This window comes from Vipera berus (genome assembly GCF_964194415.1).
Source record: "Vipera berus genome assembly, chromosome: 1".
NCBI lineage: Eukaryota > Metazoa > Chordata > Lepidosauria > Squamata > Viperidae > Vipera > Vipera berus.
In genome coordinates, this window is record NC_138202.1 from 273,925,009 (window position 1) to 274,069,187 (window position 144,179).

Here is a 144,179-nt window from a genome sequence, read left to right on the forward strand (position 1 = left end):
TAAGCTTCAAGTCACTCACTGCCATTTTTCTGAAAAGTTGCTTCTGCTCTTTTATCATTTTCTTGATTCTGCCTTTTAGCCACGCTGGCATCCTTTTCTTCTAGCTAGTGCTTCTACTAAACTGTGATATTCTTTGTATCCAAGTGCTCATTACTGGAAGATTAATGAAAAATAGTAATCTCAAAGATTCTTAAAATTCCTATTCTCTTGGTACAATTTTCCCTTAACAAATCTCTTGGAACCTTAATGCAATGTATTTTTTGCCAATATTTTATTTACATTCACATTGAATTTAAGAATGCTTTTCTTAACTGATTGAATGCTTAGGGTTTCACTAAGGATTAGATCTAGTGCCCTCTCTTTTCTGTTCAATTCCACCACCACATTAAAATCTACGTGAGATAAATATTGAATTAGTGTTAAGTTCTAATTGTGGTTTACCCTTAAAATACTTGCTTTTTCAATGACAAAGTAAAGAGGATGGACAGCTATTTCAATGACGAAGGTTTTTTTTTTTTTGCACCGGCTTATTTGATGTATGCTGATTTCCTGAAAAACTGACTGAACAGTGACTACTTTTAAAAATATAACCACCAAAATACTGCAAGTGATAGTTTAGTCTAGTGTGCCAAGAAACAGTACAAGTATGGCTGCAAGAACCTATTGATCCAAAAAATGCAGGAAATCTTTAATAGGAACTGGTCTAGACAACTGGACTAAGAGGGGAAAAAATGAGCTGTACTTTAAAAAGCTAACTTTATTATATATGTTGTTACAAAAAGTTAAAAAATAGCACTGAGCACCCAGGAGTACTACTTTTTCATTACTTTTGGAACTCTTTGAATACTTAAGGCAGATTTCTCAAGGAAGAAAGGCTTAACATGATCCAAATTCAAAAATCCATTTCTCATATGTCTCAATGTCCGCAGCAGAGACTGATTTTGAAACTTTTTTTAAGGCCATTTCAAAATCTTCCATTGTTGTTGGCATGTGCATTTCATCTCTGGAAAGATTTCTGATTTCTTCTGGTGTCAAGCCTTCAATACGCCTTCTCATAGCCATCAGTGAAGCATCTCTGTTGATTAAAAAAAACCATGTGCCTTTAATGAGAGTACAGAAATGCCAAAAAATTAACACTAAAAGGCTGCTTTAACCATAGCTGGACCTTGAAATGCTTGCTTGCTTATTATTTCTACTTAAAATCTACCCAATCCAGAGTGGCTTACAGCATAAAAACAAGACAATAACAAACTCACAATGCAGATAAAAACTTTAGCAATAAACAGATGGCAGATCCAGCCAAAACAATATATCATATACATGACAAAGGCTTCCAATTGTCCTAGCTGAAAGCCTGGGAGAGAGAAAAAAATGTCCTTAAAGCCTTCTGAAATGCCATTAAGGTGGGAACCACCCAAATCTCAGAGGGAATCTCATTCCAGATGGCAGGTGCCTTCACAGGTCTTAAAAGTCAAATTAACTTAAATTGGCTTTTAGTAATACTATTGGAAATATTTGGATAACATGGTATGTAATAATGAGAAGAACCAGCTCTTCATGTAAAATAAGTTCTTTAATGGCAAACAAAAGTATAGCTTCAGCTTTTCAAATGCTGATTTTTGGCAAAAGTGTCATAAATTGTGACTGCACCACCACAGGATGCTGCAAACGGCCATAAATGTGGGTCAGTTGCTAAGCTCCCGAAATGTAGTTATGTGTCCTTGTGGGGGGAGGGGACTTTGGAACTGGGTTCTAAGTACCATAGGAGGGGGGTTCTGGTGTAACTTTGAACGGTTGCTAAGCATCTGGTCATAATTGAAGGACTACCTGTATTTGAGTCCAAAGCAAAGAAAATGAACTGTAGGAAATATGGATGTACCCACAAAATTCTTGAACCAAAAGATGTATTTTCCTGGGAACTGCATGGCTGCCATATGAATGTAACAAAAGTTGCTGGCTCTCTAAGAAGGCACCAGAGGCTCGATTAGCATCCCTTGACCCCTCTGCATGAGCTAGTGCTCCAAGTAACATATAGAAAATTGAAAGAAGATGAAATGAAGGTACCACAATTTGAAAATATAAAGAGTAAAGGCATATTTTCAATATACCACTATGGATTTCTTGACCCCTATTATTCTGTTCCGGTTTGATAAGAGTCACAAAGTGAAAAAAAGCTGAAATGTAGAAGTGTGGATATGCAGCATGTATATCAGAAGTTTTTCTCCAACCCCCCCCCCCCATCTTCTTCAATCATTGGTTGTGCTACTAGCAGTTGTTAGCAGCATCTAAGGGAGTCAAAGATTTCTCATGCCAAAATAAAAATCAGGCAGTAAATGGAACAAGCAAAAATGGAGAGAAGCACAGGAAACAAAGTGAGAAAATAAGTGAAATGGATAAGGAGAGGAAATAATGAATATGCAAGGGAAAAGGATGAAAGAGAAATAGAAGGGATCAAGAAAATTATAAACATAAAAATAGGCAATCTAGCAATTTTTTTTTAAAAAAATGCTAAGCAGAATGCAATTTGTAGTGTGTTGAACGAAGGGTAATAAAGATTAAAGGGTAAATAACTATCCCCAGATAAATGGGCAGAAAAATAAAAACAGATGCAAAATGAGCAGGAATAATCCAATGAGAAAGGAGGAGTGGAACACAGTCTTTAGGATCAGCTTTAAAAGATGGCTAGGGACTTACACTGACATATGGATAGGATGCTTTTCTTAGAGGGTTTCCTTGACAGGCAGCAAAGTATCTTTATTGATCCCGGCATGTCATTTCACTACTCAGGATTAAGCCAATCTGTCCATACTAATGAAACTATAATAGCTGGAAGTGGAAAAAGGAATTCTAATCTGGCCTGCCCATATCATCACGCTAAGTCATGTTTTATAAATTGGTCTTAACTTTTAATCTGTACTAATTTATTACGGGCATTGCTGTTTAATCACTTTTAATAATTTTTAATTTTTGTATCTTGTTTTTATTATGTATTGCCCTGTTCACCGCCCTGAGTCCTTCGGGAGAAGGGCGGTATACAAATTAAATAAATAAATAAATAAATAAATAAATGTCAAACTCGCGACGTCACATGATGTCACGCAACGTATCGGGACGGTTTTGCCATTGCCGGCAATGGGGTGGGCGCAGCTTCCGCATGACGCATCCGGCCTGCGGGGCCGGCAGTTTGACATCCCTATACTAAGTAATAGTTACTTGATCATGCTGGCTGGGGAATTCTGGGAGTTAAACACTGGATTAGTGTAACATGCACGTGAACTCTTTCAGTATGGCTCAATCAATCAAAATCAAGTTTGTTTGTTTTTTTAAAAAATATATTTTCCTCTCTCTAAAGTTATTTTTTTTACTGCTTTCTTTAGTTCTTTTACAGAACCAGTATTTGTACTGTAACAGGAGTTATAAGATTAGGACTACTGCCTTCAAAATAAAATATAATAAAAGCTGTGCAGTTTTAACATACCTGCACACATTGGTAATGTCAGCTCCAGAATAACCTTCCATATTCTGTGCAATATTGACAAGATTAACATCATCAGCAAGTTCCAATTCCTGTAGATTTATTCTGAGTAGCTCCTCTCTGCCTTTGGCTTAGCAAAGAAAAATAACCAAAATGAAACATGGAGAAAAAACATCCTTTAACCCTTGAATAACATGGTTAAAAATGTTTCAATTATATAATTCCCAATTTTAATTAAAAATAACAAAATCTTTGAACAGGACCACTCAAATATACTTAGTTGTTATCCCAGAATCTTAACCTGCTACTTAAGTCTTTGCGTGTCAACATAAGGGTAAGGGTTCCACCTGGAAATATTCATCCTCAAAATCACTGCTCCTGCCTCCCAGAAATTGCAATTATCAAATATGCACTTGATATTAAAAAATTCAGGATGTGCCAACTATATTGGATTTTTCTGAAATGCAAGAATTTATACCTGATGGCAAAGGAATATAAATTCTTTTTTCCAGGCGTCGTCGTAATGCTTCATCAATATCCCATGGAAAATTAGTAGCAGCAAGTACCATCACCATTTTGGAAGGATCATCACTTTCAGAAGCACCTCCCACTCCTATTATTAGAAGAGAATAAAAAAAATTAAAAGGCAATGCAAAATAATATATGCTCAAGTTTGCAAATCAGGAAGTTATGTCATTACATTCAAGCTAAATTTTAACTACCCACATCCATGGCAACAGGTTTGAACTTTTAATTCAAATGCTTTATACTAATAAGAGTATTCAATTGCTTATAATATGCAATAATATTTGATATACATCGGAGACATTCTGGTTTGTGGGTTGTTTTTTGCTGGACAGATGCCTCAATATATATGCCTCTTACACATTTATTTGCTCATACAATTTCTACAGCTGCCCATCTCAATCCTATTGATTCTTTGAAAATGTGATCTTACAAGAGAGAGAATTTGAAAAATCCATGTGTAGATTCTAACACTAGTCAGTCAAGTTACAGATGTTATTTCAAACATCTAAATGGACAACCAAATTTGTTTGCACAATCTAAAAATTTCTAATTTAAATTCTAATTCATTAATTTCTAATTTAACAAATTAAATTAAATTGGAGATTTATAATATATATATATTATAAATCATATATATATATGGCATTTCCAAGAACCAATTTCCTTGCTAAGCCTTTCTTTACAGTTTTGCTTATAAAGTCTTCTACTGTATTCATATATCTGTGTTCTGATCCAAGAAAAAATATTTATTTTTGAATCGTAAATTATGAAAATTAAAGTACACAAAGAGACCATTTATCCATAACCACAATTGGAGTTAATAAGGTGGCGTTGAGCAGCATCATCTCAGAGTGACTGAAAGTTGAAATCAACTTATAACTGAGCTTCTTGTAATAACAACAAAACACACATTTCAATGGATTTTAATGTCTTAATGAGCAATGCGTAATTACTAATGCTCAACTGCTACTATAATATAATACTGAAGTTCCTACTTTTTTCTTAGCACACTTTCAACTAAGCTTGTTTACCATCCATCTGAACGAGTAATTCTGCCTTCACCCTTCGGCTGGCTTCATGTTCTTCAGAAGTTCCTCGACGGCTACAAATGGAGTCAATTTCATCAATAAATATTGTTGTTGGTGCATAGAACCGAGCCTGGAAATATAAGATGGTGAAGGAACATTTTACTAAAAATGATTCCAACAAACTGCTACTGTTCCAAAACAGTATTATTTATTATTTATTATTATTTTATTTTAATTCCATTTATATCCCGCCCGTCTCCGAAGACATTACCAAGTAAATCTATTCTGAGATGATTTTCAGTAGGAAAGGCTGATCTCTTCTACCCACTGCAGTCCCAACCTATATTACATTCTCCCATTGACACATTTTGACTTCAAAACAGCAGTATGATAGGGCGCATGTACCTTATAAAAACCACAATTAAGAGTTATGTGTAATTTGGCTTGGAATCTTCTAGGTAACAGACTACACTATTATAATACAATAATACCAGTGTATGATGGGTACAAATACACTATCATACTATCACAATGGAATACATTAGTACAATGCAAAATAAATTGCCAAAATGTAACTTCTACTGCAGGCAGCCCCAAATTACAACTGAGATCAGAATCTTGTTCACTGAATGAAGTGGTCATTAAGTGAGATCTCATGCTTTACTCAATGAGCACCATCTGGCACTCCTGGCTGCAGTCATTAATAATCAGCTAGGTTGTTAGGTGTAAGTGCTGTTAAGGTTGTAAGGTTGTTAAGTGCTGCCTGCCAGAGAGATTCAGCTTAGGATGGAGGCGAAACCCTCCGGAAGGCAGGTCTTTCAGCCATGTGCTCGGGGCGAGAGACAGTCTTACTGGCAAGCAGCAGCTGTAATGTTCTGGATTTGTTTGGGAAGAGGACCTTGAAAACACACAGGAGTGCAAGCACAGCATCTTATTAATTCAGCTCTTCACTGGGCTGGAAGACCATGGTATTTTATAACTGATCACACTCAACCTGATGGCTATTTCGTGAATAATTTCCGCATAACGGTCAATTTGTGAGCACAATCACATGAATTTACAATTCGAAATATGCCCTAGTCCAGGGGTCAGCAACCTGAAACAGTGAAAGAGCCACTCGGAACCGGTTCCCTCACAAAAGGAAAAACTGGGAGCCGCAAAAAATGTGTGCGCATGCGCGTACATGCGCACATGCACAGAACAGGGTTTGACTGAAGAGTGGAGCCAAGGCGAGATATGCACCTACCCTGCATATTTGAATTGATTGGTTGAACTTTTTTAGTCCCACTTTTTTTTGGGGGGGGGGACTGCACATGGCAGAGGACCGGGAGCCGCAGGAGACGGCTGAAAGAGCCGCATGCGGTTCCGGAGCCACGGGTTGCAGACCTGTGCCCTAGTAGTCCATAAACTTTGCCTATTCTGTTTTCTGCTAGCATTCTCTCCAAAGGTGAAAACACACAGGCTGGTGTGACTTTGAGCCAATTGCTTTCTGTCAGCCCAACCCACCACACGGGGTTGTTGCTGTGGGTAAAGGAGGGAGAGGAAGACATATCAGGCATATTAAAGAGCCAGGATTAAAAAGTATATTAATAACACTAGCAATAATATTCCTAAATCTTAGTGAAATCAGTAAATCACCATTTCAAATAATAGGCGAACAAGCTTTTCAGATTCTCCTCTGTACTTTGAAGTGAGTGTGGACGATGATATGTTGAAAAAGGTAGTTTTGCATTCAGTAGCTACGGCTTTTGCAAGCAGTGTTTTTCCAGTGCCAGGAGGACCGACCATCAATACACCCTGTTTACAAAGAGAGCCAGAAATTGAAATAAATACTCATTTAAAAATATCTAAAATTCATTTGCCAATATAATTTAAGAAATACTATATAATTTCATTTAAAATAAGCATTTTAAATAAAAGCAAAGGGAGCTAGGGATTCTACTAACAGTTAAAGGGCATTGTGTCACCAGACACTGTTTTATTGACATAGCAAATGACAAGTGAAAATTTCTAGCCAGAGTGATATGGCTTTGAGCCTTTAGATTATATGAACTTACTTTAATATTATATAAACAAAATACTTTTTATATGGGCTGTTCAATCATTTTGCTGTAAAACCCTTGCATTACATATTTGTGCAAGTGTCAGATTCAATAATTGGAATCCAGTCTGGCTTATGTTATTTGCATTGTTTCCAGTTAGTGCTTGCACAATTATTAACGGGATTGAATATCCTTCATTTTTTTCACCCTGGCTTAACACTGAATACAACTCAATGAAAACCATTTTGATGTTTCATCAATAATTGAGGTGACTTTACCTTCCAGGGCCTTCTGATTCCTTTAAAAAATTCTGGCATCCACATGGGTAAAACTACTGCTTCCTTGAGTAATTTTTTAGCATCCACTAAATCAGCTATATCATCCCTGATGAAAAAGAAACGAGCAGATTATGACTTGCTACAAGCACTGCATCTCTATTAACTTTCACTGTAATCATGGCTGAATACATGATTTTTCAGAGAAGAATATTAATATTTTCTATATAAATTCACTCCACAGGAAAGAGTTGACGTTCAATCATTTACATTTTTATTTTAGAATTCCACCTTTTTTCAGGTGTTTTACAAAAATCAGAATGTTCATCACATGAATACTCAATTTCCATCCCAACATTGCTCACTGCCAACATCTTTCTCCTATAGACATTCATGGATCGAACCTCTCTCTCTCTCTCCATATACATATATGTATGTACATTAAGGATCATTTTCTGCAGAAATCATTTGAACAACAGTAGCAGAAGGTGGGCCTATTAATACACCCACAGAGTAAGCTTCTATTTGTTCATTGAAAACTGCTCACTTCAGTACTTTATTATGGTCACGTGAGATGGAATTAAATAGTATAGTTTACAGCTAGCTCATCAATGCAATCAAAATTTATCTACAAACAGTAGACTATGTCTTTACAAACAGTAAAGTACAGTAAAATTTGGCTACATTCATAGAAACTGAACAATTTTGATCTGAAAGCAATATTTGTGCACAGAATAAATTCAAATTGCTTGTTGTGCTTGCAGTATTTTGCCAAATAAGAAGTGGAAAGCAGACTCTTACATTCTTATAAAAACGTAAAATAAAATGACATTGACTATAGAAACAATAGACCCTTCTCCATAACAGCACAATCTTAAGTTCATAAGGGATTATTTCTTTTTTGTAGCTGCCCTCTAGAACTGGTGTAGGGAAGACATTAAAGCATGCTAGAGTTATTGTAGTTTTTGCAGACCTATCCCGTTCCACATTGAAACTGATTTATAAAACTTAAGCATAATTCATAATCTGTTTCCAGAAAATAAATGTAAAGTGAATGTCAGTTCTTGTTACATAACTATGATGACCAATTTCCAAGAAAATGTTAGCATTCTTGGCCAAGGTATATGAAATAAAAAGGTCACATAAACTATTGCTTATAGTTACAAAGTATCCTAACCCTAAACAGCAGCCATCTCTACTTTTCCATTTGCTGTTTAGGATACTTTGTAACTTGAAATACATAATGTTGCCTCTAGAGAAAATTAAATCTGGCTATAATTGATTGAGGTAGTTTTATGAAAATGATGAAGCAGACTTGCTTACTGAGACATCTTACTCACTGAGATTTTACAAATTTCTGAATTAAGTGCTAAACTGAATTAAGAAGAAGCTTAATTGGCAGACAATAGAAGTAGCAGTTTATGAGCGGTTTATCCTGAAACCAAAAACAGCAACATGGTGATAAAGCTACAGCTATTTCTTAAAAGGAACATAGAACAGCCTTACAAATGTATTCATAATAATCTACTGTTGAGAAAAAAAATCATTAATCAGTCTGCTTGCCTACACCTTACCAGTTATTTTTTTACTGAAAGAGGAAAAGTTCATTATTAGAATTGATGTCTTTCCAGATTTAATTTTCTCTAGAGGCAACATTATGTATTTCAAGTTACAATTGAAATTTCAATTGTAAGCTGCCCAAAATCATTGACTGAGATGGGTAGCTATAGAAATTCAGTGAATGAATGAATTTAAAAATCCATCAAGCTTAGACACAGACCTCACAACTTAAAAGGATAGAGATGGTTTATACTTACCATCGAACATTGGGATTTTGGGAAATGATATCTCTTTCTAGAGCTTCTACTAAGTCTTTATCATATCCAGTGCCATCAAATTTCTTTGGCTCAGGTTCTGAAATATCAGTTGAGGACTTATTCTGCATTACATAAAAATGCTTATCAAACATATTAATATTGCTCATAATTATTCCAGTAACTTGTTTAACGTAAGTTACATAACAATAAAATGATAAACTTTCAAACAAAGACATAATTGTACAAAACGTACAAATAAAACCTCTGGTATTTACTACGTTTTACACAATTGCTTTTGAAACATTTGCTGAAAAGTTTTTGATAAGCAAATATTACTAAAATACGTGAACTTTGCAAAGCAAACACTGTCAGCCTTTCTCCACCATGGGAAAGCAATGCAAGTTTCCCAACAAGTCTTTAGCAATCAGGAACAGGCAAAATACTTTATTCAGAGGCATCTGAAAATAAGGATAGGCAGCTTGCATTTCCTCCAAGCTCCCTGCGTAAAAGGCAACACTGTTCCACTGTAACTATTGTCATTGTTGTGATCTGGTTTGGGAGAATCGCTTTCTGGGCATGGTCTCTTTCTGGAGCGGCTTTTAAGGGTCAGGAGTCTCTCTCGATTTCTAGTGGTTTTCTTCTTTCTCCATGGTTGGTTCCAGTTGAGGTTGATAGTTGGGGAGAAGCCTAGCGCCAAATTTCTCTTATGTATGGTGTCTGAAATGGCTCATATCTCTAACTTTTTAAAATACATATCTGAAGCCACTAGGTCAGGGGTAGGCAACCTCGGCTCTTTTATGACTCATGGACTTCAACTCCCAGAATTCCTGAGTCAGCATAGCTGACTCAGGAATTCTGGGAGTTGAAGTCCATGAGTCATAAAACAGCCGAGGTTGCCTACCCCTGCACTAGGTGAAGTAAGTAGATGGCATGAGGAGCGGTACCATCGCCATGCAATGATACTCCATTATACATCTCCACTCCACATCAGGCAGTTGGCGCTGTTCCAAGTGCTTGCCCAGTGACTTGAGGACACAAAGGCCTGGAGGGGAAGGAACTGGTTGGGAGTCAATCCCAGCAAGAGGGAGTGGCTTTGGGTTTTTGCCCCTATCCCAAGCTGTCATTTTTTACTCTTTTGACAAGATAGGAGTCCCTTAGAGAGCACTGATGTGCAACTTGGGGCTGTTCCTGGGCTACAGCTCCTGCCCAAGTAGCAGGTGTCAATCATTGCTAGAAGGCCCTTTGTGAAGTGCAATCCTCTTCCGTACTGGACTGCAAGGAGTTGCTCATAGTTACTCGTGTTTTAGTTACTTTTCTACTGGATTACTCAATGTATTCTACAACTGGTCCAGAATGCAGCAGTATGCACAGTCCTGTGCCCTCCATGATTTGCCCATGTTACATTGCTATGTGAGCTACACTGCCTCCAATTTCTGTCTGGGTACAGTTCAAAATGCTGGTTATCGTTTTTAAAACTCTGAATGGTAAGATTAATTGCAGGACTGTCCCTTTCTGAGGGCGTCTGCCTGTCCCACTGGGTTTGAGAGGGTGAGCATGTTCCAGAAGCCCCTCTTAAACTGTTGTTACACGGTGGGTCCTAAGAGGTGTGTCTTCTCCATTATCACCCCCAACAATTTAAAACAGTTTCCTCGTCCCCACTCTTGAGTTCTGAAGAGCTGCTACTCTCTTAGCTTCCTGGAAGGCCATAGAGATCTAGCTCTTTCCCCAGGCATTGATTAGGATGGCAATGAGCTAGCAAATGTAGAATTTGAATAGTGATGTCACGAGATGGAAGAAGTGCAACGTTTTTTCCTATGTTTTATCTCTATGTTTTAGTGTTAACCGCCCAGGTACCTAGGCGAGATGGATGGTGTAGAAATGAGATGACTAGATGATAAATGTCTTACTGTTGTGAGATGCCAAGGTTTATTGTATAATATGATGGGTAATGAAATAAATCTCTTAAGTAAAATAAGTAAGATACACCCCATTCAGCAGAACATTGTACTATTATTTGTGGTTTCTCTTTTAAAACATCTTCATCAAACTTTTACACAAGTTCTCCCTACTAGAAATGCTGATAAATAAAAAGACCAAAAAGAGGCTCAAATGGTAAGGATGTTTTATAAGATTTGGAGGGGTTGGTTTCACATTCACGAAACTTACTTTTTCCTCTTTTCCTTTATTTAATGGATCTTTCTTTTCCCGACCACGAACAACTTTGCCTTTATCCTGAGTACTTCGGGAAGAAGGCCGATGAAAGACTCTAGCAGCTGCTCCGGCTCGGTTATTTTGGTTTCTGCAATCACTGCACTGAGCTGACTGACGTTTCCTAGGCCCTGGTGAAGATCTGAATGAATACAAAATGGGGAAAACTGTAAATATGGTAAGATATTCTTATCCTAGAATATTTGAATATATTAAAAGATTACAACTCCCCTCAATCTCCCAGAAACTGTGTTTTGTACGAATGTGTTAGAATTGCATACAATTCTTTCTGCACATACTAATTGCTTCTAGTAAACAGATTCAACCACTTACTCACAGGAGCTCTACTCATGGGAGCAGGAGACAGCATTAAATGCTTCTGTGGTTACGAGTTAGAGACTCAAAAACAATATTTAACATACTTTAACATTTAATATTTGAACACCCTAATCTGCTTTTCCCCTCATGGTGTCTCTTACCTACGTTCAGCAGGTACAGGCAATGACCAGACTTCTGCATCGTGAGCTGGTAATTCCTGATGTGCCGCTTTTAAAGGAGTGCTGTCTAATTTAAAACTTTCTAGTGTCTTCATGATATCCTTCACATGCTTAGCTTCTATACTTATCTCCTGCCTAACCTGATTAAAAACATGAAATACAAAGAAGCATAATGTTAGCTTGTAGAAACTTGTCAACTTCAAGTACCTCGTGAAATGTTTGTGGCTCAGATAGATAAACAGGTTGTTGACTCTGTAAGACATTACAGAAAACTGATAAGGCCTATTACAAGTCTTGCAAGAAACCTTTAATAGATTTTTTAAAAAAGTAAGATGTATGAAAGCTTTTAAAAGCAACATAATTTGAAGTGGCACAGTCTAAGAAATGATCACACATGTACACGGCACATGTCCAAATTGAGTACACCAGCTCAAGATAGCAGCTAGCTTTAGATTAACTGACTAACATTTTTAATCAAACAGGATTCAGAAGGGGGCGGTGTTTTTGAAGCCAGTTTTATTTTACCTTTTTAATGGAGTTCTCTCCAACCACAAATAGCAATTTTCGTTAATTATTATCTTTGTACTCACCCTTGTAATTCACTAGTATTTAGCCACAGGCATGTTTATTCAACTTAGCTCAACTTTTAAAGTGAGGTCTAATTGAAATGATAATCCTATTTAATAAATGAAAATAAACCAGAAAATGAAAACTCACTTGTTGCCATTTCTGCTGAAGATACGTATCTTTGACAGAAGAGAGGTATTTGCTCATTTGGTCAAGTACTCCCTGATAGTAAACCATTGCAGAATCATAATTCCCAAGCAATGCATATTCACGTGCTAGCTTCACATTCTCACCTATCATCACAAGACTCATGGTCAACATAAAGCTACAAGAAAAACACATGAAGACATTATGTAAATTCATGATAAAAAGATGTTAGGTCATAAAATTCAAAAGAAGTCGTATCTATCACTTTAAAAAATAGTGGAAAGGGTATATCGGCTTATTGTTAAGCCATTTTGAGAGATACTCTTTTGAGAAACAATCAGTTTCAATACTTTAGAATAGTTTCATTCTGCCACAAAGTCATATCTCCAAAGACAAGACATCCCAAGGTAACCAAGTCATTTGGAATGGTTAAGGAAAACGAAAATTCATTAAAATTGAGCACAACTATTGGAGATTACATGACCTACATCCATACAGTCTTCTGGGCAGCAATACAGAATGATTGCCATTGCTTTCTTTCCAGGCTATTTTCTGACTTTCAAGTCTAACGAATAGCATAACAATTTTATACAAATGCTTACCAGCCTTGATCCCGCTTGGGATCAAGCTCAATATATGTTTCTAAAAATGCCTCTAACCATAGACATTTTCTCCCCTTGGTAATAAAAATGAAGGCCTGAATCCAAAGTATGTTCATTTACCCAGAAAAAGAAAATAGGTAAGACAGACATCCTATAGGACAAGGAGTGAGACAGGCACTATTTTAGTAAAATGGTGCTTTCTGATGTGATTCAATAGACAATTCATCAACGGTTAAACTCCTAGCAAATATTTTGAATGTGCAGTATGTTTTTTTCAAATGTCAAATATGCCCACCAAAAGGCTGGGGAACCCTTGTCTATTATATTATTTTGAGATCCCAATTGTATACAGAATATCTCATTCCTTGCCGATTTCTGTTAAGTAAACATTGTCCTACGTAAATGACTTCAGAGCTTTTGCGTATTATTTAAAGAAAATCATATTTTCAGACTTTGCTGCGAGCTAGTTCAGCTTTCATGCACTCTCCTACATCAGATTCAAGAAGTCACATCTTAACTGTGGTACATCAATATTGTTAAGAATGTTACTTGGCAAGACTCCCAATAAGTACAGAACTACTACGCACAAAGCTTTATTATAACAACATAAACCCCCCATCTGTCTATATAAATAAACATCCCTTTTAGCTAGATAAAATTAAACCATCACCCAAACACATGAGAACAGAATGAAAATCTATGAGGACAGTGTTGGGTCAGCAACTATTGGGACAAGGAACTGAGTCACTAAGTGTCATGGCGGTAAAGTGTGATGTAACATGACCGTGCGGACTTATAATGGCAGTTCCAGCGATTTCAAGTTGCAGTCAGGTGAATCCCATGGGGCTGTTAGGCAGGAAGTCCTGTGAGATCACCTGCTAGCTCCCTCACTGACATTGCTTGCTAGCATCTGGCAGTGAAGGTGATAAATGTTGATCATGTGACCACAGAGACGCTGCAACTCTCATAATTGTGAGCTGCCTGCCAGATGCCCAAACTGTGATCAGGTAACCACAGGGACACTAGGATAGCCACAACTTTGAGGACCCGCAACGATCTACTCGTTAAATGCCATTGTAATTTTGAACGGTTGATGAATAAATGCTGGTAAACCAAGGACTACCGGTATGTAGTAAGAATTTCATCTCTAAGTAACTGGGCTAAGCAGAATATCTATACAAAGGACAAATCTACAAAATATACTTAACATACTGTTAAAATAAATCATCAACTTTTCTAATCGTTTGGAAATGTAATAATGATAAGAGAGATGAGCAACACTGAAGGTACCATTTTTTTTACACTTTACTTGATCCCAATCAAAAGAAAGTTTAAAGCCACATAGTGAAAAAAAAACACGGGCATGTGTCTCAAAAGAACACTATTACATTTTGTTGAAAATAAACCTTAATATGGTCATATTGATTTTTTTTTAAATCAGGATCATTAATTTTCAGACAGCTACACTGTGGTCAAGTGAGCTTAGCAACACTATTTGTGATTCTTTCAAGGAGGTGATGTTGCAAGAAATGGCAACAAAAACAGCTCCTGAAAGTTCTTACTACAGAAGCAGATACTGCCCTTTATTCCATCCACATTTTTGGATCTGAGACCCTGCTGGCTGAAGCTGACTTGAGCACAAAACCTTGGGAAGACATCCCATAATCTTTGCCCACATTATTCATTCTTTTTATCATTATTGTTGAAGTTCAGGAAACCAGGAGATGTCCTCAACTGGTAATTGAGAACACAACAAACAAAGCCTCTTAAGTTTGGGAATAAACTACTGCTTAGTAGAAAAGCTGACACAAAATGTAGGTGTAGCCTTGACAAAGCTGCACTCATTGAAAATTAGGCTCAAGATCTAAGAGTACTTTGCTTCTGATGCTGATGTAACAATTATGCACAGGAATGTTTTTGTTCAGCTTAGATTTTTGGAGATTTAATCATCATCACATACACCTTACTCACATCCAGGACCATTAGTACTCTAATAAAATGAGTACATAAAACTTTAGTAGGTGAACACTGTAAAACCAAGTTTTTAAATTAGAGGATACAGTATATATTATTAACACAAGGATACACCTTAGCTCAATCTCTCCCAGATAATCCAATTTATCACTGGGATCTACTCACAGATCCTGCCTGATAAACTGCTGACTAAACGTGGCCTTCTAAGCCGAAAGTGCCTAGATTTTGGAATTTCCTGCCTCAATAACCTGCCTTTCCTGCTCATCCCAGCATCTGAAAGCTTCATTTTGTTCTGTAGAGCTTTTAGACCACAGATCTGACCAGACGGTATCTAATAGTGATTAAGGGGCTAACACTGGGAAGATCCTGTTTCAATTCCCCCCCCAAAGAAGCTCACCAGGAGACTTGGTCCAGTCATTCACTTTTCTAATCCCAATCTATCCCAGAGTTGTTGATATGGGGGAAAAGGATGTGATGAGGGAGTGCTCCGTGCATCAACTTGAGCTCCTTAAAAAAATGCAGGATATAAATCTTAACAAGTAAATACGCCTTTATCTCCTTTACAAATGAGTTTACGCTCATGCTATATCTTGCATCTATAAAATCTATATTTTATATTTTAAAAATTGCATAGTACTAATATTTATCCTAAGTACACAAGTCTTCAGCATGGTTCCATCCAAGCTGGGGATAAACAACATGGCGACTGCTTTAGGAAGGAGGTTACAGTTTATTGCAGAGGAAAGCCAGACAGAAAGATGATTCCAGCAGAAAAGGGCCGAGCACATGTAAAGAGTGGGTGTTATACCCCCTGGAGTCTTTCGTTAGGAGTTATTTCCTGTTTCAGGCTTTGTATTTCCTGTGTCAGGTATTCTGACCTGAGTCCGGGTGTGCCTTTCTGGTATTCTTGATGGTTGTGGATCAATCCTATTATTTCCAAAGGTCATATCCTGCTTTTCTTGGGGCTGGGGTATGTCTTTGTCTTCCTAAGCTTTCAGCTCCAAACTTCCTGATGGTTTATATTTGCACCTCTATAGGACTGGTTTTCTGCTTGGGGGGAACTGGGCTATTAAGAAAACTGGGCATGCTTTCCTGGTTCTTCGATCGCTTTTTAGGAAACACATTTTTCTGCCCTTTTAATATTTCCTTTTCTGGGGGGCTGACTTCCCTCACTAGGTAGCTTAAATATGTTTTTTTTTTTAAACTGAACAAAACCCAACACAGGAACACCGAAACGTATTACACACGATCAGTCCACACTTCCTACACCCATCCAATGGGGAGTCAAGAGCAGGAGCTTCTTCAGGGGAGGAGAAGCAGAGAGACAAGCGGATAAACGACGCCCAAGAGCAAACTGAAGCAGCGCAAGAAAAGCTTCCGAATTCAAGGAGGCCAAAAAAGAAAAGAAAAAAGAAAAAGAAAAAGGGCCCCGGCCTCCCGGGAAACCTCCGAAGGGGCTCCGAGGAGGAGCGGCAGAAGTTTCCCAGCCCTCGCCGTCCAGCTCCCCGACAGACCGCGGAAGCTCAGCCCAGCTCCTCCTCCTCCTCCTCCTCCTCCTCTCCCCAGCGGGGCCACCGCCACCCGGCCCTGCCTGCACACGCCCCCCCCGCCCCCGAGCCCCTCCGGCTCCCGGGCAGCGCGGCCAGCCGGGCCCAGACAGGCAGCGGGGTCTGCGCTCCCTCCAGGCCCGCCTGGCGGACAGCCCTTCGGGGGAGCGGGCGCCAGACCCGGCGAGTTTGCTCACCCTTCTTCGGCGCGGGCTCCTCCTCCGCAGGCGACCCCTCAGAGCCACTCTGGAGCTGCTGCTGCTGCCGCTGCCTCCAGGGGAGGGAGCAAGGAGGCGGGGGCGGGGGGGTCCGTGCTGTGGCGGGTAGCGCGGAAGGGGCGACGGGGGAAGGCGGGATGGCTGACGGGGCGGAGGGGGTTCTTCCAGGCGCCGCCGCCGCCGTCGCCGCCTCTCCGGATCTCGCTTGGAACCGCTCCGGCTTCCCAGTCGCTTCCGTCCCGCCTCCTCCTCCTCCTCCGCTCGCTGCGTGTCTCAGCCGGGCAAATCCAAATCAAAATAGTGACCCACAATATGGCGGCGCCTGCAGTTGGCAAGCCTCGCGAGAACTGGCCCCGAAGGCTAACGGGAGAGCGGAGGAGGAGGAGCTCCCGCGTTGCCTCGGTGACGGGTTGTTGCCGCCCCTTTGTCCGGCGCGAGCGGCTCTGAGGCGGCCGGGGGATGGCCGTGGCGGTTGTCTCGGCAAGTTGTCCCTTGGAGAGAACCAGCGCGCCCGGCTCAGGGCCCCCCCCGGGAAGCGAAAAATGGCAAGAGGTTGGGAGGTGTCTCTCGGGCTTCCTTGCTGGATCATTATTTCAAAGCGGAGGCGGAGAGACCACCCAAGCCGAGTATACACGTTTAGTGTGCCTGCCCGCTAACCGTACCAGGGGTCCTCAAACTTGGCCCTTTGATGACTTGTGGACTTCAACTCCCAGAATTCCTCAGCCAGCCATGCTGGCTGAGGAATTCTGGGAGTTGAAGTCCACAAGTCATCAAAGGGCCAAGTTTGAGGACCCCTGGTAGAACCGAGATGCAGACGTGCAAAACCAGATCGCCGTGATAGGGAAGGGGAAGAGGTAACACGCAGCGTATGTTTGGTAAAACCAGACGAACTCGAAGAGGAAAGTATACGGACCAAATTTTCTATCCAACTAATTTGCAGTCAGATTTACCCAGTTTTGGATTTGTAGAAAGTGTTTTATTTTAACAATAATAATCATGGGAATAATCATGTATGGCAGTGAAAGCTGGAACATAAGAAAGGCTGAGCGCCAAAGAATTGAGGCCTTTGAACTATGGTGCTGGAGAAGACTCCTGCGAGTCCCTTGGACTGCAAGGCGATCAAACCGGTCAGTCCTAGAGGAGATCAACCCTGACTGCTCTTTAGAAGGCCAGATCCTGAAGTTGAAACTCAAATACTTTGGCCACCTAATGAGGAGGAAGGACTCACTGGAGAAGAGCCTAATGCTGGGAAAGGTTGAGGGCAATAGAAGAAGGGGACGACAGAGAATGAGGTGGCTGGATGGAGTCACTGAAGCAGTAGGCGTGAGCTTAAATGGACTCCAGAAGATGGTAGAGGACAGGAAGGCCTGGAGGAACGTTGTCCATAGGGTCGCAATGGGTTGGACACGACTTCGCAACTAACAACAACAACAATCATGGGAAATTCTTTAACCCAAATTAACTTTTTCTCACTGTCTCAGCTATCCGTTTGCCATTAACACAAGATCATGATTCAATGAGACTGAAAACTATGGAACATACATTGTAAGAATCAATAGCTAAATTGCACCTCTGCTAAGCTACAGTGTCAACTGATAATAGCTCAACCAAGTTCCAAAACCAAGTACCTAGGTTCTCCTGATCCAGCAGGAGGCTGGACTAGAAGACCTCCAAGGTCCCTTCCATATTCTGTTCTATTCTATTGTTCTAAAATTCCATTCCATTCTGCAAGATTAATCAAACAACTTGTGCAGTCAGACTTTCTCACACCCACAAATAGGCTGCCCAGACACCATCTAAGGAAAGGGAACAGACATCAGGAAGGGCAATTAAGACTGGCCTTTAGACAGAATCATTGCTAGAACCACCATGTACACACACACACCAAGCCCACACCAAGGACCAGTCCCCCTATAAAACAGTCTTTGTACTCCATTTTCTCTGTAGCCTATCCCAAGAGCAAACCTTTTTGCTTCTGGAAATAAACGAATCAACTCTTTCCACCCCCAGCATGTCTTGTTGTTGTATCTGCTGGAAATAATCCTGATTTGGAAAAAGGACCCAGAAAATTCTTTTGATATAAATTCTTATACAGGAAGAATAAGGTGTTACATTTTAAGAGTTCATTAATGCAGCAAAGCAGTATTTAATTAAAGAGGGCCAGAGGAAGTTATATTCAAATTCTGTTGAGTAATTTGGGTATTTTTACCCATGTATTTTCCCATAATCATTAATTTTACGTTGACTCTGTATTTCAATATTGCTGGGAATTAACCAGAATTGCTGGGAGTTGGGCAGTATATAAATATTTTGCCCAACCTCATCTGCTGACTACATACAACACAATGAATCATAAATCACAGGGGCACAGCTTACAGAAAATTGTAGGCCAAGTGTGACTGTCTATTGTCATTCACAGTCATGAGCTATGTTGAAAATAGGTAACTCATAGCTAGCTCGACCTTTTTTTAAAAATTGAGCATTTGTTTACTTACCTATTTATTAAATTTATCTGGCTTTGCACACAAGACCAAGCTAAAATTACCATATTGTTTGGCTTTATACAACATAAAAGGTAAAGGTAAAGGTTCCCCCGCACATGCGTGTTAGTCATTTCCGACTCTAGGGGTCAGTGCTCATCTCTGTTTCAAAGCCGAAGACCCAGCACTTGTCCGAGGACGTCTCCGTGGTCATGTGGCCGGCATGACTAGACACCAAAGGCGCACGGAACGCTGTTACCTTCCCACCGTAGTGGTCCCTATTTTTCTACTTGCATTTTTACGTGCTTTCAAACTGCTAGGTTGGCAGAAGCTGGGATGAGTAACAGGCGCTCACTCTGTTACGCGGCACTCGGGATTCGACCCACCAAACTGCTGACCTTCTGATCGACAAGCTCAGCGTCCTAACCCACTGAGTCACCACGTCCCTTTATACAACATACTGAGGGATAATTTGCCACATTTCTGTGGTATGTTGCCAATTCCATGGGGTAAAACTAGTGACATTCCAAATGGCCATCAGAGTACACCAATTCTTCAAAATATTCAGATGTACATACCTGCTTTCCAGGTTTACTTTATTTTTTAAAAATTTACAAAGAACAGTTAAAAATGAGAAGGAATAAAAATATGAAGGAAAAACATTAAAACAGAAAATCTGTGTGTTTGGCAGAATAGTGATCTAATGACCATTCCATTTTATATAAGACTGCAGTAAGAAAATAAAAGACTGCAGACATATGTAGTTGAGTGCTACAGAGACAAGATCTAATTGTATCAAAGCAATACCTGCTTTGCTATTTAACCCTTCTATTTCTATTTGCTTTATGAAAATAGTGGCTGTGCCCAAAGACCAAAACTTCTCCATTTTTTACAGTCTCAGTTCTGAGGAGAAAATAGTTGTAACCTAAATCAAAAATACCTCAGCTAAATCTGCACTTATGAAGTACTGGAAGCAACTTGGAACACTGAAGAGCTTATGATGATGAATTAATAATGGCGCTATCAATTGTCTGTAACCTGTCTATATAAAATTTGTTAAAAAAACAAAGCCTCAAAGTTGAACAACATATGATCTTCTCTATGTAACATTAAGAATATTAGTGTAAGAGGAAGGGATGACTGGTACCATTCTAGTTGATTAGCCAAAAGCTGGTAGATTCATGGGTGATAATTGGGAGTCACCTAGATCCGCCCCCCCCCCCGCTTTCTTTTCTTCCACTGAAGAACATTCTTAATAACACGTCATTCACTGCAGATACATGGAGTGTCTGACCTACTAACAGTTACTTGAACCTATTAAATTTGTAACAATCTGTTACTGTGAAAATATTAGCTAAAACAACTTCAGGATTAAAACAAGAAATTGAGACCCATATGATATATAAAAATACCAGTCATCCTATTATGCCCAATCATGGCTGGCAGTAGTAAAGAATGAGGACTGCAAAATAAATGAATGACTTTCAGTGGGAGTGCTACCCTTCGTGAAAAGCGTCATGTCTAATTTATTTGTAGAATCTGAGCAGTTAAAAGAAAGTTACTTTTTAGATTGTAAGCTGACTAGAAGCAAGATACAATAAGAAGTCATGAAGCGGTATAAAGAAAATAAAGTTAGGCTCAAAATTCTTACATTGCTGAGTTCAGTTACAGTAGCTGAAAAGTAATTTAAGCAGCAATCATGACATTTTACATGTATGGTGAAGATAGAGGGGCAGACTCCTGTCAAATCTGCTCAGATTTAACATTATTGTTTAATTTGTACTTATGTGCAAATCACATGCATATGATTTATAGAGATTATAAATAACATTTCTATTAACACCAGAAATCTGTCTTTATCCAAAATTTAGCTATATCCAAATTTAGTTAATTTTTAGAAAAAAAGATGAGAATTCCTCATGACAGCAGATGAAGCCAATATTGTTGAAATTAATAGGAATTTTGTATTCCCTGTTATTACAGAAGATAAACACTCATATTTTTAACATTTTAAATTAGATCAACTTAAGTCACTGAATTTAAATTTTATTATCCTAACATATGATACACTAAAGGAAACTGATTTCAAAACATAAATATATCTGTACAACACTCCAGAAATTTAATCTATCAGGTATTACAAGCAGAAATTTGCAAAGTTGATGCATGTATACAGTAGGCCAAGACACTACTTTTCTAAAAATAAAATTTTTGTTTATCAGCAGAGTATTTATAGTATAAAAAGCATATATAAAAATGCAATATAAAATTAATTTTGAACAGCACCTTTCAGAGGAAGGCACTCCATTCACTATTAGGTTCAAATATTACGTTACAACAAAAGTTTCATTTCAAAAACATATATTGCAGAGAATTTAATAGTACTTTGGGATAACAGCCGTATTATTCCAGTTACATTGCATTACCTAAATGTATCAACAATGTCCCATGAACATATTTTCCACCACAGCTTTGCACACTGAAAATGCAGACTTGCTTTTAAGTTTCAAATTAACTTCAATCATAACTTCTACTGCTTCTGCTACAAATATGGTAGAAAAGCTCCAGTAAAAAGGCCTGCCCTAAGATGGAATGTAAGAGAACATTATCCCAATAGCAGATTAGATTTATCTGGTTTTAACCAGGAATATATTATATTTCATTGAAAGACAAATATAATAATAATAATTTGCCAGTTTAACTGGAAATCCTAAATATTAAACCAAGGTAAATCCTCTTTAAACTATGAGTTATTTTACAAAGCAAACAAATCTCAAAAATTATAACTGTACACTGCATTGTCTACACTGGCTCTATACATAGAACCTATTGTTTTGGTGGTAGCTTGGAGCAGGATAACGTGATTGTCTGCAGAATAGTGTGTGACTAGGAGGGCCGAGTCTACAAATTCAGAGAAGTGTTTACTATACTCATTCGTGTAAGAAGTACAAGGCTGAAATATGGATCAGAATTGAAATAGGATATATGTTGGAAACATTTTTTTGAAGGCAGGCATTTTCCATTTGTCTAAACTCTACTGATGGTTTTAATACATCTGTGCAAAAGCGAATCAAAGGTAAGTAATAGACATTGCTGCAAAGGGACAAGTTGTACTTCTATTACTGAAACTAAATGTGTTTGGCCTGGAAAAACAGGCCAGATCAAATGTTATTGAGTAGTTACTTGTAAGCCACTCTTCTTTTAAATGAAATATTCAGCATAAATATAATAAACAATAAATAACTGGCTGAAAAGAGAGAACTATTTTCTAAGCTTTTTTTCTTAAAAAAAGACCACTACATACATATTTTAATGTATGGCATTAGGAAGCACAAAATGTGGCGCTTGGAGATTCTTCAGATACAGGAATACAGTACTAGCACAGGGAGCTTGAAATATTTACACAGTGCTATGCTATATATTTGTAGATAAAAAGCAGAATATTTTGTATTGCCAGTAGTAGGAGAAAAAAGCTGCAATAGCAAAAGATACAGATGTTGCAACTTTTTTCTTTAATTTCAGGGTGTTGATTCAGCATAGAACAATGATGTAAATTATATTTAATCCCTATTAAACATAGGCTGGATTTATTCCAACCTAGTATTTGGGAATACTAGACCGTGTAAAATAAAAAGTTATTAAAACAGATTTTGCAGTTAAATATCATGGGGGTTCAAACATTTTTAATTTTGTCTAAATTTGCAGGATGAGAATCACAGAAAATTAAAATCAAACTTTTAACATTAATTTTGTATTAAACCATTACTTCATTTCTATTAGCTATTGAAAGCAGCAGACATTGCATAACAATCTGTATGCAAAACTGAAAATAATTATAATCCAATATAGTTTTTTTTATTGTAAGAATAGTTTGAAGTGCAATTTTTTTATATTTAATGAAAAGATACTATTTTCAATGAACTTGTCATTTCATGAATTTTAGATTACAGCTTTATTTTACAGCCAGAGCTCATAATCACTAATAACTTTATACTTTTTTGCTTTATATATACTATATTTAATAATATGGCTAACTAGACAAAGTGTCTGTGAGTTTACTAAGAATTAGCTAATGCAAGACAGGCAATGACTGCAAATGTCTGGAAGAAAGTAATGGTTGTGGTTTATATAAAAATAGGCATCTCATTTTCTAAAAGAAATCACTATTTTCTGTTTACAAAAAGTTAAATTTATAATTTATTTTTCCTAATATTACTATTTTCTATATTAATCACTAAAAATGGTGGAATAAATTAATGATGAAAAAGGGCTAGCTATGAGAAAAAAAATTACATGGGAAAAAATGGAATAATTAACATTCCCCAGTCCAAGTAGCTACAGAGTCAGCTTTCTAACAGTATCTCATTTTCCCCCCACATAATAGATTTGAGAAATTCAGAAACATGGTTTATCTTCTCTATTAAATGTAAACTAGATCACGATTTTGAACCTCTCTACTGGTCCTCTCATCATCTTCATCAGACTGTGACTCTAATCTACAAGAATTAGTGTATTCATATTCAATAGGCTTTGGATAGCTATAAGGATACCCATTGTCATCAAAAAACCTTCGAAATGTGAATTCATAAAAAGCATGCTCAGGATGTTTGCCATTTTTATACCACCCATTAAGTGTGTCATTTACATTCCCTTCTTTATCTTCACTCCATAATTTATCTGGATCAATTGGATCAAAATTTGATGTATCAGTGGGATGTGTAATTTTAGGAATATAACAAGCAGGTTGCTGCCGTAGATCACTTGAAAAATCAATAGATTTAAAAAATGGGTGTGCTTTTATTTCATCTGCACCATTCTTGCCTAAGCGATCATCTGGTCCTCGGCAGAGCTTAATAATAAGATCTGATGCCTCTGGAGTTAGTTTTGCTTGCAGTGGGATGTGCAGTGATGTTTTCCAATTGATAACCTTTATTTTTAAAAAAAGTACAGATAACACAGCATTAAAAATATAAATTTCACATTAAACACACACTTGTACACCAAAATCATTCTTTCTTCAGGAACTAACACATTCAAAAAACTAAAAGCAAGTATTTCTGAACCACTACTGCCATGTACAAGGAAAGAGCCTAAAACTTACATCACAGCAAAGACTTATGCATGGGCAGTTTGCACAGGAAATCAAAAAAATCAAGATGGTGGCCCTGTCCCTTTTTTGTGTTATGTATGTGATGCATGTAAAAAGGGGGTGGGCCATTGATTGCATAGTTGCCATCTTGGCTTTTTTGACTCCTCCTACAGATGGACCTGGATTAATGCCTAGTGGGAGGCAAAACCAAAGTTAGCATTTTGCCCTTAATAGACAGGAGAACTCTTCCTCTTTGTTCTATGTGTAAATATTTTCATAGAAGAACAGGATTATTTTGCCACCTTTGAGGATCTGCTTTGTATCATAATTAAATGTAAAATAATACAATTTTTCCCCAATCTTAGTGAACTCTGTATAAAAGAAATTGATTATTCATTATTGCTACACATCAAATATTTTTGTTCTGTCTTCATTGTATTTTAAATTTCTAATTCAAGCTTTCAATGAAAGACTGGAGTAAAGTGACTTTAGTGCATTCTTTAGTGCAAACTAAAGAATGAAGCCAACATCTGTGGCAGAATAAAGAACAAGTGAGTAAACCAGCTCCAATTCCTCCCCAGACAAGGAGAGCGATTGAAGTTGCCCACAAGTGTGCCAGACAGTTGATCCTCATGAGGAGCCCACAAAACAGTAGTCTCTGTGAAACAAAGGAATAGCCATCTTGCTTAAACCATGATTGGTGGTCAGGAACACTAGATTTACATTTCTTATCAGTTTCAGCAATTACTTGTTAACTGCTATAATAGCTTGTAAACTGTGGTTTTTGTCTATTAGGAAACTTTGGATCAACAAGTCTGAAAACAACAGGTGAGTTTACAAACCATTAATACATTATTCATTTACTATGACTTCTATTTCAAAAGGGTGACAAAATATATAAAAAAATAAATAAAAACATGTCCTGCAGATTAAAATGATAACAATAATCAACTAGAAGGTCTTATAGTGAAAACATATTACTTCCTCTCTTTGATTAGGATAATTTCACATTTTTCTATTAGAATAATTTCATAGTTCTATATTCTACACACTTCTATAGAAAAAAAAAGTAGGTTGGTAGCCCACTGTATTAAAATTCTGGGAAGAAATAATATCAAACTACAATTTATATTTACAACTAAAATTGCGTACAAGCATATTAAAATGTAGGCAGAACATATTACATATCCACTGTTGTAAGTTAAATGCAGACCAAAGCTTATCTGGCTTATACACATTACTTATACACAGAGGCAACTGATATCATTTTTTTTCAAATACCTTCATTTGCGTTTCCAATGGTGTTTGTGCTAGGAAGGGAGGTTGACCTACTAGCATTTCAAAAAGTATCACTCCAACACTCCACCAGTCACATAGCTGTGTATATCCTGAAGCAAAAGAAAATTCAGTAATTACACAGACTGACAGTAATTCTAAATTTCTTTCCAAGAATGCACTAGTTGTTATGCAGAACATCCAGCACATCTGATGTTTAGGCCTTACGACTTTTTAGGCCAAGGGTAGGCAACCTCGGCTCTTTTATGACTCATGGAATTCTGGGAGTTGAAGTCCATGAGTCATAAAAGAGCCGAGGTTGCCTACCCTTGTTTTAGGCCTATGGCTGCACTTGTTAGATATTTTTTTAAAAAAATCCCATTTATATCCCGCCCTTCTCCGAAGACTCAGGGCGGCTTACAATCTAAGAAGCACAAATCAATGTGCTTAGCAATAGCCTTCATTCTATGTATACGCCTGCTTATTAGGGCTTTCAGCCCCCCCCAAGCGGCATTTTACAAAGTCAGCTTATTGCCCCCAACAATCTGGGTCCTCATTTTACCTACCTCGGAAGGATGGAAGGCTGAGTCAACCTTGAGCCTGGTGGGACTCGAACCTGCACTAATTGCAGGCAGCTGGTGTTACTTAAGCTTGTAAGCCGCCCTGAGTCTTCGGAGAAGGGCGGGATATAAATGGAATTAAAATAAATAAAATAAATAAATTAGCCCACTGCTCCACCAAGGCTCTTAATGCATTATGTTCTATTTCTTACAAATTAATGTAATTTATAATTTTTGTGTCAATACAATTAAGAGTGTTGACAACAGTCCTGCAGCATAGTGGAGTTTCCTTGTAGTTAACGAGTAATTGTTTTAAGGAATAATTTTCAAAATCTAGCCATCAATTTAGCATCCCAAACTACGGGGGAAAATGGAAAGCTTTACCTGTTCGTAATAATACTTCTGGTGCAATGTAATTTGGTGTCCCGACAAGTGAATGTGCTAGACAGCGCTGGTGCTGACGTGCTGCTCTACGTTCAAGAGGCTTTAGTCTGTCTCCGCATCTACAGCTTGCTGGGTCTCCCCATTCATTACTGAAATCCATGCTGTCCTGACGGGGATGGTCACCTAACATCCAAAAGTCCAAATACTAATATTATGTTTAAGCTCCAGTTATCAATCAAGTTTCACAGAATCTATTTTAAGAAGTATGATTTTTTTAAAAAAAGTATCTAATTTAAAAAAATGAATTACAGCATTTTGATTACATTTATGAGGATTTTTTACTTTGATAAACAATTATATGAAGCTATCCAAGAAGAGTATAATGAATTGGAAGGACTCTTGATAAAATGTCATGATGTAAGCATACAGCCCCTCAGTAATTCAACAGAGTACAATTTATCTGTGCAAACATGCACAACTGACATAGTGCAATTATGAATTTTGCAAATAAATTAACAAATATAGCTCTTAAATTTAAAAATATTAGAGGTGGAGAAACCCAATTCAGAGTGTATCAGGTCTAAAAATTGTTCTAAATTAGACGTGATAAATGTGTGTTTTTAAATGAGGAAATAGCAGGGATTTATAAATATTTCAACTCTTTCCATCAATGCTATTTTTGAAGTCTACTGCATTTGTAACACTAGCTGTAAGGAAACCTTTTTTTTGGGGGGGGGTTTCCCCTCACACAATGTAACTGACTACAACTCAGGCTGCCATTAATTTGCAACAAGGATGATTACAGTGCTGTAACATAAAAGGTAGTCCTCAACTTATGGTCGTTTAACAACAGTAATGCCCTTGGAAAGGTTATTTTATGGCCCATAACACATTTCTGACTGTTATAAAAGCAGTCAATGTAATTCTAGGTGTGTGGCAATCAGTTTGCAATTAGGACTGGTTGCCAAGTATCCTGGAATTATGTGATCACCGTCTGCAATCTTTTCTACCGGCTTCCCAGGAAAGTCAATGGGGAAGCTGGCAGGGAAGGTTGCAAGTTGCCGTCACCTGCCTGTTGAGAGGAGCTAAACACCTTTGGCAAGGTGGAGAAATGGCGCTCAGATGCTGAAGACCCAAGCTCTGTTCCTGCATCCCACCAAAGAAGTTCCTTCTGTGTGCAGAAGATCTGAGCTTCATTCCTGCATCCCGCTGAAGGCACTTCCCTTTACACATAGAAGAGAGCTGACATCCTCCTGTGGGGTGAAGGAATGGATCCCTGAAGATCTGAGCTCTATTCTGCACCCCACCGAAGACATTCCCTTACTTATGGGGAGGGTGGCTAAATTCCGTCAGTGGAGTGAAGAAACAGAGCTCACATTCTGAATATCTGAGCTGTCTGCTTGCATCCTGCCAAAGGCCTTCCCTTTTGGATGCAGAGGTTGAGCTGAATTCCTTCAGCAGGCAGCTCCTTCAGCCAGTCCCTAAAGATGAGAGGGAACTGAAATTCAAGGAGACAGCCAAGAGGCAGCATAATTAAGTTAAGGAGTGCAGGGTGCCTCAGGTTGGTGGGGTTAATCCTGGGAAGGCTGGTCCAGGCTGCTGTGTGGGACTGGATCTTCCTCAGGGGCTGAAAATCCTGCTTGCATTTCGGCAGGGAGGAATTTTCAGGGCCTGAATGAAACCTCCCAGAATCTCTCCCAACCCACACGATCACTTCACCCACCACAACCAGGAGTGCCAGGATTGCAGTCAAGTGCAGCAGTCATGTGATGTCTCGCTTAACAACTGCTTTGCTCAATGATCGAGATTTTGGGCTCAACTGTGGTCCTAAATTGAGAACTAGCTGTATACATTGTAAGCAGAACTGCTAGGTTTATAGTTAAGACAACTCAGCTATCAACCCATTATAATGCTAAGCTTGTAAGCTGCCCCGAGTCTTCGGAGAAGGGCGGGATATAAATGGAATTAAAATAAAAAAATAATGAACCGATGATGTATTTATCTGAACGCTGATTCCCTGTATTTGCCATATATATGTATTTTATTATTTTATTACTGTATTACTTTTATCTACTTTATCCTGGAGTTAGATCCTGTATTTTACTTTCATTTTATTTGATATGGTCGTAAGTCTAAACAATTAATGAATTATTACAAATATTACAGTTTTATCATTTAGCATATATTCTTGACCTTTCTGAAATGTCAATGATGAAGCAAAAAAAATATATTATGGGCACAATTAGAAAATCATAATAAGATCCTTCTGATACCCTGGCAGGAGATTGGATATTTTTTTTAAGCAAAAACTCTAGGCATTACAGACTTTAGACATTACAGACTGGAAAGCACGCATAGATGTTCAGATGGAAATTATGATTACCTATATTTATATGAAAAAGTTGTACTTTGTGATAAATTTGAAAATAGCTGATAATGGATATGAGCTATTTACTAATTATAGAACATTTTATTGCCAATTCCCAGGCTATACTATAATTTTTTAGTTTATTAAATATTGTCTGGACTCTATTTTTCTCACTTCAAGGTTAAAGACATAACCATCTAACAAAGGAAAAAGCAAGGATTTTAACATAATAATGACTATGCAAGAGTGTTTGTAACTGACCAAATAAAAGACACTAGCAATCCTTACATTTCTGTTAGTGGTCTCCAACATAAAGCTGGAAGTTTTCTCTTAATATACTTTTTAAAAAAGCTATAATTTTCTTAATTCTAACTTTGACTTTTTGGAAATTGGGAGTTCACCTGTTATCAGTGTCTGTTTTGTTTAGCCTTTACGAATTATTTTAATTCTATGAGCTAGACACCAAGCAAGTCTAGGACTACCAGATCAGGCTATAACATTCAAGATAGTTATAGGTGCTTTAATTTTGATGGAAAAGGGGAAAAATTATACTATTATAATTAATTCTAGTTATGGTTGGCAAAAAGCCTGAAATTAAATATATTCAAGCACGTGCTAAACAAATAGCTAAACTTCAGAAATTATAACATTTATATTTTTAAATATCATACAGACAAATACACATTATCTTCCTATTCTCAATAGGAAGATATTTGATTTTATTTTTGTATAAAGTTTGCAATGGACTGTCTTGTGAAAGTTAAGATATATACTACTATTTTCTACTAGAGATTTCTGATGTAATTTTTAAAAAAAGCAGTATTCAATATGTTTTGAAAAAGGATTTTATCATGATGACGCTATGGCAGATTCTAATCCCAAATTCACTTACAGTTTGCTATGTTCTGAAATGAATGAGGGAGACTATATAACTACTTAACAGCACGTTATGATACCCAGCCAAATCATCGGGTAGAAAATACAATACAAACTAACGTCTTTTTGTTCTGCGTGATAATAATCTAAGGCATAAAGATAATATTGGGACAAACAGCTTGCCTTACCACTCTGATAGTATTTGGAATCGTGTGTCCACCGAAAGCCAGTACAAAGTCCGAAGTCTGTCAATTTGATATGGCCATCACGATCAATCAAAATGTTATCAGGTTTTATGTCTCTATGAATGAAGCCCATCTTATGAACACTTTCAACTGCACAGGTGAGTTCTGCTATGTAGAACCGGGCCATATTTTCAGGAAAGACTCCCATTCGAATTAACAAGCTCATCATATCTCCTCCTGGAATATAGTCCATTATAAAGTACAAATTGTCCTTATCTTGGAACGAATAGTACAGACGAACTACCCATTCATTATCAGCTTCTGCAAGAATATCCCGTTCAGCTTTAACGTGAGCAACCTGGTTTCGAAGCAGCACATCCTTTTTTCGAAGAGTTTTTTTTGCATATAAGGCATTGGTGTCTACCTTTCTTGCCAAACAGACTTCTCCAAATGCCCCAATTCCAAGAGTCTTAATTTTAACAAACATTGATTTATCCATTTTAGCTCTTTTGAGACGAATGTAGTTGGATTCCTTTTGGCATAGCATTTTCCTCATTTGATCTTGGGCCTCTTGGGATAACCCAACCTATGCAACAAATGTAAAAAAAAATTATAGTGAAAAAAAAGAATTTGTTTACGAAAAGTAAACAATATTAGTCAGGGGATAATACTCGCATTTTTATTATTTCAGTTTATTCTATTGTAACATATTAGGAAATGATCAAAACACTTCAGAACAATATACAACAAAATGTTAACATGGGATATTACAAACAGAATCATACACAAGAGCCATGCACAACGAGGCTCAAGATTCAAGGACAACTTTTTAGCAAGGAACTCCACTGGTGAAACTAGATAAAACTAGTTAAAAGACTCTACTATTCTTAAAAGACACAACTTTTTTTAAAAAAAGTGAAGATTTGACTGACATTCCAACAAATATTTTTATATTATCAGTTAGGCTAGCTAGAGTCTAGACATGTATCATCTATTTACTAGAAAAATGCACTTAATTTCTTCCCATATGACTTTCCAGCTTCTAGCTTTCATTCAATAATCTTATTTTTAATGACATTTAAGAAAAATCTTAAAAGAAGCATTTGCTTCAATAAATATCTGGCAGAATGACTGCTAAACAATTCAGCCACTCTGAACAATGTAAACAAAATAAAAAAGTGTAACTGTATTATTGTCCTTGTACTACTGTAGAACATAAAAATAAATATGATACACGATATTAGTGATCTAATATAAATACATTCAAGTACAGTGAAACGAAGCATGCTTAATTTAAATGCATGTAAGCATGCAGAGTCCCATAAGAAAGGATCCATGCTATTCTTTAAATAGAATACTTGTCTCCAAAATATTACTTGCCTACCCAGTAACGAAGGCTACAGATGTCAGGAAAGCTTCCAACATCTTAATAGTTTAAACCAGCTGTTAGTGAAAGTGAAAAGGAAAGAGACTAAGAATGAACATGTAGAAAGAACAAGAAATTTAACTGACTCAGAGATCAGTTAGCTTCCTACTCATAAGGATGAAATTTACCAGAGAATTTTTGAAAATACTGTAATTAAAATGGCACTTCTACATTCAAACCCAGCAAATATATAATATAAATTAAAGATAATTGACGTTGAAATGTTTATATTTCAGTGCAATCAAAAAATAGAGGCAATTTCACTACTTTTCCAATAAGAAAAAAATAAAAATTCAAAGCAGCTTATTTTTATTGGAAAATCAATTGTTAGATCTTTTTTTTTAAAAAAAAAAATGAACAAGAGACACTGCAGGATCCAATCTGGGTCGGTCACCGGGACCAGAGGTTTTGTCTTCCAAGCTTTCGGACTCGTGCCGGAGCCCGTCTTCAGGGAACTCTGGCCAGAGAGAAGTTCTCTGAGGATGGGCCCCAGCACGAGCCTGAAAGCTCGGAAGGCAAAACCTCGTGGTCCCGGTGACCGACCCAGATTGGATCCTGCAACATTATCCTGGGATACATATTTTTGCTTTCATTCATAAAAGAGTCATTCTATACTATAACAAACGACACTATACACACACCCTTATTTTTAGTGAGATCAAGCAAAATACCTTTTCTGTTGAACTAACCAATATATACCACAAGGTCCCACAAACCCCCAATTTCATTAAGCTTTATGCAAAGATAATTAGTTGCAAATATCAGATTTGGAAAGCACTTTCTGGCAGTGTCAAGTCCATCTCTTGTGCTTGGGCTATTAAATCCTTAATCTTCCTGGTCCAGTTGCTGGCGCACTTCCATTCTATGTCCTTAGTGGATTTCTAAATATAATTATCTATCTGCCCATCTATACTCCCATAAGCACTTTCTGTTATAAGCAATAAAATAAAAATATAATGCATTTGGTGATTTGTTTTTTTCCCCCATGGCTGATTTGCTTTGGCTTCCTGTTAACCTGCTTGTTTACAATTTCTCTAACACCATCAATCACACAGCCAGAAAGATATTTTAAGAATTTAATCTGACTAAACTCAATAGAATCGCACTATAAAAGTTGGTAAACTATTACCATTTAGTAAAGGTAAAGATAAAGGTTTCCCTGTCCAGTCGTGTCTGACTCTAGGGGGCGGTGCTCATCTCCATTCCTTAGCTGAGGGAGCCGGCGTTTTCCGAAGACATTTCTGTGGTCATGTGCAGCATGACTATATGCCAAGGTGCACAGAACACTGTTATCTTCCCATCAAAGTGGTATCTATTTATCTACTCGCATTTGCATACTTTTGAACTGCTAGGTTGGCAGGAGCTGGGGCAACTAACGGGAGCTCACCCTGTCACACCGTGCTCAGGTCTCAAACCTGAGCTGACGGTTTTCCAGTCTTTAACGTGCAGAGTCACTCGTCCTGAACAATTACCGTTTAAGCCTAATGCAAGGGTAATATTACAATTTCAAGGTATACTCCATGCAAAGCAAAACTAAAATAGAAATAATTTAAAAAATTACCCTCATCATTTCATTTTCAAGCTGTTTCTTACGATGTAGTCGCTGTTGATGAGATTTGAGTATGTTTTCAACATGCTGCTCCATAAAAAATTTAAAGGCTTGAGGAGAATAGCTTTGAATGCGGGATTCCCTTCTTTCTTCATCTCTTTTATTCTTCCTCACGGGAACAGGGGAAGTTGTTATTTGCTTCTTTTCTCTATCGATTGTCTCACTGTTCTCGTTCTTTTCAGCATCCTCTTCCTTAGGAAACCCAGGCTGATCTTCTTTGCCAGGCTTTGTTATAGCTTCATACGGGGCGGCAGTTAGATTTGGATGTAATAAATGCTTTGGATAAGGAGGGGGTGGTCCTTGATAACTTCCACCTTCTGCTGCAGGTGATATGACTGGCACAATTGTACATGGTCCCTCAGAAAAGGAGGGGGGCTGGACAGTTTGCATTGGTTGAGAAATCCAGGAAGGGTGAGTAGGAGCTAAGGCAGTTTGCAGTTCTGGTTTCAATACACGCATACTTTTTACTGGCTGCTGTATAGGAGCTGGAGTAACGGCTGTAATTGTTGTAGCAGAAGGCTGTGAATTTGCAGCATGGTTTTGCCTGTTTCCAACATGATTATTGAAAGAATTTGACCTTACTGGAATATTGGATTGCCATACTGGGATGTCATGTCCATTTCCAGGGGATGATTGTGACCAGGTTGTTGGAATTCCCGGAACATTTATGTTATATAATTCCAGGTTATGGCTGTTTCTATTTGGCACCATCATAGATTGAGAAATGTTCCCATTAGGATATCCTGAAAGGGGAGCAGGACCTCCTGTTTGCATCTGCAAAAGAGTAGGACTTTGTCGGCTTGCTGAAGATATTGGATAAGATGGTGGTGGTTGGCGATTTGCCGAGTTACCGGGCACGATATTTTGATGAACAATATATTCAGCCTGACAACTGCCATTTTGTATTCCACTCCTTCCGGATGAAAAACCAAATTTGCTATTAACTGAACTTTGCATGATTATCGGTTGTCTACCAACAGGAACTGAACTAATACCTCTTTGTCCCTGGACGGAAGGATTCATAGACGATGAATTCATAGTTTGGGGAGGATAGCCATCCTGCCATGTTCCTGGAGGCACTGGAGAAATACGAGATATCATATATTCCATGTTCCCCGAATACCGTTTTGTTTGAGGATTTGCTTCCCAGGAAGGAGGAGGTGTTCCTCTGGGAGGGGGTGGTGGTGGAGTAACACTTCTGACTTGAGGTGGGGGTGGTGGGTTCACTCTTTGTCCATTGCCAGGATGAGCCTGAGCAAATGCAGCTATTCCAGATCCAGATAGTGGTCTTCCTACTTCACCCTGAGAAATAGGGCTTTCCGAATGAAAAGTAAGGCCATCTCCCAGCGCAGAAGCATGTCTCTGGGGAACCAAAGATTCTTTAGAACCTTTCCAGCTTTGTCTACGGATAACTGATTGCTGTACTGCTCCTCCTGCTTTTTTTTAAAAGGAAAAGCACATTTTTTTTACTACTCATTTTAAAATTTTGGAATAGTAATTTTATCAAAGATTATTAGAAGTGTTTCTGATGTAAAAAAAACAAACAAAAAACAAAACACCAGAATGAACTGATATAAAAATGAGACGTGAAACAATTTAAATCAAATTTCACATGAATTTATTTTTTTAAAAAAAGATGCAGACTAATTTTTGGAACAATTAATCAAAGTGCATACAGGTAGTCCTCGACTTACAACCATCTGTTTTAGTGATGGTTTGAAGTTACAAGTATTTATGATGGTTGCAGTGTCCTGGGATCACCTTTTGTGACCTTTTGACAAGCAAAATCAATGCTTGTCAGCACTGATTAAGCAAAATTAAGATTCACTTAACAGCTATGTTACTAACTTAACAACTACAGTGATTCACATAACAGCCGTGGGAAGAAAGATCGTAAAACGGGGCAAAACTCACTTAACAAGGGTCTTGCTTAACAACAGAAAATTTTGGCTCAATTCTCGTCATAAGTCAAGGACTACCTGTACTACTCATATGATAATGTAAAGTCCCTGGACCCAGACTTCATGTGGCACTCCTAAATGATCTGCGTAGAGAACTGCAACATTGATCCTAAATATTTTTTGCAATAAAAAAGCTTCAAAAGGATTCTGTTGTCTTCTTCCTATTAATTCTTTGTCCTAAATTGGCCTTTCAATTTTTATTCATTAGTATATTCAACAAGATGAGCATGCTTTTGATACAGCTTGAATAAGAAGCAAAGTGCCTCTTTTTCCCTCTATTCTAGGTTCTTTTCCATAAGTAGTTTTTATTAGGAAAGGAGAATAATAGGCCTTACTTTTATGTTTATCTATGTGCAAATGACCTTTCATTGGGCAGCTTGCCCACCCAATATCTTTGGCAATCTTCTCACTTTACTACCTTTCTTCTACCTCTTTTACATAAATAATGAGAAACAGAGGTTAAATGAAGAGTAAAGATCAAGGCAGAGAAGTACCTTTATACTACTGTATCCTGCTGGTGTTCCCCCTTCAATATACTTTATTTGCCAAATGAAGTTGCAGCTAAAAGATTTTAACTACAAATGTTAAAAACACTTTTTTTAATTGTTCAGTCAGTATCTCTTATTTCAAATTATTTCCCTCGTCATCCAGTTCTGAAAACATACAAATTCCTTTCCAAGAGTATATATGGACGTGCATACCTGGGGGCTTGGGGCCAGCAGTAAGGGGTCTAGATGCTGCTGCTGCCGCCATTTGTTCTCGACGAGAATCTTGATAACTCATTTTACTTATAAATTCAATGGCTGCTTCTATGCTGCGGCTATTGGTTTGTCTTAGAGCTTGCACAACCATATCCTATTGTTGGGAAGAGTATACAAAAAAAAATCCCAATAAGATATTTGTTCATTCATAACAAAAAATGTCAGAAGCACTGCATTTAATATTAAACTGAAAATGTAAAGCCTTCGTGCTATTATTCCTAACAATGTAATTTTGCTGTCATCTGAGTATCAATGGCATCGAGAATGTGGTCATTACAAAACAAGATGACATTAGCATGCCAGGATGAATCTCAAATTATACAAAAAAAAACCCCTGCATTATTTTCTAAACACCAAGATCAGATGCTTCACCTCCCTCTTGCACTCCCAAAAGCAAAACCCAGTAACCTATCTGTGACAGATTTTTCCCCACACTTTTTATTAAATGGTGATTAATGAACAATATTGGGTAATCATATTAACATAAATCCAAGATGCAAATAAAGATATCAAAAATACAAGATCTACTACAATGTAAATAAATACTGCACATGTATAAATTTACCATATATCTAAAGTATACATTATAGTCTATTGTTATGGTATTTGCATAAAATCCATTCAAATTTGATAAAACTGCGGTTCCTGCCTCTGATGTCTCATTATTTTAATTTTGTTTCACTTTTTTCTAATGTAGCAATTGAAGAGACCTTGTCCATATCAATAACTTTTAAAATAAGGAGATATTATAAATCTGTTCAGCTAATCGATCCCTGAGTGGTTTTCAATGCTAGCATATAGCATGGCTTCCTTCTGGATTGACTCAAGAGGATTGGGGGTGGTGTTTTGCTGGTTCGCCCTTGTGGTCAATTCCAAATGGCTGTGATTGGGGGGAGATCCCGCCCTTGATCCTTATTGTGTCGAGGGGATGATTCTCTCTTCACTCTTATTCAACATTTACACAAGGCTGCTAGGTGAACTCCTCCATCACCATGGGGTGAGGTATCGCCAGTACACCGATGATACCCAATTATACATCTCCGTTGTGATTGAATGAAGTGATTCTATGAACATCTTATCCTGGCACACAAAGGCTGTGAGGGTCTTGATAGGAAACAATAGGCTTCAACTGAACTCTGGCAAGACTGAGTGACGTAGGGTTTGGGGTCCACCAGTTCTAAGACTCTTATCTTCTTTGGTACCAGATGGGGCACATTGACCCACACAGACCGTGTGTGCAATCTGGGATTTTTCCTAAACTCACGACTCTCGCTCAAGGAGCAGGAGGCAGTAGTGGCTAGGAGGGATTTTGCTCAACTTTGTATTGTGCATTAGTTGCATTTATTCTTAAATCAAGGGGATGACTTGCAGTTTGTTGTATGCTACTCAGAGTCACTTGTCTGTGAGACAGGCATCTATATGAATATGACAAATAAAGAAATGTAACTTGGGAGTAATAAATACGTTCAAATAACGTGTACAGGGGAACAACAGAATCCTAATCTGAACACAATTTTTGAATGTACTTTCCCAATAAATCTCAAAATATGTTTTTTCTATTACCAATTTAATATCACATTAGGAATTATATTTTACCTCATCAAATCCAGCAGCTTGCAGATCTTGAAACATCTGACGATTAACTTCTGATGTTCCTCTGATTGAAGAACTTGTTTCATTTGCAAAAGGAAGTAGAGAATTTCTAATTTCTTGCAAAGCTTTATGGTAGGTAACAAACTTAGGGGGATTTCGACCTTGTCTGGGATCTTCAGTCGGTATTTTAACCATATTTTGTTCAACTTTTGTAGCATCTGAAGGCTTAGGCAAATTTCTAAGGCTCTCTCGTATTTCTTGTAACATCTGCCGGCTGCTGCTGGTGTAATTACTGGCAGGAAATGTTTTAGGCCTCATTTGTCTATATCCCTCTGGTTTCTCGCTTCTCTTCATGAACTCGTATAACTTCTAACCAAGATTTTCAATATGCTTAACACTGTAATCAGTTGGATGGCAACCTCAAAATACACAGTTGATCTTGATTCAGTGGAACATACATCCATTCAAGTCTAAGAGAATAGAATAATAGTCATTCTAAATAGAAAAATAAAACCCTGTTACATTATTGGAAAACATTTTATTCAACTTTTATGTTTATCACATTCTTACAAATATTTGGTATAAAAGCAAATTTCATTCTACTTAAGATTGTTTATAAGCTTGCAGTCTGAACAAACTAACCCACTTTATTTTACAAACCAAATCTAGAATAATTAAAGAACTTGGTATGAAGACTATCTCTGAACATATTATGACATACTCAGATACCCATACCAAATTCATCAGACACTTGCCTCCTTCCTGTTGAAGGATCATTTTAACCTTTTGAGACCTGGTTAAAGATTCCCCCAAAAGACAGACCCATTTATGCATAGCTATTGATGGCTGTTAGCAAGCCATCTCTCACCTTGTAAAAAAATGATTCTGTTTAGGAAACTAGTTCTTGGCTTCTTTGGAGATTGAATATTTTACACAATATTATTCAAGAAAGTACTTAATCTGTAAAAGTGATATAAATGTTCAAATTAGAGGGACTGTCAGATTCAATATGTTTGCCTTTATGTGATATTAAAATAGCAAAGCATTAGTAACTGCAACTTATTTTATTACTGCGAGCATAATAATTATGTTGCATAAATTTCACTGGTATTTTGACTAATCACTTTAGGAAGCCAACAACCAGCGCGATAGCTCCTTTCTATCCATGTCCATTCCCAACTAGTAGCCAGCTGCAACAATTATACTAGGAGGCATTCTCTTTCTGATCTAACTCTCATTTCTAGTACTGGGAGATAGTGCCAATAGCTAAAATGTTCCTTTCTAATGATCAGAATCTTGTGACAGTAAATACAATTCAGTGTATTGTAATTTATTATTATTAAAGGTAAAGGCTTCCCTTGTCCAGTCATTTCCAACTCTAGGGGGCGGTGCTCATCTCCATTTCTTAGCTGAGGGAATCAACATTGAAGACACTTCCATGGTCATGTGGCCAGCATAACTATACACCGAGGTGCACAGAACACTGCTATTTTTCCCACCAAAGTGGTACCTATTTATCTACTTGCACTTGCATGCTTTCAAACTGCTAGGTTGGCAGGAGCTGGTGCAAGTAATGGGAGCATACCCTGTCACATTGCATTTGGGTCTTGAACTGAGCTGTCAGCTTTCCAACTGATGAGTTCAGTGTCTTTAATTGCTGAGCCATTGCCCCCTTATTATTTTCTTTATAAAATTTATTTTCAAGAATGCATTTAATGTCATACTGAAATTCCTGTAGAATTACAGTGCTTTTAGAAAGTATTCAGACCCTCTTCATTTTTGAAATTCATTTTTTTCTCATTAATTTACACTCAGTACCCCATAATAACAAAGTGAAAACAGAATTTTAGAAATGTCTGTAAATTTATTAAAAAGAAAAATGAAATATCACATTGGCATAAGTATTCAGACCCTTTGCAACAACACTTGAAATTTAACTCTGGTGCCTCCCATTTCTCTTGACCGTTGCTGACATGTTTCTACACCTTAACTGGAGTCCACCTGTGGTATATTAAAATGATTGGACATGATTTGGAAAGTCATACACCTCTCTATGGAAGGCCTCACCACTGACAGTGCGTACCGTAGCAGAGCAAAAGCCATGAGGTCAAAGGAACTGCCTGCAGAGCTCAGAGACAGGATTATTGCAAGGCACAGATATGGGGAAGGCTACAATAAAATTTCTGATATGCTGACGGTTCCTAAGAGCAGAATGGCCTCCATAATTCTCAAATGAAAGATGTTTGGCACAGCCAGGACTCTTCCAAGAACTGGTCGCCTGGTCAAACTGAGCAATCAGGGGAGAAGGGCTTTAATAAGAGAGAGACCAAGAACCCGATGGTCATCCTGACTGACCTCCAGAGGTCCTGTGTAGAGATGGGACAGAGTTCCAGAAAGACAACCATCACTGCAGCCCTCCAACGATCTGAGTTTTACGGCAGAGTGGCTAGACAAAAGTCTCTCCTTAGTCCAAAACACATGAAAGCCTGCTTGGTTTGCAAAAAAGCACCTGAAGGACTCTCAGACTGTGATGAACAAGATTCTCTGGTTTGATGAAACCAAGATTGAACTGTTTGGCCTCAATTCTAAACCAGGCAACCAGGCACCGCTCATCACCTGCCCAATAACATCCCAACAGTGAAGCATGGTGGTGGCAGCATCATGCAATGAGGGCGTTTTGCAGCAGCAGGGACTGGAAGACTGGTCAGGGTTAAGGGAAAGCTGAATGGAGCAAAGTACAGGGATATCTTCAATGAAAACCTGTTCTACAGTGCTCAGGACTTCAGATTGGGCCGAAGGTTCACTTTGTAACATGACAACAATCCTAAGCACATAGCCAAGACAACACAGGAGTGGCTTAGGGACAACTCTGTGAATATCCTAGAGCGGCCCAGCCAAAGCCTTGATCTGAACCCTCTTGAACATCTCTGGATGGATCTGAAAATGGCTGTCCACCAACAGTCGCCATCCAACCTGACTGAGCTTGAGGATCTGCAAGGAAAAAGGGCAGAAAATCCCCAAATCCAGGTGTATAATGCTTGTCATGTCATACCAAAAAGACTCAAGGCTGTAATTGCTGCCAAAGGTGCTTCAACAAAGTACTGAGTGAAGGGTCTGAATACTTATGCCAATGTGATATTTCAGTTTTTTTCTTTTTAATAAACTTAGACATTTTTAAAATTCTGTTTTCACTTTGTCACTATGGGGTACTGAGTACAGATTAATGAGAAAAAAAGTGAATCTCAACAACTGTAGAATCAAGCTACAGCATAATGAAATTGACAGAGGTGAAGGGGGTCTGAATACTGTCTGAATGCACTGTATATATTTTATAGACAGTGACTGTATCCTATGAAAAAAATTAACAGATTTTAAAATATTTTGTTAGTAAAGCTACACAATTATCATTACACACTATAGGTGTTTATTTTTAACATCAGGCACCAAAAGTCACGTTGGAGTTTGCTTTTAAAACCAAGGACACTTTTAGAAACAAAGTCTGAAGGAGAAGATACAGTGGGACCAAAAAGTATTTAGTCAGCCACCAATTGTGCAAGTTCTCCCACTTAAAAAGATGAGAGAGGCCTGTAATTTTCATCATAGGTATACCTCAACTATGAGAGACAAAATGGGGGAAAGAATCCAGGAAATCACATTGTAGGATTTCTAATGAATTAATTCGTACATTCCTCGGTAAAATAAGTATTTGGTCACCTACAAACAAGCAAGATTTCTGGCTCTCACAGACCTGTAACTTCTTCTTTAAGAGGCTCCTCTGTCCTCCACTCGTTACCTGTATGAATGGCACCTGGTTGAACTTGTTATCAGTATAAAAGACACCAGTCCACAACCTCAAACAGTCACACTCCAAACTCCACTATGGCCAAGACCAAAGAGCTGTCGAAGGACACCAGAAACAAAATTGTAGACCTGCACCAAGCTGGGAAGACTGAATTTGCAATAGGCAAGCAGCTTGGTGTGAAGAAATCAACTGTGGGAGCAATTATTAGAAATTGGAAGACATACAAGACCACTGATAATCTCCCTCATTCTGGGGCTCCACGCAAGATCTCACCCCGTGGGGTCAAAATGATCACAAGAACGATGAGCAAAAATCCCAGAACCACACGGGGGGACCTAGTGAATGACCTGCAGAGAGCTGGGACCAAAGTAACAAAGGCTACCATCAGTAACACACTACGCCACCAGGGACTCAAATCCTGCAGTGCCAGACGTGTCCCCCTGCTTAAGCCAGTACATGTCCGGGCCCGTCTGAAGTTTGCTAGAGAGCATTTGGATGATCCAGAACAGGATTGGGAGAATGTCATATGGTCAGATGAAACCAAAGTAGAACTTTTTGGTAAAAACTCAACTCGTCGTGTTTGGAGGAGAAAGAATGCTGAGTTGCATCCAAAGAACACCATACCTACTGTGAAGCACGGGGGTGGAAACATCATGCTTTGGGGCTGTTTTTCTGCAAAGGGACCAGGACGACTGATCCGTGTAAAGGAAAGAATGAATGGGGCCATGTATTGTGAGATTTTGAGTGAAAACCTCCTTCCATCAGCAAGGGCACTGAAGATGAAATGTGGCTGGGTCTTTCAGCACGACAATGATCCCAAGCACACCGCCCGGGCAATGAAGGAGTGGCTTCATAAGAAGCATTTCAAGGTCCTGGAGTGGCCTAGCCAGTCTCCAGATCTCAACCCCATAGAAAACCTTTGGAGGGAGTTGAAAGTCCGTGTTGCCCAGCGACAGCCCCAAAACATCACTGCTCTAGAGGAGTTCTGCATGGATGAATGGGCCAAAATACCAGCAACAGTGTGTGCAAACCTTGTGAAGACTTACAGAAAACGTTTGACCTCTGTCATTGCCAACAAAGGGTATATAACAAAGTATTGAGATGAACTTTTGTTATTGACCAAATATTTATTTTCCACCATAATTTGCAAATAAATTCGTTAGAAATCCTACAATGTGATTTCCTGGATTCTTTCTCCCCATTTTGTCTCTCATAGTTGAGGTATACCTATGATGAAAATTACAGGCCTCTCTCATCTTTTTAAGTGGGAGAACTTGCACAATTGGTGGCTGACTAAATACTTTTTTGTCCCACTGTATATGAAATAAGGAAAAAAGCACAACTGATTCAATGTTAAGATCCTAATTTGATACTGTATGCATCACATTTCTGTACACTGGCTGGATGACAGTTGACATTTCTCAAACTAAAGAGCTTCTTCTATTGACAGAAAAACCTGTATGCAGTAGACCTTTTCTCTTGGAAAGTGGTTTTGATTACTCTTGCATTTCTTTGCTTTTTCTAGCACTGTTCTGGTTCTCAGCCTTGAAGAACTAATTTGGAACGCCATGTGGCTCTTTAGAAGACATGGCAAAATGGTGAATGCCACCCTCTACTCATTCCCTCCCATTTCATACAATTTTCAATTCATCTATATTAAAACAATAGGTGTTATTTTAAAATGAAGAGAGAAAATATTATTGTTTTAATTTTTTCTCTCTCTATAAATCATACTATGCATATAATTAAAATATATTGTATTCCTAATAAGCATTCTTATGTTGTTTTTCAATTTGTTAAGACTGAGACCTTTTTCTCACTTCCCACCTGATATAATGAGCTATTTAATTCACATTAGAAAGATGCAGCGGTCTATCCTATTCCTTAGCATGAATTTGTAAACTATATTTACACAGAGGATATAGTAGAATGGCAAATATAAAATGCCCTTACTTTCTAAGCATAATGGTGAAGGTCTTTCTTTTATGTTTCTACCAAGCCATGGAATGATTCTTGCAGGAATTGTATTTTTCATCTCTTTTGGAAAGCAAATGAAGACTTAAGAGAAAAGTCTTCATTCGCTTTCCAAAAGAGATGGGAAAATATAATTCCTAAGAGAGACATTCCATTGCTTGGAAGAAATATAAGTGAAGGCCTTCATCATTATGCTTAGAGACTAAGGACATTTTAATGAATTGTTCTGATATATAATCTTTATAGAGTATGTATCTATTTTCTCTTAAAACTTTTTAATTTGAATTATTTTTAATAGTTTAAACACATTTTATGATATTTTAACTGTTTGCTTTGTTTATACTTTTAGTTTTCCTGCATGCTCTATGAACAAAAAAGGGGAGATTTAAATAATAAAAATAAATAAGTAAGCCACAATGTATCAAATCTACTTTACAGAGATTCCAATGAACTGATATTTTACTTTAAAAAAAATAGTGGTAAATTATGATTCAATATAGTATCAAGTTTCTGCCCATTATCCATCAGAAATTGTAATAAAACTATGGGGTAATTCAGAGGTCAATTCAAGTTTAACTAGAAGAGTATTTTGGCCTTATATTGAAAACCAGAGTATGGGAAAAAACTATTCTCAAAATTCAATCCTTAATATATCAACAAATTTTCTTGAAGGCACTTTATGTTGTTATAATGCAAGTTATTAATTTGACTTCTATTATTTTCACACATACATATATTTTAAAGTTATTTTATTCTTACCTGAAATTGGCTATACTCTCACAGGTTACTAACTAAAAGCATGAATAAAATGGCAGAATAATGAAACAGGCAGGATATCAAGTACCATCTAGTTCACATCCCAGATATCAAGTGTACTGAGGCCTTTCTCACAGTGTTTTAATTACCGGTAAATTACTGTATTTTTAAGCTAAACCTCTGTACCGTACATTATAAATCTTTTAAAAGCTGCCTAGTAAAACATGTTTATCTCTATTTCACAAAAACAGGATGCTCTGCTGTTTATTTTCCTTTGTCAATATATATTCGTCCTCATAGAGTGAACAAATAGTGACTGGAATGAGTAGTAGTGGCAAGAAAGAAGACAGAATTTGTTCTCAGTTTTCACCATGCAAATTCACCACATACAGAGCAAATAGATAGGAAGCAAGGAAGAAAGTCACATCTGCCTCCACATTTGTAGTTAATATTCAACAGAACTTAGTGCTTCATACGCTGAACCAAGCTAGAATTAAATAAACAATTCACACTGTGTCTATCTAGATTTATTCATGTATTACTGATCTGCACTGAAAATCATCCAGTCACTTGGACTCTGGTGGCATTAAAATCAAAATGGTAACAATGAAACATCTATAGAATACAGTTAGTCCTTTACTTACAACAGTTCATTTAGTGACTGTTTGAAGTTACAATGGCACTGAAAAAATGACTTATGACCGTTTTTCACATATGTGATCGTTGCAGCATCCCCATGATCAAAATTCTGATGCTTGGCAACTGACTCATATTTATGACAGTTGCAGTGTCCTGGGGTCATGTGATCATCTTTTGCAACCTTCTGACGAGCAAAGTCAATGGGGAAGTCAGATTCACATAACAACCATTACTAACTTAATAAATGCAATGATTCACTTAACTGTGGCAAGAAAGGTTGTAAAATGGGGCAAAACTCATTTAACAATGGTCTCACTTAGCAACAGAAATTTTGGGCTCAATTGTGGTTGTAAGTTGAGCACCACCTATAGTTCAATCAACAATCCCATATATATATATAATTTGATAAAAAACCTCACATAATTTTATTCATTGATTTACTCACATGACTTATATGGCTGCCTAACTCACATGATTATCATTTAATCTTCTGCAGCTGATTAAGTGCACCATAAATATATTACTATGCATTAATCAGTTTGTTAGTTTTTAAAGACTACTTGTGCTCTCAGCCTATATATGTAGTTAATGCAAGGAGGCATTTATGAATAAACGGAAAACTGCATTGTTAAAAAATATGAAGCAATGATAAAAATTCAAAAACTTATGTCAGTGAAATATGAATTTGGAGGACAAAACTAATACTGTTTGTTTTTGCAAGAATTAATTATTAAAACCTATTCTAAAACAATCATTATGTCCTTTAAAGCTAGTATTATTTTAAGAATTAAATATTTAAGTAACTATAAAACATGAATTAAAACAACAGAGAACCACATTTTGTTCTTTTTAATGGGGCTGATATACCTGAATACATTTTACTTTCCCTTTTCCTTCATATCCTTTTTCTACAGGAGACACAATGGTCTATTTTATTATAAATATAAGATTTGAATCTTTATAATGTTCAAAGCACATACTACTATTATGAATTTTGGTAAAATGCATAGCTAAGCAAGCCTGTCAGAAGCCTTATATGAACAATAAACAATTAACATTTTTCATCTTAATCTTTACTACGCTAAGGACAACTATCTAAAAAAAGAAACTCTAAAAAATAATTCATTCTAACAGAGAACGTCAGACGGTTCCCCCATCCCCACCCCCAAATTGGGAAATGCCTTTTATTTAAAAATAAAATAAACAGCAATAAGCAAATAAAGAAAAACGGTGCACGTTAAAAAGTGTTTTTTTTTAATCCTACAAGACCGTAAGATCTTATTCTAGACTTCAGGGAAAGTAAGGGAAGCGTAAGGCACGTAAAGGCCAGGAGCTCGACGTAACTGGGAAGCTTCAACGAAGTAATCTTAGGCGACCCGAGCGATGGGCGGGTGGAAACACAAAGGAGTCGGGACGCTTCCCTTCAAGGCAGCAGAGTGTCATGAAACCCTAGGCCAAGGCGTGCCCTGTCTCTGAGGCCTTCCTCATTAACTAGCCACCAAACTTCTTTCCCTGAGGCGGAGCCCAAGCAAACCCATCTACCCACCTGCCTGGAGAGAAAAGGCGGTGGTGACAGCGCCTCAAAGCCCAGCACACCGGAGGAAGGTGACGACGACGACGGGGATTCCCAGCCACAGCTACACGTTTAGCGTAAAGGGCTCCGGCTCTTCGTCCCCTCCCCCCTCAATTTCTATTCCCCCTTTTCGGGGGGTTCAGTTCCGGGCCGCCATTTTGTCGGTGGGTTTGTCGCCCAAGATTCCCGGATATAAAACCTTTTCCCGACTTCCTTTGCGTGTTCCGCCGGCTTGTTCTTTCTCCTCCTCCTCCTCCTCCTCCTCCTCCTCTCCCCCCCCCCACACAATCCCGAGAATGGGAAAAGCCGGGAGTGCTTTGGAGGGTTTATTTTTTATTTTTATTTTAATCCCATTTTTATCCCGCCCTCCTCCGAAGACTCAGGGCGGCTTACAATTTAAGCACAAACCAATGTGCTTAGCAGTAGCCTTCATTTCTCTTCGGGTGGGGACGAGGGTTGCAGGCTCTGCCCATTGGTGCTCATCGTGGTCGGGGCGCGCCCGCATGATCAAACAGAAAGAGCTCCGTGAAGAACAAGTAAAGAAATTTTTGCGAAGTGCGGAGACAGGCTAGGGCCAGGGGTAGGCAACCTCGGCTCTTTTATGACTCGTGGACTTCAACTCCCAGAATTCCTGAGTCAGCTACGCTGACTCAGGAATTCTGGGAGTTGAAGTCCACGAGTCATAAAAGAACCGAGGTTGCCTACCCCTGGGCTACGGTTTGTGCTTTGGCTTAACACGATAAACTCCGCATTTATTTATTTATTTATTTATTTATTTAGATTTATATACCGCCCTTTCCCGAAGGACTCAGGGCAGTTTACAGAGCATTTAAAAGAAAGTCAATACAAACGTTAAAACAAATTAAAAAAGATTAAATGAAATCCTGAGAAAATTAAAACCCAGTTAAAATTAAAATTAAAAAATTCTCAGCCTGGGCCAGAGAGCTCGAAGAGCCAGGTCTTCAGGTCCCGGCGGAATGAACGGAGGTTGGGGGCAGTCCTAAGCTCCGCAGGCAGCTGGTTCCACAGGGCAGGCGCACCCACTGAGAAGGCCCTACCCCTGGGTGTTACCCGCCGGCAATCTTTAACCGGCGGCACCCTGAGGAGACCCTCCCTGTGGGAGCGCACTGGACGAAGGGAGCTTGATGCTGGCAGCAGGTGTTCCCTCAAATATCCCGGACCCTCGCCATTTAGGGCTTTATAGGTCATCACCAGCACCTTGAATCCCCGGTCAGTATTGCGTCCTAATCTCATACCCTGGCTAATTAAGCCTACCACGTTTTAGGGCAATGTGCAGAGTGTAGTCCCAGAAAGATACGTTGAGGGGAAACGGCCTCCCCTTTTTTTGTTGCTTTCCACCGTGTAGTAAAGAAGGCCTTTTAATGCCCACATGAGACTGCCGCTAAGCGAAGAGGACTGGAGGTTGGATGTTGCTTGCCGTGGTTACACTTGGGAGAGGTTGGCTGCTTATGTTGAAATGTGCTTAGCAGTAGCCTTCAGTAGCCTTTTCTCCTGCTGCGTGTTTGTCCTTCGAATTCATCCACAAGGTTTCAACAAGGAAACTTAGCTTAGATTCAGGTCATGCTTTTTTTTTTGCCTAGTGCATTTTTAAGGAATCTTCCCCTTACTCACTTAATTGATCCCCTTTACTCCCTACAGGGAAACACTCATAACTCCCCAAAGCATGCCTGTTATCTATAAGTAGTCTTTGGCTTACATCCATTCACTGAGCAACCTTTCAAAGTTACAGTATCACCGAAAAAGATCTTACAACTGGTTTTTGAAATGTTTATTAATTAATCAAATTTATATGGGCCATCTCACAGAAGGTGACTCTCAGCAGCATACAAGTCCCAACTGTTGCAGCATTCCCGTGAACATATTCCAAGAACTTGGGTTCCTGGCTTGTGATTATATTACATTGAGCCATAGTTACCCGATTGTCATTTATCTTACCTGCCAACTTCCTGCAAGCAAAGTCAATGGGGAAAGCTAGCAGAGGTGGTTTCAGGTCATCCCAGTAAATCACTCTTGTTGCTTTTTCTCCTAAGGAAGCTGCTATGAAGTATAAGATCTCAATGAGCTTGTATTCTGTAGCAAGCAATCCTCCATTGTATGCAATTGCAGCAGCCTGCGTGCAGTCTCTGCCTAATCCACCTGTGGCATCTGCTAATCCACTGTGCTCCATAGCACCTACCTGACACTCCAAATACGCCCACCTTACCTCCCACTCATTCCCATTTAACAACACACACAATCCTGGGGTTATGACAACCAAAGTTGCTATCAGTAAACAATGCTGCCTTGCAATGTTATACTTTACAACCACACTTGCTTACTGAAAGGAATCCCAGTCCAATTGCCACTGTAACTGGAGGGCTATATGTATATAGCAAAACAACACAGCACCATGACAACTGAATAAGAGTATTTTTTGCTTTCTCAACAGTTTATTCAAGTATCAATGAGAAATCTTTCAAATAAAAATTCAACCTTCAGCGTCACAAAAGATCACAAGGGAAATACTTCTACAAGCCAGTTTGTTAATATCTTAGTATGAGTACTAAAGAACTTGCAATTAATCTTTATTAGAGAATAGTTGAAATAATACTGAAAAAGACAGTGTAATTACAAATTACAATAATGCATAAAGGGAAATTTTTAATGTAAATGTATTACAGAATTACAGAAATGTATTGTTAAAAAGCTTAATCTGTAACATGAATTATGTTCAGTTGTATTCCAAATTATGACCCTAGTTTATGATTCTAGAGAATGTTATTGATTACAATTTTTAGAAAAAAATTTCTAAATTTACAGAATAACATTGTTTTGGGAAAAATAACGCTATACAAAGAGGTCCTTCTTAACATAAATAGATTCTGTGTCAGTACCATACACAAGAAATGATCCTAACACATCTAAACTGTTTATTGATAAAGTTGAATTTGAACTTAAATTTGTAATCTCAATGCGATCTTTAGTAGGATCATTGTTTAACCACGCACTAATTATGGACTGATTAGCTGTAGAATGAGGTAGAAATGAAGTATTTCTTCCACCTAAAATAAAACACAGAAATAAATGTTATCTTTAAGTAAAAAAATGGGAATTATTTAAATGTAAGGTAAATGTATTGTTAAATATTGTTAAAATACTTGGCTTTGCTGTTTGTCAAAAAATAGTTGTTTTCTGCTCTAGAATAATTTCAATCACTTTCACTGCCTTTTCATTTCAAGTTAGGCTATTATTAAAACTATGTAGATATCTGGACTTGAAGGCTAAAATAGCACTAGCAATAGCACTTAGACATATATACCACCCCATAGTGCTTTACAGCACTCTCTGCGTGGTTTATAATGTCAGCATATTGTTCCCAACAATATGGGTTCTCATTTTACCCACCTCAGAAGGATGGAAGGCTGAATCAACCTTGAAACCTATTAGAATCGAACTCCAGGCTGTGGGCAGAATTTGCTTGCAATACTGCATTTAACCACTGCACCACCAGGGCTCCTTGCAAAATGTGATTTGGCACAAGGTGTGCATATAGCATTTTAAAGCAGCCTCATCTTGATTTACACAATTATTATTATTATTTGGAAGAGACCTTGGAGATCATCTAGTCCAACCCCCTGCTCAGGCTGGAAACCCTATACCATTTCAGGCAAATGGCCGTCCAGTCTTCTTAAAAACTTCCAGTGTTGGAGCATTCACCACTTCTGGAGGCAGGTTGTTCCATTGGTTAATTGTTCTAACTGTCAGGAAGTTTCTCCTTAGTTCTAGGTTGCTTCTCTCCTTGACTAGTTTCCATCCGTTGCTTCTTGTCCTGCTTTCAGGTGCTTTGGAGAATAGTTTGACTCCCTCTTCTTTGTGGCAGCCCGAGATATTGGAACACTGCTATCATGTCACCCCTCACCCTTCTCTTTGTTAAACTACACATACACAATTGGTGCACAATTGCAGGAAAAGATACAAAAGATGTTCGCAACAGATGCTGTTTCTGCACATTTCAAATTACATTTGCCCTTTGAATCTGAATCTCTCACATCTGTTCTAGTTATTAATCCAAAAGCAATTATTTTAATATTTATGCCCATTTCCTCTATTCTCCACTTGCAGAAATCTGAAGTGTTGAATGTGGCCAGCATGGAAAAACACTGTACAGTACATGAAAGCATTTTACATTAGAAATACAAGAAATGTTAAAGTTAACTATAGAAATATTGTGCAACACCACCAGAAAAGTTGCTATTTCTATCCTAGTCTGCTAGTAGCATGAAATACTTAGTCAATCAAAAGTTTGGATAAATCTTACCTGTATGAAGAAAAGATTTTCTTTCAGTCACATCAGAGGAAGCATCCCAATGCCACAAAGATCCATCTTCTGAACAAGTGAACAAATGATCAGGATTGGAAGGATGAAAGTGTACTTCCCATACTGTAAAAGTAAATACATGGCAAATATAATATGCAAAAATAGAACATTCTAAAAAAGTTACTTACATTTCAACCTCACGATAGCAAATGTTTAAAAATTAATTTTGTACAGAATGGCAAACTAGTAATACATGAAACACCCAAGAAATTATCAGTCAGTGCCTTCTATTAGCATATTCCTACATTCTATGTTAGCACAGGACATCTTGAAATTGTTTAATGCTTATCCTACAGGCCAGCAGTCTCCAACCTTTCTGGCGCAAGAGATCCCGGGGGGGGGGGGGGGAGAAACAGTTTAAGACACAATCTAGATCCCGCATATGAGCAGATGAAACTTTGCTTGCTTGCCCTCTGCTTGCATGGACCGGTTCCTAACAAGCTAGAGTGGTATTCAACTGCGGCCCAGGAAGTTGGGGACCCCTGCTTTAGACTAAGAATAGTAATTACTTCCAGATGATATTGTTTGGTTTAGTCTTAGCAGATTATTAAATAAACCACATTTAGCTGGGTTAAAAAAATCATGATTCATGTCACTATGCCAACTAAATCAGCGCTTTTTTTTACAACCTTTCAATTCCAAGTAAGCCATCAAAGCACATTTGTGAACGTAGCCATAATCTGATTAAATCTGGAATCCCACTTTTTTTACTGACTTTTTCATCCAGTGGATTCTGCCCAGTATATACACTATTCACTTGGGCTTTCCTGGGAAAAGCTTAAGAAACAACAGAAACAGCACTGGTCACACTAATGGGGAGAGAGTAGCAAGTGGAATGGAGGTAGTGCATCCTTGCTCTCCTTAAACTCTTGGCAGCCTTCAATACTATGGACCATAGTAAAAAGGATACCATGGTCCATGGTGAGCCCTGGCAAAACAGAATAGCTTTGGGTGCATGAAGCTTCAAGATCCAGGACTTCGACATATTCAGTTCAGGATAGGGGTCATACTACCCCAGACTGACCCTGTTTGCACCTTGGGGGTTCTCCTGGACTCATGACTCCTGTTCAAAGAGCAGATGGCAGTCGCAGCTAGGAGAGTCTTTGTACAACTTTGGGTTGTGCACCAGTTGTGGCCTTTCCTGGTTCAGGGGTCCCTGCACTCAGTCATTGAAGCCCTGGTCATCTAATTCTTGGACTACTGCAATGTGCTTCACATGGAGCTACCCTGAAGAGCATTTTGAAGCTTTAACTTGTGCAAAGTGCAACAGCGTGCGTAGTCTTTGGGGCCCCTAGTGACTCATGTTACACCACTGTTCTGTGAACTGCACTGGCTACCAGTTTGCTTCCAAGTGCAATTCAAGGTATGGGTTGCTACTTTTAAAGCCCTGCATGGCATGTCCAGATTACTTGAGGAACCATCTCATCCCAATGCCCCACCCATGTTAGCAGAGGAGGCATGCTGCGGGTCCCTTTGGTCAAGGATTTCTGGCTGATAAGAGTCCAGGAGAAGAGCTTTCTCTGCTATGGTGGTGGCTCTTTGGAACATCTTGCCCCCAGATCTATACTCACCCTGTTGATCTTCCGTAAGAGCATGAAAACCTGGCTCTGCCATTTGGCCTGGGCCCTAATGGACTAATAGTAGATCCCACCTCTCTGCCGTGTATCCTGCTCACACTCATCTTTTAATCATTATTGTGTGTGTGTGAGATTTTTTTTTCAAGCACTGTTGGTGTGTCAATATGATGAAAGATTGTTCCCCTAGTTGTTACTACTACTTTAGAATAGTTATCTTGTTTGCTTAGGTACTTACATTCTGCTTCATGAGCATTTAGTAAGGAAACTGGCATGCTGCCTTGTCTTACATCCCAAATGCTCAACATTCCATCTTGACTACCTGTAGCAACAATATGTTGTTGATTGGGATGCCTATCGACACAATGTAGTGGTACTCTTTCCCCTGTCCTGCATAGGAAAAACATTTTAAGAAATCACAAAGTTTGTAGTCAAAACGCTATTTGAAACTCTGGAAGTATCTACAAACTGTCATGCCCTCAAAATTTCTGCTGAAAAGTTTCAGACTGCCACATTTTAGCAGGAATAAAACCAGGTTTTTGTTGTTCTGAGTTTTAGTGAAGTAAAATCCAGAAGGATCCCAGAGTAGTTTTAAACAGGCAAATTGGTCTGAACCACCCCTTGAGAGCTTTCAATCTGGCATATCTCCAGAGCCTGCAGATTTTCCCAGTGTTTTCCTCTGCTCTCGTCTCCTGGGCTGCCACTGGCGTGGTCTGTACCCCTTTTCCTTATTGTGACAGCAAGGAAGAGGCTCGCAGTATATGCCTGATCTTACCAGTGCCTTCCTTTCTTCACTTCCCCAAAGCCAAATCTGATGACCTAGTCTTTTTCTCACTCTGATGTAAACAAATCTTACCCAGATTAAAACAGTCCTATTTCATTTTGCATCTGGAAAACTCCAAAACATATATTTAGTTGGAATAGACTGCCTAAGCTTGTAAGCCGCCCTGAGTCTTCGGAGAAGGGCGGGATATAAATGGAATTAAAATAAATAAATAAATTTTGCACATCCCTATCGTACAACTTTGGCTTCATCAAAGCTTTTTATATGAAAGCAAAATGCTTACATTGAAAATATTTGTGAAGGTTCATTTCCTTGCTGCCTGAAGTCCCATATTTTTAGCTGACCAATAGAATTGACTGTCAGAATCTCTGTTGTGCGAAGTTGGGTCACTGCTTGGAGTGTACTGCTGTCAGCATTATCTATGAGAAGTTAAAATAAATATTCATACTTAACAATGCCTCTTTAAAAAATTATCAAGATTTGGCAACACAGCCATATTACAGAATGAAATTGCTTAGCAAGTACAGCATTACATTGTCTCAAATTTGAGTACTATCTCCATCTCTCTTGCACCAACTATACATGTGAATTTTAATGCAACAAAGGATTCAGGTAGAAATCAACTGCCCTAAACTAAGAGCAAACCCTTTAAAGTGTACATTACACTGCACTCTTTCCAATAAATCACAATATTACAGTAATTGCTCAGTTCAGAAAACAATGCTACCTTCAAAATTTCTGCATACTGCAAATACTAGCTTTGCAATGCCAATAACAGCATTTCACAAAATTTTAAAGTATTGGTATATTCTTTCCATATAATCTACATAAATGCAATTATACAGTATTCTGCTGTATGAAGGTTGGAGATAAAATATTTTCTGTCCAATCAGAATACAAGACTGAAACAACAGAAAACTATTTTCCACAGGAAAAGAGATTTAGAATCTAGTGATCACTAGTACAGAATTATTTGAAATTTACGTGGAAGCAGCAGATCAGCTGAAGTTCTATTCGTGGAAGCTGTTGCCATATAATTACTTGGGAATGTGCCACAGATCATTTCCATTTAGTAAAATTCTCATGTATTTTAAGTGCTATGGCAATTGTTATCCCAATAAAATAACCCTTTGGTTTCTAAATTTATAAAGTGAAAATTGAATTCCTGCTAAAAGAGTAAGTAAGTAAACTGATACTTTCTCTATTCTAAGCCTTCTAGAAAAACGTGTAAGATACCTTATAGCAATATGTTGGCATATATTTCCGCCTTCATCATTAGTCTTATCTTCCTACCTATAGTACGTACAGCTTCCTTACGGTCAGTGGTGAACATGTTTATCCTACCATCTTCTCCAATACTAAAAATTTCAGGGCTATTGCAAATGATCCCAGTGCATGATGCACTTCCCCAGGAGTGATCATAATAATGTGCTTGTTCCCATTTCTGATTTATGGAAAGAGTCTAAAATATAAGAAAAAAGAAACTATCCATTAATTGCACAAAATGTTCAATTAGAAGGTTGCTTGAAGCAAAGTACTACTTCAGTCTAGACTTAAGCACATTATATATTATATACAAATTAATAATAGAAAATAAAACTGCAATATTTGAAATTATAGAATCTAAGATTCATAAAAATATGTATATTATAGGAAATATAATATGTATGGGACATTTATTGCCTTTTCACAACTACAATAATGATTTTCACTATGTAGTTCTCAATTATTCTGCTTGGGTTAATAGACATATGCAAAGCCAGAATTCTTTTTTTCTAGTAACTATTTCAGACTGTGCACTTAGACTCATTATTGTGAAAATATCTTGGCAACCTATTAGCAAAATAAGTGTTGCACAACTCAATTCTAGACATCTGCAACACACTTTGAAATCCCAAGGCTGTGGGCAAGACAAGGAACTAACCCCCCCCCCCACACAAAAAAAGACTGTAATTACAATAAACTGTAACTCAATTTCTATCAGTGGTAGAAAATATGTCTATGTAGTCAACTCAAGAGCCTTACCTTTTTATATACAGTGGGACCAACTGCAAAAGTTTATATTCACCCTTGCTTTTTTAGAGTGATATTAAGATGGCCCAATTAGAAATTTTATATCTCTATATTATTCTTTCAGGATTCAGAACAACCTGGCTATGGATTTAAGTAAATAAATGTTGCATACAGCAAATTTCAAAAACGGGAAAACTTCATTGTAGAAAAAAAAATAGCTTCATGGCAGCATACAATAATACCAGACTACCCAATTTTTCTAGACAGAAATTCAGTTTTGCTTCCACAATGCTTCCAATGAACTAATGAACTGCAAAATAAATGAATATACAAAATAAAGCTGTGAAAGACAGAATTTCTTAACAGTTTTTGAACAATGTATTTCGCCAAAGAGGGCAAGGAGGAAAGATCTAGTTTCACAGTTCAGATAGTGGCTTATCTGATTTAAATTCAAGTTTTCTTGTGTAAGTAGCCTTTTTGCCATTTGTTTGATAATGAAAACAAATACCATTTACCTGATTATTTTGATGATGCCGGAAAATGGTCACACTCCCAGTAGATGAAGCAGCAACAATTCTCTCCTGATCCAAAAACTAAGGAGAGGAAATCTGTTAGCACAATAAATGATTTTATCTGTAGTGAAAAAAACATTTAGCTTGGTAATAAATGTTTGCATTTTTATGTGAGAGTGTATATATCATAATGCCAAAAAACAATTTGGAAATCTGCTTTCATATGGCTGCAACAGTAATATCTTGAAGCTTCTAAAGCAAAGATAATGCATGTCTTATACAATTTTTACCTGCATATCCATAACATCGCCACTATGTTGGATATCACAAAGCAAATGTGGTTCTCCATGATATTCACCATTTGGGACCAAGCCTGCAAAATCTCCAACAGACCAAACGGAAACCTTATTTTCCTGTAAAATTATAAGAAATATATATTCTTGTACAATGTTAATAAAACAATGTGTCTTCATCACTTATTAAATTACTATTTTGTACTTTATTAGATTTATATATCTTTTGTATAGGAGCTCAAAGTACCCTATTTTACTTCCTATTTTCTATTTTTCCCATAATGACAATCCAGGGAAGTAAGTTGGGCTGAGAGAAAGGAGAGCACCAAAGCCACCAGGTGAGTTTCTATGGCTGTGGATACTATCAGAAAATATCGGTAATAGCCACAATATCAACAACATCACTAATAACATCTGCTTCTATGTATAGACTATATGTCTAAAAGATGTTATGGAACAAATGTCAGATGTAGAACAGGTTTTATCAGACAAGATAGACAGGATCTCCCCACTCTGAGTCCAATGCTTTCACTGCTATTCTACAGTGGCTTTGCTATTTTCTCATTTTCAAATAATCTAGAAAAGTACCTAAGATAATGATGCATACAAAGGACTATATCTTTTGTTGTATATTTAAATAAAGAATTACTGAGATGTTTTATGTTGCATACAAAGTCAATTAAGATGCTCTATAAAAATTTTCAGAAATATCTGTATCTCTGAAAATAGTTTTGTGCTATATTTCTAAAGTAAAGGCAGATATTAATTAGTATTAATTCGGCCTTCCGTTATCTCGTCTACCCCTATTTAAGTTCCAGTAAAATGGGAATAATTTAGTTCAGCTGACAATTTCTGAGGCAAAATTAAAAAGAATGCAATAGCATTTAAGCTTAACATTACTAAGCATTCTTAATCTTAGCCACGTGGTGCTTCACTAAAGCAAAACAAATGTTCACCAACGACAAAAACAGTACTGCACAAACTAATAGGGGTTAGTTTTAGGATTAAACTGAACGACTAGGGCAGGGGTAGGCAACCTCGGCTCTTTTATGACTCATGGACTTCAACTCCTATGCTGGCTCAGGAATTCTGGGAGTTGAAGTCCATGAGTCATAAAAGAGCCGAGGTTGCCTACCCCTGGACTAGGGGGAAGTCACGACCATGGTTCAGGAATACTCCACATCGAGAAAAAGCAAACGCACCAAGTTTTCGCGATCATGACAGTTGGAGGGCACAGAAAAATGGTTATGGGGGGAAAGTCGAAAGACCCGAGGAAGGAGGAACGACGGTCAGGAGGCGTCCGAGTTACCTCATTATCCCACGAGCCGGTGGCGAAAATCTCGGGAGCCTGCAAGGCAGTGGCAGATACGGGTCGCCAGCGGGTCTTACTGATTTTCTGCGATACATACTTGCCCACTACGTCCTCCATGTTCGGGGAGAAACCCTCATTCCCGCGCAGGAAGATCACTTCGCAGGCTTTTTCAAACCCACATTCTTGATTGGTTCACAAACGTCACGGGAGACGGCATCCGAAAGAGGACAAAAAGCGCTGTACCTGCGCCTAAAGAACAGCCATTTCTGTACGAATGAGAATTCCGATGCTATCGCGAGTAGGATGCGTCTCTCCTTGAATATCCAAGTTAAGAGTATCTAACGGAGAGATTAAATATTTGTCTCAGCGCGATTTAGGAGGAGTGACATTCTGCACTACATCTCGCAATGTCGCTATGCACGAGTAACTTTGAAAAGATATAATATGGAAAAACCGACGTCATTAAGCTATAAGTTCTAAACTTAATTATTAAGGAGTAAGTCTTACTGAATGTACAGGGTTTCGCATCTATATACAATATGCACAGTTCTGCATTGCGTTATTGGAGTCTGCAGTGAAAACATTCAGTGGTTATTAATGTATTTTTCAATCTGGCAGAATAGAGACTACAGCGTCCAGAATTTCTAAACAACAGGTTTAAATGGCTGGATGAGAATTTGGGGAATTGAAGTCTCATTACAGTGGTGTGCATCATAAGCGAACCGGTTTGAGGGAGGCAGACAACATGAGCCTCATTGAATTTATTTATTTATTTATTTATGGGATTTATATCCCGCCCTATCTCCCGAAGGACTCAGGGCGGCTAACAACAAAACATATAATAAGTACAGAAATCAAGATAAAAATGAAATTGAGAACATCAGTGCAGTAAATTAAAATTAGAGAATTTAAAAAATGAATTAAAAATACTAAATATAAATTAATTAAAATGCCTGTCAGTCTAGGTCAGCCTGGTGGAACAGGTGTGTTTTGAGGCCACGGCGAAAGGATTGGAGGTTTTGGGCCATCCGAAGCTCGGGGGAGCTGATTCCATAGGGTTGGCGCTCCCACAGAGAAGGCCCTCCCCCTGGGGGTCGCCAGCCGACATTGCCTAGCTGACGGTACCCTGAGGAGGCCTTCTCTGTGTGAGCGTACTGGACGATGGGAATTTGTTCCCGGCAGCAGATGGTTCTGCAAGTATCCCGGATCTAATGACTAAATCTAATGATTTAATGACACTTGTTGCTGAATCAAGCACATATGAGGACCCAGATTGTTGGGGGCAATTAAGCTGACTTTGTAATAATGCCGCTTGGGGGTGTGTGTGAAAGCCCTAATAAGCAGGCATATACATAGAATGAAGGCTACTGCTAAGCTTGTAAGCCGCCCTGAGTCTTCGGAGAAGGGCAGGATATAAATGGAATTAAAATAAAAAAATAAAAAAATATGCTTCTGCTGATTAAACTATTTCAAGTTTTTCCCTACAATTCCTTTTAAAAGACATCTCTCTTGAATCCAGCTCAATTCCTGGAGAATTCGTGTACATATTCAAAAACAGTGCCAGGTTATTTTTGAAACAATTCTGCTTTTCTCATTTAGGTTTCCAGTTTGTAGGAATGTACACCTGGCTGTCTTTTCCTGGTCTCAAAAAGACCAGCAGGGTTGAACCTGGTAATGCAGGGGAGCAATGCTGAATATTTAATAGGAAAATTTTAAAAATTCTCCAAAAGCAGCAATGACAATTTCCATATTGTTGCTAAGCAAATTACAAGGACACATCCATGAAATCATAGGAGCTGAGTTTAACTCAAGACAAACTTTTCTAAAGGTAGACAGTTTATAGAACAGTTCCACAATTCTGAAAGAGCAAGAAGCATATTATGAAATTTAATGCTACAAGCAGAATGAAGTAACACTGAAGACAAATGTCATACTTAATTCAATAAAATAACCAATAATTTATTTGCATCCTTGAATAAGATTGCATTTAATTTATACAATTAGATTTTATGAATATTTTATTATGCTTCTCTCCCAAGGCAGAGGAATTTGTACTGCACTCTTTCACAACATTCCCTTGGAAGTAGATAAACCTGAGACATAATGACTGGCTTAACCATCTGGAGTGGGTTGGGAATTATATGACTTCCCATTTTATTTCTTCATATTGCCTGAGTGACAGTGGCTTTCCAATGTCTCATATTGCACTTACTCAGCTCATTTAATCAGAGACACCAATATTAAATCTGTAAGCTTCAGAATACCAAGCATATACTCCATGACTGCTTCAAATTATTATTCAAAAATTAAGTTTATAAAATTACTCTCTACAATGCATTTTGTAAAACTCCAGCCTCTACATAAACAAACCTAAGCTTTCAGTGAAGTCTGATTCTGTGGCGCAAAACTACTAAAATTCATATCATGGCAAACGCTTCTATTGGTTAACTGCAAGTCTATTTTGCTAATTGGTACTACTACTATAAAATAAATAAAAATACTTTCAAAATATACACAGGATTGAAATATGAGAAAAAAGTTATAACTCTATTAAGAATAATACTGCATTACACGTTTATGCATTATAGGTATTGTCTGATGAGATTAATGTCATTTAATTCCTATGGCATGGCAAACAATATCAGGTTTATGTTACTTGAATCTCAGAATATAAAACACATCCTGATGGAGTGACTTACACAGAAATTTTAAATATTTACAAATCAAAGATATAAGACTATTTTGAACTATTTAAAAACAAGTCATCCTCCAAAAAAATGGGGCATTCAAAATGTTATTAAATATAGCCTTGCTAATATGACTTTTAAAAAAGATACACAAATACTTGTATACAAAGATGTACAAAATAATGTTTGAAAACCTTAAAATGGCTTAATAAAGCATTTTGTCATTGTCCCTGTGCGCACAACTATACTGCTTACATTGAAGAACACCAATTAATGTGGCTCACATATTCCTGTGAAATGCCAAAATTGATAGCATGTCTTTTTGAGTAATCTAGATGTCCTCCATCAGTTCATCAACTTGATGATGTTGTTATTGCAGATCATTCACTTCATTTTTGATCATAAAAATCAGCTCTTTCTGTTCACCATATTTATATTTATATTTTTTGGCCACAGTAACATAATCATCACCATAAAGAACCTGCTTTTAGTAGTGATTTTCAGTGGAAGGGTCTTCTTTAGCAGTCAAAAATCCAGTCATGACACATTGCTTAAAACTGCTTGAGTACTTGTCATAGCCTTCCATTTCACAAACAGCAACCCAACATTTTCACAAAACTACTTCCCAACAACCAAAATAAAACAACCTGTCAATACTTTTTATTGCAATTGACAACACTGGATTCATTCTTTTTCATTCAGTCCTTGTACTTTGTAAGTAGAGGTGAAATAAATACAACAGGCAGAAGAATGGGAAAAGTGATCATTCTGAGAAAAAAATGCCTGGGCCAGCATTAATTTGAGAAGCAGCTATGATCCTGCCATGAGGTGTGAGTACAGTATTCCTTTGTATTAATGATTTACACCACCCATGTTCAGCTGACACGCATAATTACCTGGGTTTGCACACCTTCAGCCAGCCACCCACACAGGTCCACACAACATACTGAGCCAAGACTATGCGTAGTGTGAACTCAGCCCACTGCTATTTATGCAAAGCAGGTGCACTGCTTTAGTGCACACATAAGATGTATATGGCTGCATACCTGCAAGCAGCGTTTAATCCTAGGATCGGCCTATATTTCAAGTGTTTGAAAAGCATTTTTGCAAACTTGCAGCCCCACTCCAAGAACCTTCCCACTTCACATTCCGAGCTGCTATTCAGTTCTATATATAAATTCAACCACATGTTTCCGTTTAGACATCTTCTTATCCCCCGACGACCCCACCCACCACCACCTCCTCCTCCTCCTCCTCCTCCTCCTCAGTCAGCACCTCTAGCCTCTCCTTCCCTGAGTCGCCGTGTCCCCTTCATTCGGTTAACTGCGCCTGCGCACACCGGTCGCGGTTGCCCGGCGGCGGCCGTTCAGAATGTCGAGGGCGCGGGGAGGCGGGGGAGCAGTCCCTCCCTCCGGCGGACGCGCAGCGACAGCCGCTGCTGCGGGAGGCGAGGAGGCGGCGCCTGTGTCGGCGCTAGAGGTTGTGTCCTTCCTGGGGAAACTCCTGTGCGCAGTCGCGGCACTGAAGGCGGCTCTCTACCTGCTCCGCAGAGTCTGTCGAACGATGGCCTGGAAGTCTGGAGGCACGAGCCACTCGGAGCTCATCCACAACCTCCGCAGTATGTGTGCGCGCCCGGCTCGGGGAAGAAAGAAAAGAGTGGGAGGAGGCAGAGGGAGGGGCCAGGGCGCGTGCTTCCCATTCTTGAAACCCGACGCAGGCACGCACCCTTTAGCTCCCGGCCGTTGCTAGGGAGTGACCGCTAGGATTCCTTTCGCGCGCTGGGGGAGGGGGGGAGGGGAAAAAAAAGCCAACTGTCACTGAGGGAACATCTGGAGACTTAAAGCGGGGGCGGCGTGAACTTTCCCGCTCACGGCTGCTTTGTGGGCTGTGTTCGCTGCCAGGCGGGCGTGTCTCTTGCTGCGGGAAAAGCCTGTTTTGAAGGGCAGTGTCCGCATAGCTTCGCTGCCAGGCCCGGCGGTGGGAGTAGCGCCCGGAGCCTCCCTCCCGCAAGCCTCGCTTTCTTTGCTCCTCTCGTCGGATTTCTTCTTCGCCGCCTGGCGTTCCCCTCTTCTTTCTATATACGGGTCTAGGGATCTTTAATGACTATATGGCATGTGCTGTGAAGGTTGCGCATACGTAGTTTCCTGAACTCTGCTCCACTGTTAATCCATGTGCCTTAGAAATGTAAGGGTTCCAGATGGGACATCTTTAGGCAGGTTTAAGTTTCTAGTCCGTCAGGTGGCCGAGAGGGGAGAAAAACTATAAAAAGTGCTTTTAGGAAAGCGTGGCAGTTGGCCTCTCTCTTCTGCCACTTGCTTATTATGCAACGTTTGGTTTCTTACAGTGAGTCTTATCAGTTATTATAATGATTATAATAATGATCTAAGTTTGTAAGCCGCCCTGAGTCTTCGGAGAAGGGCGGGATATAAATGGAATTAAAATAAAAAAATAAAATAAATCTTCGTTGGCTTGAGTTGCCATCCCATTCTATTTGTTGAGACTAAACATGCTGCACGTTGTCATATAATAAGAGCTGAACAGAATAGGTAATGCAATTGTAATAAAACTTAGTTTGACAGAATTTGGGAAATGCATCCTGTGACCTTCCTTATTGTTCAGGGCTTTTTTTTCAGAGAGAGGGTCATCGGAAGGGGCACATATATAAAGCTCCTGGACTTCCAGATCTGCCTCAAATAAACAGTATTTTGGGGTAATTCGTTATGAAACATTGAAGTTTATGTTTATAGGACTAAGGTAAAACATTAAGATTCTTGCTCTTCCATTCAGTGAGATATTCAGCACAAATAAATTTGGCGTAATAATATGGGCCCTTGTTCATAAAATGGAAAAACAATCATTTACACCGAATCTAGTCTCTTCATTTAGTTTCCAATCTGGGTCTACTGTCTCATTTGTGAAGATACTATAAATGAATAGAGTAGAAATGCAGACAAGTAATAGCTAGAACAGGAGGAAATAATTTGGGTATTATATTTTATCATCCCATTTCTTAATTTTTTAAAAAGAGTATAGTGCACTTCAGCCTTATGCAGTATAGTGCTTCAGGTTTGGTACTAGCACTGGGGAAATCTTAGTCATGGACACTTTGGGCTATTCATTGTTTCTTGGCCCAATATAGGAAAAATTTAAAAGCCCTACTGAAGTAAGACTGTTACTAGTACTAGTCAAATATAAATATTTCGCTTGCTAAGATATGTAACCTTCTAGAGATCCTACTCCATGTCTTTTGAAATTGGGAAAGACTGTGATACTTTATACTCGAATATCTGCATTTTCCACAATATAGACGTAGTAATAGATATTACTCTTATTTATTACTTTTCCCCTTGATGCTGTAGGAATAAGCTAAAAGCTGCTTCTGGTATTAATAGGGTTTGCACAGTGACCAGTTGCTAAATTGAGCTTAATATTTGCTTCAATATTTAGTGAACTGTGGGCAGTCCTTGACTTATGACCCCAATTGGGACCAGGACATTGGTCACTAAACAATGCAATTGTAATGTGAGAAATCACATGACCGCATTGCTTTGCAACCACAATCCCCATTCTATTGTTGTGAGCTTCTGAGGTAAGGGACTGCCTCCAACTCCCTCCACCTTCTTATCTTCCCTCCATCTCTGCTCTCTTAACTGCCCTTGTGGGCCAACAAGAAGCTCCAGAGCTGCATAGCCACCCAAGTTCATTCTCAATTGCCCTCACCAACATGCAGCCCACCCCAGCAGAGCAGTGCAAGTAAGAGTGCTAGCCAATGGAGAAACCAAAAATGGTTTCACCCAATGGGAAAACTTTGGGGTGTGTGTGTGGCTTAGGAAGCCACATGTAACCAGTGTTAATTGGAGAAGCTGAGCCATTGCTGCCTTTTACTTTTCCTTTACAACAGGAAAAGCATTTCTTTTAAGACAGAGGCCCCCAACCTTTTAGGCACCAGGGATCGTTTCTGTGGGGAGATGTTTTTCTGCAGACTGGAGGTGGCGTGGTTTCGTGTGCTGCCTGCATCCCATGGCTGGGGCTTTGCTTTTTTGTGCGGCCCAGTTTCTTGTATGCCGCAGCCGGGTGCCGGTTCACGGATTGGGGGCTGGGGACCTCTGCTTTAAGAAGCATGATGCAAGAATTCAGTTCATACCTGAATGTGACCTTTTAGGGACAGATACTTTGCTCTTGGATTGGGAGATAAAGTGGCAATGGTGGTCTATGGAAAAAGCCCTGTGTGGGAGGCTGTATTTGTTTTGGTATTAAACCCCAGTCATACGTTCATTGACTGCAAGGAGCCAATAGCCTGAACCCTCTTCGTGATTTTTCTTCCAAATTGGAGGGTTGAAGGGGAGTGGGCGGAGGAGGTGTGGAACTTTGACTCCTGTTTAGTTTGCCTTGTTCCTTTGGATCTTCCTTTGGCAGCATTTTTTTTTAAAGAGGGCAACTTAATGTTTGCAGACATAGACTAACCATAGGGTCGGAGGAGAGGGAATGCTGCTGCTTTTATTCTGGAAAAACCCAATAGGCAAATGAGGGTTTGGAAGAGGTACGCAAAGGGACAGGAAAAAGCAGGTGGCAAAGTCAGATCCTACTTTGACACAGTTCTGCTGGATCTTTTCCTTGCAATCCCTGGGCAGTCCAAGATGGCTGTCGGAGCTATTTGCTGCCTGCAAGGCAGAATGCACAATGGCCAAAAGGGGGAGATGGATCAGGGAAAGTGGCAGCACTCTTGTCATTGTAGGTGTGGGCATTCTGCCAATCACCCAAATTTTGATCATGTGACCATGGGGGTGGCCCTGCAATGGCTGTAACTTTTTTTCCCCATCTTTCAGTTTATAACATTTTATTAGATTATAGAATAAAATACAAAAATACAAAAGCAAATAATAGGACACAGTGGGGAGGGAAAGGGGAAAGAAAAGTGAGGAGGAGAGGGGAAAAGAAAAGGCATTGACTTCCGACTTCCTCTGTTGCAGTAGAATAGAGCATTAACATCGAAACTCAAATTTTTACTTTTCCATAATAGTATAAACTAGCCATTTCTATAATAACAAATCAATCTAATCAGTAAAACCCAAAGTTTCATTTTTTTCCACCTCAAGCATAATGTCCAGAAGCAGTCTCCAAGTAGAAACAAAAGTACCGGTACTTATATTCTTTTCTTTAATCGAAACAGTCAATTTAGTCATCTCTGCCAATTCCATCAGCTTCTGTAGCCATTCGTCCCTAGTGGGAATCTAAATATCCTTCCATTTTTGTCCGTACCGTAGTCTTGCTGCCATCAACATACATATAATCAAAGTTCCAATTTTTCCCCCCAAGTCTTTTTCCATTAAGCCCCAAAGAAAAGTTTCTGGTTTCATCTTTATCTTCACTTAAGAATTTTCTGTATTAAGATATGAATCCTACTCCAATATTTCTTTGCTTTATCACATGTCCACTATAAATGATAAAAAGTCCCTTCTTTACATTTACATTTCCAGCATTCATTTGAAATACCTTTATACATTCTAGATCAGACATGTCAAACTCGGACGATGGGGTGGGTGTGGCGTCCGGCCTGCGGGCTGGCAATTTGACACCCCTGTTCTAGATAATCTGGTGTTAAATACCAGCTATACATCATCTTATAAAATTTTACTTTTAAATTATAGTTTAGTATGAATTTTAAATTTTTTGTCTACATGCTCCCCCATTGTATAGACACACTATGAACAACTGGGTTATTGTTTCAGAGATAATTTCTTACCAGATTCCTCAATACCTTCAATAATAACAAAACTTTTAATGTACTGCCTTCACTGAAAAAATCCTTTAAAGTTCAGGGAGATATTCAGAGATGCATCTGCCTTGAAAATAGCCAATATTGAATTGTATAGCACAAACACATCAGGAGTTGATCACAAGAATTTTTTACAACATTTTGTTTTATGTCATAAAATGTTTAATGATAATTTTTATGATATAAAACTTTTATAAAATTTACCAAATATCAATTCCAACAAAGGAATGAATTGAAAGGTCTAGGTTCAGGATTTTGGATGTAAGCAGTTTGAGGTATCTTGGTCCAAAAGGTCTTGCCCTACAGTGCACCATTTTACCCAGTTAAATGTTACAGATACAAAACTTTTAGTAGTATATAGATTTAAAAGTTATGGAATCTATTTAATTTGAAAATATTGGTAGTAACCCCAGTGATTAGATATATCTTGGAAGCTCATATACTGTACATATGTAGACAAACAATTTGAGGGTTTTTTTAGGAACTGAATAATCATTACATAAAATATAAATTTTCAATTCTTCTAACCTATTTACATCTCACAAAAGCATAGGAATGTTTATTAAAACAAACCTAAATAATCCTTTGGTACAGAGTACCAAATTGATAGTAATTTTATTTTATTTATTTTTTATTTTAATTCCATTTATATCCCGCCCTTCTCCGAAGACTCAGGGCGGCTTACAAGCTTAGCAGTAATAACAATGACTCGGAAGTTCTGCTAAAAGTAAAGAACTGTACTGTAATATGGATCATATGTTACGTAGCTATAATCTTTGCCATGTTAATACAAAATTGGTATTATAAATTAATTATTTTAAGGAGAAGTTTAATGCTTTCCTTTCCTTGAGTAGTTTTTAATGTTTAACAACATTATGTTTTTTTTCTTTCCTGAGTAGTTTATGTTGCACATGGCAGCTATTGTACCAGGATACCAATGGCATTAACTTCAGGCTCAGTGGAATCTGAGTCCTTGTGTGAGATATGAAACATATTATTTATAGAAGAGGGTCCATAGCTCAGTTCATATTCATATAGTCCATATTCTTTTCAGGCAAAAGTTCTTGATTTCAGTCCTTGTCATAGTAACTTTAAAGACTAGATAGCAGAAAATGTAAAAGTTTTCTGATATGTATTATAGTAGATAACTATAAACTTAGTTTGAATATAAAGAATATCATGTTTTAACGTTGCAGAAATCATTGTTTCCTGAATAATAAGAGTCTATACCTTATAAGGATAGAAGCAAACTTTTATCCATCTTAAACTGTGGAAACCAATTCAAGAAGCAAATATCACTGGAACAAATAAGCTGTATTTCCTAAATGAGACATGCATAGCTATTGTACATGGTCACAGACATACCGGTATTTTAAAAGCCATCTCTTGTTGCAACTATATTCTGAATCTTTTATATATTTCCCCAAAAGAAATGATGGGTTGCAACTGGAATATGTTTCATATCAGCAATTGAGTTGGATAGACACCAACATAAATTATTTTTTTCTTCTGAAGTGCAGAGTATAAATTATATCAGTTGCTCATATCTTCCTCAGTGGGAATGCTGTTGATATTTTTTTAGTGAATGTAATGAGGTAATGAGCCATTTATATATTTGATTTATATTACTGCTCAGCTTATAAAAGCAGCTGTTCTTTGGAAAACTAAACTGAAAAAACAGTGATAACAGATTAGTTTTACTTGGCTTGATATTAATAATAATCTGTGTTTTTGTATATATTTTATATTGATTTATGTAAAAGCAACATTATTTGCATTTTTTCCTTAATGTATTTATTTCATTTCATTGTTATTCTATGTATTTGAATTTTGTTTGCTTAATACAGTCAATTTTGTATTTCTTCATATAAGCTGCAGCTGTGTGTGTCATTTGCAGCTCTCAGAATCTGAGGGCAATAGAATGCAGACTGAAACATTCTGGAGGCTGAACAGAGAGGCTGAACATATGGAGAAAACAAGAACAAGGAAATCAAATGGGTATCAGAATAGACTACGCTAGCAAATGGAACGTACTGTATCAGAATGTTATTCTGGTGCAATGGGGGCAGGCATTATGGACAATTTTAGAGGCTAGGATCAAGCATTTTTTAAGTTTGTTTTAATTTTTGTAATAATCTGTTTTTGTATTTATAATTGTTTGGATATTTGTATATTTTATCTCACTGTAAGCTGCTCAGAGTCACCTTGAATTGCAAGATGGGCGGTAAATAAATTTAATAATAATAATTGTAGTGCTGCTGCAGAAACCTAGCAGCAAACTTCTAAATAAAAGTCTTTAGATCAAAAGCAAAGAGTTAAAACTAGGAAAATTTATTAAAGTCTTACAGTGCCTTAAAGAACAAATAAAGCTGCAGGTTGAAAAACTGGCAAGCATTGTTCCTCTAAATCATTCATTGTTCAGAGGCCAGACACTGTGATTCCAAAGAACAAATGAAGCCATAGACCGGAAAAACATTTAACCAACTCTTCTTCTCTCTGTTACTCTGAAAGCAGCTGCAAATCATACTGGATTTCTGTCAGTGTGATGCCTTCAAATATCAATGGCATATTGACAACAGCAATGAAAACAGTACCTTCTCAGAGTCGTTTGAAGGCCTCATGTGTTTGGACCATATTATTTTTCTCCATTTCAGAACCCCAAACAAGAGCAAAGGAAGAAGCCAGCCAGCTGAGCTTTTTTTTTTACTAGCTACCTTATGGAAGGAATGTTGATTTTTTGTACTTTTTTGTACTTTCATTCATAAATGTTGATGTCATTTCTGAACTGATTTTGAAATATTTGAATCTGAAATATGTGTGTGTGTGTGTATAGTATATAGTATGTACACAGACACTATATGTCAGGGGTGTCAAACTCAATTTCATTGAGGGCCGCATCAGCATTGCAGTTGCCCTCAGGGGGCCTGGTGGATATGGCCTGGGTGGGTGTGGCCTACTGGGTGGACGTGGCTAGAGTGTGTATGGCCTACTGGGTGGGCATGGCCAGATCTACATCGTTCGCATGAAGGGTGCCTATGGGTGCCTAGGCAGGAGTGGGACAGATCTGAGGGTCTCTGGCAGAAGGAGGGTCTCTGGGCCAGGGCCAAGGCAGTGGGGGCCGTTCCCTCACTGTTTCCAGGATGGCTTCACGGGCCGCATGAAACCACTTCGCGGGCCGGATCTGGCCCCCGGGCCTTGTGTTTGACATGTCTGCTATATGTCTAGTTTACTGCAGTATCAGTGGCATAAACTCAAAGGTTCTTGATTCATATTATTTTATAAAAACTAGTTTCAAAACATGAAGTTTTTTTTCTATATTTTGCACATAAATTGATGTAAAAATAATATAATTTCTGCTGGCTATATTTTTAGGTGCTATGATTATAAAAATGTAGTTTGCCTAAAATCCACCAGAGGCTTCTTAAGAATAAATGTATGTGTAGATAGATTTTAGCATTTCATATAGTATTTAAACCATGGATGCAGCTGACATTTTAATAGCATTAACATCTTTACATTTTGACTAAAATCTTCCGTGTTTTTTTCCAGAAAATGGAATAATCAAATCGGACAAAGTATTTGAAGTAATGCTTGCCACAGACCGAAGCCATTATGCAAAATGCAACCCATATATGGATTCACCTCAGTCAATAGGTATAACTGGATATATTCTGTTAGATTAACTATCTAAATGTTTGATTTTCTTAAATATTATGAATCTGAGTCTGTTTTCTGTATGCTTCAAAAATGTATAATGGTTTTAGGGGAGAAAAAAACGTAAAATAACCAGAGAATATATTTACTACAAGAAATTACTAATGGGGAAAAACAGTGGAGGAAGAACATAATAGAAATTTGTGGAAAGTAATATCATAGTGCAGGAGTGTTGAAATTTATTTTCTAGATAGTACTGGAACTCATTTTTCCAGCCCCCAAATTAATTATTTAGAATTCATGCTTCCAAGTGGTTATAAAAATTATATGAGATACCAGATTTGTCAATGGCACTTAATCATCATGACCAAATTCAGTCTCTTTGTTCTGAGGCAATATATTTCTGAATGTGTGGAACATATAGCATAGCAAATCATTATCTTCATGTTCTACTTGTGAATTTCTTTTATTCACGAATATTTTGTCTGCCACTGTTAGAAGCAAGAAGCTGGAAAAAATGGATTCATAATGTAATAGTCATGAGAAACTTCTACATTTATTGATATAACTTGATTTCTTTGTTTTGTGATGCAAATTCTATGTTCTTGGGTACCGGTATTTGCCTTTTGTAACTAAGAGATGAAAGTATGGGCTAGATTAATGCATTGCACTTAGCTATAATGTAATTTGTTTGATTTTGATTTAGTGTGTATAAAACTAGTCATTATGGTAACTGTGGTTTATAGTACATAGCCCAGTGTGCAAACGAGTCAGTGGGGAGTCAGTGTAGTTAATATAACTTCTCTTTAATGATCACTTTTAAATTATGTTAAAAGTTATAATTTAATAATTATTTAAAGACATCTAGGTTCCCAACAAAAGTGTGTGGTTTCAGCTGTGGTTGGGTTTGAAACAAAAGAAAAACTTTCTCAATATTCAGACCTAGTTCAGGAGCAAAACTAAGTCTGGGCAAGACATAATGGTTCAGTGAACTTTATGATGCTCTTAATGGGCTTGACTAGCATACCTCAGGAAAAGCTTTTTCCCATACTCATATTTTCCATTGAAGTCTCTGGAGGAGAATAAACTATATATGGAGTTTTTTTAATTAAAGAACAAAAGTTAATGCCTCCTCATACAGAACCAGAAAGTTATCGATTTCAAACTTATTTTAAGCTGTTTGCTTCTTCAAAATCAGGTTGTATTGGACAAATCGTTTGCTGCACAAAGTGGGAACAATAGAATAGTTACAGAAAGATTTTTTTTATAACATCAGCAACATATATCATGGAAAAGTGACTATATGGGAAGTATAAGCTGTTTTTGCTGTATGAATTAGAAGAGTGATTGCATTCCTTCATTGCAAGGATCTATTGTTTCTTTGACTGAGTTATTCAACAAGCCTGTGCCTGGAGTCACACATTGTGTTAAGTCAAAATGTGATTTGTTTGGCTTGTATAAAATATATAGATCCAATATATAAATGAACTTTTGTTTTATTAGTAGATTTCTTTAATGCTATAAACAAAGAATTTCAGTGAGGTGATAAGTGGGGGTAAATGCCAACACATATGTCATGATAATTCACAAATGACAAAATGTATATTTCAGCCAAATATATGCCGCCACATAGTTGTAATAATAACATGAGAATGGGTGGAATTGTTGCATCCTCCTTTTAATTCCTGAAGAAAAGGAAAGGTATAAAGGTAATTAAAGAAATAAAAATAATATTTTAAAGTTGTATGCATTTATCAAGGAAGAATGGTATCAATTTCATGTGAAACAGCAAAAAAGAAAAATATGACATTAAGCCTGGAGTATTATATGCAATTATTTCAGTCAATTCCACTGAATTTAGTTTTCAAACAAAGCTTATTTAAATGGAAGGCAAGTTTTTTATTCCCAGTTAGCATAGTTATTTTTGATCTATTTTTATCCCTAAGAAAATAAATGTTATACAATGGTTGTGGAGCTTATTAAATTAAGATGATTTGTTAACCTACATGTAGATAATGAATAAATGTCCATTTACAGTATATCACTTTTATTTTATCTATAGAAATTAAAGTATGAATCACTTCGGAGCCAGTGAAAACAATAGCTAAAATTGTTATTATACCAATTCAAAAGGTTTGGTTGAAAAAAGGTCTTGATTGTTGATACTTGTCTTGATACTTTTTCTCAAGCAATTTCTAATAATACAATTGTTAAAAATACTAATTCTAATAAATAATAGTTGCTAAAATACAAACATTGTGAATATCTTTAAATAAATCATTAAAATCTAGGTGTGGGTAATCATATAAGATGAGATGAAAGTAAAATAACAGCTATGGAAATAGTGTTACATAATATTTCATTGTAGGAAGTTGAAAAAACATCCTAGAAGAATGTAAGAGATGCTGTTGCCAAGAAGATTAACACATTCATGTCCATGAAGTAACTAGGAATTGAGCTTGATTCTGAGATTTTATGAATATTTAGCACAAGAAATATCAGTACAATATTTCCCAATCCAGGATCACTGTTGTCCAATGATCTTTGTTTATTCTTTCCTGCTCACTTAGTCATATGGCAGCTGGCTGAGACACAACTGCTAGCAGAATCTATTTACTTGAATATTTATTAATTTATTATTATTTTTATTAATTCCACTTATATCCCGCCCTTCTCCGAAGACTCAGGGCGGCTTACAAGCTTAGCAGTAGCCTTCATTCTATGTATATGCCTGCTTATTAGGGCTTTCACACACACCCCCAAGCGGCATTATTACAAAGTCAGCTTAATTGCCCCCAACAATCTGGGTCCTCAATATGCTTGATATTACTCAGAAAATTTTCTTTGCCTTGTAGGATTTCAAGCAACAATCAGTGCTCCACACATGGTAAGACTTAGGTTTCTAACTACTACAATTCCATACTTTTAAATCTTGCCTCCACATTTTAACTGCCAGTTTATTTACCTTAAAGTAATGAATGTCTTATGTTAACTTTAAAGACTGATAATTTATTGTTACAGAAGTCTCATGTTAAGAGAGAGGATTCATTTAATATTAGAATGTAATGTATGTGTTAATTTTCTAAATTCTGTAGGTCTATTCATTTCAACACAAATTAAAACATTTTCTGAATAGCATATTCTTTGTCCTGGTTTGGAAAGCATTTACAAATGTAGTTGGTGGCAGTGTGTCTTTTTCTGTAATCTGCCTACTTCTTATTCATTATTTCATCCTGTTCCTCATTCACATCTTGGTTGCCTAAAATTAAAAAGATCTTGGGTGCTTCCAAGCAGACAGCGTCGATTGATACCAAAGGCATTGTGCAGTTATTGCATAATTCCTCAACAAATTTTCTGTGGTTTAATAGAAAGTAGAAGAATAGCAATAGCAATGATACTTAGACTTATATACCACTTCTTAGTGCTTTACAGCCCTCTCTAAGCAGTTTACAGAGTCAGCATATTGCCCCCTACATTCTGGGTCCTCATTTTACTCAGAAGGATGGAAGGCTGAGTCAACCTTGAGCCGCTGAGAAATTGAACTCCTGGCAGTCAGCAGAATTAGCCTGCAATACTCATTCTAACCACTGCACTACTACAGCTCTTCTGAAGCTGTAGGAAAACATTTAAGTGAGAGAAATAGAAGACATCTGAAACTACTTGTAAAATTAATACGAGCAAGACAGATTGACAATAAAAATACAGTCTAGAAATAGTAACTTTTAACATTTTGCCAGTGCTTTTTAAAATTGTTTTACTACTTTTATACATTAATAAAGTTCATGTAGTTGTTTTGGGAGAAAATACAAGTAGTCCTTGGGTTATGTTCATTTATTCAAATTGCAAAGTTACAGCAGCACTGAAAACATACTTACAGATGGTCCTTGCACTTATGACCATCGTAGCATTCCCATCGTCACATGATCAACATTCAGGCGCTTGGTGGCTGGGTTGCATTTACGACTGTCACAGCATCCTGTGATCACATTCTCCTGTCCTGCACAAATATCCCTGCTTCAACTCCCCTCATCTGCCTCTTCCCCCCTGCCCCCCCCCACACACCATCTCTTCCTTTTTGGCTGCCTTGCAGAGCATGGTCCAGATGAAGAGACCACTGTATGCTTCTGCTGGCACAAGCCCCAACTTGTTGTCTTCTCCTCATGTCCCTGGTTGCCTGCTCCACTTCAGCAGCCTTAGCCTGCTGTCAGTCAGGAGGGCTCTGCATACAATGTGCATTTCTACCCCACACAAAGAAGTTTGTATACTGCCCTGAACAAAGGAAGGAGCTCTACTGGGAAGGGAAGGTGCCTTCTGCACCTCACACCTCTGCTGGTCAAGGTGATCTGCCTGCTGGGCAGTGAGGTAATGCCTTCCCCTTGGCTACCTGGCTGCCTTACCTTGCACAGCACAGGTATCTTCTGGAAATACTCTTCATTGATGGTTTTTGTGTTTGTGTTTTAAGCTTTCTTTACAACATTTTTCCTAGGTCCAGGCTCATTTGGCATTGGTATTTTGCAAGCTTATAGATTCAAATTGGGTAGCTCAAGGAGTACTCTTTTCTTTCAGTTGGCAAACTGCTGTGCATTCAGAGTACACATCTCAGATGTAGAAGTACAGCCCAGATCTTATATTTGATGTGCTTTTAAAAATGCATTTAATTAATAATTGAATTTTATTAGCTTGCCTTGAAATTTTAATGTAAAAACTATAATATTTCAGGTATCTATCTGTTTGCTTTAATTGAAATACTGTTTTGAGCATTTAAAAGTACATTTAAATCTTCATAAAAACCGATTTTATGGTGGGCAGAATAAAAGTAAAATAGTTTTTTTTAAATTCTTTTTGGTTAGCATGCATATGCTTTAGAACTTCTATATGAACAGTTACATGAAGGAGCCAAAGCCCTTGATGTAGGATCTGGAAGTGGTATTCTTTCTTCATGCTTTGCCCGGATGGTGAGAAATTAGATTTTATCAAATAAATTAAATGTTTTGCTGTTGTTCATCAATAGAGTAATTATTCTATGTTTTAATTTTTAGAGATTGTTAGAAAACAGTTACAGGGGTTTAGTTTTTAAAATTAAGAATATTCCTTTATATTCATAAATGTTTTTGTACTTTGACTAGCTGTACCCAAGTTATCTTGTCTATAAAATATTGCCTTCAAGAAAGTGCATGAAACTGGAATAACTAAAACCAGCTAATTGACGTTTAAAAAATTAATCTCACCTAATAGTTAGTTTTTGAAAGGGAAAAAAATCCTAAAAAATAAATAGTAAGAAATTCCAACTAATTTATGCACTAAAGTGGTATTTAGTACCTCATTCAAAACATTTCATATGTAGACAACAAGTAGGCAATTGATTTGCTGTCCAGTACATTGTAAGGCATGCAACATCTGTTTGTCTCCTGTGAAAGTAATCTGTAGGCTTGGAAACTATATCTAGCTACATCTATCTTTATCTTTAGTAATAACTTCAAATGTTTAATTTTATCTAGTCTTTCTTTTGTTTGTTCTCTAGAAAAATATAAGAACTCTTTCTTTTATCAGTTGAAGCCAGTTAGTACCCTTATCACGTCTTTCAGTGGCATCTGTGTGGGGGCAAGGAAGGCTGGCAAGGATATATGTAATTGGCAACATATTTCACCAGTATGAATAATAATCCTCTTGGCTTTTGTTTCAGGTTGGTCCCAAAGGACAGGTTGTAGGAATTGATCATATTAAAGAATTAGTTGATGACTCAATAAATAATGTCAAAAAGGATGACCCTCTATTGCTGTCTTCAGGAAGAGTGAAACTAATTGGTAAGTACTGGAGAATATTACAATGAAATAAATACAGGTTACTTGCATAGTATGGAATTTAAATTTTGTGTTTATAAATTAGGTTACATTCTCCCATTCTTTATTTTTTTAATTAAATTTATATAACTACTTGATCAGAAAGATTTAGGATGGCATACAGATAAAAAGACAGGAAGGCCTGGAGGAATGTTGTCCATAGGGTCGCGATGGGTCGGACACGACTTCGCAGCTAACAACAACAACAACACAGATAAAAAAAACAAAACACAGAAATATAAAAATGTTAACATTTTTTTTTCAAAAATAGCAAAAAATTATCATACACAAGTTAATTACACAAAATGAAGACAACCAGAGTAATCACTGGAAATAACACTTCCTGACTAGAGGAGGAGGGGAACAGCTAGTTTTAAGTTTTTCTAAAAGGCAGAGGGTTGGGGCCATCTGAATTTTGCAGGAAATGCTCTTCCTTAAGGCAGACATAGCAACATAGAGAAAACTACTAGTGTTCCCAAATGACACTATTTAAGCAATGGGACCCTATTCTTTACTATAGACTGGTCAAAGCAGGTGATATAATCACATCTCAAAGATTGTGGAGTTAAACAGCAATGAGCTGCTGAGCATTTTTTTTTTTAAAAGAACTGTTAGCAAACAATCATTATGAACTTCTGTGTCCTCCGTCTCTGACAATTATTTCTTGCAGAGCACTTGAAAAACTTTCTTTTTCACAAAGATTTAGTCAATAAATACTTGAACAAGGTTATTTATTCCTTCTGGCTAGAATTGTGAGCTAAAACGGACAAGGACAGAGCTTATAGATTGTACGTTACATTCATCTATGAAACATCCATTTGATCTTAGGAAAGTACATTATGTTAGAAATATTTATACCATGATATTCTCCAACCTTAATCATTTGCACTATGAATTCTAATTGAAAATGCTATCAAAAATTAAATGGCTATTTTTTTTACTGCATTTGAAGTAGTGTCAACTAATTTTGATTTTTCATAAAAACGTTTAACCATTTAAGTAGAAATTTAGTGCTTTGAATAATAACATTAAATTCTTTGTCCTATTTTTCTTTCAGTGGGGGATGGAAGATTAGGATATCCAGAAGAAGCTCCATATGATGCTATTCATGTTGGAGCTGCTGCACCTGTTGTACCACAAGCAGTAAGTAATACGTGTATGTAGGGTGTGTGTGTGTGTGTGTGTGTGTGTGTGTGTGTGTGAGAGAGAGAGAGAGAGAGAGACAGACAGACATATATGTACTTTACACCAAGTCTCTTAAATGAAGAGGGTTAAGAATTTGCTTACACATGGTTTAAATATGTTTAATTGATTTCTTGATAGCATAAACATATTGCAGAGATAGAAATTTAATTAGATATACTAAACTTATTAAATCATGTTACTGGAATTTGAGGCTATAATATGTTTGACTTTTAAAAAGCTGTTAGAAGCCCAGGCCCAAATTCCATTCATTTTTATATAGGTTCATGAATAAGATGAAGATTCTTCAAGTTGCTTCCTACTTTTTTTTTCTTTTTTCTTTCCCAAAATGCATATTTCAACTATAATGGGGTAAAGGATAGAAAGGGTTTGGGCTGTTCTTCTAATCTTATTAGGCCTGAAAACCATTTCAGTCAATTTTGCGCTACAGTAATGGAGGAATTATAGGGGACGCGGTGGCTCAGTGGGTTAGGACGCTGAGCTTGTCGATCAGAAGGTCGGCAGTTTGGCAGGTCGAATCCCAAGTGCCGCGTAACATAGTGAGCGCCTGTTACTCGTCCCAGCTTCTGCCAACCTAGCAGTTCAAAAGCAGGTAAAAATGCAAGTAGAAAAATAGGGACCACTACGGTGGGAAGGTAACAGCGTTCCATGCGCCTTTGGCGTCTAGTCATGCCGGCCACATGACCACGGAGACGTCCTCGGACAAGCGCTGGCTCTTCGGCTTTGAAACGGAGATGAGCACCGGCCCCTAGAGTTGGAAACGACTAGCACGCATGTGCGTGGAAACGACTAGCACGCATGTGCGGGGGAGCCTTTACCTTTACCTAATGGAGAAATTATTGTTTTGCAGTTCTATCTATTGCAAGGTTGTTGCTTTTATACACGGTGGTATTAATATTTTTTTAATTTATAGCTTATAGATCAATTAAAACCTGGTGGAAGATTAATATTACCTGTTGGGCCTGCTGGAGGAAACCAGATGCTGGAACAATATGATAAGCTAGAAGATGGCAGTGTTAAAATGAAGCCTCTGATGGGAGTGATATATGTGCCTTTAACAGATAAGGAGAAGCAGTGGTCCAGGTGGAAATGATTTTCAGTTCAACTTTCTTCTTCCACATACTTGCATATACAAGGTGAAACAAGGTCTTGATTCTTAAGAGGGTAGCTTGCCACTCCATCATTTGTTGTCACTACTGCTTTGTGCTTGATTATGCATTGGAAGTCTTGCATTGCTGCATAACCATGCAGGTTTTTTTTAATGTGCAACATTAAAAGGTTAAAAAAAAGAATTGCATGAATTTCATCTTATTTCAGTTTAATTTATTATTTCTTTAAATTCTATAGTATAAGCTAAATAATAATCTCTATTGCTTAAATGTATTCCCTAAATTTAAAGTTCTTTTTTCTTAGGTCTGATTTCAGCAGAGAGGGGGGAAAAAGTAAAGGTTACTTTGGTAATCTCTGTAGGTTCAAAAAATAATGAACTCAATTTATTTCCCAGTCATTAAAAAATTAAACATGGCTCAGAAATCTAGAGGAAACAACACAAATGATATATTCTAATTTCAACTAAACTGATTTTAGAGAAACATGTTATGCTTACAAAAACTGCTGAGCCAAATTCTTTATATTAGCCTGTATCAGAATATTTCTTCTAAGTGTGATGAATATTGTTTGATCTTCTTCAGACTGACAGATTGTTCTTCCTGTTCAACTTAGTTTTTTTTTAAAATAACTCATATGATTTGTCCAAGCTTGCTAATTATCCAGTAATACAGCACAGACATAAGTATAGTCAGTATTAAACAATTGCCAGTTATTAATTTATAAATAAGTAAATCAGTCTCACTTTGCTACTGGCATAGAAATGATATAATATTGACTTTTGTACCAGTTGTAAAGTGCCCGTAGTCAATGAATTCTTGAAATGTGTAGCAGTTGAATTTACTAAAAGTCCAGCAATTGTAAATACTAAATGTACTATAGTAGCTTTTATGTGATTCCATCTTCAGATATCTAAATTCTGTGGAGCAAATCAATCATTGTTCTATGCATAAAATATATCTATATCCTATGCTTGAAGCTACAACACAGGAGAATCCTGTGACAGCAGTGGAAAATGACTAATATGGTATTGCATTCCTTTCTTATTGATGTGCATTGGTCCTTCCATGCTTTTATACCTAGTGCAGGATTGTAAGTTCTCATTTATTTCAAAGCTTAGCACTTGCCTAATATCTTTTCATAACCAAGTTACTTCCAAGTATATTTTTCTTATTGTTGCTATAATTAATTCTCTGCATGGTGGGGGAAGGGGACAAGCCTATACATATCTATTTTAGGTAACACAACTACTTCACTTTGTTATAAATAAGTACTGGTGACAGATGGTGCTCTCATTTGTCCTTCTGCTCTCGCTTGCATATCTGCTTATAACACCACGACTGGTCTTAGGCTGGAATAGGCATTTTTGAAATATTCTATTGTAACTTGGAACAGTAACTAATAAGGGAGAAAATATGGAAAAGAGAGAAGGAGTTAGCAAATCTCTATTACTGTAGTAGTTATATGGGAGATTGTTGTCAAATCTCTTTACACAGAAAATGATTGCTTTATTTTGTGGAATTGTGAAAGTGGTTTAAATAAAGCTTTTCTGAATCATACAATAGAAATATCTAATTTTCATGAAAACTTGAGCCAGAATCTTTTTAGCTTATTGAAGACTTAACAGTAAGTCCAGGTTGGAAGTTAAGTACCAAAATCTTTAGAGCTAATCATCTGGAGATTATTAAATTCTAAAAATACTACAACACCCATTAATTCAAATATTGTTTAAAGAACTTGGAAACCAACCAACTAGAAGAAGATCTCTTTACAGAATATCAGTGTACGCTTTGGAAGAAAAACCTACCAGCCAATGTAGTGAAGCAAATAGCTTGGCTTTACTATAACACTTCATGAAATTATTTGACTATGGCGGGGAAACTGGTTAATAGATTGTTTCTATTTCTCTTAATCTCCAGTAAAAAACTTGCTGCCATGTATCAGCTCAAAGCTTTGTCACAAGACCTCCTAGGTTTGGACTAGTCCACATATTAACTTCTCTAATCGCAAAGATATTTCTCACAAGGCAATTGGACTTCCTTGTTTTTCTTTGAAGAGATTTTACTTCTCATCCAAGAAGCTTCTTCAGCTCTGACTGGAATTCCCCACCATCCAGTCAGAGCTGAAGAAGCTTCTTGGATGAGAAGCAAAACGCCTTCAAAGAAAAACAAGGAAGTCCAGTTGTCTCATGAAAAACATCTTTGGGATAACTATGACCTGGATGACTGAGAATCTCCATAGGCATATTTTCTCTAATATTCTAGTTTAGGGTGGGGAACCTGTTGTCATTCGGGTGTTCTATGCTGTAGCTCCCAAAAGGCCAGCTAAAAAAGCCATGGGAAGATATTATAAAAATATCTTTTTATTACATAGCCCAAAAAACACAGATGTTAAGGTTGCCTTTACCTATCCCACTTTTATGGTACATTTTATTAGTCACCAAGTAATTTGGAATAACTTCACAAACTTGAAACACATTTTTTAAACTGGATTCAACATAAAGTTTTAAATATTTTAATTGAACCACAGCAAAGAGAATTTGAAAAAAATCACATCTTGTGATTTTCAGCTTCTGAATTATACATTGTGCAAAGCACAACTATTGCATACAGTATGTGGTGACTTTAAAAAAATACAAATTTGTACAGAATCATGGCTATAAGTTACAACCTCAAATCCATAATCCTTCATGCTGCTTCTGCTTTATCTTACCCTTATTGTTTTATTTCTGATAGCATTCATCATCAATATGTTGCATGTGTCTCAGTCTGCCTTCTTTCTTTTTTGTCCTATAATTTGAATCTGAAATTTCCACATTATTCCATCATTTATGTTGTCCTTTTCTCTTCATTGCACCTCCATCTGTGTTTATAATAATCGCCTATGAAAGCTTCTGATTCATAGCTGAAATCTTAGGGTCCTTGGGAAAGAATCTTATGCAATTTTGAGAAATTAAAATTATAATTTTATACTCATTTTCCTTGGAGTGACTACTGTCAGTGTTAGTATATTTGATGCAGTCTTTGTTCCCACTTACAAAAAGGTTTTATGTTTCCTTTAGGCCCTTGATGCTTTCTGAATTGCTTTTCTAAAATATAATCAGAATGAATGAACCTTTATTATCAAAGTACAACATGTAATGTAAACAGTGAGATTGGCTGAGCCTCCCTTCGTGCCTCCCCCACAACTCAACAGTGACAGCAAACCCACCATCTTGTTACACCATGTGAGCTAATTGCACAACACACCGGCCTCACAAGTCAATCATACATAGAGTTATTTCCTGTTCAGGAGCCTGGCAGCTCATGGATAGAAGCTGTTCTTCAGCCTGTTGGTGTGGCTGGCTATACTTCTATATCTCCTACCGACCAGGGTATGAGTCGTCCCTGAGAATTTTCCTCACTCTTCCAAGGCAGCGAGCCCTGGCAATGTCATCCAGTGGTGTCAGGGGACAGCCCACGATGTTTTGTGCTGTGCTCACCACCCTCTGTAATGTCTTCCTATCCACGGCTGTCAGGCCAGCATACCAAATCACAATACAGTGCGAGAGGACGCTCTCTTTAGTAGACCGGTAAAAAAAGGTCATTAGTCTTTGTTCTACCCTGTTCTTCCACAAGACCTTGAGGAAGTGGAGTCTCTGTTGGGCCTTTCCGGCCACCTGGGTTGTATTGACTTTCCAGTGAATTTTCATGCTTTGGGAAAGGAGATCAGCAGAGAATGAAGCCTTTCATTTGATAGACCACAAACACTAGATTCAGCCCTTTGGGTTTTACTGCTGAGTAGATTCACATGTAAATTGGATTATTTATTTATTTTTGAATCTTCAATAGTATCCCAGACTATTCCTTTTGACAGTGGCAGATTTTGACCACTGATTTTCAGTATTATTTCTAAATGTGAAAATTTCCCCAGATCTGGACTTCCGGTGGCGGCGCGGCGCCGGAGACAGCCTTTTCGGGCTGCCCGCGGCTCAGCTGTGTTGTTTTCACCCGAAACAGCGCCGATCAGCTGTTCGGGTGAATTTGAAGCCCCCTCCTCGGGAGAAGAGGAGGGGGAGAGGCCCCAGGTAGGGGTTGAGTTCTCCGGGGCCGCCTGAGCTTAAAGCTTGGGCGGCTGAAGGATTGAACTCCCCCGTAGCCTGGGTTGCTCCCAGCTGTTCAGCGTCTCCGCTCCGTGATTTCTGGAGCGGAGCCAGGCGTTGGCGACCACCCCTGCCAGAAGGAAAGACCATGGAATAAAAGGAGCAGGCAGAGCGGTACAGGAGGATAAGGTGAAGAGGACTTTTATTTTTGCTCTCTAGCTTAATGGACTTTATAAACTTAAAGTGAAAGTGCGTCACAAGTGAAAGTAAAAAGATGGCGGCTAAACCTCCCCCAAAAACTCTTCGGAGTGCTGGAACTTCTCCGGTGCAACAGACATCTTTGCAGGCTTTGCTTCCTCCCGCTGCACTGACATCGAAGGACTTAAAAGATGCTCTTGAAAAACATGCCCAGGTAATTTTGGAATCAATGGGTGATAAATTGGCAAAGATGGAGGAGAAATTGGAGGAGAGGATGGAGGAGAAGTTCAGTGCGATGAGGGTAGACATTTTGTCTACAGTGCGTAGTGTGGCTGAATGTGTGCAAGATCTGGATGAAAAAGTGGAGGACTTGACTCAAAAGAATGCCATATTAGAAGCAAAGGTATTGGAGAATGAAGATGTAAGAGACAAAATGGACAGAGAACTGTGTCTAGTTCAATATTACCAGATGCAATATGCTGTTAGAATCAGAGGTTTAAAAGAAAATGCTAAGGAAGATCTAAAGCAGCTGATTTCTGAAGCTCTGGAAGCAGTATTGGGTCAGCCAGCATCTGAAATAAAGGGAGGCATGGATAAAGTGTTCCGTGTTAACTCATGGATTGCTAGACAGAGAAAGTTACCTAGAGATGTGGTGGTATATTTTGCAAAGAGGGAAACTAGAGATGAAGTTATTCAAGCTGCCTATGATACTAAAGTTGTGATTGCTGACCAAGAAGTTTTGGTTTTAAAAGAAATTCCTCCAAAGATGTTAAGGAGAAGAAAAGATTATGCATTTCTTGTGCAGGAGCTCAAACAACGTGATATAAGGTTCAGATGGGAGATTCCAGTTGGATTGGTGGCGATGCATGAAGGCAAAAGGTACCGTCTGGTGACTGTGACACAGGCGCGGGATTTTTATAACAATGTTTTAAAAGCAACCCCACTATCACTTCTGGAAGCTGCAAAGGGATCTGGAGAAGGAAAACTTCAAGAGGCTGAAGCTGGACAGACAGAGGAGAATGGCGCTGGAGGAGATCAAGCTACAACTTCTTTGGATGATCCTGGAGAGCAGAGGGTGACGCGTGCTGCTTTAAAACGAGCAAAAAAAATAAAAGAACAAGATCAGCAGAAGTCTATGGAACTTCCAAAACGTACTTACAGCCAAGCAGTGGGAGGAGCACGGCCTAAAGGAGAGCCTATTAAAGATGTGCTCCAACAGCTTTGGGATGACATGCATGGCGACTAAATTCTTAACCTGGAACGTTAATGGACTAAATTCACCACAGAAGAGGAAGAAAGTTTTTCAATATTTAAAACAATTCAAGATAGATGTTATATGTTTGCAAGAAACGCATATTAGGGCTATGGACCAAAAGTATTTACTGAACTTAAGGTTGGGCACACAATTTGTTGCTTCTGCAATGAATAAGAAAAATGGAGTGGTTGTTTATGTTAAAAGTGCCTTAACAGCGGACTTAATTGAAGCAGATAAGCATGGAAGATACGTTATGATAGAGTTGCTGTTAGAAGGTAAAAAGACGCTTTTAGTTGGATTATATGCTCCTAATCAACAACAAGCTGATTTTTTTAGTTTACTTCACACAAAGCTTACTCAGTTGGATTATAAATCGTTTATTTTTATGGGAGACTGGAATGGTGTTTTGGATGTACAGATGGATAAGGCTGGTTCTTTTAAACACATTCCAAGTCATGCTAGACTGCCTAAATCCTTTTTTGAAATGAAGGATGACTTGGAACTGCGAGATATTTGGCGTGAAATACATTTGCATGAAAAGGATTATACTTTTTTTTCTGACAGACATCAATCTTTCTCCAGGATCGATTTTATTTTGCTGACTAATGACTTTTTTTCAAGGATTAAAAAGGTGAAGATATGTGCAAGAACTATTTCTGATCACAGCCCAGTCTGGCTAGAGATTAATAAGGAGAATAGAGATAGGCGCTCGTGGCGCGTAAATGAGAATTTGTTTAGAAATCAGAGAAATGTGGAAGAATGTAAACAGCGGATGAAGGATTTTTTTGAAATTAATATGAACAAAGACACTTCTATGGACATGGTTTGGGATGCTAGCAAGGCCTATATGAGAGGGGTGTTGATATATATGACCAATAAACATAGACGTATTTTGGAAGCCAGGAGGAAAGAATTGGAGAATGAAATTAAGGAAAAAGAAAAGGCTTTGATTTTGAATCCAGCGGATGTGAAGACTAAGGAGGTTATTAAGCTATTAAAAGGACAATTTGATAAATTAATGGCTGACCAAGTGGCAACCAATTTGCGGTTTGCCAGGCACAACACCTTTTGCAATGCTAATAAACCAGGTAGATGGTTAGCTTATAGACTGAGGAAAAAGCAAAGGGCTTCTAATATAGATAAAATTGAGCATAAGGGAAGGGTTGTGTTTCAACAGGATCTTATTAAGGAGGCCTTTCTGGACTTTTATTCTAAATTATATGCTAAGGAGAAGATTAATGAAAAAGATATTGATGTATATTTGGAGAATGCTAGCATCCCGGTTCTTACGCAAGAACAAAAAGAGGGGATTAATCAATTGATAACAGAAGAAGAAATTCTTATAGCAATTAAGGAATTGAAGGTGGACAAAGCGCCAGGCACGGATGGTTTGACTGCGGCTTATTACAAAAATTTACAATTAGAGATGATAAAACCGTTAAAGGAACTGTTCCAGACAATTCAGAGGGGGAGAAAGGTGCCTCCGTCTTGGAGAACTGCTTTTATTTCTTTGATTCCGAAGGAAGACCAAGATGCTACTCAAGTTAAAAATTATAGACCGATATCGCTTTTAAATACAGACTACAAGATATTTGCTAAGGTGTTGGCTAATAGATTGATGAGGGTTCTGCAACAGACGATTCATGGGGACCAAACGGGGTTTATTAGTGGTAGGCAAATGAAAAATAATGTGAGGCATATAGTTGATGTGTTAGAGTTTTTGGAAAGGAATAACCAGATCCCTGCGGCGCTAATTTTTTTAGATGCTGAAAAAGCTTTTGATCAATTGAATTGGCAATTTTTGATGAAAGTCTTGGATAAAATGAATTTTGGGGATAATTTTTGGCAACCAATTAGGGCATTATATCAAAAACAAACTGCCCGAATAATAGTTAATAATAGCCTGACAGAAGCATGTAATATTGAGAAGGGCACAAGGCAAGGGTGTCCGTTATCGCCCTTGTTATTTGTACTAACATTGGAGATATTGTTGGTTAAAATACGGAATTCGGAAAAAATTAAGGGTATACAAATTAGAGATCAGGATTATAGATTGAGAGCGTTCGCAGACGATCTGGTTGTTACAGTGACCCAGCCGGAGAACTCTGTTGTGGACCTGATGGAGATAATAATACAATATGGGAAGGTTTCTGGATTTAAAGTTAATACACAAAAAACTAAAATTCTGGCCAAAAATATGACAGCTTCGCAAAAGGCTCTCTTAGAAGGATTAACTGGATTTGAGATTGTTAAAAGGGTTAAATATTTGGGGGTGCTTTTGTCGCCCTCTAATACAAAGTTATATAAAAATAACTATGAAAAATTATGGGGGAAAATCCAAAAAGAAATGGAGAGTTGGGAAAAATTGCAATTGTCTTTGTTGGGGCGAATCGCAGCAGTGAAAATGAATGTCCTGCCTAAATTCTTATTTTTATTTCAAATGATACCGGTTCTTAAGAAAGATTCTAACTTGGAGGAATGGCAGCGCGGTATCAATAAATTTGTATGGGCAGGGAAAAGGCCACGAGTTAAACTAAAGATAATACAGGATACTCGTGAAAGAGGTGGTCTTAAAATGCCTAATTTTAAATTATATTATGAAGCTGCTGCTTTAGCAGGAATAAGTGATTGGATCAATTTGACACAAGAGAGATTATTACATCTTGAGGGCCATGACTTGTTGTTTGGCTGGCATGCATATTTGTTGTATGATAAGAAGGTAGATAATGTCTTTAGAGTGCATATTTTAAGACAGGCATTGTTGAGGGTTTGGAAGAAGTACAGACATAAATTAGATTGTAAGATACCATTGTGGGCAATCCCAAAACACGCAATAGAAAATATACATGCTGGTTTCAAACACGATGTGACTACGTACAAGGAGATCCTAAGCTTGGAAAGAAATGTCTGGTGTTTGAAACCATATAGTCTCTTGCGAGATGAGAAGATTGTTCAGACTTGGTTTCAATATACTCAGCTACGGGCCAGGTGGAAAGAAGATCAGAAAAATGGTTTTACAATGACTGATGAAAATCTGATAAAGCAAATCAGAAATCAGGGTCCAGCACATATTAAACGGATATATCTTGCCTTGATAGAAATTGACTCAGAAACAGAACTCGTTAAGGATTGTATGATTAAATGGGCCCAAAATATCCAAGAAGTTATTACAATGGACACATGGGAAAGGGTTTGGGTGAGGAACGTAAAATTCACACAAGCTCAAAATTTAAGAGAATATTTTTATAAAATGTTTTACAGATGGCATTTAGATCCTAAAAAACTGGCAAGTATGTATCCGAACTATCAGCCTAAATGCTGGAGGTGTGGTGAAGAAGATGCAACATATTTTCATATATGGTGGACTTGTAAAAAGGTTAAGGCCTTTTGGATAAAAATTTGGTGGAACATGCAGAAGATTTTCAAGCAAAGGATAAAGTTTTGTCCGCAACTTTTTTTGTTGGGTATAATTACAGATGCTACGGTTGTGGACACTAAGCTGATGTTGAATTTAATTACGGCAGCAAGACTCTTAATAGGCCAATATTGGAAGAAGGAGGAACTGCCGACTGTAGAAGAATGGACTTTAAAGGTTTCTGACCTGGCAGAGATGGCAAAGATCTCGGCTTATTTGAAAGATCACTCGCAAGAACGTTATGTTATGGAGTGGAGAAAATGGATTGAGTATATCCAGAACAAATATGGGACTAAGAAGTTTCATGTAGCATTTGAATAAGTCTTCCTTTTTTTTTCTCCTCTTTTTTTCTCTTTTCCTTTTTTTTTATATATCTTATATTAATAGTGTTTGTAATTACCCTATATGAGCTAGAGAGAGATGGATTTCAGAGTTTATGGTTGTTAGCATATGAATGTCTACGATTGGTTTTTTTGGGTTTTTTATACCTTGTACTTAGCTCTGGGAAGTCGGGGGGGGGAGGGGGGGAGGGGTAGGGAGGGAGGGATAGGGGAGGGCTAGGGGGGATTGTTAAAGATAAAATGTATGATAAAACTTTTCAATAAAAAAAAATTTCCCCAGATCTCATATTATTGTTGATGTTTATATCTTGAGGCAGAGATATTTTTAAAATGTTATACTTAAAACCTTTTATTTTGGCAATCTATAGTATCATATGTACTTACCCAGTGGTGTCCACCACTCAAAAAATTGTGATTCCTAGTTTATGTGAGTTTGGGAAAAACAAAAAAAAATCTTGGAAGTTGGAAGGTGGGTAGTATGAAATCTGCAGCAAATAAAATATTTGACTCCTGAGTGTAATTTTGTTCTATATGTACTGCATTGGGTATATTTCAAAATTGATTTAGATCTCATGCAAAAGCATGAACAGCATCCCTGCACTTCATTGATAAAAGTTGATGTGATTTTTTCCAACCTTTTGTAATGTAGTAACAGTTTAGGATGTTATTTTCTCATCTTTCATATCCATTCAGTTATCTCTTTCAATTTGGTTTTACATGTGCTAGTCTGTATTATTGTACTGTACTTGCAAATATATGCATTTTGGGTTGTGGACTGTATGTGGGTGTATATGCATATGTGTATATATCACTTATGTATATGTATACACTTGCTGCATATGTGTGTGTGCATAGAAACACACGTTTCTCTACTAGTTTCTGTGGGCTATTTTATGTTTGGTATTGGGGTCTAAACTGTGTAATCATATATTTAATTTATATTTTGAAAAGGCAGCAGTAGTACAAAATCAAGTAAAAGTTTTGAGTCACTATTCCATTTTTTATTGTAAATGGTGTTTAACCTCTCTTACTATAGAGGTTGCACATACTTGCTTTAAAATCTATCAGTAATATAATTGTTACTTAAACTGAATTGATACTTTATATTTGAATAAGAAGGCCATTTTGCACATTTCATATTATTTCTTCATTGAAGTGCATGTAGTGTAACTGGCCATGCTTAGAAGCCATTGTCCTACTGCCAATAAAACAGAAGGCAAGTAAAATTTAAAACCTGAGAAGCTGCTGTTAACATTCTCAAAGCAGACATTGGGCCATGTTAATGAATAATTTGCTTTTGACAACCAATTGTATTTTATGTTATATAAGGTATGGGGAGCAATGGAGATGGTGAGAGGGGAATAATTTTTTTCTTGCTGCTTTTCTGATCCTTTTCCACATTAACTCTTATTCATCTTATAATAGTTTTCATTTGTGCAGGCAAAATCCAGTTTCTTTAGAGGAAAATAATTTTATCAAAATTCTGCAATAAAATTTTGAACTCAGATTTCCCATTATGCAGCCTTTTGCACAGGTATCAAGTAATTGATCATAGTTGCAAGTGAATCTACTGTAAATGCAGATAGCTGCATCATTCATGTCTTCAGAAAAATAAAGGTAGCCACATAATTTTTAAAATTGATGGCATTTTTACTGGCATTTCCATGAAGTATATGAAGGGATAGGGAGTTACTTTATTTAAAAAGTTTGATGCTGACCGTTTGATTTAGTATGTGAATCTTAATTTTTCAGCAGTATCTGAAAATGAGCTGAATTTTAAGAAATATATGTGAAAACTAGACTTAAATTTTTTCTTTTGGTTTTGCAGGGATGAAATATAAAAGCTACAACAGTGGACTGCTCATCTCCAATTCTTAAAAGCTTTTTCCAAACCAACAGCATTGCAGCTTGTTTTGGACCGTGTTACACTGTTAATCAGCATGGAAAAGTGGTTTTGTTTTGTTTTTTTAATTTTGTAGAGGTTTAATGCAAGTTTGATAATGGACTGATGGGAAAAAATTAAACCTGGGCAAATTGTTTCCTTTTAATATGCCCTTATTTTCATCTGTTAGTGATATATGTCTGCAGATAAGCAGATGTATCTGCAATTTATCTTCTTTTATTTTTCAGTTTGGAAACTTTCTAAACATTTCAGCTCCAGTGTTTGTTCACCAAACTGCTTACCTGCACTTTCTTATGCTATCTGCACACTTAAGATTTGTGTTCAGCTGACTTCTAGATCCTACTAAAATCAGATGAATTTCTTCAAAGCTATCAACTTGGTATTATAGACTAGCATGTAGCATATACAATCAGCTGCTTTTCTTCTCATTGAGGAAATCAAACATGTATATACAGTTGGAAGCATCAACAAGCTAACATTTATTTTATGTTTCTGTTCAGGATGGACATAACTAACATAGTACCCCTCCTTTTCTTGTAGCATAGGTAAGAAATTCATAGCTGAGTATTATTTCTAGCTGATTTACAGACTTGGAAGTATCTGAGTGTAATATAACAATTACTGTGTAAGTTATGTCCTAATCATTGAACAGTTCACAGTGCTGCTTTGCCAAATAAAATCAAAAGCAAAAAGGTGTGGCAAATAATGTTTTCAATAGAGATCTGGGTAGTTGAGAGGTTGCTGAAAATATTTCTACCAAAAGTTCACTTTCCCGATTATAGAAGTTTTCCTCCAGGGTACTCATCTTGCATTGGAAAAACTACTGATCAACCAGCTTCAGAGTTTCCACAGTGTCCCAGAAAATATCTGCAAGCATTACAAAGAATAAATAACCCAATCCCATCAACCTTTAACAGATACTGGGATAGAACTGTGTGCTTTAAATTCAACTGTATTCCACATGACAGCAATGTCAATTACATTGATGAATAAGCCTAAACATTTCTATAACGATTTCTGAAGACTTTTGTCTATTTAGTTCATTGAAAAATGAGTGTGCACACTTACCATACAAAGCAAGCCCGATTTTAAAAAGCAATTCAAGTTTATGCCATCTTCGTAGCAATAAGGTACCGTTTGAAAAATGTGTGAATGCACTAAATATTTCAACTTAATGTGTTAATACTGTGTCAATTGGGAAGCCATTTTAGTGTATTGCTTTACACAAAATAATTTATTTGGGATTTGACTAGAATAACAGAAAAAAGGTTTTTAAAAAAAATAATAATCCTAACTCCAAGTCTTCTGAGAAAGAGAGATGCAAATCCTGCTCTTTCCCTAACTGAATAAAAAGAACTATTCTCCCTCATTTTCATTATCACCAGTTAGAGTGACAAAAGCATTTTTATTTAAATAATCCAGTGACCTTTTATAAATAGTTTCATACATTTAATTTATCATGGTTGTTTAACAGTTGATTTGTTCTCAACAACTGAAATTTATGATGCCATGTACATAGTCAAATACATAGGGTAGTAAAAAGTAACATGAAATACTTTGGGTGTAGCATCCATTATTTAATTTTCTAGAACTACTACTGCAGATAATGAATTAACCCTTATTAAATAAATGCTTAATAATTATAGAGACAGCTTTAAAATGTTACTTAAATTATTGCAAACATGACTTCATATGGCCTTTATAAAACATGAGCTAATGCAGGTTTGGGGAAATGGCTAAGATTAAGCCTTATAAACACAAATTTTAAATTTAAAAGAGTTCATGTTATTACACAGTTCTGAGAAGAAATCTGTGACCAGTCAGAAATAAAGCCAAAAAAAGGAGGGGAACCCTTTGAGGGAAATAACTAACTAATTGTTTTGCAGATAATATGAATCATTGTGCAAAATGCAGAAATCTGGAGATGAATATACTGGCATTATTGTGTCTGTAAGAACTGTTGTTCATGTTTTGGTGTTTAATCCTCAGTTTACAATTAGTGGCACATCAGAAAACAGAAGAGGATGGACTCTCCATTACATATAGTCCTGCTAAGATCTTTTGTGCTGAATGTGAAAATAGGAAAAATATACTTTGAGGCAACCAGTCTTCATTATATAAAGTTTTTCTGCTTTAGGTCTACTTAAATTGACTTAAAAGAGTTCTAATTTTAATTAGTGTTTCACAGTGTGTAATGACTCCTTATTTTCCTACTGTTCTGCAAAATATTTGGTGAACAGCACAGCATAATTTGACAAAGTATTGCACTGAATGTAGGGAGGGCTGACATAGGGAAGGAAAATGAGTCTTAGTACTGATATAAATTAAGCAACAAACACAATCTTGTGTTGATATGGATATGATATGCATCAATAAAAATAGATTTTATCTTATATTCTAGCCTTTCCATGTTAGGTTTTAATGAAAAACCTGACTATGGGCATGTCAGAGTACTTTTTGATGATTCTGACACTTCCATTTTATTCAAATACCTTCATTCATGCTCCAGTCCACGAGGTGAATTAGGAAGCACATCTTTTTATTACTCAAGAAAAGATACTGCTTTTATAACTAAATAGCACTTTGGATCTAAGGAGGAAAAAGGTTTCAGAGCACATAAAGGTATTTATGTAATACCTCTTGGCAATTTTTTTAAGCAGCTGTGACTTTTCCTGCAATTGTACAATTGCCTTTCATGACTGCAATCACAAGTGCTGTGTTCAGGCCTGTGCACACTTAAAATGTTTTTAAAATGTTTTTTCCCTTTGAATCTGAAATGCTTTAGAACCCTAATTATTTAGGAAGCAGTTATCACATTTAATGTTGTCTTTATCTCCAAGTCCAGATGAATCGGCTGACTTTTCAAAAAGACAAAATCAGTCTCTTTATTAAATGCTCAAAATTAGTAAAGTTCTCAACAAGTTGAAGCTAGATATCATGGAAGATATTATGACCAAAACTTTTATTTCTTACTGTTTCTCAGCTCAGCATCTGTAATGTGTTCATTAAAATAAGACATACCAATTTCTTGAATGTCTTTCCTGAACTGATTTGTACCAGGTCCTTCAGATATTAACATATTTATGTTTGGTGAAGAGGAAAGATAGCTTACAATAACTGATACACAGAATAAATACTTTGCATTATATACTTAAGGCAAGGCATACTTTTAGTCCTTTAGACAACTGGATGAACTTTTTTAACTGACAAATCTTTACAATTTTGCTACAGTAAGGGCCCAATAACCAGGACTTAAAGCTTTGTGAAAGGTTTACTACTTGAAACTGCAAGAAGTTGCTAAATTTATTATCTGAGCTACTTCTCTGTGATAGTTAAAAGAGTCCTGAGGTTTTAACATCATCAGTATTAAAAACTTCAGGCATATTACTATTTTTATTGATGGAAGCAATACTCCCTACAATTGAATAACTACAGAATACGGAACAGTTTCAGCTCCTTAACTAAATGTTAGGCTTTAGGAATTTAGAATTTAAAGGAACCTTTTCAAATAGAGCACCTTTCCCTTGTCTGCTATGCGCCCTTAGCAATGTGAGTTTCTATTGCCGATACAGACCTGGCCTATTTATACATTTCAATGAAAAAGGTAAATACCCACATACAATGACAAGAAGTATTTTAAAACAAGTAGGTAAAAGATTATTGACTTGGCTATTTCAGCATTTGAAACTATATAAACTAAAAGTAGATAAACTAGAATGTTTTTTTACTAACTTGCTTGAAATGATGGCTAAATTGTACTTTTAATTTATTGATGGCTTAATTGTACTACTTTTAATTAGGAATGTGCAGCGTTTCAGGTTCAATTCCAATAAGGTGCTTTGGAGTAAGCAAAAGCATTGAGTAAAGGATTTATCTGCAAGTCTTTAAAACAGGTTATGTTTCCTTTGCAGCCTCCCACGAGCCTACATATGGCTGATTTAAAGAATTGTGGACACATACTTAATTCACATGCATGTGTACTCTGAAGATTAGAGTTACAGATATTCTTAAAGTGTTTTGAAAAACGCAGAAATGAAAATAGAAAAGATTGAAAAGCTGTAAGGAAGAAAGAAATATAAGCCTAAGGTTATATTTATCTCCCAACACTGGAAGATTAAAATAGACCAGCTAATTTTAAAGTAATATGGTGAAACTGTCATGCCTTCCTCAGAGATAAAAGAGAGGCTAAAATTGGTGCTCATCTGCAAACAAAATATTTCCAATGCATGTCAAGACTGCAGTTTCCCATACATGATCTAGTACTGTCTGATTACAATTGAGCAGAGCCCGGCTGCATTTAGAAGAACCAGGCAAAGTACTGTGGATGTCAGAACTGTTATGCGATATAATGAGAACTGTATGCCTGATTTCCTAATTCATTAAAGAGAAGTGGGTTACTTCATAGCCATCTGATTGAAGTCAAAATGGTTTTTCAAGTGTAATGACATCATCGCACACATGATATAAATTATGCCATTTTTATCACTCTCAACATGTTACACATGATGCACAGTACATCATTTCCATCATGTAATCTGTCTTGTATCCTCTTAAGACCAGCCTGTGGAAACCAATAAGATGCTTTTAGATGTACAGTGTGCCTGCATCCATTGTAGAAAAGGAAGCTGACGTGTGAATTCCAAACCTCCATTTATATATTCCAAGGGCAATTTTTCATGGGAAAATACTTTGACTAGATCATAATGCCACATTAAAAGCAAGCTTTACTTAAAGAGTTGGAAAGTAATGTCCTATAATGAGTCAAAGCATTTACAAAAATACGTATTTCGTTAGATGTGATTGCTGTATCAATACTTGCTGTGATGTGGGCCACTGCAACAGGACATCATGCTATTGCAGGAGTATGATCAACCACTTGCTTCCAGTATTTTAAATTGGGTTTTATCACCACACAAAACTAGTTTGCAAAATAGAAATAGAGTGTAAAGAGAGGGTAAGTTTAAAAGATTTTTTTTACACTAAATGAATTTTAAGCTTTAGTGGCATTGCACTTATTCACCAGTAATGTGATTTTGTTTTGGTAGGATTGCAACAAATAAATCAGATTAGCTCATACCTCCATTATTGCCAAGAATAGGCTATTCTTAAAAGTGATTCCATACTAGAGCTTCCTGTTGGCTTGAGGATGAAAGGCATTATAGATCAAAACACCTGGAGGACACAATGTTGGTGAAAGCTACTACATGCCATTAAAATTGTACATTAGTGTTTTTCAACTCTTGACAATTTGAAGAGGTGTCAACTTCAAACTCCTGGAATTCTATGCAGGGTGGAAAACTACAGGAATTGAAATCCACACATTTTCAAGTTGCCAAGTTTGGAAAACAACTGGTGCTCATCTATCATAGGCCTTAAAAGAAAATTTTGGGAAGATGGTCGCTTGTTTTGGTAACAGTTTTCACTTTTAAAAAGAGAATTGTGAGATGCAAGAGGCACACTTTTGTGAGAAAGCTTGATAGCAAAAAATGGTATCCTGAATCTTGCTCTAGAGATACATTCCATTTATGAGGTAATCTGACTCCTCAGATGTAGTGGGTCGCGCTTTCTTTAATTTCTGCCGGACTAACCGCAAGCGGCAAGCAACCATGAGTAGCAGCAAAGCAGTGATGGCTAACCCCAAAGCCAGTGGAAGTACAGCACCTAAAAAGAGTAAGAAGTAGAATGTACTAAGTAAGCAGCCAGCCCATAGATAAGACAGAAGCATCATATTAGCCAAAATAAACAATTTACCTTCCCAAGGACTCTCCAAAATGGAACCACTTAAGGCAGGGGTGTCAAACTCAATTTCATTGAGGGCCGCATCAGCATTGCGGTTGGCCTCGGGGGGCCAGGTGGGTGTGGCCTGGGTGGGCGTGGCCTACTGGGTGGGTGTGGCCAGCTCTACATCGTTCACATCAAGGGGGCCTATGGGGGCCCGGGCAGGAGTGGGACAGATCTGAGGGTCTCTGGCAGAAGGAGGGTCTCTGGGCCAGGGCCAAGGCAGTGGGGGCCATTCCCTCACTGTTTCCAGGATGGCTTCGCGGGCCACATGAAACCACTTCGCAGGCCGGATCTGGCCCCCGGGGCCTTGTGTTTGACATGTCTGACTTAAGGGGAGATGAGTATATCTGTTCTATCAGGAAATAGTCATGGGATGGTATAATAAAACATTTCAATAGTTCATGTACTGTGGATGATGCCTTTTGTTTCATGGTGATTCACTATTGTATATTTCTAAGTCTTGGTGACGCAGAATCAATCAGTGAAAAGCCCTCATCTTTACCTGTTTCTGGGACTGGAAGGCTCTTTTCAATCTGCGTGCTCTTCAAGCCCACAATATCATTGTCATTCTTCTTATCTGTGTCTTTCCCTGAGATTCTAGAATCTGTAAAAACAAAACAGTGCATCATCATCAACATTTATCTCAGTAGCTGATAAATTGCACCATGACATTCAGTGTGCTTCAAGAACTATGACTTACACTAGATAGTGTAATAAACCTAGATTCTTTACAGCTTGTAAAGAAACATCTTTTTTTCTGGACTATAATATTTGCATTCTGAGACCCTCTTCTGGGTGAGATTTAAACATAACTAAATGGTCCTGTTTTAATGGCCCAGTTGAGTGGATCATGGTGCTAACTTGATTTGTTTGGGGCTAAGCTAAATCCCTCAATTTGGTATGAATTATTTATTGGAAGTTACTTGATGCTCACATCTGAAACTAGGATGTCACCAACATGAAAAAGGCAGAGTTAGGTGTTGATGTATTCAGCCCTAAAGCAATGATTATATTATAATTTAACATGTGAAATCCAGCCCAGAGCATCTGTCTTGATTATGTCCTTTGGTAGGGAAGCTTCAAAATGACACTTTCAAAATGAGCAGAGTACAACACAGTTTCATTTAGTCAATAAACTTCACCAATAAGCTTGGAGAAGTAGTTCCATCTAAGAATGACATAATGTTATCTCATTCATGGGCCAGACAAATGAAAGTTATTTCCAAAGCATTTTTGTACTGTGCTTACATACAAGTGGGGGGAAAGTCTAAAGTAATACTCAAGTTATTTTAGCTTACTATTTGAAACACACCATATCCCTTAGTAAGCAACTGATTTGATAAATCTTATTTAGCAGGGTAACGTACACGAATAATTTGGAAAAAGGGTTCAGATTTCATGGAAGGCACAAGCACAGCACCTCTCTATTCTTCATTAAAGCATGTGTGTCTTTTTTCCCCAAAAGCCTGAAAAAAATGACCTGAATCCTTTAATGGATCACAGAGATATGCTATGCTCACACAGTCCCAAAGACCTTATTCTGAACCAGTTTTGAAACATGCACAGCAATATTATTTATTATTTACTATACAGTATAATATGCAACTATTTAATAACTTTCCCAAATTTTATTTAGATTTTTAACCCACCTTTATTACTTTATAAGTAATTCAAGCTAGCAAATATTCATCATACTCCTTCTTCCCTTCTTTTTCCCCACAACAACTCTGTGAGGTGAACTGGGCCGAGAGAGAGTGCTTGGCCCAAAGTCACCCAGCTGGCTTTCATGCCTATGGTGGGACTAGAATTCACAGTCTCCTAGTTTCCATGCCAGCACCTTACCACTAGACCAGGGGTAAGCAACCTCAGCTCTTTTATGACTCATGGACTTCAACTCCCAGAATTCCTGAGTCAGCTGCTGACTCAGGAATTCTGGGAGTTGAAGTCCATGAGTCATAAAATAGCCGAGGTTGCCTACCCCTGCACTAGACTATACTGATCTAGTAAAAAATGTGGAATAAAAGTGAATCCTAACAAAATCAATAGGATTCAATACAACAAAGTACTCATCAATAACATAACCTATTTATTTTAATTGGATAAAATATAAATATAGAATAGAGTAATTAATAACTTTGTTGTCACGTTGAATGTACACTAATCGGCATACATTAAAATGAAATTTCATTGCATTCAGCTCTCAAAGGGTCACCACCTTCGATATACACTACATAAATATTACAAAAATAAATACCGAATTATGCATATACCCACAAATACCCCCATATACTGCACCTAGTTTTAATCTGCTTTAAAATACACTAGTTATTTTTGATCATGATAATATAGTTAATATAGTTCCTTCAGGAAGAAAAGTGCGCAAAAAAGAATGATTAAAAATAGGCTAATTTCTAATTCCACATTTTTTAAAAAAACTAATTTATCATCTGTTCTCTACTTGCATTTTGTTGGACTTGCTAGCCAAGTAATAGTGAGTGGTTATAGACTGTTCAACCTATAAATCAGTGTTTCTCAGCAGCTTTAAAGTTTAAATTTAAATTACAAATGTAAATTGCAGGTTTTGTAAAAAGGAAAGAAAGGGAGAAGGGAAGGGAAGAGGAGGGGAAAAGGAAAGGGAAAGAGAATAAAAGTGAAAATTTCACAAGCTTGTCTCTTTCCTGTGTTCATGTATGACGGAAATCCATTCTTAAATGGACACATGCAGAGACCAATATTATGACACTGTAGTGCAGAATAGGTTTCTAGATTCAATAATTGTGAATTTATCGCCAAGTAGATTGGTAAACACTGCCAAGTCCACATAGATAAGGTGCCAAAAAATATATATCAGTATTTGATGCTGTTCCAATATTTACATGCCATGTAAATCTATCCATTTCTATGGTGGATTTTATGATAGACAGAACTATAAAATGCAGAAATAAGCTGCACTGTAGCAGGCTGCAAAGAAATTATATTATTGGCTTCTTTCCCTCAATAGAAGGATTGCTAAAACACAATTGGGATTCCAGTGGGGCTACGGAGGAAACGTGTTGTGCTATGTTATGTTGTGCCACCCCCTTACCCCAAAAGGTGACTGGTTATTACCATGAACTTTTACACATTCAGCAAGACAGTCAGATTCTTGAAGAAAGTTGTTTTCATTGCCTTTGCAACCACCATAGATGAAATGCATGCAAGTGCCTGAAAAAGCATCAAAATGCCAGCGAGGGAGGTGTCTGTTGCATGAGCCAGTGGCTAGGGGGAGCAAGCATTGCTCTGTAATTATAAGAAGAGAAATAGGTTAACTCTAAATCCTTGTAATCGTGTGAAAATCAGACAGCAGTGAGGTTTTATACCTGGAATACATTGCTGCAATTCAAACAAAGGCTATAACAGAATACAGAATCTTGTCCTTGCCCCTTTTGTTGACCTGAAAAGAATTTTTCTAGCCACAGTTCTCAAAATGCACCCATCTGAGTAGGTTGCCTTTCCCCCCCTGAATGGAACAAAAACCACCACCTGGAACTCTTCCAGCTGTTTCTACCCACTTCAATCACTGTTTTTCATATTGAAGATGTTGCTTCCCTATATAATAATAATAATAATAATAATAATAATAATAATAATAATAATAATAATAATAATAATAATAATAATAATAATATTAATTTAATTTCTATACTGCCCTTCTCCCGAAGGACTCAGGGCGGTGTACAGGGCAATACAATAAAATACAACATACAAAAATTAAAAAAATATTAAACATTACAGCCCAATTCAATACAATTAATACAATAACATTAAAATACCCCTAAACCCATCAGACCAGGCCGGCTTGTTCAAATAAATATGTTTTTAGGTCACGTCGGAAGGAGCGAAGGTCGGGAGCCATCCGGAGCTCCACCGGTAAACGGTTCCACAGGTCTGGCGTGCCCACAGAGAATGCCCTCCCCCTGGGGGCCGCCAGTCGACACTCTTTGACCAACGGCACCCTAAGGAGGCCCTCTCTGTGGGGGCGCACAGGACGATGGGAAGATGATGCCGGCAACAGGTGTTCCCTTAGATAGTCCGGACCCAAGCCATTTAGGGCTTTATAGGTCGTAACCAGCACCTTGAATCTTACCCGGAGGACAACCGGAAGCCAATGCAGCTCGCGGAGTAGAGGTGTTACATGGGAGTGTCGGGACACCCCCACCACAACTCGCGCGGCTGCATTCTGCACCAGTTGGAGCCTCCGAGTAGTCTTCAAGGGCATTCATAAGGCATTCATCCCTTGTATATTCCAGTCAAATCATCCTGAGGCTACATGTATCTCACCCTGGAAGCACAGCAGGAAGGGTAAGGTGATGGAAATTTGTTCATAAGCACTTTAATGACAGAATTTCCCGACGGTTCTGCCTTGAGTGAAGGGAAGTTTGAATACATGATAGAACATTATGCTTGAAATATAACAAGCTAGGGAGATTACAAGTAGTCCTCAAGTTACTACCGCAATTGAGCCCAACATTTCTGTAGTTAAACGAGACAATTGTTCAGTGAACTTTGCCCCATTTTACGATCTTTCTTGCCACAGTTGTTAAGTGAATCACTGCAGTTGTTAAGTTAGTAAAATGGTGGTTAAGTGAATCTGGTTTCCCCATTTGGCTGCTTGTCAAAAGATTGCAAAAGGGGATCACATGACCCTGGGATACTGCAGCCGTCCTAAATATGAGTCAGTTGCTAAGCATCTGAATTTTGGTCACATGACCATAGGGATGCTGCAGCAGTCATTAAGTGTGAAAAATAGTCATAAGTCACTTTTTTTCAGTACCGTTGTAACTTTGAACGGTCACTAAATAAACTGTTGTAAATCAACGACTACCTCTACTGATTCCATCCAAGAGGTAGTATACTACTAGTAGAAAACACTTTTGTTCATATAAAATGAAGCCTCTCATTTTCAGAAATTCCTTCCCGTGTTCTCTCATGCAATGATGCTCAATCTCAATTATAATCCTCAGGTGCAGCTTTGCAGAGACAAAAGGGTTGCAGTGAGTAGGAGGGAGCCTCGTAAGCACATGAAAGTGTGCTGCAGTATTACAAGAATAGCATTGACTATAGCTCTATATTTTTTTCAAAGTCTGTGCAAAATATATAGAGAAAACATTGATTAATTCACTGGTGTTTTTCAGGTACATATACAGTATATACATAATGATCTATCTTCTGCCCATCCCTGCCGAACCTTGATTGTATACATGAGTATTACTTGTCAAATCACCTGTTTTCCTAAAGCTGTAGCTGAATTAATTGCATGCATTTCTTTAACAGATTTCTATAGTCATTCAAGGAGCAATTGTGAAAATTAAACCTTGAATATTTTTGAGGGTCAGCTTATCCACGAGTGGCACATTTTTCATGGCATTTTGGTTAAAAATTGGAGGGTCAGCTTATTCTGTGGATAGGTTATACATGAGTATACACAATAACTGTACATTTGAGCAAAAATAAGCTTAACCTTGTAAGTAAACCTATTTACTAATATACTATTATAATACCATAAAAAAGGCTGAGCGCCAAAGAATTGAGGCCTTTGAACTCTGGTGCTGGAGAAGACTCCTGCGAGTCCCTTGGACTGCAAGGCGATCAAACTGGTCAGTCCTAGAGGAGATCAACCCTGACTGCTCTTTAGAAGGCCAGATCCTGAAGCTAAAACTCAAATACTTTGGCCACCTAATGAGAAGGAAGGACTCACTGGAGAAGAGCCTAATGCTGGGAAAGATTGAGGGCAATAGAAGAAGGGGACGACAGAGAATGAGGTGGCTGGATGGAGTCACTGAAGCAGTAGGCGTGAGCTTAAATGGACTCCAGAAGATGGTAGAGGACAGGAAGGCCTGGGGGAACGTTGTCCGTAGGATCGTGATACTGTGATACGTTAATATACATACAGTATTCATACATCATATGAATGCCTAGAGACTGCAGCACACTGAGGATTGTAATAGCATTTTGCCAATTCATAAGACTGTAGAAAAAAAACAATGTATTCAAAATATAAAGGTGGAGGTGGTCAATCCTACCTTCCCCCATTCCAACCCCAAACTCCCCTGCCCTTCCCACATGTCCTTAGATCTTTGGTTTTAATTTATTTATGTTTTCATGTATATATATATATATATATATATATATATATATATATATATATATATATATATATATATATATATATATATATATATATATATATATATATATATATATATATATATATATATATATATGTGTGTGTGTGTGTGTGTGTGTGTGTGTGTGTGTGTGTGTGTGTGTGTGTATGTGTGTGTAATCTGCCCAAAGTTCTTCTATAGGGGCGGCCAATACAAACAAACAAACAAACAAATAAATGTGTTAATCTTACCTGGTATAAACCTGGCAATTTGTTTCTTTGGTCCCTGAGAGGGTGATTGTTTGATTTTCTCTGGTTCAAGTACTTGACTGCTTAGTGTACTTGTCTGGATGATTTCAAATATAAGGTGTTCATCGGCTTTTTTCATTAATTCAGCTGAATTTTGTTGAATAGTCTCTATGTGAGTTATTGCATTCTGTCCTGAATTATCTGAGTATACATATATATATAAAAACACAAGAACACAAGGAAATCCCAGTTGGATCAGGCCAAAGTCCAACTTAATTCATTGTTTAGCTTCTCATAGTGATCAGCCAGATACCACTGAGGTGAGAGTAAATGAAGGTCACATGTCATTTTGCAATGGTCTACCTTCATTTTCTCTCTCACTCAAATATCCCTTCACCCCTTCCTGCTCAAAAATCCAGTCTACACACCTGCCACAAAGTTTTTCTTTTGTAGACCCATAATGCCCGGACTCCATCAAGCTAGCCAATTGCTAGAGGATAGCATAGTGATAATCAAAACCCCAGATCTTTGCTGTCATCTACTGGCCAATTGGACACTTGCAGCCTAAGAATGGTAGCTATACACCACACAATTAGCCTTGCTGAAAACATGGGGCAAGGAAAGGGCAAGGGAGACAGGCAAGACCTCTTATGCTTGTGAGACCCAAGACAACTGTATTCTTTTTAAGCCACTGGTGTGTCTAGACCACTGTTTCTCAACCTTTGGCAACTTGAAGATGAGTGGACTTTTTTAACTCGCAGGATTCCCCAGCCAGAATTCCCCAGAGTTGAAGTCAATACCAGTGGCGTAGCGTGGGTTGTCAGCACCCGGGGCAAGGCAAGTAATTTGCGCCCCCTAACCCGTGGATTTTAGCACTCGAGTCTCTTCCACTAGATTAGTTAAAGAAACCCTTACCCCCTAAGCACATGTATTGTTTGTTATGAAAATACTGATGTAATTAAAGTAAAATGCATCTAATGCGCCCCCCCAGATGTTGCACCCGGTGGGGCCGGCCCCCCCTGCACCCCCCACGCTACGCCACTGGTCAATACATCTTCAGGCTACTAAGGTTGAGAGACACTGGCCTAGAAGCAATCAGTACTGATATTAGTGTGCAATATGGTAGCATTTAAAAAAAAGGAAATGTGGCTTAACCGGGTTTTTGTCTCTTCTGTGTGTTTTCTTTTCTTTTCAAGCAATAAAAGGTACTGCTAGTTTGTCTGCCACCAACGGAGCGACTGTGTGCTTGCTTTTCCTGGAAGAAAACTAGGAAGACATTGCAACTTCTGGCAACTTCAGAGATATACAAAATGTTTGAGTCTGGATCTAAACCATGCTTCTATCACAATCTCAGCGATGATGGTTCTTTAGCCTTTTCATAGGAGCCATGATGGCACAGTGGTTAGAATGCAGTATTGCAGGCTAACTCACTGCTCACAGCCAGGAGTTTGATTCTGACTGGCTCATGGTTGACTCAGCCTTTTATCTTTCTGAGGTCAGTAAAATGTGGACTCAGATTGTTGAGGGCAATATGCTGACTCTCTAAACCGCTTACAGAAGGCTGCAAAGCACTGTGAAGCGGTATATAAATTTAAGTGCTATTGCTATTGCTGTTTTCCTCACCCTAAGACTCAAATGCAGGATTTCAAAACGAGATACTTTCACTTCTTATTGATCTATTATTATTATTATCATTGAGCTATTTTTTAATGCTTAAATGGACAGGTTCCGTTCACTCACACTTCTGGCAAAAAGCTTCATCTGACCCATCAGGACAGTGGATCTCTCCATCACAGGCATAAGTGATGTCAATGCAGCAGCCATCATCACAGAGGAACTGGTAACGGGAACACTTCCCAACACAACCTGCAAGAGGTCAATTCTCAGGTTAGAAAGCAAATTAAATTGCAAAATAATAAAAAGCAGCTCTATAAAATGGATATTGCAGCAGTGGAAGCCTTTCATTCCCCCTCCTTCATAAAACGGCCCTATGATTATTTCAGGTAGAAGAATAAAGCAAAACCATTCAACAAATGTTATCTCTGGACAAGGGGGAAAAAAGAAGCAACCAACCACTTAAAACCAAACTCTCCCCACTGTACAAATTCAGCATACATGGGACCTAATCTGCATTCTACTTGCTGAGCTGAAAACTGCTGCTGTGAGTTGATTGCTCATAATTGTTGCATTTTATATGACCTTTATTGCCTTACATTTATTTACTGGATTTATATTCTGCCTGTTGCTTGAAAGCTGAAAGTAGTGTATGACGCCCTCCCATTTCTTCCAATTTTCCTCAACATTATATACGTGTGGGTGTCGTATGTGTATGTGTGTGTGTGTGTGTGCTGTACATATACATCTATTTCACAAGGGGATTTTGTAAAGTCTGGAGAAATTATAAATATTAACAATAGAGATTACATCCACTCCTCATTTAGCAATTACCTCAGCTAATAACCATTGGCAAATATAATGATAACAAATGGTAATAAAAATAATTTTCCAACCAATATGCATCTTTATGACCAAATTTTGGGCATCTAATAACAATACATGCTAAAATGAGAATAATGATGATGTAGCTGTGTAAGAGAACTATCTGAATGAGATGGCAGCAACCAATGATTTTGCATTCTCTCTCTCTCTCTCCCCTCCCTCCCTCCTCCCCACCTCATGTGTTCACTTAACAATCATTTCATTTTGCTTAATACTTTTCCTGGTAATCGGAATGAGATTCAGTTGCTAAATAAGGGGTAGGTCCATATGTACTGGTAGCTCGGGGCTGAATTTTGGGATTCTTGATGTTCTCTGAGCTTGGTTTGCTTTGTGCAACTGTTAGAATAGAATATAATAGAATAGAGCTGGAAGGGACCTTGGAGGTCTTCTAGTCCAGCCCCCTGCTCAAGCAGGAGAACTGATATCATTTCAGACAAGTGACTGTCTTATCTCTTCTTAAAAACCTCCAGTGATGGAGCGCCCACGATTTCTGAAGGCAAGCTGTTCCACTGGTTAATTGTCCTCACTATTAGGAAGTTTCTCCTTAATTCCAGATTGCTTCTCTCTTTGGTCAGTTTTCAACCATTGTTTATTGTCCTGCCCTCTAGTGCTTTGGAGAATAGTTTGATGCCCTCTTCTTGGTGGCAGCCCCTCAAATACTAGAATACTGCTATCATGTCACCCCTGTTTCTTCTTTTCTTTAGACTAGCCAAACCCAAGTCCTGCAGCCATTCTTCATATGTTTTAGTCTCCAGGCCTTTGATCATCTTAGTTGCTCTTCTCTGAACTTTCTCCAAGATCTCAACATCTTTTTTGTAGTATGGTGACCAAAATTGGTTGCAATATTCCAGGTGTGATCTTACTAGGGTTTTATAAAGCGGTACTAACATTTCACATGAACTTGATTCTATGCCTCTGTTTATATAACCCAGAATTGTATTAGCTTTTTGGTTGCTGCTGCACACTGCTGGCTCATAATCAAGTGATCATCCACTAGGACTCCAAGGTCCCTCTCACAGTTACTGTTTTTAAGCCAGGTCTCACCTAATCTGTACTTGTACCTTTGATTTTTCCTGCTTAAATGTAAAACTTTGCTTTTCTCCACATTAAAATTCATTTTGTTGGATAGGGCCCTTAGTTCAAGTCTGTTGAGATCTTTTTGGATCCTGAGCTTGTCTTCTGGGATGTTGGCCACTCATGCCAGTTTGGTGTCATCTGTAAATCTGATGAGTTCCCCTTCTATTCCCTCATCTAAGTCATTGATGAAGATATTGAAGAGTACTGGGCCTAAGACGGAGCCTTGTGGTACCCCACTGCTTATTTCTCTCCATGTGGATGTAGTGCCATTGAGGACTACTCACTGAGTACGGTTTGTCAGTCAGCTACAAATCCATCTGGTATTGTTGTTGTCCATCCCACCTTTTTCTAGCTTACTAAGTAGCAGGTTGTTCAGAGTGACCTTTGTTCTCTGTTTAGATATAATTGTCTGGACGACCAGCCTTGTCGGATTTGGGCAGGATGTGGTGATTAGTGGTATAGTTTCTTCTTTCATTGCTGCTTATTGTGATGCTTAGATGTTGGTTCCTCCTTCCCTGGGTGCTGGTATGTTAATAAGGGAGGAAGTGCTCAGTAACATTTATTTATTTATTTATTTATTTATTTATTTATTTATTTATTTATTTATTTATTTATTTATTTATTTATTAGTTGAATTAATATACCGCCCTATTCCCGAAGGACTCAGGGCGGTTCACAGGGCAGTTAAAACAGTACAAAAAGAGAATAAAATGGAATTAAATTAGTACAAGCCCACAATTCATTTGCTCCTTTCTTGGCCTTTGATTAGTCCCTTTGAATGCTTCATAAATGGGGCAGTAGTCCTCAACTTACAACCATAATTAAGCCCAACATTGAGACCCTTAAGTGAGTTTTGTCCCATTTCGCAACCTATCTTGCCACAGTTGTTATGTGAGTCACTATAGTTGTTAAGTTAGTAACACAATGAAGTGAATCTGGCTTCCTCATTGACTTTACTTGTCAGAAGGTCACAAAAGGTGATCAAATGACCCCAGGACACTGCCACAGTCATATATATGAGTCAGTTGCCAAACATCTGAATCTTGGTCACGTGACTATGGAAATGCCGCAATGTGAAAAGCATGAAAAGTGTGAAAAGCGGTCATAACTCACTTTTTTTTTAGTGCTGTTGTAACCTTGAACGGTCACTAAATGAACTGTTGTAAGTCAAGGACTACCTGTATGTCTGTTGAGAGATCCTTTGTCAGAAGGTCAAGCTTGTAATTCTCTTTATAAGCATCAGGGGAAACCCTAGAATATCTGTCAGCAACTGGGATCCTAGAAGGACCTTTTGGTGATTCTCTTGAATTTTTAGTACAGTAGTGGCCAAAATTGTGGAACCTTTTTAGGAAAAGTGTACAGTAGAAATGCCACCTTTAAGTTTCCACTAATTTTTCTTCCAATTTCTATATAACTGTAGCCTTGTTCACTTAATAATACTATTTTATTTTTATTTATTTATTTATTTATTTTAATTCCATTTATATCCCGCCCTTCTCCGAAGACTCAGGGCGGCTTACAAGCTTAGCAATAGCCTTCATTCTATGTATACGCCTGCTTATTAGGGCTTTCACACACACCCCCAAGCGGCATTATTACAAAGTCAGCTTAATTGCCCCCAACAATCTGGGTCCTCATTTTACCTACCTCGGAAGGATGGAAGGCTGAGTCAACCTTGAGCCTGGTGGGATGCGAACCTGCACTAATTGCAGGCAGCTGGTGTTACTTAAGGAGGCATTAGCCCACTGCTCCACCAAGGCTTTTTACATTGCTTTCTGGGTGACCAGTCAACTCTTTGCACCATTACTTTAATTTTATTACATTTTACAAGCTCAGTAAATGAAAGAATACAAAAAACCCCAACCAACTTGATAGCGATCACATGACAAATGTCCTCCTCTCAGCTTCAATACACGACATCAATAACTGAATCCTACTGTGATCTGATTGGCTCATTGCCAAAACAAGATGACACCTGATTGGCTCTCTAAACACTCATGCTGATTGGCTACAATCAGATGAAGGAAAGCTACCTGATATCAACCTAAGCAAGTTGTGCTTCCTTTTCCGGGTTATTTGGCTATAACTTTTCATAGAATACAGTATAGATAATTGAACAAACTTTGTTGCATTACATTCTTAATTATCTTTCCATTCATATATAATTTTGTGGTACTACTCAAAAAAACAAAAGTGGTGTTATTAGCCATCAAACCTTAAAAATACACTTTTTCCAAAAGGTTTCCACAATTTTGGCCACTACTGTATAGCTCGATCTCACTCGTGCAACCCAAAATGAAAATTCGATTGTTTAAATTGAGCTCCTGAGTAAAAGTGGGGAACATCATTCTGATAAATAAATAATAGGAGAAAGAAGGGTCAGGAGAGCAAGGATACTTTCCAGCAATGGTTGCTATGGTGATTAGAATGTTGGGAAAAATTACAGCTGAGCTGAAGAGATTGTAAAAACCCGGAGCGGAAAGATAGGAAAAATGGAGCCAAGCCCAGGAGGTAAAAGCAATGAGCCAGGCCCAGGGTGCAACAATGGAGTTTTCCTCCTAAGACTGGGAAAATCAAGGCTGGCAGAGACAGGAGGGCTGTGGGGAGGAGAAGGGAGATGCAGTATATGCAGTACAAATAGGCTGTGGTATCCTCTGGTCTTGGCACCTCGTAACTCACGATTCCTGAATCTGGTCCCCAACATCTAAATCTGACCATTGGTTGTGACTCAAGAAATGAGAAGGTAATCCAGAGAAGAAACTAACTCTGCCTTTCTTGTAAAGTGTACAATGTCAGAATCTTGCTAGAAGCACTTGTCCCTTCCCTTTCCTTCCCTTTCCTTTCCAGGGAACTAGGGTCTCTTCTGAGACACTTTCCACACCCCCATTCTTTCTGTGGGCTGAGATGTCTCTTATCTCATCATTGCCCTGGCTGCTGCTCTTCTGCCTCCTGTCTTTCAAAGATATTTCTATTGACCATTACAGAGCCAGCACATGTAATTGCTAAGGTACTGGGCTAAGAGGAGCCAGATCCACGTTCAAGTCCACCCTCAACCATGGTTGCTCGCTAGGTGACTTTGGACAGTTCCATTGCTGGCTCCCAACCGACCTCACAGGATTGCTTGGCTGGGAGAAAAAATGGCGGACTAGATATGCCACCTTGAGTTCTCTAGGAGCTCATTTAAGACAGGATTGAAAAGTAGAAATTACTAACAAACTTGGCACACAGAATTGGTGCTGGAACAAATGCTTCGCATATTTGTTATTTTTATTTCCTGTTTGTACATTATGCCCAGATGTCATCCTGTTTTTGATTGGCATCGGTTTGTAAACCACCCGGAGCCAATTGGAGTACGGTAAATGCCATATGGGATTCATTCAACAAGATGATTGGAGTGATTGTGCATTACGTAGAAAGGAATGAAGCAATTCTTGGTGTTGTATATAGAAGGAAAAGTACTTTCTTATGAGATCAAGTTGCTTAAGCGTGTTGCTCAATTTCAAGATCTCTTCCCAGGTTAGTATTTTGGATCCTACTATAACGGGTGCCACATATAATGGCAAAATTATATCTTAGAGCAGGGGTCTTCAAACTCGGCAACTTTAAGACTTGTGGACTTCAACTCCCAGAATTCCTCAGGCCCCTGTCTTAGAGACTACATCTATAGAACAGTTTACTAGTATGCAGGAGAGCCAAATGAAAAAGAGGACAGGCTTTTGTGCAGTGTGTTTTTCAACCTTGGCAATTAGAAATTCTGGGAGTTGAAGTCCACACATCTTAAAGCCACCCAGGTTAAGAAGCACCGGTGTAGAAGGAAATAGGGTGGATGTTGTACATTGTGGAGATTACTGCTTTAATGTGGTTTAAATAATAAGACCTGTACCCTATTTGCAATGTATTTAAAGCAGGTTCCGTTGTGATTTTAATTACAGACATACACAATCTCGCTCTCAGCCATCAACACAAGAAAACGGTGGTTTCAGCAGTTTTCTCACCTAACTCAGAATGAATCAGTGGAAGTAGAGTCACTGAGACGTTATCCGAACTCCTTTGGCCAGCTGTGTCAGTCACAGTCAACTGCAGTGTGTATTTTCCTTCTTGCATGTGAGAGAGCTTCAGTGTTCCTGGCTGAGGTACCTGAGCAAAAGAAAATAGGGTACGATGGAATCCCATTCTTCATACTACAGCTACCAAGGGTACAACTCTCATAAAATCATGTGAGGACTGAGATGCGCGCGCGCGCGCACACACACACACACACAGAGACACTATCATATACATGGGAGGGTGTAATTTTAAACTTGTTAATACTATATCATGCTTTCTACCCCTACTAGGTTGTCTCAGCACAGGTAAAGCAAGTCCAAACGCGTCTAGGGTTTATTGGGAAAACGGATACTGGAAACAGGAACAGTGATAATTTGTAAGTCTCTCACTCTGCACCACATTGGATCAATGCTCCCTTAGATTTCAGAATGGCTGTAGCAAAACTGCAGATTGGGAAAGTAAACATTTCAGTGCCGTGCTGTCATAAAAGAGTAAAGTGTTTGAAATTCTCCAGCTCTCTGCTGATCTTAAAATACAAAGGGGAAATTCATATTTTACATCTCAGTGAATCAAGCAGCTTTCCCAAGTAGTAGAGAGAAGGAGGTTGTCCTTTCAAGCCCCTCAGGCAAACACAACTATTTTGTACAGAGAATCCATTTCTTCACAACTTTTATCACTGGCATCATAGATTCTATCCTGTTGGTTCCAGAATTTTTTTTACTGTAGATCTGGGGATTCAATTTGGCTAACGTTATAAGCTTTATTGTTGCAATCTGCTTATGATTCAACTAAACTGATCTTCTCATTCTATAGATCTGTCAGGACCCATCCCCATCCCCATCTTAGGAAATAAGAACTCTTGGATCCAAGTTTGTCCAAAAGGAAATGTTTACTAGGATGAGATCGGTTGTGGCAATACAAGACGAGATCTGACATTCAGTTACATTTCAATACTATATAAAGCATTCCCGGTTCAACCCCCCCCCCCCTCAAATCCATTTGGTCAGGCTCACATCATTTACTTAGGTGTCAGGCCCTTTTTTTTTTATTAAAAAGTTTTAACATACAATTTTTCCCTTAAAAAATCCCCCCTCCCCCCCCTTCTCCCTCCCCCCCTTCCTCTCCCCCCTCCCCCCCTCCCCCCCCGACTTCCCAGAGCTAAATACAAGGTATATATATAAAAAAAAACAATCATAAACAACCATATACTAACAACCATAAACTCTAAAATCTATCACTCTCTAGCTTATATAGGATAAAACAAATCTTAGTAATATTAAATATATATAAATATATATATAAAAAACTAATATAGAAAAAAAAATAAAGAAAGAAGACTTATTCAAATATAAAACTTCTTAACCCTATACTTATTCTGAGTAAACTCAAGCCATTTTCTCCCTTCCATAATATAGCGTTCCTGCGAGTAATCTTTCAAATAGGCCGAAATCTTCACCATTTCGACCAGGTCGGAAACCTTTAAAATCCACTCTTCTATGGTCGGCAGTGCCTTAACCTTTTTACAAGTCTACCATATATGAAAATATGAAAATATATTACGTCTTTATCACCGCACCTCCAACATTTAGGCTAATAATTCAGATACATGCTTAGCTTTTTAAAATCTAAATACCATCTATAAAACATTTTGTAAAAATTCTCTCTTAGATTTCAAACTTATATAAATTTTACATTCCTCACCCAAATCTTTTCCCACCTCCCACTACTTGGCTGTAAGTACGTTGGGAAAGTTCCATAGACTTCTGCTGATCTTGTTCTTTTATCTTTTTTGATCATTTTAAAGCCGCACGCGTCACCCTCTGTTCTCTGGGATCATCCAAAAGTGTTATAACTTGATCTCCTCCAGCACCATTCTCCTCTGTCTGTCCATCTTCAGCCTCTTGATATTCTCCTTCTCCAGATCCCTTTGCAGCTTCCAGAAGTGTTAATGGGGTTGCTTTTAAAACATTATTGTAAAAATCACGCGCTTGCATCACAGTAACCAGACGGTACCTTTTACCTTCATGCATCACCATCAACCCAGCTGGAATCTCCCATCTGAACCTTATATCTCGTTGCTTGAGCTCTTGCACAAGAAATGTAAAATCCTTCCTTCTCCTTAAAATCTTTGGAGGAATTTCTTTTAGAACCAGAACTTCTTGATCAGCAATCACGACTTTAGTATCATAGGCAGCTTGTATAACTTCATCTCTAATTTCCCTTTTTGCAAAATAAACCACCACATCTCTAGGCAGCTTTCTCTGTCTAGCAATCCATGAGTTCACACGATACACTTTATCCATGCCTCCTTTTATTTCAGATGCTGGCTGATTCAATACCACTTCGAGAGCCTCAGAAACCAGCTGCTTTAGATCTTCCTTAATATTCTCCTTTAGACCTCTGATTCTAATGGCAAACTGCATCTGGAAATATTGAGCAAGACTCAATTCTCTATCCATTTTGTCTCTTAAATCTTCATTCTCCAATACTTTTGCTTCTAATATGGCATTCTTTTGAGTCAAATCTTTAACTTTTTCATCCAAATCTTCCACACATTCAGCCACTTTATACACTGAAGACAAAATGTCTACCTTCATCACGCTGAACTTCTGCTCCATCCTCTCTTCTATTCTCTCCTCCAATTTCTCCAATTTCTCCTCCATCTGTGCAAATTTATCACCCATTGATTGATTAATTGATTCCAAAAGTTTATCCAGAGCATCTCGTAAGTCCTTCGATGTCACTACATCAGGAGGATGTAATGCCTGCAATGATGATTGTTGCACCGGGGAAGTTCCAGCACTCCGAAGAGTTTTAGGGGGAGGCTTAGCCGCCATCTTTTACTTTCAATTGTGACGCACTTTCACTTAGAGTTTAAAAAGTCCATCAAGCTCGAGAGTAGAATAAAATAATCCTCTTCACATTTTCCTCTTGTACCGCTCTGCCTGCTCTTTTTATTCCATAGTCTTTCCTTCAGGCAGGGGTGGTCGCAGACGCCTGGCTCTGCTCCATAAAGTCAGGAGCAGAGGCGCTGGCCAGCTGGGAGCGACCCAGGCTACGGGGGAGTTCGATCCTTCGGCCGCCCAAGCTGCAAGCTCAGGCGGCCCCGGAGAACTCAACCCCTACCTGGGGCCTCACCCCCTCCTCTTCTCCCGAGGAGGGGGCTTCAAATTCGCCCGAACAGCTGATTGGCGCTGTTTCGGGCGAAAATCACTCAGCTGAGCCGCGGGCAGCCCGGGAAGGCTGTCTCCGTCGCCGCGCAGCCACCGGAAGTCAGGTGTCAGGCCCTTTTGTGGGAAAGGGAAATCTCCTTGTGTTTATTGTTATTGCTTTCTTCCTTTCAGTTCCAAATGGAGATGCAACCCAGATCTCTCTCTCTCCCCCTGTTCCCCCCAGATCAAAAGCTTTCCTGGTCTTTGAAGACAGCCTACTGCAATCTGAATAACCATCCCCTCCCCCCCCCCCGCCCTCAGAGAGATGGCAGAATGCCGAGAATAAGCACAATATTCTAACCATACATTTATGAAATGTGATATAAATGGATTCTGACAAGATCCCCACATCCATCTTTCCTTGTCATTGGTTGTAACTTCCACTATGTTAATTAAACAACAACAACAACAACAACAACAACAACAACAAAGTTGGAAGGGACTTGGAGGTCATCCAGTCCAACCTCCTGCTCAGGCAGGAAACCCTATACCAGGGGTAGGCAACCTTGGCTCTTTTATGACTCGTGGACTTCAACTCCCAGTATTCCTGAGCCAGCCATAAAAGAGCCAAGGTTGCCTACTCCTGCTATAGACCATTTCAGACAAATGGCTGTCCAGTCTTATGTTGAATAGGTGCGCATAAAACTGAAGCCTTGAAATCTTAGTATCTCATTGGGTTGCATGTGGGGAGAAGCACTCTTATTATAGCTACTGGAAGAGAAAGGACAGGGAAGTCTTCGCAGGCTTAATGTAGGAAAAACAAGCCCTACTGAAAAGATGATTACAGATAGAAATGCATTATTTTCTTCCTGTTATGACAAAATCCCAAAACAATATTGTTTCTTCTACAGGGGATGTATCTACTGCAACATTTTTCAACCTTAGCAATTTTCAAGACATGTGGACTTCAGTTCCCAGAATTCCTCAGCCAGCTTAGAGTTGTGCTTTACATATCTTTTAAGTTGCCAAGATTGAGAAACCCTGGTCTGTTCTGTCAATTTTCAACAGCAGATGACAGCTATGGCTCAGAAGGCCTTTGCACAGTTACAGTTATACATGTAGTCCTTGATTTGCAACTGTTTTCTTAGTGACGGTTTGAAGTTGCAACAGCACTGAAAAAATTGACTTATGATCACTTTTCACACTTATGAAGCCTGCAGCATCCCCTTGGTCACATGATTTACCTTTGGATACTTGACAATTGACTCACATTTATGACGGTCGCAGTATCCCAGGGTCACGTGATCACCTCTTGCAACCTTCTGACAATCAAAGGTAATGAGGAAACCAGACTCATTTAACCACCGTGTTACTAATTTAACAACTGCAGTGATTCACTTTACAAATGTGGCAAGAAAAGTTGTAAAACGGGGCAAAACTTACTGAACAAATTTCTCACTTGGCAACATAAATTTTGGGCTCAACTGTGATTGTAAGTTGAGGACTACCTGTGCCCACTTTGGATCCAGGAGGCCCTGTTCATAATCAATCATGCCTTGGTCACCTCTCAGATTACAGCAATGTGCTGCATTGTGAGGCTGTCTTTGAAAACCACTTGGAAGCTGTAGCTCAGGGGTGTCAAACTGCCATCCCACTAGCTGGTTTCATCATACTGAAGCCGCGCCCACCCAAGTTTGACACCCATGCTGTAGCTGGACCAGAATGCAGCATTACAGGTAGTTGTGGGGGTATCTCAGTATGCCCACTTGATGTGAGTGTAGCTCACTTTGTGGTTATCAGTGTGCTTTGGATGGAAATTAAGATGTTGATTCTCACGTATAAAGCTCTTCATTGGTGCAGGGCCATGTTATTTGTGCAGCTGTTATCTCTGATTAATTCAGTCTATCCAGTAAGATCTTACAGTCTTGGCATGCCTGTCACTTAGCCAGGGTTATCTGGCAGAATCTAGATCAGGGGTAGGCAACCTCAGCTCTTTTATGACTCATGGACTTCAACTCCCAGAATTCCTGAGTCAGCATAGCATAGCATATTTCTAGAGGCTGTGCTTTCTTAGTTGCCCTTCGGAACAGCCTTCCCATGAGATTTGGTTGGCCTGACCCTGCCTGCCTTTCAAAAAGCATTATTGGCTCTATCCCCAGGTACTGAATCAGGTATGCTCCCATTGGTTGAACCTTTTCCAAGCATTTTATGTCCTGTTGGGTTTCTGATTATTTGTTCATTGTGTTGCTTTTATATGCACTCAATTGTGATTTGTTTATTGGTGATATATGCTACTCCGAATCATCTGCTGAGAGGGCAGCTATATACATCACATAAATAAGTAAATGAACTCCCCCCCCCAAAAAATGGCATTTGCCTTAGCACCAGGCAAACAGTACAGGTTGTCCTTATTCTAGCCAGCTGTCCCTGACCTAAATGCTGCAGGTCTTTCCAAAAGGCACCGTGATGTGTTTAATTTCTCCTTACTCCACTGCTTACTCAGAATTCAGGTGACTTGAACAAAGCATCTGTATTTTATCTTGTTCAAACATAAGAGTTCTAGTCACCATTGTAAGCTGAAGAATAGAAAATTAACTCATTAACATCAACATTACTGTGAGCAAATATAATCAGTAACTGACCCCAATTAAGTTAACAATAACTGTAATCAGGCTTTATGTGTGGGCTTCTAGGAGGCAACCACTTTCTGCATTAGGGGTGGTCATGATGACTGAAGCTCCTAAGACCACTTTCCTTTGTATACAGAAAACACAACATATCTTTTGTGCCATATCTGATGGGGCAGGCAGCTGTGATTGGGGGTAAGGTGGTCCCTCAAATAATCTGACCCTTTTGTCATGTAGAAGGTTGCTCATAATTTTTACTATTTAAGTTTTCCTTGTTGATTTTGTTTAATTCCAGACACCAATTATAATGGGGTTACTTTTTCCATACTCTCTTTTACTTTACAGTCTCTCTTTTAAGAGGGGAAATAAAATGGATGTTCACGATCAAGGTCAATTTGCAGTCATTCTTTGCTTCAGTTAATGTACGTTTTTATTCAGCAGGTCTAAAACTTTTTATGAAACTTAAGCAGACTGAAGGTCATTCAGTTTTGGGAGGGGGAACTGCTAAATTTAAAGTGAAATATTCTTATTTATGTTTGGGGTTTGCCATATGATTTTTTTTCCAGATAGCAATTAATTTGCAAGATACATCAATAAAACAGCCAAATAGTTTAAGATATAGGATAGGCATATCCTTTTAATATTAATTTTGGAATTTATTTTGTCACCAAATAACTAATTTAAAGATGCAATAATAGAAATAATATTTCAGTGAATTGCAACAATATTACAACCCCATTGAAGATAAACTTTGATTAAGCAAAATATGACTGCAGTACATAATAAATAACTGCATAATAAAGTAATAACTACTGTAGCAGTACCCCTTCGACTGCATCTATATGATGATAATAGGGCAAATCCTGAATTCAATAAATAACTACAATTTTTTGGAAGTGTTCCTATAAATTGTGCTGTCTAAATCGATTCCTGCAAACAATATTTTGTAATGATAATAGATGCAGTTATTTTGCTCTTAGATTTCTCAGATGAATCTTTGTTTAAACTTGGATTCTCAAATTCTGTGGTCCTGTGCTTAAAATGTTGAAGTAATCCCTTGAATCAAGTAAGGAATGTCTTCCCAATAGTAATGAGTGCCAGAGATCAACTTAGCATCAAATTTTTCCTTTAACTCAGGGGTCTTCAAACTTGGCCTTTTTATGACTTGGGGACTTCAGCTCCCAGAATTCCTCTGTCAGCATGCCTGGCTAAGGAATTCTGGGTATTGAAGTCCACAAGTCATAAAAGGGCCAAGTTTGAAAACCCCTGCTTAACTATTCCCTTTTATGCATGTAAAACTGCAGGCCTATCCAACTCAGTCCTTTCTCCCCATTCAAAAGGCAATCTTCCAGGATACAAAGAGAAAGTGAAAGAGACATGAGCAACTACTAGAGGCAAAGCACTATCAGGCACAATTTTCTTCCCTGTGCATTTTGTATCTTCTACCTCTTCCCCTTACCTCTGCATGGGATCTTGGTATCCTATCCAACATAAAAACACCTTCTTTTGCAAGCCTCTCTTCCTGGAATGGAAAGGAAAGGAAAGGAAAGGAAAGGAAAGGAAAGGAAAGGAAAGGAAAGGAAAGGAAAGGAAAATTTCTGGGGATTCTCTAACTTAAATTATCATGTCAGTTCCTTCCTTTAGTGTGGACAGTTTGTTTTGCCACTTTGGGAGGCTTATCTGAAAAGAATATTTCCCCCCAGAAAGATTAGTTACAATAAAACAACATGTCAATATAATCTGCTCAAAAGACTAGTCCACAGTCACTCAGTGGATTTTCATGATTGAGGGTGGACTTGAATTTTGTTTGTTCTTTGTCGTTGTGGTTTATAAATCATGATTTATGGCTTAACTTGTGTGAAACCAACTGTGATTTTTTCAGTAAATTGTGATTACATAAACCATGAATATGCATGAACTAAGTCTGAGACCTATTTTAAAAAGGAACTTAGTTGGATATGACTATGGTAGTTCCAATGATTTCAATATATTTAGTCTGAACATCACTAAATCTGAATCCAATTGTTCTCTGTCTATGTGCACCAGGGCATGTGCACGCATTCATCTGTAGACCCAATTTCACACATGCATGCTTCAGGAAAAAAAACTGAACAAAACAAGTGACTGTCTCTAATATTCCTTTACTTCGCTTTATTCTGACAGAATAGTGAATATTTAACTTTGTCGTTTCTAAAATCCCACAAAAGGTGCAGCAAATAATATACCTTGTATTGAAAAACACAATGTACCTGCATATCAACTGATGATGCACCTTGAAGTAATGTCCATTCATATCGTGTGATTCCATGGTCATCCACACTTTCTCTGCCATCCAGAATAACCCAGTCAACAGGTAGCTGAAGAATAATATCTTCTCCCGCCTTGCTAAGAGGAGGCTCATCAGTGTCTACTTAAAATAAAGAATCTTAGTGAAAACAATGAGTATACATCAGTCAAAGTTAGGATTATTGTCTTTGCCTGACTCACTTGTATTGTTTTATTGTAGATTTTTAAATCAAGAAAAATCTGTCCTAACAACAAAGTGTTTCGATCAATCTACTCCAGACTTTTAGTACAAGGTTATTGGACACAGATGAAAAACTTCTATATTTAAGGTTTATAAAGCCTATATGTAAAGTAGATTCTGAGATTTTGAATTAGATATCATTTTGCTTTCTATTTAACCATCTGCTCGGAGAAGCATATATTCATCTATACAGTTTGATGAATTTTATGGTCACGGTTTTGAAACCTAGTCCTCCAATTCTACAAAATTGTTTCTTTTCCTTGTGAGAAAGGCTTCTGCTTTTCCATTTGATACTCAGGATCAAGCTTTTGTTTAGAATATATTTTGACATGGATTTTTCTTACCTATAGTTGCAATTTGGCCAAGAATGCCTTTGTTGTTGGGTCCCCCCCCTAATACTTCTTTGTCATTCTGCAGCCTCCTAGGCTGCCTTTGCTTCTGAACTGAGAACATGAAACATAAAATATCTCATGTCTTTCTTTGGGTTTTAAATGAGTTGTGGAAAGCCTGGAGGCTGCACACTGCTGGAGGGATAATTGTATAATGAATGACAAGCGCGGCTTCACATATCACTTGAACATCTTACAACGTAAGTGCATGCACCTTGAACCCCTCCTAAAAATGTTTCATCAAAATATCTTAAGTTTTGAATGTTTAAAAATGAAACTTATTTATATATTCATTTTCTATACAATTAATTGACATGTCTAAAAAGCAGCAGCAGAAAACATTGGCAGATTTTTTAATTGACTCAGTTAAGAATCTCAGGTGAAGAGGCCCACTGAGCTCTTCTGCTCCACTGTGCGTAATAGTTTTATGAGATAATACTTTATGCTCATGATTATGCTGCTCATTTTTGAGCCAGGCTAGTAAATGTAGCTTTAGTGAATTTGAATAGGTTTAAAAATAAGTTGTGATCTTGGTATGGATCTGAAAGCCTCTCTAAAATGGGCAGGACAAAGACATACATAATCATTGCTCATTTGGCTTGTCCAACGCCCCAATTCCTAGCCAGCAATAGAAATCTGAGTTGAATATCTCAGGCGACAGGCCATAAAAAAATACAGTTCTAGTGCTCTTGGAGAATAGCTGCAAGAATAATTTAAAAAAAGGAGGGAACGAACCCAATGTATTGATTCTGGAAATGCAGTAACACAATGACTAATACATTATTAACTGAATCATGGTTTATTGAATAAACACAGTTGACTAGGTTAACTGTGGCCTCACACATAAATGAGGAAAATACATTTCACTTCTAATATGCTGGGTCAATCACTCAGAGTAAGGCAACTTCTTCATTCCCTAATAATCACAGATTCATTTCCAGTCAGAAAAATAACACTAGCCTAGCTGTCCTTTCCTGTCCATGTCTAATAAGCTGTTGGCCCACTCAACAAGATATGTTAAGAACAAACACAAATTATCACTGTGCAAAAAGATGTTTATGTTATGAAGTGGACTAGTTTGAAGTAGTTGGTCTATATATATCAAAATTAGGTTCATATCTGACAATTTTTTGCCAGTCCAAAATCAATTTTGAAGTAAGGATAGACACTCTGAGCACCGTTCTTTAAGGATTTAAGGAAAACAGGCCCAGAGTAAGGCAGCCAGGATGATCACTGAATGAAAAAGCTAAAGAAATGGAAATGTGAAGCTTTCACAAAATTGAGTGTGAGATGGGATATAACAACACTCCTCAAATTCCTGATGTCACAAATAGGAAAGCAAAATCCTGTTCTGTATTATCCCGTGATAATTACAAGAGTGCATTTGAAGCAAAACTTCACAGAGGAAACAATTATCCATAGGGAGTGAGCTCCCTTTTGTTGGATATAATCAAGCAGAGGGTATACCCCTTCTGGGAATATTTTAAACTGAATACCCACCAAGCAAAGCAATGGAATGGCCTGTGCAACTATACAAATATGTGAAGAAGATGATGCTGCCATTTTTTAACTATTAGCTGCCAAGTGTTGTTTGCTGAGATGGTAGCTGCTAGCTGACAGATAGATAGATAGATAGATAGATAGATAGATAGATAGATAGATAGATAGATAATAGATAGATAGATAGATAGATAGATAGATAGATAGATAGATAGATAGATAGATAGATAGATAGATAGATGTGAAAGAAAGAGGGAGGGAGGGAGGGAGAGGGAGAGAGATGATAAATCAATTTTGGGGGCAGGGGAAGGGAATTAATACTACATCACCTCTGTATTCCTATATTCCAGTATTAAAGATATTTATTCTTAAGAGCCTTCTGCTCACATGCAATTCGCTCCCCCACCTTCTTTCCTGAACTGAAACCGTCGTTATTGTAGCCCCCTTTCAAGAAACCGCCGAACTCTAAGTCGACGGCCTTCTTCTTACCCAAAGCCGGAGGGTGGCTGGTAGGTTCCAGGAAGTAGCTGTTGTAGCCGCGCTGAGGGGAGAAGACACAGACGGCGCGGCCACGATAGGTGCAGCTGAAGAGATAACAGCGGACCGAGGTCTGCTGCTGCTGCTGCTGCTGCTGCTGCTGCTGCAAGACGGCGACGGTGCAGCGGGCATCGGCGCAGCAGGCATCCAGGCAATGCCTGGGACCAGCCCCCGAGCTCGGAGAGCCGAGGAAGGTGGCACCCGCCGCGATGGAGTCCTTGGTGCGGATGATGGAGTCGGACCTGACCGAGAAGAAACTCCCGCCGCCGCCGCCGGCTGGTCCTTCAGCCCCTCCTGGGCAGTGACCGGCCGCTTCCTCCGGTTCATCGCTGCGGCCGCCGGAGGGATCCCTCTCAAGCTGCAGCTGGCGGCGGAACTCCTCCAGCAGCGATTCCACACCCGACGCTGCCGGGGACCTTAGTTCTCCGGTTGACGCTGCCGGCGCCCCGAGAAGCAGAAGAAGCGGCGGTAAGAGCCAGAGGACGAGGAGGCCCGGGGGGCCGGGCACTTCCGCGGCCATTAGCACCCAAGCGAGGCCAGCCAGCGGGAGCGGAGGACGACGGCGGCGCTGACGACGGAAGGCGGGAAGGGAAGCCTGGCTGCTACCACTGCGGTCCGGGAGAAGGAGGAGGAGAAGGGGGTGGCGGCCGCGCCATGCCGGCCCCTCCCTGCCCCAGCCGCCGTGAACGGAGAGCAAAGCCCGCGACTTCGGTCAGCACCACCGATCCCCGAACAGTTCCAAGCGGGAGGCCGGCCCACCCTTTGACGTGAGGCCCGGCCCCGCCCACGCTCGGTGGGTGGAGGGTGGAACTCTGGGAATGCCCCAACTAGACTAGGGGTCGGCAACCTTGGCCCTTTTATGACTCGCGGACTTCAACTCCCAGAATTCCTGAGCCAGCTATGCTGGCTCAGGAATTCTGGGAGTTGAAGTCCGCGAGTCATAAAAGAGCCAAGGTTGCCGACCCCTGGCCTAGACCCTCTCCGGTCGCCGGCGTCGGGGCGATCGCTCTTCTTTACGTCGCCTGGCTGACGTTCAGAAGGTGGGATTGCACGGAGGGAGTGGGGGGGGGGGTTCCGGGTGACGTCTGGAAAGGCTCCTGGTGCCGCGCTTCTGCTGAAGCTTTGGCACATGCGAGCGGACATCTAGATCAGGGGTCTTCAAACTTGGCCCTTTTATGACTTGTGGACTTCAATTCCCAGAATTCCTCAGCCAGCTTGTCTGGCTGAGGAATTCTGGGAGTTGAAGTCCACAAGTCATAAAAGGGCCAAGTTTGAAGACCCCTGATCTAGATCTGCGATGGCGTATGACCTCATCGATTCAGGTTGATAATAACGGAGGAGGAGGAGGAGGAGGAGGAGGAGGAGGAGGAGGTTTCAGCTGCTAAAAAAAAGCAAAGTTTACAAAGTTTATTTTGTGATGTGTTATAGGTGTACAGAGATCGGATGCCAGTAAGAAATTGTCCCCGCTCTACAAGAATGTAATAATAATGTAATAATGCCGCTTGGGGTGTGTGTGTGAAAGCCCTAATAAGCAGGCATATACATAGAATGAAGGCTACTGCTAAGTTTGTAAGCCGCCCTGAGTCTTCGGAGAAGGGCGGGATATAAATGGAATTAAAATTTAAAAAAAAATTAATACTCTTCCTTTGGAGAATCACATGTCGCAGCTGTAGATGTAAAGAGCGCAATCTGACACAGACCGATCAGCCATCCAGACTTCTGGCTCCTTGGCCAGTTCTGTTGTTAACCACCGTGCGTTTGCATTTGCAACCATGACAGTCTCACAGCAGCAGCATTTGCTTGACAACCACTGCAAAGAATTTGTAAAACTGGATTGCCCACATGACTAACTGGCTTCATGACCGCTGTGACTTATGACTGTAATGGGCAGATTCCATTATGGTCATAACTCGAGGACCATAATATGACGTGTTGGTGACAAGCCCAAGCTGGCTGCTATAAATTGTTGTGTTCCTGTTCAAGGGATCATAAATATACAGTATTGTTTAATAAACTGCTTAACTATCTTGACTATAGTATAGGCACTAAGCTAGCATGTTTGTAACTCCCTGAGTTTTCCTTCTGCCCTGAGACTTCAGGGTTCTCCAGGAGTTCCCAGAGATTAAATTCAGCTGCTCTGTGATCATCTCTCAGTTCATTAGGATATCATTATTTTGGTCCTGGAGATCTTAATTCATTTAAATTAACTAAGTATTCTCTTACCCTCCTCTTGAACGTGAACTTCCAGTTCCTTCCTTTTACTGCAGACATAAAGCTGATTGACCTCTCTCTCTCAGATCAAGACAGTTCAAAAGTATATAGCCAGATGTTATTATATGGGATTCAAATTCTGCATCAGGAATTGAACTCATGAACTTTTGCACTTTAGATCCCTTACTGCAATACTGCTAAGTGTCAAATTTGAATAGCTTTTGAAACTAATATATTTAGTCATTTGAAGTACAAAGGTCCAGGAGCTCACTTCACAATAGGTTTGACTTCTATAGAATATCATCTGGATACACATGTCTGAACAGTCCCTAACAGGACAAAGTTGGTCACCTACTGCTTCATACTGATCAATGAAACTGAAAACACCATGTAAATTAAACATTACTGTATACAAAAATACATAAACCACCCCATCCTCACAACAAGAGAATGTATATATATCTTATCTTGTGTTCCCTTTATAATATATATATATATATATATATATATATATATATATATATATATATATATATATATATATATATATATATATATATATATATATATATATATATATATATATATATATACACACACACACACACACACACACACACACACACACACATATATATATATATATATATATATATATATATATATATATATATATATATATATATATATATATATATATATATATATATATATATATATATATATATATATATATATATATATATATATATATATATATATATATATATATATATATATATATATATATATATATATATATATATATATATATATATATATATATAATCTTTGGTCATTCGGTTTTTTCCCCGCGTAGAATTAAAGGTGTAGGAGCAACGTTTCGACGGAATCCCATCCGTCATCATCAGGCTGGTGGCTTCAGCTTCCTTCTTCTGGGAGAAGCATGTGGTAGTGGCTGTTTGTTCCTCTTTTTTAAACTGCCAGAGGGGGTGTGTTCTGTGGGTGGAGGTGTGCTCTGATTGGGTGGGGGATTAATTCTACACGGGCAAAAACCCGAATGACCAAAGATCCACATACAAACACCCGCGAAAACTTCAGAAAACAAATATATATATATATATATATATATACAAATATATATATATATACAAATATATATATATATATATATATTAACAAACAAATGAACACTGGGATAGAATTAAAAACTAAAACAGTTTTTATTGCTGAAAAATCAAGCTTTCGTTGGCCAACTGCCAACGTCATCAGGATGGAGATGCTGGGGTGGGGAGATTCCGTTTATACTGTTGGTGTCTGCACTCTGCTCATGGAGCATGCTCAGATCTGTTTGTTGAGGTCTGCCGTATTTCTTTGAGTTGTCGCGCATCCGTTTTTGGGATGTATTTGTCTCTGGGTATCTGTTGTTAAAAGTGAATTGTTTATAGCTCCATGTGTTGTAGCCATAACCCTGGTCATTGTTCGTGTTCTCATGCCAGGGATCTTAAATGGTTGTTGCTCTTCTTCCTTGTGTTCGACATTGCAGAGTGGTTGTGTGCTGGTGCAACCTTGGATTTGATGCAATGAGATAATTTGTGAATTCTTGCGCTGTTTGTCTTCATGTCGCGCACGTCGTTGCTCTTCCCAATTTTTTAGTGCCTGGTATGCAGGGGGGAGGTCTATATGCCGGTTGATGGAGGAATGGTTTGAAAACCAGGCTTCCTTAAACAGGCGGCCGCCTTTAGTGTTGTCACTGGCAATAGCCTCAGTCCCTGCTAGATTAAAGGCATGGTTGTGTGTAGCCATGTGCGTCCACACCTGTGAACGTTGTTCTTGTCTTCTAATAGCAAGCTTGTGTTCATGCACCCTAGTCCTCAGTCGTTTTGCTGTCTCCCCAATGTAATTGCAATTGCAATTCTGGCATGATATCTTGTATACGACCGAGGCTTTTTCTTCATTGGGGAGTGGATCTTTAGGGCGCATGACGCAAGCTCGTAAGGTCCGATCAGGTCTGTGGGCAACACCGACTTTGTGAGGGGTTAGTATGCGCGCTGTGGCCTCGGATACACCGTGGATATAAGGCAGTGTTATCTGTGATGTTAAGGCGTTGTTACATTCATGGCGGGTAGGTTCACTTGGCCTGCTGTATTGTCTGATGAAGTTAGACGGGTACCCGTTGTTTTTGCAGACACGATAAAGGTGGCGTCTTTCTTCCCTTTTTGCCTTATTCGTGCTGCAATGCGTATCTATACGTCTAAAGAGGGTTCTGATACAGCTGGCCTTATGGGTTGTGGGGTGATTACTTTCGTAATGAAGTATCCTGTCCGTATGGGTGGATTTACGGTAGACCGATGTGTGTAACGAGCCATCAGGTTGACGCCTAACTAACACATCTAAGAAGGGCAAAGCCCCATTGGTCTCTTCTTCTGCGGTGAAGCGGATATCAGGATAGATGGAATTGAGCTTCCTCATCAGCCTGTCCTTGTCCTGCTTTTTGACAATCACAAAGGTGTCATCCACGTATCTCACCCAAAACTTGGGCCGACATGTGGACATCACGCGGGTCTCTAGCTGTTGCAGGACTGCTTCTGCAATGACACCCGAGATGGGGGACCCCATAGGGGTGCCCTTCACCTGTTCATAAATGGTGCCTTGAAATGTAAAAAACGTTTTCAGGCATAGGGACGTAAGCTGAAGCAGATCTTCGTTGTTAAGTGAATCTTGATGTTGCCCCACTCCCTGCTGTTGCAAGCAGTCCCCAATTACAGCAAGTGCTAAGTTTTGTGGAATTGAGGTGAATAGGGAGGTGACATCATAGGAAATCATGATCTCCCCCTCCTCTATGCTGACGGATCTAATTTTCTCTAAAAATTCACTAGAGGAGTTCACAGTGGTGTCATTGTTCATTACTAGATATCTTAATCTGCCATATAGCCATTTGGCCAGCCCTGAGGTTGGAGTTCCCCTAAAAGACACAATGGGTCTTAGGGGAGCTCCTTCCTTATGGATCTTGGGGAGTCCATAAAATCTGGCAGTGGGCGCATCTTTGGGGCGCATAGTTCTTAAAGCCTCCTCCCCAATTTTCCCTTGCCGTTTTAATCTATCCAGTACCTTGGAAATTTGGTTCTTGAGGGTTGTCATGGGGTCTTTTTTGACAGTCCGGTAAGCACTAGTGTCATTGAGCAGTGTGAGGGCTTTGTGGATGTAGTCAGGTCGGTCCATTACAACAGTTGCTCTGCCTTTGTCAGCTGGGAGGATGACGATGGATGTGTCCTCTTGTAATTGCTTTAGGGCTTCTCTTTCAGTAACTGATAATGTTTGGCAGCGTCTATGAGTCATAAGTAGGCTTGTGATGCGGTGCCTGATAGAGTCCTTGGTCACTTCATTGATGTTCACTTGTTGGATGGCTGATTCAAAGGCTGCCACAAAGTCCACAGGGCGCGCATCCATTAGGTTGTAACCTGCATCACGTTGTAACAGTTCAAGTTGTTTGTAAGAAAGCGTCTTGGATGATAAATTGTGTACCAAATCATTGTTAGAACTAGGTTTGCTTATTGCACGCAGGCGTTGCATTTTGTGATGCAGGGCCTCAGTCCTGAGTTGTTTGATCTTTCTTGTATCTTCACTAATATGGCAAGTGAGAAGCTGGTAATGCTGGCGTGCAAGGATTTGTTGGCAATGTTCCTGGCATTCGTGGGCTGCTATCGTCATAGTGTGGATCTTTCTATGATGGTCATTAATCAAATTATCTCATTGCATCAAATCCAAGGTTGCACCAGCACACAACCACTCTGCAATGTCGAACACAAGGAAGAAGAGCAACAACCATTTAAGATCCCTGGCATGAGAACACGGACAATGACCAGGGTTATGGCTACAACACATGGAGCTATAAACAATTCACTTTTAACAACAGATACCCAGAGACAAATACATCCCAAAAACGGATGCGCGACAACTCAAAGAAATACGGCAGACCTCAACAAACAGATCTGAGCATGCTCCATGAGCAGAGTGCAGACACCAACAGTATAAACGGAATCTCCCCACCCCAGCATCTCCATCCTGATGACGTTGGCAGTTGGCCAACGAAAGCTTGATTTTTCAGCAATAAAAACTGTTTTAGTTTTTAATTCTATCCCAGTGTTCATTTGTTTGTTAATTTTAACATGCCTGGGATTCGTATTTTTAATCTTATCAAGGAATATATATATATATATATATATATATATATATATATATATATATATATATATATATATATATATATATATATATATATATATATATATATATATATATATATATATATATATATATATATATATATATATATATATATATATATATATATATATATATGTGTGTGTGTGTGTGTGTGTGTGTGTGTGTGTGTGTGTGTGTGTAAATTTTAGATTGTTAAAATGTGAGCTACTGTGGATGGCCTTCGGTTAGGCCGAAACAGGAAATAAAGATTTGTCCCATGTTTGGGGCCTAGCAAGGTAATCTAAATAGTTAACAAGCATTTAACATATATATATATGTATATGTATATGTATATGTATATGTATATGTATATGTATATATATATGTATATATTTGTATATATATATATATATATATGTATATATATATGTATATATGTATATATATATATATATGTATATATATATATATATATATATATATATATATATACATATATATATATATATATATATATATATATATACATATATATATATATATATACATATATACATATATATATACATATATATATATATATATATATATATATATATACAAATATATACATATATATATACATATACATATACATATACATATACATATATATATGTTCTGATTGGGTGGGGGGGTGTTCTGAGTGGATGGGCTAGTCTCAGCTGCCAGCTCCAGACCTGAGCTGGTGAGTTGTGCTGCTTTTGTTCGGCTTCGTGTTTGTGGTGGTGCCATGTTTTTATAGTGGGTGTCAGTTTGCTTATTGTGTGGTTTGGAGGGGTTTAAAGTGGCTGATGTTGCAGCTGTAGTTAGGTTTCTGTTTTGTGGTTGTGCCTCGTTATCATTGTGGGTTCGGATTTGCTTTTTGAATGGTTGTGTGGTGGTGATGTCATGTGATGTTATCATGAGTTTGGGTCTGGTATCATTCTTGGTGGTTGGGCCTCGTCTGTCAATTAAGGCGGGTTTCCAAATGGCTGGAAGGCGAGAGGTATCATCTCGTTTATTCATGCTGTGGGGGCGTTTTTCTATCTCAATGGCTTCTCTGATTATTCTGTTGTTGAAATGTTCAATTTTGGCGATAGTTTTTGTTTTTTTAAAATCAATTTCATGTCCCGTGGCTTCAAAGTGTTGGACCAGGGATGAAGTTTGTTCTCCCTTTCTGAGTGAGTTTTTGTGCTCTTCAATGCGTGCACTTATTCTTCTGTTGGTCTGTCCGATGTATGTGGTGGGGCAGGTGGTGCATGGGATTTCGTATACTCCTTGGTTTTCTAACCCAATTATGTCCTTGGGGTTTCTTAGGATGGTGGATATTTTTCTGTCTGTGTAGAATGCTGTTTTGATGTTGTGTTTTTGGAGGACCTTGCTGATTCTGTCTGTGGTCCCTTTTAAGTATGGGAGGAGGGCTTTGCCATTTTCTTGTTCTCTGTCTTGGGTTTTTGTGGGTGTCTCTCTTCGGATTAAGTTGGTAATCGTGTTTCTTTGGAATCCATTGGCTGTTAGTACATTAGTGAGAGTGTGTAGTTCGGTTTTTAGGTGTTGTTCGTCAGCTAGGTGTTTTGTTCTGGAGATGAGTGTCTTGGCTACGGAGTTGATCTGTGCTGGGTGGTGGTGTGAGAGTGCGTTCAGATAGCGGTTTGTGTGTGTTTTTTTATGGTAGATAGTGTGTCCTAGGGAGCCGTTGGATTTCTTGTAGACTAAGACATCAAGGAAGGGAAGTTGATTGTTAGCTTCTGTTTCCATGGTGAATTGTATTTTGGGGTGTAGGCTATTGAGGTGTATGAGGAAGTCATCTAGTTTTTCTTTGCCGTGTGGCCAGATTACGAAGGTGTCATCTACGTATCTGAGCCAGAGTTTGGGTTTGTGGTTGGATTTTTCTAGAGCGAGGGTTTCAAAGTGTTCCATGTAGAGGTTTGCGATGACAGGTGAAAGGGGTGATCCCATGGGTGCTCCTTCCATTTGTTTGTATCTTTGTCCATTGTAGATGAAGTATGTGTTAGATAGGCAGTGGTTGGTCAGATCTAGGATGTGTTTTGGGGGGTTGTATTTATTTAGGATAGCTGTCAAGGCTTCTTTGATTGGCACTTGGGTGAAGAGGGATACGACATCGAAGCTCACAAGTAGGTCACAGGGCTGTAAGTTTAGTTTACTTATGATCTCTATGAATTGGAATGAGTTTTGTACGTGTGAGGTGATGGAATTTGCATAAGGCTGTAGTTGTTTGGCCAGAAATTTGGCTAGATTTTGTAGAGGTGAGCCTATGGAGCTGACTATGGGTCTGAGTGGGGTTCCTTCTTTGTGTATCTTGGGCAGACCATAGAGCTTAGGACATCTGGATGATTTTTCTCTGGGAATGATTGTTTTCTGGATCTCTTCACTGATGGGGGTGGCTTTTATTTTTGATTTTGTGGTTTTTTCCAGGTAGGTGGTGGGATCTGTCTTGAGGAGTTTGTATGTGGAGTCTCGGAGTAGGTTGGATAATTTGGTATGGTAGTCAGATGAGTTCATTACCACCGTGGCGTTGCCTTTGTCTGCTGGCAGAATGATTATGCTGGTGTCATTTTTTAGGTTAAGTAGTGCTGTCTGTTCCTCTTTGGGTAAGTTGCTTTTGGGTGGTTTCCGAGACTCCACATACAAACTCCTCAAGACAGATCCCACCACCTACCTGGAAAAAACCACAAAATCAAAAATAAAAGCCACCCCCATCAGTGAAGAGATCCAGAAAACAATCATTCCCAGAGAAAAATCATCCAGATGTCCTAAGCTCTATGGTCTGCCCAAGATACACAAAGAAGGAACCCCACTCAGACCCATAGTCAGCTCCATAGGCTCACCTCTACAAAATCTAGCCAAATTTCTGGCCAAACAACTACAGCCTTATGCAAATTCCATCACCTCACACGTACAAAACTCATTCCAATTCATAGAGATCATAAGTAAACTAAACTTACAGCCCTGTGACCTACTTGTGAGCTTCGATGTCGTATCCCTCTTCACCCAAGTGCCAATCAAAGAAGCCTTGACAGCTATCCTAAATAAATACAACCCCCCAAAACACATCCTAGATCTGACCAACCACTGCCTATCTAACACATACTTCATCTACAATGGACAAAGATACAAACAAATGGAAGGAGCACCCATGGGATCACCCCTTTCACCTGTCATCGCAAACCTCTACATGGAACACTTTGAAACCCTCGCTCTAGAAAAATCCAACCACAAACCCAAACTCTGGCTCAGATACGTAGATGACACCTTCGTAATCTGGCCACACGGCAAAGAAAAACTAGATGACTTCCTCATACACCTCAATAGCCTACACCCCAAAATACAATTCACCATGGAAACAGAAGCTAACAATCAACTTCCCTTCCTTGATGTCTTAGTCTACAAGAAATCCAACGGCTCCCTAGGACACACTATCTACCATAAAAAAACACACACAAACCGCTATCTGAACGCACTCTCACACCACCACCCAGCACAGATCAACTCCGTAGCCAAGACACTCATCTCCAGAACAAAACACCTAGCTGACGAACAACACCTAAAAACCGAACTACACACTCTCACTAATGTACTAACAGCCAATGGATTCCAAAGAAACACGATTACCAACTTAATCCGAAGAGAGACACCCACAAAAACCCAAGACAGAGAACAAGAAAATGGCAAAGCCCTCCTCCCATACTTAAAAGGGACCACAGACAGAATCAGCAAGGTCCTCCAAAAACACAACATCAAAACAGCATTCTACACAGACAGAAAAATATCCACCATCCTAAGAAACCCCAAGGACATAATTGGGTTAGAAAACCAAGGAGTATACGAAATCCCATGCACCACCTGCCCCACCACATACATCGGACAGACCAACAGAAGAATAAGTGCACGCATTGAAGAGCACAAAAACTCACTCAGAAAGGGAGAACAAACTTCATCCCTGGTCCAACACTTTGAAGCCACGGGACATGAAATTGATTTTAAAAAAACAAAAACTATCGCCAAAATTGAACATTTCAACAACAGAATAATCAGAGAAGCCATTGAGATAGAAAAACGCCCCCACAGCATGAATAAACGAGATGATACCTCTCGCCTTCCAGCCATTTGGAAACCCGCCTTAATTGACAGACGAGGCCCAACCACCAAGAATGATACCAGACCCAAACTCATGATAACATCACATGACATCACCACCACACAACCATTCAAAAAGCAAATCCGAACCCACAATGATAACGAGGCACAACCACAAAACAGAAACCTAACTACAGCTGCAACATCAGCCACTTTAAACCCCTCCAAACCACACAATAAGCAAACTGACACCCACTATAAAAACATGGCACCACCACAAACACGAAGCCGAACAAAAGCAGCACAACTCACCAGCTCAGGTCTGGAGCTGGCAGCTGAGACCAGCCCATCCACTCAGAACACCCCCCCACCCAATCAGAACACACCCACCATTCAAAACACACTCCCACCCAATCAGAACACACTTGGTCCCCTACCCAATCAGAGCACACCTCCACAGAACACACCCCCTCTGGCAGTTTAAAAAAGAGGAACAAACAGCCACATGCTTCTCCCAGAAGAAGGAAGCTAAAGCCTGATGATGACGGATGGGATTCCGTCGAAACGTTGCGCCTACAACTTTAGTTCTACGCGGGGAAAAACCCGAATAACCAAAGATCCACATACAAATACCCGCGAAAACCTCAGAAAACATATATATATATATATATATATATATATATATATATATATATATATATATATATATATATATATATATATATATATATATATATATATATATATATATATATATATATATATATATATATATATATATATATATATATATATATATATATATATATATAAATTCTGATAGATCTTGGGTGACAGCCTTAGACCAGTTACTGATTTATTTAAATATTTTCCATTTATTACATTTGCACTCTGACTTTCATTCAAAAGTTCAGGATGGTGCCCATAGTATTCCCTCCACCTCCACTCCCTTCAGATACATTGGGCTGAGAAAGAATGGCTAGCCTAAAGTCACCAAATGAGCACTAATGGCTGAAGAAGGAGTTGATGTTCCTGGTCCTCATCCAACAGCTTAACCACAGCTCCTAATTGGCTGTCCCCATGTGATCAGTACCACAAATTCCCTCCTGACCCCTTTGCTTTGCTGAGTCAGAAGCTTCCACTTGTCTTCCTCTTCAGCTTCAATTTGTGTCTTTTATTAATTTTTTCAGTACTCTGCATTTTGTGGAAAGTTAGCTGCCTTGAGGGCCCCAGTTGAATAGAAAGGCAGGATAGAAATAAAACAATCCAATAAAACAGAACAAATCTAATGCAATATATCTGACCACCCTAGCTGTCTTTGGTTCTTTCTCAGTGCTATTTAACAAAATTGAAAACATATATGAATAAACCATATTTTTATGCTGAAATTTAATTTTAGTTGTACACTTTCCATCTCAGGATAGGCATTACAAAGGCAGTCATTTTCGTTTTTATTCAGAAGGTGGCAGCAGCTTATAGTGTATAGATATAGTATATAATTTTTGGTATGTTTAATATAGGCATCATGCTACGTTTTTGTAATAATGAATTATTGATAGATATGCTACAATAAGATAAACATATACCTATTGTGTCAATTATTTTCCAGCTCAAAACTATTTCCTCAAAAATAAAATAAAAAAGGATTTCAAAACAGAATTCTTTACAGTTATAATTAGGAAGGATCCACTGACTTTCTAGATTTAAAATTTTGGAAAAAAAGTGTTAATCCAGATTGGTGCTTTAATTAGCAAATGCTAAGATTTAATGTGTTAATAAACAAACAAAAGAAATTCAGATCACATCATGAATTATGGAGCAACTAATTCTGCTATTTGTCTGTGCCAGCCTTCCTTAACTTTGACATCCTTCAGGACTATTGGATTAAACCTCCAGTATTTTCAACAATGGCCACATTGAAGGGGTGAATCAGGATAAATCTTGAATAAGTCCACCTATCTGGAGAGCAACCAAATTAGGGAATGTCATAGCTGACCATCAATCTGCCTTTCCTGTATCATAAATAGAATCTTTCTGTGGCTTACAACTACTAATATTCTCTTACTATTTTTAGTTTTTTTAGATGTCAGTTTATTTTAAAATTGTTCAATCCCTCTGTCCTTTTTTTTACTGTGAGAAATAGAATATTACACTGTCTTGAAGTTCAGCAATTTCCCCTCATTTTAACTTGTATGTGACGTTTAACCTACTCTGTATGTGCACTCCTAATTAGTTTCTTTTCCTTCTCAGACATTTAAATTAACTTATTACAATCTTCTTCCAAAGCTACCAGACACTGCCAACTACTCCCACCATAAATGTCTTATGGTCAATATGGATGCAATAAGCTAAATGAAGCATTTCATTATGAAAAAAAGCTCCATGGAGTATGCTGGAAGAAGAATACATGCACACACATAACAAATGACACAAAGATATAAATGAAATAACCTGTGGATTGAGTAATAATAATAATAATAATAATAATAATAATAATAATAATAATAATAATAATAATAATAATAATAATAATAATAATAATAATAATAATAATAATAATTTTATTTATATACCGCCCTTCTCCCGGAGGACTCAGGGCGGTGAACAGGGCAAGCATAAAAAATACAGAGATACAAAAGTTAAAAAGGATTAAATATATGCCCAACTAAAAACAGTAAATACAAATATTAAAATAACAATAACCCCCCCATCCCCCATCAGGCCAGGCCGGCTTGTTCAAATAAGAATGTCTTTAGATCGCGACAGAAGGAGCGAAGGTCGGGCGCCATCCGGAGCTCAACCGGTAACCGATTCCATAGCTCCGGGGCGCCCACAGAGAAGGACCTCCCCCTGGGGGCCACCAATCGACATTCTCTGATCGGTGGCACCCTGAGGAGGCCCTCTCTGTGGGAACGCACAGGGCGGAGGGAAGTTGATGCCGGCAGCAGGTGTTCCCTAAGGTACTCCGGACCCATGCCATGTAGGGCCTTAAACACCATTACCAGTACCTTGAGCTATAGGGCACATATGAATGCATTAAACAGAATTACTGAGTAAATTAATATGAAAAAATAGGTTGTTTATAAGCTGAAGAGCAAAGATATGCAGTGCTTAATTCTGCCCCTGTAGTCTCTTTTTCTTACCCACATAAATCTGCTCCAAGCATATCCGGAGTATCTGTCTTGGGTGAGGTAAGGATATGGCTTGGGGAAGTGTTAGGATGTTGTGGAAGAAGCTAGAAGCTCCTACTTCCCTCAAACAATCCTTTCTCAATACCACCTGGCCATAGAAGTACTAGTTTCACCAATTTGCACAAGAGCGTCATCATCATTGAACTATCGGACATGGATATCACTCTTCTACAAAATATTGCCCATTACAGCTTGGATTATTTCTAGAGTTCCCATCAGCCGCGATCTCTCCAGATCCGTCTCATTGTCTTGGTACGGTATGAATGATGCATTTTGTGGCATCCGGTAGCAAAGGAAAATGCAAATAAGTGATTTCCTTTCTTATTTTTTTGCCTAAAAGCATTTTTATGAGGTGTGATTAGGGAAAAAGTTACACTGTATAATATATTTTGCACATGAATACCCATAGACAGAGTGGGTTATGAATGACTGTATGCGTGGTGTGTGTGTGAGAGAGAAAGACTGCAGCCATTGTTTCTCTGCCTAGATACAGCATAACTGGCTGCACAGCCCTAGGTAGACACCATCCAGAGCAGAAAAGGACACAGAGGAATTGATGCCAGGAGAATCCTTCACATCTTGTTTAAGAAAAAAAAAATGGCGTTAAATTTTTTTTTGGAGAGTTTATCTTTTAATTTGTCAGTTGCTTTAGGGAGAAATTCGTGCTTGACAGGGAAAAGCCCTTTGGCACCAAAAGCACACTAAGCACCTGCAGATGGCTGTTAACATTGCCAAAAAAACGTTAGAGAGAGAAGAGACAGGAAAAAAATGGGTCACAACTGGCCCAAAACAAGCCTCACTCCCCACAGGGAATGGTTGCTTAAGAGGCATGGAATGCAGAAGAACCATTTCCCTCACCTTGATCAGCAATGATTTGATGGTTCACAAAATGCCAGCACTGCCAAGGGTGAAGGCTGACTAGAATTGGGATGCACAAATGCAGATGGCCACTAGATGGCAGCAAAGGGTATCCGTGTTCTTTGGTTTTGTGTTTTTTGCAGCCAGCTGTGGAGAACTGCAGAGATAACTTTGGAGAAACACTGAGGCAATACTAGCAAGAACATGTTTAATACCTGGGAACCAGAGAAAACACTGCTGTGAAAAGGAACTCAGAACTGATTTTTCCTTAATTATTTCCTATAAGAGGAAAGGGAGGGAAAACAGTCAGGCTTCCAAAACTTGTTACTATAGCCTATATCAATAAAGAGTGTATTTCTTCATTAGGCATATCTCAAAGTGCTCAAAGTGTAGACTATTTCAGGTGGATATACTATGTGGTTAAGGCAACCAGTTAGAAACTGAGAGATTGTGAGTTCTAGTCCAGACCTTAGACAAAAAGCTATCAGGATAACCTTGGGCCAGGCAGTTTCTCACCGCCCTAGGAAGGAGACAATGGCAAACCCTTCTGGAAAACAAGAAAACTGCAGGGACTTGTTCAGCAGTCTCCAAGAATCAAACACAATGGAATGGGAGGAAAATGTAAACTTGTGATGTAGGCAGAATCTCTATAGGTGACTTTTATACCATCTTCTACTATTAAGGTTAAGGTTAAGGTTCCCCCGCACATGCGTGCTAGTCGTTTCCGACTCTAGGGGCTGGTGCTCATCTCCATTTCAAAGCCGAAGAGCCAGCGCTTGTCCAAGGACATCTCCGTGGTCATGTGGCCGGCATGACTAGACGCCAAAGGCGCACGGAACGCTGTTACCTTCCCACCGTAGTGGTCCCTATTTTTCTACTTGCATTTTTACGTGCTTTTGAACTGCTAGGTTGGCAGAAGCTGGGACGAGTAACAGGTGCTCACTCTGTTACGCGGCACTCGGGATTCGATCGACAAGCTCAGCGTCCTAACCCACTGAGCCACCACGTCCCTTTCTTCTACTATTACCCAACCACATTTGAGAAATATAGCTTGTGCCCATGACAACAAGTTTGGATGACTCTAGAAGATGTGATAAGTCCCTAATGGGGATTCTACAGTTATGTGCTCAGAGCAGGAGAATGGTTTCGCTATGCTAAGAGCAGTGTGGATGCAGGCATTGGACCCTTTTGGCGTGTGTTTCACTAACAGTGGTCAGAGTTAACAACAGAATGCCTATGTTCACAGGGTGTGCATCTTGGCCCCTTTCCCCAGTCATCTAACTAAGATCTGAGCCTTCCTGTGTCATCTGAATAGCAGTTATTCTTGATTTACAGAAACAAAATTATAATTTTCCTAAGCACTAAATGGCAGTTTCTCTGGATTCAAATGACCACACTGAAACTTTGATGAAAGAGGCTTGCATGACAGGGATAAGACATCTTTATTAATCAGATTTTCCGGCTAAATGTGTCACACAAACATCGCCAGTGCTTATTTGAGGAACAATGAAAACAATGTCACAGTAAGCAGAAGCCTAAGTAGAATGGGATTAGAGCTAGCAATTTTCTAAACAACTTCCCACCCAACTGTGAACTGACAAAATTCCTATCCATCTCCATCAGCTTCTGTTTTGTTGAATTTCTCTCCAACTAACGTGATTAAATAAAAAGTAGAGTCATTCACTAAGTAAATTGAAGAAATGGTGGGTTGCTGAGAAACCATGTTTTTTTTGCTTGATCCTAGTTTTTTTTTATGTAGTGGAAACAATAGCTCATCATTCTTAATAGAACAGGTGCCAGACTTCATTGCAAGGTGGGGGGAGTAAAATGACATTTCATGCAATCTTTCATGAATATCCCTGGACCACCTGCTCTCACTATAATCTCTTTGCAAATTATCAGATAGGAATGCCAAAATGACAGTTTTAAATCAATGAAAACATCCTTCTTTGTTTCAGACACTTGTTTGAACAAGATTTACAAAATAATCAGAGACAGCTTCAGGCTTACAAAATCAAAAAGAGCCTTACACATCAGCTGTATCAGAGATATACTACTGCAGAAATGAGGTTCGGAGATTTATAAATATGTGTACAAGGATATGGAAATGGAAAACTCCGCTAAGAGAAATCTGTTTGAGAGAATCCCAACCACTGGTGAATCGATCAAAATATAATATTATTTGATAAAGATTTGTTCTGCTCCAGAATACTGAACAAAATGAAATGTAATACTGTACTATAATTAGCTAGCAAATTGAATATGATTGCCATACGTTCCTTAAATGCTTTTAAAACATACATATTTCTATATGTCAGGAAATATCATACCTGTTTCTCTAAATGTATTCTAAAATTAAGGTATCTAGTTTTTAATAATAATAATAGTAGTAATAGTAATAGTAGTAATAGTAATAGTAATAATAATAATAATAATAAAGTTGGAAGGGACCTTGGAGGTCATCTAGTCCAACCCCCTGCTCAGGCAGGAAACCCTATACCATTTCGGACAAATGGCTGTCCAGTTTTTATTTTCTTTATTTGTTTTTTAAATCAGAGCACTTCCAAGAATGGACTTATTGTGCATATTCATCAACTACTGTACTATCACAATTGGAAACTATGAGGTCATACAGAAATATCTCATTTAAGAGACTTCGAAAGGACTCACATAATTCAGGACTCCTATTCTGGGTACTAATGAAAATGACATGTTCTAAAGCGGAGAGCACAATTTTAATTAGACACTTCATATGCCATAATGATGTTTGTGGTTAAAAAAAAGACTTTAGTGTCTTGGATTGCCTCTCACTTTTTCAGAATGTGGAACTCTTTTGAGGTTGCAGGGTAGAAACCAAGTTGGCCCAAGCAATCATGTTCTTTGTATTTGGCTGAAGGTAAAAAGAACTGACTTAACCAAAGGGGAATCTCTTGGGAGGTCGTCTGACCTAAGAAATTGAATATAGATTGATTTGATGCCTGATGCTGGAGCTTATAATGCTCTGCTCATTTACAATGGTATGGCTGTATCTAAGAACCACTTTGGCACAGTGGTTGAGGTGCTGGGATACAAAATGGAAGACCATGAGTTCTGGTCTCATCTTAGGCACACAGTCAGCTGAGGGAACTTGAGTCAGTTACTCTCTCTCAGCCCTAGGAAGGAGGGGTAAGGGCAAACCACTTTCAAATAACCTTGCCAAGAAAGTTCCAGGGATTTGCCTGGGCAGTCATCAAGGGTCAAGAGTGACTTGAGGGAAATAATAATAATAATAATAATAATAATAATAATAATAATAATAATAATAATAATAATAATAATAACAACAACAACAACAACAACAATAACAACAACAACAAAACAATAACAATAACAATAAAGATAAAAATGTCTGGATAGTAGATGTTGCAGTATTTTGAGACTGCAGAACAGAAGAGAAAAAACTGGAGGAAAATCACTACATTCAAAGACCTGTAAATAGAAGTAGAACAACCACGGCAAAAGAAAGCAAGGGCAGTACCAGTAGTAACAGGCACCTCGGTTACAATCCCAAAACAACTGGAGCACCGCTTGAACACCATCAGCATTGACAAAATCACCATCACTCAATTGCAAAAGGCAGCTTGTGTTTGGAACATCCTGCGGTGATACCTTTTAACACCATCAACCAACAACATCTGTCTATCTCAGATCTTTGGGAAGGACTCAGTAGGTGGATAAAAATGCCAAATCTAGTCTAAACATCTGACTGATTGTATGACCAATCATCACCATCACCATCATCATACAACTGCATCTGGATTATTTTGTGGACCAATGTTAATAAAGACTATTACCAGGTGGGTCCTTTAGCTTGAGGTGAGTGCACAAATGTCATCTTTCCAGCAAAATGCAAGATACTGTTTTAAGAGTACACATTGTATTGAATGTAAGGTCTTTGGATGGCTTGGTTTCCTTTGTCTGCACTTAAAGGTAAGGATATAATGTGGTTTGTTTGCTTTTGCATTAGCACTATACTTTCGTGCTGAGTCAGCTGTCATCCCTCAACACGTCTTAAACTACTGTTGAAATGATCTCCTTTAAAACTGCTGGCCAAACTGCACAGAGATCTGGTGTGGAGTAGCAGAGTAAGCAATAATGAGGAAGTGGGACAGACAGATAATTTAAAATAAAGTATACTAGATGAGCACTCTTGGTCACATTTCTCTGGTTTGCGGCCACGCAATCCTTATTTGATAACTAAATAAAGTGTTGTGGGGTCATTTAATATGTTGTTTCCAATTGTGAACAAATGAGCATGAGCTATAATTTCAACACTCAGCTGCATTTTCTTCCAGCTAGAGTGATTTGGGAGGAAAGAAATTTCTCTGAGCTTATCTCTTGAAAACATACTTGCATTTTCCCACGAAATGAGAATGACTCTGTGGTCTTGTTCAGCAGACACTTGCCAAAGAATGACATTACTGCTCTCTCATTTGCAGGGAAATGGCTTCACTAAAGCACGCAGGCTGAATATTTCTGTCCTTTCCATTCAGAGAATGTGTGGGCCAGCCCAGTTTAGCAGCAGGCAACAAGTGTTGTCCTCCATTGATTTTCATGCCTCATTTACTAAAATTACAAGTAGGTTGCCTGATATCCTCCAGAGGTTTTAGAGTTCAGCTCCCATCAGCGTCAGCTGGAATGAGACAACTCGCCACAGCCAACTCACCATGGGAGAATTCACCATGGCCAACTCACCAAAGGACAACCTGCCACAAGAGTTACACTAATATCGAAAAAATAGTGGACTACAATCATTAGAGAAAGGATGCCAAAGGAAGGACGAAATGACATGTGAATGACAAAAATGTATTTTTTAAAAAAAAAAACTATTTTAAATAATTTTTTTTAAATTCCATTTATATCCCGCCCTTCTCCGAAGACTCAGGGCGGCTTACAAGCTTAGCAGTAGCCTTCATTCTATGTATATGCCTGCTTATTAGGGCTTTCACACACCCCAAGCGGCATTATTAGAAAGTCAGCTTAATTGCCCCCAACAATCTGGGTCCTCATTTTCCCTACCTCGGAAGGATGGAAGGCTGAGTCAACCTTGAGCCTGGTGGGATGCGAACCTGCACTAATTGCAGGCAGCTGGTGTTACTTAAGGAGGCATTAGCCCACTGCTCCACCAAGGCTCTGTAATTAAGTTGAATTGTTGAATTGTCCTGCAGTGAGTTGGCTATGGTGAGTTGGCTGTGGCAAGTTGTCGTAGATCCCCGAAGCCAGCATTCTCCCCTAGAGCAAAATCTTATATTCCAGAACATGCTAGGACAGTGGTTTGCAAAACTGGGCTTAGCAACCTCAAGTCTTAAGTCTGTCCAGGCAGCTGTGAGACAAAGGATCCAGCATATTGTTTCAGTGCAACCAGTCCCTAAATCACTCTTTTTGCCCATGTTTTATTCCCCAACAACGATTGGAGGAAACTGGAGCTGATGCAGTCACAGAGCAGCCTTAACATTTTCAGACATGCTTCTTCGACTTGGAAATACGGCTAGTGACAGATATATTTACTTTAATTCTGGCCACCTTTCAGAAGGATTATTCATGCTTGCATCCCACAAAAACAAGGACGCTGAGATTTATGTCATGTCAACATACGCCTTAAACTCTATTTCCAATTATTTAATAATTAAAATAATAACCAATTGTTGCAGAGAATTCCATGTTGTATCTTGTTGAATGGCTGCTATGTGCAGTATAGATGAATTGGTTAAGTCCTATATAGTATCGTGGATGATTGCATATTTTCCCATCTTCCCTAAGTTCCCATGTTTTTACTGAATTTTAACTTTGGGGTAAATTAATTAGATGCAGAATACTCTATTAATTTGGCACAAAAGCGCCAAAGGAGTTGTTAAAAAAGGAAACAAACATCTTGGCAGTCACTTTTAGCCTATTGTTACAAACAAGAAGCACAGGGGAATAATTCAAAATCTCTCTGCAGACCCTTTTTTAGAGGGGTTTTCCATGAAGACCCCTTACAATAAGCTGTTGTCAGAGGTTTTTTTAAAGACTCACTCAAATATCTGAATAGGGAGTTCTTAGCTCTCCTACCAAGAATATCTCCTTTTAATCAAATTTAGGGGGAAAGGCATAAGGTGTTCTGCAACTTCCTGCCCCAAATTTAAAAGTACAGAATTTATCAAATCACACGCCATGTCCGAAATGCATAAAGGTAAAGGTAAAGGTTCCCCCGCACATGCGTGCTAGTCGTTTTCGACTCTAGGGGCCGGTGCTCATCTCCATTTCAAAGCCAAAGAGCCAGCGCTTGTCCGAGGATGTCTCCGTGGTCATGTGGCCGGCATGACTAGATGCCAAAGGTGCACAGAACGGTGTTACCTTCCCACCGTAGTGGTCCCTATTTTTCTACTTGCATTTTTACATGCTTTCGAACTGCTAGGTTGGCAGAAGCTGGGATGAGTAACAGGCACTCACTCTGTTACGAGGCACTCGGGATTTGACCCGCCAAACTGCCGACCTTCTGATCGACAAGCTCAGCGTCCTAACCCACTGAGCCACCGGGTCCCTTCCGAAATGCATGGAAGTAGCTATATATTCATTCAGTCTTGCCCATAAGCATGATTTTAATGAAAAGTTCTCTTCTAAAACATGTGATGCCAACTCTGTAGAGTGTAGACATTAAAGGAGTTTATTGGGAGAAAAAAAGGTAGGAAAAACAAGAAAAGGCCTATACAGAATTGCAAATAAATTTATGGGTTTCGGCACATGTTTGTTTCCGAAAAGATGGTTGGCTGGAGATCTTTCAGGCACCATGTTTGGATGTTTATAAGCACATTTTTCTTGTTCCTTCTTCTTGCTTTCTTCTGCCTCAGCACTTATTCTTGATTTTATAGAATGTGGGAATCCAGCCTCTTTAGAGAGATTAACTGTCATCTTGTCATCTTGTCATTTTATCCAATCAAGAAAAATACTCCATCTTTGACATCTGAGATATGCTGGGTCTAAGAGCAAATCAGAAATCATCTAGGAACTAATGGCCCTTGATGGAATTATAGGGGCACAGTTTTTTCATTTATTGTTTTTTGTCCAATTCTCCCTTTGTATAAATGGGGTAACAACAGAGAGGATCTTCTGGAAACGAAAGCTGAACTCTGTCTATTTCAGGACTTTAAGTGTGGAGTCAATTGAATAGATGCTTGGGGTGGTGGTGGGCACTCTTGTGCTAGAGAAAATCTAGGAGTTCCTTTCACCTATCCCCACCCAATGATCACAATTTTCATTAAAAATTATTTCCAAATAGTATTTTCTTCCCAGAATGGTTTCCTTGTTATTTAAGGAGGTAAGCAAGTCGTGTTTCCTACCTTCCTGGCATTCTCCTATGCAGTGTTATCCTACCCACCCATTACTTCATATTGAATATTATTGGATTGAAACAATTGCTACATTATTGAAGTTTACTTTTCTACATCAGAATGTCTTTATTGCCTGCAAATCCTTTAAGAAAGTAATTTGCATACTATACAATACAATTATTCTTTTTCTGGCTCTTTCATGTCTATCTAGCTATAATTTTTTAATTTAATTATTTTTATGTTTCGGTTTCTTTTCTATTATGTTAAACTCATTCCTACTTAGGAATGCCAGCAAGGTGGTAACAAATGGAGTGGCATATACTGTATGTAATAAGTTTAGTAAAATGAATGAATGAATGAATGAATGAATGAATGAATGAAATACCTAGTTCAAACTTGGCCCTTGTCAGAATCCATTTATATCACATTCATAAATGTATGTTTAAAACATTATCCCCCCCATGGATTCTGCCATCTCCCAAGGAAGGAGGAGCGCATGTGGATTCAGCATGTGGAAACCTTTTGAACTGGGGGAACAAAAGGGAGGGTTAGGGAAGAAGGCATCTGGCCTGTGTCTCCATTTGAATCTGTAAAGGAAGAAGGCAATAACCATAAAGATTCAAAGTTCCCTTTTTCCCACGAAAGGGATGACACGAAGTAAAATGATGGGGGGCTGACCAAATGGGGTTGAGGGAAGGGGGGGTTGAACCGGGAAATCTTTATAAAGTTTCAATTTGTAAAACAATACCAAGTCCTGTCTTGTATTTCCACAACCAAGCATGTCCTAGTAAAAATTCCTTTTGGACTAGAACTGACTCCAAGAGGTTTTGTTTTCCTAAGACGTGGATTGGGGTGGGTCCTGACAGCCCTTTTATGACTTGTGGACTTCAACTGAATTGAAGTCCACAAGTCATAAAAGGGCCAAGTTTGAACACCCCGGATCTAACTAACTATCTATATCCCAATGCATATATTAAAACAGTGATAAAAGAGCCTATGTTGCACATTTTCCCCCCTCACTGTCATTTATCAACAAGCAGACTTTGCTGCTTCTGTTGTTTTTCTTTTTCAATTGTTTGAAGTCCCAGTTTCTTTTGACAGCCACTGGGATTAATATATATATGCCAGTGACAACAATACCTTCTTCGCAGCCCTCATCACTCTTTAAACTGTTCAATCTTGCTGAGATAAGCCTGCCAGCCAGATATCCCATGGCCCAGTTCTTTTTTAGAAAGCAATAACAACTGGCCAGAGGCCCCAAGGATTTCATATTTGGCTTTCTATAAATAACTGAAAAAGTTTCCTCTTTAACTTATCTTTGGTCATAACCTCAGTGAAGGTAAAGATAAGTCAAGTTTCTTCCATGGGATGCAGTCTGCCATAATTGATTTATTTAATACCTATCTAAGGCTACCCTATCTGCAGATTGTGATTTTGGTTGTTTAACCTCAGGTTAGAAGTAGGGAATACAAGGAATAACCAAAGCCAAAACATAAATGTAAAACATCTGAGATTATTCTCATAAAGTTTAGGGAATGCACTTGTGGAAGGCCAACTATGTCAGGGAAATCCATATCTTGGAGGGTAGCTATTCTCTAGGTCAGGCAATGTGATGGAGAAGGCATGCCTCTTGAGTCCCATCTTGAAGGGGACCCAGAGCATCCAAACATATCACTTTCATGGGATGGGAAAACATGATTAGAGATAAGTGGTCCTGCAAGTAACGCAGCTCTGTGTCATGAAGAGTTTAATAAGTGGCAACCAGCAACTTTAATTCAACCTGGAAGCCAATCAGGATCCAGTACAGCTTGCCAAAGTAATTATGTTACATGGTGTAGCCTGTTCTTCCCATAACCATCTTCTGCACCACTGCATTCTGGACTAGCTATAGTTTCTGAGTGAACTTCAAGAACAGCTCCATGTACAGCACATACAGTAGTCCAAACAAGTACTAAACAAACAAAACAACTGACTGAAGAATCAGTGACCATGACCAAGACCTCTCGATCTGGGAACAGTTGCCACTGGCAACCAGATGGATTTGTACTAAGACCTTTCTGGCCGTGGCTGCTACCTGCTCTTTTAGCAGGAGCTGAGAGTGCAAGTGGGTTCCTAAATTGCGTAAGAGTTTTGTGTGGGGGAAAGCTACCTCACTCTGAACACAGGCCTGAATGACCCTAAGGCTCACAACTGTTTGATCTTGCTAGAGTTTAGCCAAAGCCTGTTCTTCCCTAGCCAGCTTTTCCAGGAAGGAGTTAAGAGTAGAACATCTCTTGGGAAATAAAAACCTACAGAGAATGTTCACCTGACTCTAACTTACTGAGGTGAAGGTAAAATGTCGGACTCCTGAAATGTAGCTGTGACCAGGAAGTCAATGAGTAGCACTGTAAATTAGGCTTTTAAAATTTATTGTAACATAACTGCTGTTTGCTTTCATCATATCAAAAACTTGCTGAAGAGTGTTCTGTTGAGAGATAATTGGGTAATGTGAATCTTTTTAGTAAAAGACAGAAATTGAACATGCCCATTAATTTCAAGTTACCTAACATTCTGTCTTCAAATAGATTGCACTTTCATGTCATGAATACAGTTTTTTACATACTGTTCAGGCGCCACACATACATAAGGCTAGCTGTTCGCCACACACATTTGGGATAAATCATTCATTGTTAATTGCAGTAGTTCTCCAGAGCTCCAGGCAGTATAGCATGCCAAGTGTTTCAGTTGAATATGGCAAATTGTACTACAGGTATTGCTTTCTTTGCAAAATGGGGAAAGCACTATTCCTCCGAACAAAGAATACTGCATCTGATTGCTATGAGTGAATTTTGGAGCTAAGAGACATTTTTCACCACAGCTTATTGAAGAAGCCGTATACCAGCTGTGTTTGCCCAAACTATAAAGCACACCTACACTGTGTTACTTTTCTTGCTTCACATGTCATTTTTAATATTTTGTATTTTATGTCCTACTGGATCCTAACATGGACATCACCTTGCAGTTCCAGAATCTAGCTTTTGTATCCATATTTTCAGAGATCGAAGATCAACATCTGGGTCTTTGGGGCCCAGTCAAGTGGAAAAGATAAACTAGGGTTATAGAGACACATGTACTAGAGGACTGCTTGTTAACTGAACTTTGTAAAATCAGTGT

At 38.4% G+C, this 144,179-nt stretch overlaps 5 protein-coding genes across 10 annotated transcripts; 1 reads left to right on the forward strand and 4 right to left on the reverse strand.

The window, feature by feature from the left end:
* Positions 1 to 737: 737 nt before the first annotated feature.
* On the reverse strand, positions 738 to 17,195 carry KATNA1 (katanin catalytic subunit A1). Of its 3 annotated transcripts, XM_081339251.1 has the most exons (12): positions 16,905 to 17,195; positions 15,558 to 15,667; positions 12,588 to 12,762; positions 11,853 to 12,010; positions 11,332 to 11,515; positions 9,166 to 9,287; positions 7,352 to 7,457; positions 6,670 to 6,828; positions 5,035 to 5,161; positions 3,954 to 4,088; positions 3,479 to 3,605; positions 738 to 1,075 (listed from the first exon to the last, which is right to left on the reverse strand). In XM_081339251.1, the coding sequence occupies exons 3-12, from the start codon at positions 12,756 to 12,758 to the stop codon at positions 877 to 879; spliced, it is 1,488 nt and encodes a 495-aa protein (XP_081195377.1). In that variant the 5' UTR covers positions 12,759 to 12,762; positions 15,558 to 15,667; positions 16,905 to 17,195; the 3' UTR covers positions 738 to 876. The 3 variants fall into 3 exon arrangements, with proteins under 3 accessions (XP_081195377.1, XP_081195378.1, XP_081195376.1); XM_081339252.1 differs by lacking the exon at positions 15,558 to 15,667; XM_081339250.1 differs by lacking the exons at positions 15,558 to 15,667; positions 16,905 to 17,195 and having other exon boundaries at positions 12,588 to 13,477.
* Positions 17,196 to 21,435: 4,240 nt separating this feature from the next.
* LATS1 (large tumor suppressor kinase 1) lies at positions 21,436 to 46,414 on the reverse strand. 3 transcript variants are annotated; one of them, XM_081341035.1, is made up of 8 exons: positions 46,210 to 46,414; positions 37,496 to 37,962; positions 35,840 to 35,993; positions 33,130 to 34,610; positions 30,146 to 30,728; positions 26,714 to 26,896; positions 25,776 to 25,882; positions 21,436 to 24,332 (listed from the first exon to the last, which is right to left on the reverse strand). In XM_081341035.1, exons 2-8 carry the CDS (start codon positions 37,844 to 37,846, stop codon positions 23,826 to 23,828), a joined length of 3,366 nt encoding a protein of 1,121 aa, XP_081197161.1. In that variant the 5' UTR covers positions 37,847 to 37,962; positions 46,210 to 46,414; the 3' UTR covers positions 21,436 to 23,825. The 3 variants fall into 3 exon arrangements, with proteins under 3 accessions (XP_081197161.1, XP_081197159.1, XP_081197160.1); XM_081341033.1 differs by having other exon boundaries at positions 33,130 to 34,613; XM_081341034.1 differs by having other exon boundaries at positions 33,130 to 34,613; positions 37,496 to 37,987; positions 46,210 to 46,412.
* A 2,261-nt stretch (positions 46,415 to 48,675) lies between these two features.
* NUP43 (nucleoporin 43) lies at positions 48,676 to 61,371 on the reverse strand. Its single transcript, XM_081339281.1, has 9 exons — positions 61,329 to 61,371; positions 57,100 to 57,440; positions 55,788 to 55,910; positions 55,501 to 55,578; positions 54,266 to 54,434; positions 53,256 to 53,391; positions 52,427 to 52,578; positions 50,555 to 50,677; positions 48,676 to 49,298 (listed from the first exon to the last, which is right to left on the reverse strand). The coding sequence occupies exons 2-9, from the start codon at positions 57,217 to 57,219 to the stop codon at positions 49,084 to 49,086; spliced, it is 1,116 nt and encodes a 371-aa protein (XP_081195407.1). The 5' UTR covers positions 57,220 to 57,440; positions 61,329 to 61,371; the 3' UTR covers positions 48,676 to 49,083.
* Positions 61,058 to 92,970, forward strand: PCMT1 (protein-L-isoaspartate (D-aspartate) O-methyltransferase). Its single transcript, XM_081339293.1, has 8 exons — positions 61,058 to 61,407; positions 69,115 to 69,219; positions 72,075 to 72,106; positions 74,070 to 74,174; positions 74,903 to 75,023; positions 76,117 to 76,202; positions 77,176 to 77,398; positions 88,488 to 92,970. Exons 1-7 carry the CDS (start codon positions 61,161 to 61,163, stop codon positions 77,353 to 77,355), a joined length of 876 nt encoding a protein of 291 aa, XP_081195419.1. The 5' UTR covers positions 61,058 to 61,160; the 3' UTR covers positions 77,356 to 77,398; positions 88,488 to 92,970.
* A 206-nt stretch (positions 92,971 to 93,176) lies between these two features.
* On the reverse strand, positions 93,177 to 119,832 carry LRP11 (LDL receptor related protein 11). Of its 2 annotated transcripts, XM_081339227.1 has the most exons (8): positions 119,045 to 119,832; positions 116,389 to 116,546; positions 108,309 to 108,450; positions 102,478 to 102,603; positions 100,741 to 100,938; positions 97,452 to 97,622; positions 94,846 to 94,947; positions 93,177 to 94,223 (listed from the first exon to the last, which is right to left on the reverse strand). In XM_081339227.1, the coding sequence occupies exons 1-8, from the start codon at positions 119,610 to 119,612 to the stop codon at positions 94,069 to 94,071; spliced, it is 1,620 nt and encodes a 539-aa protein (XP_081195353.1). In that variant the 5' UTR covers positions 119,613 to 119,832; the 3' UTR covers positions 93,177 to 94,068. The 2 variants fall into 2 exon arrangements, with proteins under 2 accessions (XP_081195353.1, XP_081195354.1); XM_081339228.1 differs by lacking the exon at positions 97,452 to 97,622.
* Between the last annotated feature and the right edge of the window lie 24,347 nt (positions 119,833 to 144,179).

Bases quoted from the DNA above. Each gene is read 5' to 3' on its own strand.
- KATNA1 (XM_081339250.1), bottom strand. From the start codon at position 12,800: ATGAATTTACATAATGTCTTCATGTGTTTTTCTTGTAGCTTTATGTTG. The intron at 12,011-12,587 runs GTGAGTTTTCAT...GTTTTTAATCAG, and splicing joins TTCAGCAGAAATGGCAACAA to GTTAGGCAGGAGATAAGTAT. The intron at 11,516-11,852 runs GTAAGAGACACC...GTATTCATTCAG, and splicing joins CCTGTACCTGCTGAACGTAG to ATCTTCACCAGGGCCTAGGA.
- LATS1 (XM_081341033.1), bottom strand. From the start codon at position 37,846: ATGAAGAGAAGCGAGAAACCAGAGGGATATAGACAAATGAGGCCTAAA. The intron at 25,883-26,713 runs GTAAAGCTTTCC...CTTTTGCTTCAG, and splicing joins AGAAGTATTATTACGAACAG to GATATACACAGCTATGTGAC. The intron at 24,333-25,775 runs GTATTTGAAAAA...TTAAAAATAAAG, and splicing joins CATTGGAAACGCAAATGAAG to GTTATCAATTGGAAAACATC.
- NUP43 (XM_081339281.1), bottom strand. From the start codon at position 57,219: ATGGAGGACGTAGTGGGCAAGTATGTATCGCAGAAAATCAGTAAGACC. The intron at 55,579-55,787 runs GTAAAAATTGTA...TCCTCTCCTTAG, and splicing joins GCGATGTTATGGATATGCAG to TTTTTGGATCAGGAGAGAAT. The intron at 50,678-52,426 runs GTAAGTACCTAA...TTACTTTTACAG, and splicing joins AAATGCTCATGAAGCAGAAT to TATGGGAAGTACACTTTCAT.
- PCMT1 (XM_081339293.1), top strand. From the start codon at position 61,161: ATGTCGAGGGCGCGGGGAGGCGGGGGAGCAGTCCCTCCCTCCGGCGGA. The intron at 74,175-74,902 runs GTGAGAAATTAG...CTTTTGTTTCAG, and splicing joins CTTCATGCTTTGCCCGGATG to GTTGGTCCCAAAGGACAGGT. The intron at 75,024-76,116 runs GTAAGTACTGGA...TTTTTCTTTCAG, and splicing joins AGGAAGAGTGAAACTAATTG to TGGGGGATGGAAGATTAGGA.
- LRP11 (XM_081339227.1), bottom strand. From the start codon at position 119,612: ATGGCCGCGGAAGTGCCCGGCCCCCCGGGCCTCCTCGTCCTCTGGCTC. The intron at 97,623-100,740 runs GTAAGATTAACA...TTATAATTACAG, and splicing joins AATTGCCAGGTTTATACCAG to AGCAATGCTTGCTCCCCCTA. The intron at 94,224-94,845 runs GTAAAGATGAGG...TACTCTTTTTAG, and splicing joins CCTTCCAGTCCCAGAAACAG to GTGCTGTACTTCCACTGGCT.